The 121,896-nt window shown below is 39.7% G+C and overlaps 3 protein-coding genes across 8 annotated transcripts in view; 2 read left to right on the top strand and 1 right to left on the bottom strand.

Moving 5' to 3' along the window:
* The first annotated feature begins 475 nt into the window (after positions 1-475).
* mak (male germ cell-associated kinase) lies at positions 476-98,639 on the top strand. Of its 4 annotated transcripts, none has more exons than XM_079406914.1 (15): positions 476-650; positions 2,667-2,895; positions 8,457-8,511; positions 14,614-14,735; positions 15,163-15,242; positions 26,925-27,057; positions 28,429-28,600; positions 37,358-37,525; positions 58,688-58,936; positions 59,387-59,556; positions 67,456-67,598; positions 68,023-68,151; positions 96,320-96,439; positions 97,122-97,217; positions 97,761-98,639. In XM_079406914.1, the coding sequence occupies exons 2-15, from the start codon at positions 2,795-2,797 to the stop codon at positions 97,919-97,921; spliced, it is 1,899 nt and encodes a 632-aa protein (XP_079263040.1). In that variant the 5' UTR covers positions 476-650; positions 2,667-2,794; the 3' UTR covers positions 97,922-98,639. The 4 variants fall into 4 exon arrangements, with proteins under 4 accessions (XP_079263040.1, XP_079263039.1, XP_079263041.1 ...); XM_079406913.1 differs by lacking the exon at positions 15,163-15,242 and adding an exon at positions 25,034-25,116 and having other exon boundaries at positions 97,761-98,592; XM_079406915.1 differs by lacking the exons at positions 15,163-15,242; positions 97,122-97,217 and adding an exon at positions 25,034-25,116 and having other exon boundaries at positions 97,761-98,592.
* A 9-nt stretch (positions 98,640-98,648) lies between these two features.
* LOC306863528 (transmembrane protein 14C-like) lies at positions 98,649-100,427 on the bottom strand (the record flags this gene model as incomplete). Its single annotated transcript, XM_079406912.1, has 4 exons — positions 98,649-98,706; positions 99,552-99,639; positions 99,792-99,893; positions 100,352-100,427. The coding sequence occupies 4 exons, from the start codon at positions 100,425-100,427 to the stop codon at positions 98,649-98,651; spliced, it is 324 nt and encodes a 107-aa protein (XP_079263038.1).
* Positions 100,428-117,872: 17,445 nt separating this feature from the next.
* Positions 117,873-121,896, top strand: part of LOC306863140 (transcription factor AP-2-alpha-like) — an 11,587-nt gene continuing 7,563 nt past the window's right edge. The window contains exon 1 of one of the 3 annotated variants that reach the window (XM_079406343.1): positions 117,873-118,015. In XM_079406343.1, coding sequence (XP_079262469.1) covers positions 117,953-118,015 — 63 coding nt within the window. In that variant the 5' untranslated portion in view covers positions 117,873-117,952. Of the gene's footprint in view, positions 118,016-119,683; positions 119,818-120,965; positions 121,416-121,896 lie in introns of those variants that run through there. The other 2 variants (XM_079406344.1, XM_079406345.1) reach the window with 2 other exon arrangements.

Raw genomic sequence — 121,896 nt, 5'->3', positions numbered from 1 at the left:
TGATCACATTTATACTGAGAAAAACATTGATGTTAGGTAAAAGGCATCTAACTACATTTAGATAAATTTTAGATGTGTAAATAGCATTCGTTTTAGCATTTTTCTTTTACACAAATTATGATTCTCCATTTTCAATAAAAATAATTTTTATATTGGTCTAATTTGAATTGGAAGATACTGATTACCCCTTAGCGAGCTGCTAGTAATTCAAACTAGTTTTAACATAGTGCATGTTTATGCATCTGGAAAGTGAGCATATTGCGCCACCTGTCGGTGAAACATCTCGGGATATCACGGGGTCTCGTTTTGTGGGTGAAATTGGTCAGTTACGCTGGGTGTTTTAAAAAGACATGAAATTATGATTACATTAAATGAGACCCTGCTGTTATGCTGCATGAAATACCTGAATTCATGAAAGTCACCGCAACCGAAGGAGTTAAAAATGATTTGAACAACAAACCCCATGAACCTTTGCGTATCTACGTGACTCTAGACTTCCGGCTGGCTGTGTGTTGTTAGCGGTCGCGAGTGTCGGTTGCCAAGGTGAGGATGGATCACAGCTCTTTAACAGAGAGATAAACTCACATACTACATCTGTCATATCTACAGACACAGGCAACGACTAACAGGGAGGAGTGCCATCACAACGGGTGAGTTTGCGGTGTAAAATTACGCGGAAGATCATGCGAATGAGCATAACATTTGCAGTCAACCCAAAAGAGACAAGTAAAAACACATTTCAGATTAATAATGGTGAATAATAACCAATGACGCAACTCTAGTGTCTTATTAAACGTCTTTATGTTGCAGTACTAATAAATAACATTGAGGGTTGACAGATAATGCTGGTAAGTTAATGTTTGCAGTCTCGGAACCCTCGTATATTCATGTTTCTAGTAGCATTCTATGTTTATAGGGGAATTTCTTCCCCTATGTTAATTCACACGTGTTCATCTTATTGAGTGACCTTGAGGACCATCTTAGCTCCTTGCGTCCTCTGTAGATCCACTAGATCTTCTTAACCAGATTAACGTTACTTACAGAGGTCTGTTTGTGAACCTTTACTCTGTTTCCCATACGGAACGCTGTTACGTTTGGCCTCATGTATTTGTGCATATTTATAATGTATTGGGATTAACGTTAAATGTCAGTGCAGTGTTGTTAGATGTGTGTTTTCTGTGTGCTGTTAACCTAAAATGTTGCCCTGCGCTGGTCAAAATCTCCTTTTATGTGAAGGTCTTTTTATTAAAGTGAATATCATGCAGTCTTTGAAGAACATAAACAAGAACATTGGAAATATTTTACCCCCAGTTTGCATTACTGTGTGTGTGTTCATGTTAAAATATACACACATCTACAAACTGTTCAGAACAGTTTATTTAAAATCTATTTAGAACCATGCTAATAACTAACTAAACTAAATAAATTAATAAATCTTAATGGTCCTAACACATGCTTAATGTTCTATGTCATCTTTGTTTTGATTTTGGGGTTACATAATTTGTGAGGTTTACCCAATTTGCACGAAGCTACTTTTTTTTTTTTTAACTATATTTGTTATTGCAGGACAAATTGAGATCATCATCAATTTCCTATGTTCAGTTATTGGTCATTGCTCATTACTTTGACAAAATTAAAATGTGCAGTTTGCTCTGCCTGTAAATCCCATTGGCTGCTATTTGATGGATGGAGAGCAGTTCTAGTCACAAAAGCGTGACCATAATAAAAGATCTTGTTGATATCTCACTGGTGTGTGTAATCTTGTAGCCTGTCTGGCTCATTTACCCCTTAAGACTGCTGTATACTCTAAAAAACAAATGTTTAACATGATCCCTTATCATGCTAACAGAACAATGTAGAATTACAAGAGGAACAATTAAAGCAATTGATGTACTTTTGCAATAACCACTTTTTTTTTTGGGTATGTGTTCAGTTGTAGTGTGCTTTCCCATGCAGCAATAATGCAGGAACACATGAGATGGCATTTCTCAAATAACCAGTTGAAGCCTAAAATACAACATTGAGAAGGTTCACTGCACTCACAAGAGTGTATTGTAAATGTTTGATTGATGTATGGTGTTTACTTTTAGAGATCTCATTATTTGTCTACATGGGTAGTTGTCCCGTGGTGTGACATGCTGTACTCCATAAAAAAAAAATAGACATGAAGACATTAACTGTTCATGAAGTTTTCACAATCTTATATTAACTGAGAGACTACATGGAGCACTTAATAAAAAGGCAAAACGGTGATCAAATAATGAAAACGTAAAACAAGTCATGACCATTTGCTTTATACATTAGTATCAATATTATAGTTAGAATAAAATCAAAGCCATTTTTTTTTTTACTTTGGAATCTTTAATCAAAATGTCATAACTTGTTGGTCACAACTTCTGTTTTATGGCGATTATACAGAAACTGTTGAAAAATGAATCAAGGTCAATGGATAAGTTATTTTTTAAACTCAATAAACAAACAAACTATATGCAAACTGTGCACAAATGCACTAATTGTTCTTCAAATTAATTGGACATAAGTAAAATGTGGATAATAAATATATGGATTAATGTCAATTAAATTACATTTAAGCATCATGATACAGTACTGTTACTCTGTAGACACAGTAAACAGCATTGTGTTCTATTTTCTGTATTTGTTTACAGTGCCAATAGTGGGATGGAGTGGTGTTCACTGCTTGACTTCTCTTAAGCTCATCAGGACAGATATGATCAGGTGATCTGAGAGGAGAGACGTCCGTCTGTCAGTACTGTTTCTTTGGGTGAGAGTGAAGATGAACCGTTACACAACACTCAAGCAGCTAGGTGATGGGACCTACGGCAGTGTTCTGATGGGGAAAAGCAATGAGTCTGGAGAGCTAGTAGCCATCAAAAGGTGCGTCAAACAATTAGGCTGTGTCCAAAACCAAAGGCATCTGTTTTGCTCTTCAGTTCATCAGTGCCTTAGTAGTCACTTTGACTTTGTATGAAGAACCCTTCTAAAGAAACTTAGGCTTCCAAGGCACAATAATATCTGATGATATTGATACATGTTTTTATTCTCTTACGCCCGTTTCACACCCCAAGCGTTAGCGGTGCGTATTTTTTTTGGCGTGCATGTTAACAAATGAGTGCATTCACACCGGGAGCAGGAGCAGCGCGTGAGCAGCAGTGCCGCGATTGTTTCGGCGAGTCTATTTTTGCTGCGCCGCTTACGCTGAATTAAAGTCACAGTGCATTGTTCTTGATCAAAATTGACCCGATTAACATTAAAAATTAAAAATTTCACCATAAAATCATGTAAGTGATGTGTTTGTGTTTCACAATCACCATATGAAAAAATGCACAAAAACACATCACTTCCACGAGTTTTTGCCCAAACTTCAAAGGTCTGTTAAATTTGTTAGCTTTAATATTTCTTTTTCAATTCAATTATTCAATCCAATTACACTTTATTGTTGGAATTCTTTCCAAAATTTGTTTTGGATCTCACAGCGTGTGTTTCACATCAAGTCACATCTATAATTACCAAACAAACAATACAATAGACACAACTTAATACAAAAAAACAACAGTATATACTAGGGCTGTGCGATTAATCTAAATCGAATCGCAATCGCGATTTGAGACGTTGCGATTTGCTAATCGCAAAGCCTGCGATGTGGACGCAATATTACTCTGTTCCAGAGCATATGCATGACTGCCAGCCTTGAGTGGTTGCAAGCTGCTTTATCGGTTCTGCTTTCAGTACTGGAGAATAAAAGATACATTTTAGATGCTTTTATTAGTAGGCTACATGAACGTTATCCTACACATTTTACAGACCTGCCAACCTGTACGCATTTTGCGTAGCGGGCACGCATTTTGACCTCAAAGTACGCAGGTACGATTTGTCACTTTAAACTACGCAAAAACCTTGTGATGCCTTTGTGCAGCACAAACCAATCAAGCAACAGCAATGAAAGAGCACTTCGGCCAATCATAGCTCTGGGTTCATTCCCCATCTAGCAACTAGGATGACTGACAAATGTGTAGACCTATCATTAAAAAGAGACCACAAATAGACAGCAAAACAATTTTTACCCCTCGGTCTCGTACCTTTTTTATGGAAAGCCAAAGTGGTCATAAACGCCTGCTCGGGCGTCTGATTGCACACTGACACGTCAAAAGTGTGCGACTTGACAGCAAACCGCGCATACTGGACGCGCGTTTGCCATGGGGGGGGGGGGTCTCAGGAGGACATAGCGGACACAACATGACTGAATCGGGCAATGAAGTCAGCACACGCTTTTGACGTGCCATTTTGAGAACACTACAGAAAGAGCACGTTGTTTTTGCCTGTGTGGATACTTCAAAAGACATTTGCTCTGCCTGTTTGGTTTACCTGTTTACACGTTCAAAACATGCGTTTTTTCCGACTCCAAATGCACGCATTCGACGCCCATTTCCTGTTATGATAAACGAACGTCAAAAACGCACATTTTTGGTGACTCCAAAGTGCGCATCAAGAACGCGCATTTTATAGGAAATCACACGTCAAGGACGCGCGGTTATGTGTATCAAAACACGCGTCCTCGACGTGTGATTTCCTATAAACGACGCACGTTCTCCATAATCCCAAAGCGCGCATCCAGTACGCGCGGTTTGCTGTCAAGTCGCACGCTTTTGACGTGTCAGTGTGCAATCAGACGCCCGAGCAGGAGTTTATGACCACTTTGGCTTTCCATACTTTTTTACTCCGGCCGTCTGATTTCTTAAAAGAGGACAGTACACACGGTGCTTACAACTAAGGTAAACGGGTTGGGGTGGATGTGGAAAGTTAAAATATTGAGTTGAGTTAACTAAATCCTCTGGAGTCGACGTGATCGCATTGATATTCTAGACGAACTGTGAATAGAATAAAAACACGTTCATATTCAGTCAGATCTGCTGCGGTTTATTTGTGTTCATATAGCTGCACTCACTGAACAGCGTCCTAATATTAGGGCTTTTAGTCCAAAAAAGTGCACGTACTTGGATAAATACTGATATATTTGCACTAGAGCTTCGCCCCTGTCTAATAAACCTTTAAAAAAGTCTTACATTCAGCTGCTGACAGAGCAGACAGTTACCATGTTTGAGTAACAGCTTCAACTACACAGTATTATTTCTGTATTACAGTCATTCATAAGTTAATAGTTCAGATATAAACGCTGATGTTTATGGTAGCGATCAAAATAGACCTTTTGAAAGTTAACTGGCGCATCAAATAATGTTTGTGTCAATTGCATTGTTTCGCCACTAGGTGGAGAAAAGTGAATTAAAAAATTTATTTGTGATTGAATCAAGAGATTAGTTTAAAAACACAGATTCATCCAGTAAAGAAACAAGTGAAGTATTTATGAGTGAGACATTAAATCATTCATTCAAACCACTTTTTCATCATTTTAATATGAACTAAATATATTAGAAATACATATTAATTTAAATGTTTAATAATTCGTTCAAATTAAACACTTTTAAATACACTGCAGCAATGATATTTTGTCACACATTATTTTGTTTCGTGGGAGAATCGTGATCTCTGTTTGAGACAAAAAAAAAACCATGATTCTCAATTTATCCAGAATCGTGCAGCTGTAGTATGTGACTGAATGCAGACCTTTGGTAAATATCTAACATGAATAACGTTATCCTAACACTACATAATTTTCAAGCTAGTTTGCCTTTTCACCAGGCATTTAAGTTGGCAAAGTAGTGTAAAGTTATGTGCTATTATCTTCAGAAAAGTGTGTGTGTGTTCATGCATTGCAGCTAAAAAAAAAAAACATGACATCAGATGAGGACACTTACAGGTAGAGAGAGAGAGCAGCAGACCTAAAAAGAAACCAAAAAGAGTCCATGCCCCACAGCAGTTCCTCACAAAAAAATATCCTGATATGATATATCCCCCCCGTTGCGATCACATAAGTGGTACTCCAAAAAAAATTCAAAGGTTGGCAGGTCTGCATTTTATCTCTCCAACAGTGGCTCACGGTGCTCTTTTATACTCACCGTCTCGCACTCGGTTCTGCTCAGCAAGTCTCTCACGAGCGCATCTGGCAATATGGACAAGGCCTGACGCTATGGAATGCCAATGTGGTCATAAACGCCTGCTCGCCTGCGTCTTGGATGCGCGTTTTGCCATGAAAACGCGCGTTCTTAGCGCCTGGTTTGGGATTATGGAGAATGTATCAAAACGCGTGTCCTCGACGTGTGATTTCCTATAAAACGCGCGTTCTTGACGCGCACTTTGCATTCACGACAAACGCACGTATTCGACGCCCATTTCCTGTTATGATAAACGCACGTCAAAAACGCGCGTTTTTGGTGACTCCAAAGCGGACTCCGACACGCGTTCTCCATAATCCCAAAACATGCGCTAAGAACGCGCGTTTTCATGGCAAAAAACGCGTCCAGGACGCGTGGTTTGCTGTCAAATCGTATGCTTTTGACGTGTCAGTGTGCAATCAGACGACGGAGCAGGTGTTTATGACCACTTTGGCTTTCCATACGCAACCGGTGTCAACTCGCGCCTGGCTCTGCGTTTAAAATGAATGAATGTAAATTAAGTTAAATTAACTGCTTGCCAATTTAATTTGGATGAAATTAAACATTCAGCACATTTCCCACTTGTTCTTAAAATCCCAAATACTTAAAAATGAATAAATCAGCCCGTGTAACATGTAATACTTTAATAATTGACTAAAGAAATACAGTTCTTTATTTATAAAAAATAAACAAATCTTTCCTGTGAAATTCAGTAATTCTATAAAAGTAGTAATACCATTATAATCTTCCCTGCAGAAAAAAAACCACACACAAAAAAAGTAAAACCCCTCCCAAAACACAATAGAATTTATGGATTTAAGGGTTGTAATGGGAATTTTACTGGTTGTAATGTAAACTATAGTGGTGTCTACTGGTGTCTATTTATTTGATGCATTCTATTGGTGGGATGTAATCTAGCAGTTGGCAACCAATAGAACAACAGTAATTCCTATTGAAATAATGCCCAAAACAAAAAGGAATTTTGTAATGGTTTTTATGGAAAGTATAAGAATTTCTGTGATGGTTTCTATTGTTTGTTTGTTTTCAGCAGGGTAACAATACTCATACTGTGCTGCACATTATTGATTACTATTGAGCTGAAGCTTGACTTTGCAAATTTACAATCGCAGATCAAATCGCAATATCTGTCAAAAAAAATCGCAATTAGATATTTTCCCCAAATCGCACAGCCTGTATTATGCATTGTAACACTACAATGCATTAGAATAGTGAGTCCTTTCTATTTTCCAGAGGCCTATTTGAACCCCCAATTATGATTTATTAATTTTGCAGACTGATACACAAAAGATTTACGTAACACAGCCAATTAAATATAGCATATGCAACTCTAAGCCTTCTGTTAGATGGCAAAAATTAATATTCTTCATATAAAATGTGAGAAGGGTCAGACATAATTTTTCCTGACAGGGTCGGCGATTTTTTTGTATCTTGAAAACTTGGCTCAAGTTTATCATGTAAACTACCTATATATAATATATGTTATTTATATGTGTGTGTGTGGGACAGAGGGGAGGGGGACATGGTCGCATCACAGAGTATGCTGGCCATATCATACATCAAAGCACATGGCACACAGTGTTTGGAGGAGAACACTGGGAAATATGACAGAAATTACGATACTCGTCTGAATTGCAGTACAGTTCAGCTGCACGCGACAAACACTGCCAGTATGAAAGCACAATGGGCGCGCACTGCTCCTGCTCTGCATACGCACCGCTTCTGCACCGCTCACGCTTGCGGTGTGAAACAGGCGTTACTCTGTTTAGTAATAAAAACCATTTTAGTGGTATGGTTTACTGTAACTGCTTGTGTTTTTCCTCCTGAAGTGCCTAATATTAATCCGCTTCTTCGGTTTGTATGTTCAAACCTAAGATAATTTTAGTATTACTCAAACCCTTGACATTAAAGCTGTTCCAAACAAACCAAAACAGCATCTGTACAGACCTGTTCCAATATGTAACTATACATTATATTGCATTCTTTTGTGATCTCTTTATAGTGAGGATCATAAAAAACCTGCCTCATACATACTTTCCTATGGGATTCGTGTGGGAAGTGCAAATTCTCCCAAGACACGTCTGCTCAGTGAATGGGGGCTAGTGGTGTAAATTATAAATGCCCCTATTACGTGTAGTAACTGTGCAGGAACAGGCAGTCACTATGCAAATTGATAGCTGTGTGACGGCGAAAGCAGTGAAAGTGGCCAAGCCTGCCTCTGTATCAGCTCTGCTCTCTCTTACATAATTCCATGTGGACTTTCAGACTCAGGTCTCATGTAGTCCTGTATATCAGCTGCTGGAGAGTTTACCTGAGCAGTTTGTTGGTAATGAAACCATGGAGATATATCAGTCATTGTTTTTCTCACAGAATGAAGAGGAAGTTCTACTCCTGGGAGGAGTGCATGAATCTGAGAGAGGTCAAGGTATGATCTCAGAGGACACATATGAAGCCTTCAGTAATCATTTAAAGGGGTCATCGGAATCAAAATTCACTTTACATGTTGTTTGAACATAAATGTGTGTTGGAAGTGTGCATACATCCACCCTATAATGATTAAAATCAGTTTAAAAGTTATTATTATTATTATTATTTTTTTTTTAAATCCCCTTTCTCAAATCAGGATGTTCTGCGATTCCTGTCAGAATGACGTAGTTCTGCACAGGCCGCTCCCACGATAGTTGATTGACAAGGCCATCTTACCTTAGACTGTCCACCATTGTGTCGACTCCGGTACAGGGGAAGACAAGAATGTCTCCAATTAAGCGATTGAGGTGTTTTGTTGTTGGATGTAATAATGAACATAGCAGTCGTCATTTACTCCCAACATCTGAGCCGCTGAAAATGCAGAGGATTAACGTTACTTTCGTTTTTGAAGGGAATGCATCCTCCGATCTGCCTAAATGCGTCTATGTTCGCATGAATCATTTGTGTCACCTCCAGAAGAAGTGAGTATAAGGTTTTTTTATGAATCTTTGCTAATCACCTTTCCTAATAATGTGCTAGTTAGCAAGTTCCATGACGAATGCAGCTAAAGTTCACAATCTCATGAGAACGGCTCGTCACCCCACGAAAGAGAGGGACAGGGTGAGCAGAGCTCATTAGCATTTAACAGGTCGAAACGGGTCGCTGTGAACAGAGCTGTTTTTGACAAGGTAAAAAGGGTGTTGTTTTACACTACCATTGAGAAATTTTTACCAAAGTATGTTTTAGACTTTTCTTTAAGGTCTTAAAGCGGTGTTCCCTGTCGATACTTCACTCATACTGCGGGGAAAACTCCTTTTTCTCCGAGGACTGAAGACTTTTTCAATCACGCAGTGTGACTGCACGGCCATTGGTTCGTGCAGTAATAAAAAACGAACCAATGGCTCGTCAGCGGCGCTGCACGAGCCTATGGCAGCAAAGCCCGCCAGAGCCAGCCGAAAGGGGCGGGGTCATCTGGCTATATAAGCGGGCGCTTCGCCATAGGAAAACCGATCAATTCTCCTTCAGCGACGACTTCTTTGCTGCAGTGTTAATTTTGGCAGGCATTTTTGATTTAGTCTTAGTCTTTATCTTGAGACGAAAAAGCTTAATAGTCTTAGTCACATTTTAGTCATTTGAGTCTTTCATAGTTTTAGTCTAGTTTTAGTCGACGAAAAGTAATTGCATTTTTGTCAACTTTTAGTCATTACTTTTAGTCAAACTGCAGTTACCAACATTTATTTTGGTAGCTATTTTATATGTAGTATTCAAGCAAAAACAGTCATCAATTCTTCTCTCTTTAGACCAAATCAATTAAGCTTAGTTATGAGAAATTTGAATCAAGGATTGAATTTGGAAAAACTGGTATTTTTCAGATACAGTAGGTTTACTTAACAAGTATAAATTTATTTAACATCTTTTGTTGGTTAACATTTATGACACAGATAATTAGGAATGCTGTCCATTTAAGACGGAAGGTATGCATGTAATAGCCTACTGACATACATTCAGTTATCACCCACCTGTTTAAACTCACTTAAACCATGACGGACTGTATTTCCGTGAGATACTCTACATGATAGACATTTGGACTGCTGTGTGTGTATTTGAGCACTGAGAACTGATCGTGTGCTGTATGAGAACTGAAGAAGTGGAGCGTGCGCGAGAGAGAGCACTTCTATCTAACACCTTCACTAACTTTAGGTTAATCGACAATGAATTGTGACTCCCGGGAAAAATGGGACGTCTGGTCACCCACTCCCTAACCCTTCGGGTGCTGAGGCCATTGTTTCAGATCGCTAGTTCGCGTTTTGGTAGCCTATCCGTCCACTGCGGCTGCCATGCAAACGCACCTTATCCAATGACAGAGATGCACATTTTGAAAGACAAGACCGTTAACTTAGCCTATAGGATGTATTTTGAATGTCCGGTAGTCCTCAAATAACATTTTAGTCCCGTCTCGTCTTGTTAATGAAGATGTGGCATAAATTTTGTCATAGTTTTTATCATCAGATATTAGTTTTAGCTCGTCAACAGAAAAAAGTCTGTTTTTCTGTCTTAGTCACAGAAAAAAGGTTCGTTGACGAATATTTTTCGTCGTCGACGAAATTAACACTGCTTCGCTGATCCAGGTCTCCAGACGCTCGCCGTTGAAACGTCTCGCTGCGGATTGGAAGGCTGCCTTTTTTCCTGCTCCCCGCTGATCCAGCCCGCTTCGTCGAGCGCTTCAGCGATCAAGCAGACGCCAGCTCGTCCCCTGCTGCCATCCGGCGAGCCTTCAAGAAGAGCAAATTTCTTCTAAAAGAGCAATCGCGGCGTTGTTGCAAATGCCGCGCCGTCAGTGCGTCTCGTGCAGACTTTCTCTGCACGATGCCGACGGCCACTCAGAGTGTGTTTGCTGCTTGGGTAAATCCCACGCAGAGGCCGCTCTGAGTGAGATGGAATGTTAATATTGCATGAACATGTGACTCGTGACTCTGCGCGCTCAGATCGCTTTCTTTTCAGAGAGCGACTCCGCCTCTCGCGCCCTCCCGTTTTCTTCCTCCCAGGGACCTGGTGGGAAAAAACGGCGGGGTAAAGGGCTTAAGTGCTCAGCGGCGAGCGAGCTCACGCCGGCTCAGACCCCGCGTGCCTCGCCCCCGCTATGCAGGCCAGGGATGGATGCCGAGCTCTTCCGCATCATCTCTAAGGCCGTTGACGAGCTGGGTTTGGAGTGGTCTATGCCGGAGGAGCCCACTCGTAGTCGTCTGGACAAATGGTTCCTGCCGGGGCGCCGCACGGCCCCTTGTCAGCGAGCTTCTCCGTTTTTTCCAGAGGTCCATGACGAACTTACGAAGTCGTGGCGTGCTCTGTATTCGGCCCGACTCCGCTCTAACTCTTCTTCTGCTCTCTCCTCAGTGGATGGCGCCGAAGAGAAGGGCTACGAGAGGTTGCCCCCTCTTGACGAAGCTGTGGCTGCGCACCTTTGCCCACTCTCCGCCATCGGATGGAAAGCAAAGGCTGCTCATCCCTCCAAGCCTTGTAGGACGGCTTCCGCCCTCGCCGGACGAGCATACTCCTCCGCCGGGCAGGCCGCCTCAGCGCTTCACTCCATGGCTGTGCTCCAGGTCTTTCAAGCCAAACTCCTCCGGACCATGGACGAGTTCGGGCCGGATCCTGCAGTTCTCAAAGAACTACGCAGCGCCACCGACCTGGCTTTAAGAGCTACCAAAGCTACAGCGCAGTCCATTGGGAGGTCAATGGCCAACTCAGTGGTGTTGGAACGCCACTTATGGCTAAACCTCACTGAGATTAAAGAGGCTGACAAGGTCCCCTTCCTCAACGCATCGGTCTCCCCTGCGGGGCTCTTTGGACCTGCCGTCGAGGGCTTTGCAGAGCGATTCACCACGACTCAGAAGTCGTCCCAGGCTATGCGACACTTCCTGCCTAAACGGTCCAGCTCCGCAACGGCCGCCAGTCGCCCCAAGCCTGCTCCAGCACGACAGCCAGCTAAACCTCAAGGGCCCTCCTTTTGAGCCACTGCAATCTGCAAGCTTAAAAACACTGTCGCTCAAGACCGCTCTGCTACTAGCGCTAGCATCGGTGAAGCGAGTAGGTGACTTGCAGGCTCTCTCTGTAAACCCTGCCTGTCTTGAGTTTGGGCCTAACGACTCTAAGGTCGTCCTAAAACCAAAACACGGCTATGTCCCTAAGGCGCTCTACACTCCGTTTAGAGCCCAGGTTATTACGCTCTCTGCGCTCCCCTCTTCTGAGGAGGACTGAGAGTTCAACCTTCTCTGCCCGGTCAGGGCATTGAGAATGTACATTGAGCGTTCCGCTCCCTTTAGGCAGACGGAACAACTCTTTGTTTGCTTTGGCGGCCGCACCAAGGGGTCTCCGGTCACAAAGCACAGAATATCTCGATGGTTAGTTGATGCTATCGCACTAGCATACTCCTCCTTGGGCCTCCAGAGCCCCATTGGAGTGAGAGCCCATTCCACTAGAGGCGTGGCCTCTTCTTGGGCGTGGTCTAGTGGTGTGTCCATGGCAGACATTTGTGCAGCGGCCGGCTGGGCCTCGCCGTCCACATTTGCCAGATTCTATAGCTTGGATATCCCAGCCTTATAGGCTCGGGTTCTCTCTGCTTAGAGGGCACACGCCTGTCTTAAGCGGTCCCCTCAGGCATTGCCTGATTCTCCAGGAACGCTCTTGGCCCCATTTCTGGTGCTGAGGCTGTACTTATGACCGTTGAAATGATTTCTAGGCTGGACTGACCTCTAAGAGTTTGGTCCTCATGCCTCCTGCAGGATTCTTCCTGCTTATAATTGGTCCCTCTGAGCCTTATTGCTCAAGGCCAGTTTATGTTTGTCGTTTCTCTTCATGGCATGGCGGGATTGTATTTGTTCCCCATAGCGTCTAGCGACGCAGTACGAGTGAAGTATCGACAGGGAACGTACTCGGTTACTAACGTAAGCTTGGTTCCCTTAGATACGGGAACGAGTACTGCGTACTATGCCATGCCATGCAGCTGCATGACTCAGGTCGTCGCTTCAGTCGAATTGGCCTGATTTCCTATGGCGAAGCGCCCGCTTATATAGCCAGATGACCCCGCCTTTTGGCGGGCTCTGGCGGGCTTTGCTGCCATTGGTTCGTTTTTTATTACTGCACGAACCAATGGCCGTGCAGTCACACTGCGTGATTGAAAAAGTCTTCAGTCCTCGGAGAAAAAGGGACTGCGTCCCCATAGCGTCTAGCGACGCAGTACTCGTTCCCGTATTTAAGGGAACCGAGGTTACGTTAGTAACCGAGTACGTTTCTCTGCCTTTTTTTCTGTTGCGGCACAGTTTCGATATCTAAAAAATCCCACAGCACACCACTAAGCATTAAAAATAAAAGACGTTTTTTTTTTTTCAATAATTGAACATGCGTCATCAGAGTTGGTATTATGGCTTTATATATGATCAGACACTCGCACTTAATTTCTGAAAATCATACTCGAATGGAGTTAACAAGGTTTTTGACGACCTTATTAACTCCCTTTAAATCTGCGTTTTGTCCATCATTAGAACGGCCGCATCTTACGTTTTCATCAGTTTGCAGGTTATAAAGTTTATTATAGCTATACGGGCGCTCAGTTTCTCTTGTTCTTTAATACATTTGGCCAATATTTCACAATATAAAAGACGAACCGCTATGCACAGGATATTTAAAATGTATAAAAGTGTATTGGCTACAACTATACAGCAAATGCTAAGACTCTTCTCTGCTCTTTAAACACACAAAAACATTAGCCTTTATAGATAGCGTTTCTTGGGTAAAGGAAACGCTGTTCTTATTCAAACATCAGTTCTTTATTTACCCTTGCATTGTGAAGAAGTAGATGTCTGTCTTCAAACTGCGCGTCGCGGCACTTCATTCTGAATGGAAGTGGGGTTATGAGGTTTGACTGACAATTTGAGGATCCAATGGCATTACAAGGTTTAGTCACAAGCTCTTTTGAATGCTTTTCATTGATGAAATATTTGTAAATCCCTCAAACCGACAGAACGATGACAAATAGCACTGATTTAAAATAATAATAACGAAATATGATAGAGATAAGGAAGTTTTTGATAATTTTCCAGTGGTTGGGAAACACTGCCCTAAAGTATATCAACTTGAAAAAATGGCCATCCGATGACTCCTTTAAAAAATGTACATATTTACAGATACTGTCTTTGTCATGGAGTACACTTGTTTGTTCACACAGAGTTCACAGTTTGGCCGTTCTTCTTTCCTTAAAATGATGTATGTTATCCATTGTCACTTTTTATGGAATATCCTGCACAATGATATTTGAACTAAAATTAAACTTTAAGATTATACAAAGCGCACAGTCAGTTACTGAGATAATCATTGTTATTGGGTACATAGTTGTTTTTTTTTATTCTTGTCCCCAGCCATGATGTTGCTGAAATTGAATGTTTTGTGACTCAAAAATTGTTGTCGCAGCTGGTTAAGACACAGTGTAAATGGACACAGACACAACTTTAAAATCTGGGGGTTCATAGTGTTTCTGCTGGTATTCTTTATTTCTGTGTTGCAGTCACTGAAGAAACTGAATCATGCTAATGTGGTGAAGTTAAAGGAGGTGATACGAGAGAATGATCACTTGTACTTTGTCTTTGAATACATGAAAGAAAACCTCTACCAGCTCATGAAAGACAGGTATGAAGAGATTCCATATTCCATCTGCCATTTACTATTGATGCCTTTGATATACAACTGAATAGTTCACCCAAAAATGGAAATTCTGTTATCATTTTCTCACCATTAAGTTGTTCCAGAACTTTGAGTTTCTTGCTTCTGTTGAACATAAAAAAGTTATTTAAAAAAATGTGGGTAACCAGTTGCTGGCCCTCATTGAATTCTGCAGTATTAAAAAAATACTATGGAAGTTAATGGTGACCAGAAACATTTTAATTGACCAAAAGAACAACTTGATGGTGAGTAAATGATAACAGAATTTCCATTTTTTCCATTTCCAACTATCCCTTGAAGTCAAACTTAACCTTGGTTAAAACATTTTGAAATGGTTGTCACTGTGCTTGATGAACGCCATTTTTTGACAGCTATGCTGATTCTCTGTCCCCAGAACCAAATTGTTTCCAGAGTCAGTCATCAGGAATATAAGCTTTCAGATATTGCAGGGACTATCATTTATTCATAAGCATGGTAGGTCACAGGGGCATCATATTTGTGCCCAACAAACTAGAACAACTAAGTCTGAGTGCAGTATCAGATGTCTGGGGACCTTAACTACAGACTGAATCTTGTCTTCAGCTGTTTCTGCTGAAGACTCAGTTGTTCTCTTATCTGTTTGGTGACAGGATGTGTGAGTATCTCAGCTGCTGCCAAAATGCCATAAATCCCATAAAACCTGAAATGCCCATGATTTCCCTTCAGACGCTTCAGTATTATAAGCAGTTAAAGGGATCATATCATGTTAAGGGGAAGTTGTGGCCTAATGGTTAGAGAGTCGGACTCGTAATCCAAAGGTTGTGGGTTCGAGTCTCGGGCCGGCAGGGATTGTAGGTGGGGGGAGTGAATGTCCAGCGCTCTCTCCACCCTCAATACCATGACTGAGGTGCCCTTGAGCAAGGCACCGAACCCCCAACTGCTCCCCGGGTGCCGCGGCATAAATGGCTGCCCACTGCTCCGGGTGTGTGTTCACGGTGTGTGTGTGTTCACTGCTGTGTGTGTGCACGTTGGATGGGTTAAATGCAGAGCACGAATTCCGAGTATGGATCACCATACTTGGCAGTATGTCACTTCAATTCACATGTTTATTAAAATATATTTTCCCCCTCTGAAGTTCACTGATAATGTCATTGCCTTTAAGCTTTCCATGTCAGTGCCTTATGTAGGCTATCCTCTTGCCATGTGAAATGGATAACAGCACTTATTTGCAAGATGTCAGGTCGCTGTTGCCTTCAGTATAGTTTTTTAATTGATCAAACCAAAATGATCAGGATCCTATTAAAGAAAAATTTCAGTTACTCCATTCTAAAGGCTATTTCACCTTGCACCGACAAACGCTGATTAATGGCAATGGACACTTTTGTCAGATCAGTGCGTTACCCTTTTTGGCGAACATGCTCAGTCGCCATTCATTGGGTCAAGGAATATCTGATAAGTGACATACTTTAATCTGGTGATTGTTGCTGTTGGTGGAGTGTGAATTAGCCTTACTGTTGATATTTATCAGAAAGATATGAGGAGAAGCAGGTGCTCCTCACATCCTTTTGACAACAACCTTTTGACAGATTTTACCACATTTTACATTGTTTTTAATTTATTTTTTTCTTCTGATGAAAGAAATGCAAACATTAAGAAGAAAGCCAAAATATTAAATGTCATGGATGGTTATTTACTAGAGATGTAACAATATCAAAATATCACGGTACGATAATATTGAGATATGAAGTCTACAATACAATATTTATTATGATTAAAAAAAAAAAAGAACAAATGAAGAATTGGAAAAACAAAGTAAAATTATTCTGTCTAATGCACTTTGAGAGTTCAAAATTAAGAAAAATTAAGTTCCCTTTTAGTCTGTCTCGGAGACGTCACGTCGCTGGCCGACGAAATTGGGGATCTCGCTAAAGAGACCAATCTACTTTGAGTGTAAACTAAACGAGCCAATGCACACTGGTATGCGATGATTGCATCCAGCTGCCGCTGATCGCAGCGCGAGTATAAATAGGCATCAGGTGCAACACATACTCAACTTTTCACTTCGGAGCAGAGCGATATCTCTTCGTACTGCTCCTTCACCAACTCTTTGATGAAAAACTCAAGTTCAGCAAAATTGGGGATCTCGCTAAAGAGACCAATCTACTTTGAGTGTAAACTAAACGAGCCAATGCACACTAGTATGCGATGATTGCATCCAGCTGCCGCTGATCGCAGCGCGAGTATAAATAGGCATCAGGTGCAACACATACTCAACTTTTCACTTCGGAGCAGAGCGATATCTCTTCGTACTGCTCCTTCACCAACTCTTTGATGAAAAACTCAAGTTCAGCGTGCTTTTGGGAGCATCTTTGTGTTGGTGGGATGGCGCTACAGCGGCGGTAGTCTTCCTTTGTCGAGTGGGTTGCACACATCAGGCTGTATCACCCTCTGTTGCAGGCGGCCATCTCCCCTGTGCGCTTCAGCACATTAAAAGAGCACTTTTCCCTAAAAGAGCACGGGTGGCGTGTCTTTTTAAAGTCGACGTTGTCTCTGTACAAACTCGACATTGCGTCTTTGTAAAGACAACGTTGCATCTTGGTATAGATGATGTTCCACCCGTGCGGTCGTTACCTGGCGCCGGGTGATTGTCACGATCGCTGCCTCATGTGTCTGGGCATTAAGCATGTGGAGGTAGTGTTCGTGGATGAGTCATGTTCTCATTGCAGGAAGATGATCATCTCAGCGTTGCAGACCAGGCTCCATTACCTTGAAAAAGGGGTGGAGTTCCACTGAGTGGCCAGATTACTGACTCGGCTCCTCAGCGAAAACCTGAGTATGCATAGGGGTGGAGTCTACCTTGATATATTTCTCGTCCTGGCGGCAGTCAGGCGGGGGCTACTTCAAGCAGTAGCTCAGGCAGTCTGGGAGTGACAGTGATGGCAAACCCTCCAGAAAACCAACCCTCGGGGGACAATCACTCCTCTTCCACTCCTCAACCAGTCAAGCTGCCAAAGGAACATGCTGGGCCCTCTACAAGGACCACCTTCGGTACTCCTCCTGACGATCGGATGTCGATCGCTGCATTGGAGAGTGAGCCGGAGCTTTCTGGAGAGGAAGATTCGGCTGTGCTGCCACCCTCTGGGGCGGTAGCAAAGCCTGAATCGGATCCAGAAATGACGCCTATGCTTTTCCGGGCTGCCGAGAGGGTAGGGCTTTAGTGGAGCTCCAACGAGTCCCCGAGCCCTCGAGGTTGGACGATTGGTTTCTCGGGGTGGCCCGCGCTAGTTCTCAGCGCTCCGCCCTGGTGCCTTTCTTCCCAGATGTGCATGAAGCGCTTACCAGGTCGTGGACGGCACCTTTTACTGCCGCTACCCAGCTCGTCTCGTTGGCTCCTGCAGACCATCAGAATCGGCTATGCGATTCAGTTCGCCCAGCGTCCCCACAAGTTCAGAGGCATCCACTTCACACCAGTGAAGGCAGCCGATGCTCATGTCTTGTGTGCGGAGATCGCAGTCCTACTGGCAAGGGATGCAATAGAGCCAGTCCCTCCAGCCGATATGAAGACAGGGTTTTACAGCCCCTACTTCATTGTACCAAGAAAGGCGGTGAGTTGCGACCGATCTGTCTTGACTCGGGCTCTTCACCGGTTACCTTTCAAGATGTTGACGCAGAATCGCATCTTCGGGTGCATCCATCCCCGAGATTGGTTAGCAGCAATTGACCTGAAGGATGCGTACTTTTGTGTGTCGATCCTTCCGTGCCACAGACCACTTCTGCAGTTTGCGTTCGAAGGATGTGCATATTAGTACATGGTCCTGCCCTTCAGGCTGTCCTTCTCCCCCCGTGTCTTCACGAAAGTTGTGGAGGGGCTCTTGTTCCCCTTAGAGAGCAAGGTGTTCGCATCCTCAACTATCTCAATGATTGGCTTATATTAGCACAGTCTCGGGATCAGTCAAATGCAGAGGATCTCTTTTCTATGAATGGAGGTTGGATTTGGTCGAACAGACAGCAGAAACATGCTCAGTCAGCGCTGAATTGCTTGAATACATTCAATGGCAGGACAGCGGTCCCACTGAAACATTTTCAGAGGCTTCTGAGGCATATGGCCGCTGCTGCGGCAGGCACCGCTGCTGCCACCCCATCACCGGCTGGGGTGCCACGTACAACCGGCAAGCAGTCTCGGTGGTGTGGACGGGCCCCCCAACTGCAGTGGCTTATCAATTGCCTAGAGTTGTTAGCAGTACCAAACCGTCTCAAAGGGCGCTTGCGAGGCAAGCATGTACTGGTCCATACTGACAACACTGCGACTGTTGCATACATCAACTGACAAGGTGGTCTGCGCTCCTGTCGCATGTCGCAACTCGCCCACCGCCGCCACCTCTGGAGAAAGAAGCATCTGAGGTTGCTTCATGCCATTCATAATCCGGGTCTGCTCAACTGTGCGGCAGACAAGCTGTCACGAGCTGCACTCCCGGGAGAATGGAGACTCCATCCATTCACACAGACACTGCGCAAAGTCAGGCCCCCCTGGCAGATTTCTCTGACGAAGGATCTACTGACTGTGGCACCCGCATCCGGACCTCTGGAAACTCCATGTGTGGTCCCTGGATGGAAGAGTCCCATGTGTGGTCCAAGAGGAAGCGGACACATCACTTCGGCACGAGTAACGTCTACAAGACACTCTTACGCCTTGAAGTGGAACCTGTTTGTCGAGTGGTGTTCTTCTCACCGGACATGCCCGATTAGAGTCATGCTTTCCTTTCTGCAGCAAGGGTTGGAGTGAAGGCTGTCTTCCTCCACCATTAAAGTCTATGTCGCTGCGATTTCTGCTTATCATGACCCCGTGGAGGGGAAGTCGGTAGGGAAGCATGACCTGGTCATCAGGTTCCTTAGGGGGACGAGAAGGTTGAATCCTTCTCGTCCTCCCTGTATACCCTCTTGGGACTCTGGTGCTTAGAGCACTATAGCAGGGCCCATTTGAGCCTTTACAGTCAGTCGGGCTAAAGTTTCTTTCAATGATTATTCTGCTCCTGGTTGCATTGGCCTCCATCAAGAGGGTGGGGGACTTGCAATCATTTTCTGTTGACGAGTCATGCCTAGAGTTTGGGCCAGCTGACTTCTTGTTAACCCTGAGGCCCTGGCCCGGCTATGTACCCAAGGTTCCTACTACCCCTTCAGGGATCAGGTAGTGAACCTGCAAGCGCTGCCCCCGAAGGAGGCAGACCCAGCCCTAGCTTTGCGCTGTCCTGTCCACTCCTTAAGATGGTACGTGGACCGGACACAAAGCTTCAGGACCTCAGAACAGCTCTTTGTCTGTTACGGAGGCCGGCAGAAGGGGAACGCCGTCTCCAAGCAGAGGATGGCCCACTGGATAGTGTATGCCATCACCCTGGCTTATCAGGCACAGGGTGTGCCTTGTTTGCTCAGGTTGCAAGCTCAATCTACTAGAAGTGTTGCATCCTCCTGGGTTCTGGCTCGTGGTGCTTCGCTGACAGATATTTGTAGAGCTGTGGGCTGGGCGACACCCCCCCCCCCCCCCCCAACACGTTTCGTCTTTGTGTTGACCTCCTGTGTTCTCACCTCAAATGGGTAGAAGCACCGAGAGGCCCCTACTTACTGTCGGCTTGCTAACCTGCTCCACAGTGTCCGTACTGTAGGCCCCGTTGAGCTTCTCTATTCCCTCAGCAGCGTTTGGCACCAGGCCCTCACTCGATGAATCCACGAGAACAGGTAGAGGTATGTGTATTCTCCACGGCATAGCTTCAAGCCTGTGTTTCCCTGGCAGACTTCTCTGCCATTCCTTAAGAGGGTTACAATCACCTCTAAATCTTCCATATGTACCTAAACTGTTTTCCATATATGTAAGTGCTTCTGAAACCTCTTTCAATGAAAGATGGGGCTTCCGGAACGTTCCTGTTCCAAATAGAATGGGTATGAGTGGGTAGTGCTAAGACAACAGTTACTGGCCTTCCTGCTGCACAGGATATTGGAAGGGGCAGCATCCGGGGTGCTTTGGTAGGGATCCCCAATTTCGTCAGTCATAAACGTGACGTTGAGAGTGACCGACTGAAAGGGAACATCTCAGTTACATATGTAAACCTCGTTCCCTGAAGGAGGAAACGGAGATGTCACGTCCCATCGCCTTGGCTTCTGTACCACCACTGAGTGGTCGTATTACTGACTCGGCTCCTCAGCGAAAACCTGAGTATGCATTGCACCTGCTGTCTATTTATATTTGTGCTGCGGTTAGCGGCAACTGGATGCAATCATCGCATGCCAATGTGCATTGGCTCGTTTAGTTTACACTTAAAGTAGATTGGTCTCTCTAACGAGATCCCCAATTTCATTGGTCATCGACGTGATGTCTCTGTTTCCTCCTTCAGGGAACGAGGGATACAGACATTCTTAACTAAGAAAACTTCAGTCAGAAAAGTCAGTGAATTGAGTAGCGTTGTAACGGTATGAGATTTTCAAGGTATGATAATCATCTCAGAAAATATCACGGTTAGGGATGCTCCGATCGATCGGCCGGAGATCGGTATCGGCCAATAATCACATTTTTTGACTCGATCAGTACTCACTACACTTGGCCGATCTCACAAACCGATCGCAATTTGATGACATCAACGCGTGAGGACGTACATGATGTAGTGAGTAACGATCGAGTGATATGATGAATGGGTGGTTCATTTTTAACAGCAGATTCAATGACGTTAGAGCTCATCTGCGCATCACTGCAAGTGTCTGCGGTGCATTACGGCTCCACGGGAATCGGAGCTGATCGCAGCTGCTCTAGTCAATGTTTCTAAAGTGGCTCTCCGCGCTGCTTGGCTAAAATAGTCTTTTGTGAGTTGGCAGCGCATGGAGGACGGAACAAAACTTTGTCGGAGTTGTAAGGGGTAACGGTGGTTTAAATGTTTCTTTTTCTTTTTCCTCTTCAGTCTTATCATTATTACATATGTTATATAAAGCTTGCCTTGAAGCATCAGAATCAGTATCGGCCGATCACCACAACAAGAAATCGGTACTCTGTATTGGCTGCAAAAATCCTGAACGGAGCATCCCTAATCACGTTTTCATAGTATATGTTAAACAATAATTTTTATCAGTAACAATGACTCTTAAAAGAAAAAGAAAAAGTTATTAGTGTGAACAAATCCTTTATTGCAACGAACTTGAAACCGTTTCAATGAAATGATTGAAGTCTCCCTTTTTAAAAATAAATAAATTAATTAAAAAAACACGTGACATCCACGTTATATTGTAAGTTTCATGTTCAGGACTGCACCGGGATTCCCTCCGCATGATGGAAATCATACGGCCTTAATTTATAACTTGATATAAATGCGAGACACCTTTATCACGGAGTGATGTGAATATGAATGAACATGGATGTATTGCCTGCTTTTGCAGGTACTTTGCGGTCACATTTTTTGCAAATTGGATCTGTCCATATGGTCAACCCTGTGTTCATTTTTTTAATATCCGAAGTATTCCCAAACTGCAGATTTTAATTTTTTTTTTCAATACATTTTCAATACTTCTTTTCTAATTTCTACACTTGAAAGAGATATTTTTAATTTGGACTGCATTTTAATCGCTAGCTGTCAGCAATTCATACTGCACTTTTAAGCTTTTATTTTAACGGAAATGGCAATAGAGCTTTAATTTTGAAGGAAAACTCCAGCTTCAGTGAAAACAGGCTTACAAAAACACATCTCACTACAAATCTAGTGAAATGCTGTAATCATCTGCCGTGAAAATAAAGCTTAACTGGTGGCCGTTGCATTCCCAAATGCTTGCTAAACTCATAGCACATGCAATAAATTAGTTCACTACATTCATTCACTGTGAACGGAGACGTTCTAAGGTGCAGGAAACACTGGGTAATGAGCTGATCACTTCAATAATATGTGCACTTCACTTTGAAACGTGCAGTGAAAACAGACTTGATGAGAAGTTTAAATATATTTTAAAAACTACACTTTCTGCCCAGGAGATGTATCATTTCATATCATCATTTGACCGTGATTTTTCTGAAATTTGGTTAATTTGACCAAATGCTGTTTTTGTACTGTGGAGGGTGTTCTGAGTTCTGCAAGTTGGAGTATGTTTTCATGGTACAATTACCTCATAAAATATATATTTTTTTCTCCATGATGTGATCCCTTCAAAAAGCTTATGCTTCTTCAGCGGTAGCTTTCTTAAAGTGTTACTCCACCCCAAAATGAAAATTGTGTCATTAATCACTTACCCCCATGTCGTTCCAAACCCATAAAAGCTTTGTTCGTCTTCAGAACACTGAAAACTGGGAGGCTTGTCCCATTGACTGTCAAACAATTAACACTGTCAAGGCCCAGAAAAGTATAAAAAACATAGTCAGAATAGTCCATCTGCCATCAGTGGTTCAACCGTAACGTTATGAAGCTACGAGAATACTTTTTTAACGCAAAGAAAAAAAAAAAAAAATTCAACAATTTGTCTCCTCTGTGTCAGCGTAGCACCATTTTGGAGAAATGCGGCGTGGCTGACAACAGAACAGTATACGCAGTTTGCGTCCAGCAGATATTCTCCAAAATGGCGCTATGCTGACACAGAGGTGACGAATTGTTGAATTAAGCTTTTTTTTTCTTTGCGTACAAAAAGTATTCTCGTAGCTTCATAACGTTACATTTTTATACTTTTCTGTGCCTTGACAGTGTTTAATTCAAGGGCATAGTTTTGGTTTGAACATCGGGGGGGTTGAAGTGGACCCCGGGTCATGCTCCCTCTTAAGGTTTATTTGTTTGTTTGCTTAAATGTTTATTTTTGTAAAATGGTCTTTTGTGCTATCCACCTCACATGCAAAGTTGGTTGATTGCGTAACTGCAATAAAGTAAAAGGCTAGTTAACAATTACTTGTATACATAGGATATAATGTATTTTATATTATTTAGACACAGGCTATAGTTTGACAGAATGTTCTAATTCAACACACCATGGGAAGTCAATCTAACTTAACGTTTCCTTTTATTGATATTGTTTATTTCTTACTCCTTAACAGTTCATCAGGCTCTTAATGATTTAATCTGTGCCATCATTGGAATATCTGAAGGTTTCTCCATCACTCATCATTAGAACTGATTGGCTCTTGATTCTGACTTGTACTTGCTCTTATGAAAAAGCACCATAGTTCTTAACTGTAGCATTTGTTATAATAAGGCTAGCCTATTAATCATTACGAGGCAAATAATTACTTTTTTATTAATCTATACTGCATTTGTTATGAGAAACAACGGCCTTTAGAAACAATAGCTACAACATGCCACAGTTGTAATATAAATCTATAGGGAAAAATCTATTCCCTTAACAGATCATCTATTATAAATTCTACAAGTTAGACACAATTTACCACACTAAATAAGCCTACAATAAAACGTGATAAATTATAGTAAAGGTGGTCATGAGTAGTTTAAAAATATTTTAATATTATGTTAGTGCTGGTGCAAGATTGTTTGCTCCTCTTTTCATCAGTCTTTTTAGTTTGTGCCTTTTTTTAGATAATGTTCGACTTTCTCCATAGCATTTTAAAGTATCAGTTTCTCAATAGAATTCAATTAGATCGCATATTTTACCATCAGCTTCACGATAGGAATGGCTCGCGTAAATCTTCTCACACTTCTCGAGCCCGCTGGTGCACGCGCACAGAGTATAGAGTGATTCGCGCGCCGCTCGTGCACAATTAAAAGTACTTTGCTTCAGTCATGTTGTGCTGATAAGCGCTCAGTTCGGTTCGTATGTGAGGTTAGCGATTATAAAAGTGCCGAAGGCGCAGTTCAAATAATTGATAAATTGCCTGATTCTAAGTTTCCATTAACCGTGGTATAAATATTGGGGGGGTTGTACTTGCTAGTTTTGGTTATTGGGGGGGGGGGGGGGGGGTTACCTCCCCCATCCCCTCCACAAACTACGCCCCTGGTTTAATTGCTTACCAGTCAATGGGACAGTCACAAGCCTCCCAGTTTTCATCCAGAATATCTTAAATTGTGTTCCGAAGACGAACAAAGATTTTACGGGTTTGGAACAATATGGGGGTAAGTGATTAATGACTACATTTTCATTTTGGGGTGGAGTAATCCTTTAACTTATAGTATCTTACTAAGAGCTGTAAACAAACAGAAAACCACTGAGTCTCACACATCTTATGGGTGACATACTTGTGGGGCTGTTCTTTTCTTATCCTCTGCCTTCGTTTCTCTTTTCTTTTCTCTTCTGTCTCTTTTGTGTGTGAAATTCTCTGACATCAGGGAAAATAAGATGTTTACTGAGAATGAAATAAGGAACATCATGTTTCAAGTTCTCTCTGGTTTGGCATTTGTGCACAAGCATGGTAAGATTTCTTACTCTTTCATTTGTTCTTCTCTGATGTGTTAAAGCGCTTCATGAACTTTAATTAGTTTCCAATTACATTTATAATAGTGATATGTGACATGTTTGTTAAAGTTACTTTAGGAAATGATCCTTATTATCCACCAGATATGGTGGCTTATGAAAAAAAAAAATATATATATATACACACACACACACATACATATAGTGGGAAAAAAAAATATTTGATCCCCTGCTGATTTTGTACGTTTGACCACTGACAAAGAAAATATCATTCTATAATTTTAATGGTAGGTTTATTTGAACAGTGAGAGACAGAATAACAACAAAAAAATCCAGAAAAATGCATTTAAAAAAAAGTTATGAATTGATTTGCATTTTAATAAGTGAAATAAGTATTTGACCCCTTAGCAAAACATGACTTAGTACTTGGTGGCAAAACCCTTGTTGGCAATCACAGAGGTCAGACATTTCTTGTAGTTAGCCACCAGGTTTGCACACATCTCAGGAGGGATTTTGTCCCACTCCCCTTTGCAGATCCTCTCCATGTCATTAAGGTATTGAGGCTGACTTTTGGCAACTCGAACCTTCAGTTCCCTCAACAGATTTTCTATGGGATTAAGGTCTGGAGACTGCCTAGGCCACTCCAGGACCTTAATGTGCTTCTTCTTGAGCCACTCCTTTGTTGCCTTGGCCATGTGTTTTGGGTCATTGTCATGCTGGAATACCCATCCACGACCTACTTTCAATGCCCTGGCCCTGACGGTACATGACCCTGTCCATCGTCCCTTTGATGCGGTGCAGTGTCCTGTCCACTTAGCAGAAAAACACTCCAAAGCATAATGTTTCCACCTCCACGTTTGACAGTGGGGATGGTGTTCTTGGGGTCAAAGGCAGCATTCCTCCTCCTCCAAACACGGTGAATTGAGTTGATGCCAAAGAGCTCGATTTTGGTCTCATCTGACCTCAACACTTTCACCCAGTTCTCCTCTGAATCAATATCAGACGGGCCTGTACATAGGCTTTCTTGAGCAGGGGGAGCTTGCGGGCCCTGCAGGATTTCAGTCTTTCACGGCGTAGTGTGTTACCAATTGTTTTCTTGGTGACTATGGTCCCAGCTTTCTTGAGATCATTGACAAGATCCTCCTGTGTAGTTCTGGCCTGATTCCTCACCATTCTCATGATCATTGAAACTCCACAGGTGATATCTTGCATGGAGCCCCAGACCGAGGGAGATTGACAGTTATTTTGTGTTTCTTCCATTTGCGAAAAATCACACCAACTGTTGTCACCTTCTCACCACGCTGCTTGGCGATGGTCTTGTAGCCCATTCCAGCCTTGTGTAGGTCTACAATCGTGTCCCTGACATTCTTGGAAAGCTCTTTGGTCTTGACCATGGTGGAGATGGTGGCCATGGTGGAATCTGATTGATTGCATCTGTGGACAGATGTCTTTTATACAGGTAACAAGCTGAGATTAGGAGCACTCAGCTCTCAGCTCGTTACCTGTATTAAAGACACCTGGGAGCCAGAAATCTTTCTGATTGATAGGGGATTAAATACTTGTTTCACTCATTAAAATGCAAATCAATTTATAACTTTTTTTGAAATGCGTTTTTTGGGATTTTTTTGTTGTTGTTGTTATTCTGTCTCTCACTGTTCAAATAAATCTAACATTACAATTATAGACTGATCATTTCTTTGTCAGTGGGCAAATGTACAAAATCACCAGAGGATCAATACATTTTCCCCCTACTGTAGATACATTCTAATGTGCATGTTGACATGTCTCTTTGGCACGATTCTGTAGGATTTTTTCACCGGGATATGAAACCGGAAAATTTGCTATGTATGGGTCCAGAGCTGGTGAAAATTGCTGACTTTGGATTGGCTCGAGAGATCCGCTCTCGGCCTCCTTATACAGACTACGTCTCAACACGATGGTAAGAGTATAAACACAGTCACTGGACTTTACAATTTCACAACCTGAGAAATGCACAAAAATATAAAGCAGAAAAGTTAAAATATTCTACTACTGTGGAACTAGGAAAATTGTGTATTGAGACATGCCCATAATATTAGGTGAGGGCAGAGAGCATAGTTTAATTTTATAATACAAATCCTTTATCTTCGATGAAGATAAACATGCCAACAGCTAAAAGCATCTTTTAGCATGCAAACATGCTAAAAGATACATGCCAACAGTAGTGCCATTTAATAACTTTTTACTGGTACTAACTGTAACTGTAAATGTAAATGTAAAAAAATTTAAATGTAAATGTAAAATGAGTTAGTTTTTACTATATATATATTATACATTTTTATTTTATATTGTTCAGCTTTGAAACTTTAAAGGGGTGGTTGATTGTGATTTCACTTTTTTAACGTTGGTGTGTAATGTTGCTGTTTGAGCATAAACAATAACTGCAAAGTTACGATGCTGAAAGTTCAATGCAAACAGAGATGTCTTTTAAAATTATGGCAGTTTAATGCATACAAAAATGGCTCGTAGGGACTACAACGAGTTACTTCACGGGTTTGTGATGTCACAAACCCAGATAAACCTCAAAAAGGCCATGTTGTGCTGCTTTAGAGGAGAGGAAGAAGGGGTGCACGTAAAAATCTATTCGTATATGAATCGCAATTCTGTCTTCTAACGATTCTAATGGATTCCCAAGTTTCAAAATCAATGCGTGCGGTTGCCGTACTGTATTAAAGCTTTAATCAGGATAAAACCGTATATTAAAAGCTATAACAGAAGTAGCATAAAAGTATGAGACAACAACAAACAAAAAACATACCATTATGAGCTATGCTTGCACAGGTTCTGCGTGATCCTCTTCACTAATATTCTCTGGGTTTCAATCGGGCTCAAATTGGATAGCAGTATAGATGACGCCATTGTTTACAATACAACCGGAGCGCATGCCGATGAGGTGAGGAGCGGGACTCTTAGACGCACACTAGAGGCGGTTTAGCCAATCACAACACACTGGACGAGCTAACCAATCTGAGCCCATTGTGTATATCTGAGGGAGGGACTTCATAAAAGCAGGAAATGATCAGCGCGTTTATAGAAGAAGGGAGAGATCGGTGTGGAATAAAGGTAAATTATGTGAAAAATAATGCTTTTTTTTTTTTTAAATGAAGCATTAACACATGGTAGACTGCACCCCGTAAACACAATCAAGCCTAGAAGAAAAAAAAACATTCAACCACCCCTTTAAGAGCAATGAGTGAATGTGTCCAACTGGCCACGGTTTTGCCTACTGGCTGAAATGTGAGCATTTTAATGTTCTGTCTTATGTGCTCAGGTATCGAGCTCCAGAGGTGTTATTGAGGTCACCAGTGTATAGCTCACCAATAGACATCTGGGCGGTAGGCTGCATCATGGCTGAACTCTACACACTTCGACCTCTGTTTCCTGGTAACAGTGAGGTGGATGAGATCTTCAAGATCTGCCAGGTTCTTGGTACAGTAAAGAAGGTATGATCAAATGTGAAAATGAACAGATTGTATCAAGTGGTCAACATCCCAAGGTGGTGTCTAATTAGCAGACTGGAAAAATTAGTTGGTGAGGCATAAGATTTTGGGCCTGTAGAAACTGACTTCTAGGGCTGTGAAACACCAACAAATTCGCAATATGGGTCAATTTTGAATTAATTTTTCTAGGTTAATTAGTAACAGTAATTAACAGTAGTGCCACAGTTCTTCTGGATTTAGTCTGTCTCAGTTTGTTCTGTTTCTTCATGTTATTCCAGTCAGACTGGATGATGATGAAATCAGATCTCTGTGTGGAGCACTGGCTGTTGTCTGACTTGTGCAAACAAAAATCTCACTGGATTATTACAAGTAATAGCAAAATGAATGTTTGGAAATATAAATTGATATTTCCTACTGACACCGCACTACTGACCAGTATATGATTTAAGGCTAGACTTCTTTTCTAATCATTTACATATATCTACTTGTATATCTAAATGCATTAACAGGTGGTAAAACTCCAATGTGTTTTTGTTTTTTTTCCTTTGCATTAATGAAATGTTTTTGAAATCAGACTTGGAGAAAATGCATATAAATGACACAAGGCAAAATCAGCCTCCTCGGACCAAAATCAAAAATATTTACGTGGGGAAAAAAAGATAATGTCACTGTTCTTGTACTACCTACAGAAATAATAGAAGTAAAAAATAGAAGTAGCTGACTTTAAACAATTTTGTAGCTGGTGAAAATACTAGTGTTACATACAAAAAAGGTCAAAGTATCTTGGCCAGGTGCAAGATCAAAGGGTACATCAAATGATACAAAAAATATCTGCACATTGTTGTGCTCCCTTTATTTAGAAAAAGTTAAAAGTGGCAATGTTTCAGTCAAAGACCTTCGTCAGGCACACACACATACGTACAAAGACAACAGCTGATTATAAATGGAATTTGGTCTTAACGACGGATCGTGCCCAGTCGGACCGGGTCTGTTCCAGTTGGGCTCAGTCGCTGTTTGCAGTTGACAGAAAAAGTCGCATAGTCTAAGGATAACAATCTTAGAATTCAAGAACCAGTCTTTGCCACAAATATATTTTTAAATATGTTTAATATTTGTGACTGACACCACCGATTGCAGTGGAAATGTGTTTAATGTTAAACATCATTCAGCATTCATTTTGTAATTTTGTCAAATATTTTTTTCTTGATTATAAGAAAAATCTCAATTGTTTTTGTTGTGATTTATTTCTGGTCTTTCTTTTATTTCATAAGTTTTTTTTTTTTTTTTTCTGCAGTCGAAGAAATCATAACCTAAATTATGTCAGTGATTTCTCTCATTTTAAAGATCATCAGGAATTATTTTATTTCGATCTGCAGTCAAATAAAATTTAAGAAAATATAGAATATAGGCCTATCTACAGACAAATTCCATTTTTTTAAACTTAACTTTTTAAAATTTGTTATGAAGAATTTTAAATCAACTTCATAAATAGGCTTGGCTAACGAATTTTCTTCATAACGGATACAGGAACATAACGAATAGCCTAGCTATTCTTCAAAATAAAGTTTTCATGCAAAAGAAAATAATAAATCACGAATATGACGAAATTATTCTATAAATATATAATTATATATAATATTTTTATATATAATAGTTTTTAATCACTGATTTTAGACATGTCAAGTCAAGTCACCTTTATTTATATAGCGCTTTTTACAATGCAAATTGTGTCAAAGCACTGCACAATATCAAAAAAAGGAAAATAATGTGTCAATAAGTTTAAATAGTGTCTTTGCAATAAGGTCGGCGATATCGCTGGAAATTAAGCGTCCCCAACTAAGCAAGCCAGAGGCGACAGCGGCAAGGAACCAAAACTCCATCGGTGACAGAATGGAGAAAAAACCTTGGGAGAAACCAGGCTCAGTCGGGGGGCCAATTCTCCTCTGGCCAAACAAACCAGCAGTTCAGTTCCAAACTGCAGCAAGTCAGATTGAATGGGCTCAGCTGGTTCCAGTGGTCTTTTCCGATGGCTGTCTAAGTGGCGGGGTCCTCAATGGGGATCTGTCTCTGGCGTTCATCCAGGTGTTTGGCCTCTGCCTACGATCAGGGACACATACGTCATCTCCCGGCGCTGATCCTCCATCTCAGGTGTTCGGTCATCTCAGATCATGTAATGGTTAGATCCAGACTGAAGTTCTGTAATTCCTGGCAGAAACGTAGAGACAAGCAGAGACATGATTAACGTAGCTGCTGTTCCATCTAAGCAAAAATAAATTGTTCAACCCAAGCTAAAGAATAATAATAATGTACATTTGATCAGATATAACTGCAGTACAAGATTATAAGATGCATTATGTGAATGCTTGGCTAAAGAGATGTGTCTTTAATCTAGATTTAAACAGAGAGAGTGTGTCTGAACCCCGAATGTTATCAGGAAGGCTATTCCAGAGTTTGGGAGCCAAATGTGAAAAAGCTCTACCTCCTTTAGTGGACTTTGCTATCCTAGGTACTACCAAAAGTCCAGAGTTTTGCGACCTCAGAGAGCGGGTTGGATTATAGCGTGGTAGAAGACAAATTAGGTACGCAGGTGCTAAACCATTTAGGGCCTTATAGGCAAGTAATAATAATTTGTAAATGATACGGAACTTAATAGGTAGCCAGTGCAGAGACTGTAAATTTGGAGTAATATGATCATATTTTCTTGATCTGGTAAGAACTCTAGCCGCTGCATTTTGGACTATCTGTAGCTTGTTTATTGAAGATGCAGGACAACCAGCTAGCAGTGCATTACAATAGTCCAGTCTAGAGGTCATGAATGCATGAACTAGCTTTTCTGCATCAGAAACAGGTAGCATGCTTCGAAGCTTGGCAATGTTTCTAAGATGGAAGAATGCTGTTTTTGTAACATGGGAAATATGATTTTCAAAGGACAAGTTGCTGTCTAAAATAACACCCAGATTTTTGACTTTAGAGGACGTAACAGTACATCCGTCTAGTTGCAAATTATAATCCACGAGATTCTGTGTACTGTTTTTTGGTCCAATAAGTAATATCTCTGTCTTATCTGAATTTAGTAGGAGGAAATTATTGGTCATCCAATCTTTTACACTTTTTACACAGTCTATTAGCTTAGATAGTTGAGAAGTTTCATCTGGTCTTGTTGAGATATATAATTGAGTATCATCAGCATAGCAATGAAAACTTATCCCGTGTTTTCTAATAATATTTCCAAGGGGCAACATGTAAATTGAAAATAGCAGAGGACCTAGGACAGATCCTTGTGGTACTCCATACTTTACTGGTGATAATTGAGATGACTCCCCATTTAAATGAACAAAGTGGTAGCGATCGGACAGGTAGGATCTAAACCATCTTAAAGCCTGTTCTTGAATACCAATATATTTTTGTAATCGATCTATGAGTATATTATGGTCATGAGGTAATTAATATATTATCGCTTGGCTAAATGTTTAGAAATAGTGCTAGAAATGTTAAGGGGATTAAACATAGGCATAGGCATTTGAAAAGACATAATGAAATATGTACTCAAGCAATAACCCCATAAAGAAAGAGAAGCATCGGACTTAATGCAAACATATCAGAATCAGAATGAGCTTTATTGGCCAAGTATGTTTACACATACAAGGAATTTGTTGTAGTGACAGAAGCTCCACAGTGCAACAGAAAGACAGCAAAAGGACAGGACACAGATAATAAAAGAATAACAACAAATAACCAAATAGGCAATGTACAAAGCAGCAAAAAGCAAAACTTCAGGAGCTTGACAGAGGGGTCTTTAGAGGTGCTGTCGTTGGTGTAGAGGGAGAAGAGCAGTGGGGAGAGAACGTAGCCCTGAGGAGCTCCAGTGCTGATGGTACGAGTGCTGGATGTGAATTTACCAAGCTTTACTAGCTGCTGTCTGTCTGTCAGGAAGCTGTTGATCCACTGGCAGATGGAGGTGGGGACGGAGAGCTGGGTTAGTTTATTTTGAAGGGTTTCCGTGATGATGGTGTTAAAAGTGGAGCTTAAGTCCACAAACAGGATCCTCACATAAGTCCCTGGTCTGTCCAGATGCTGCAGGATGAAGTGCAGTCCCATGTTTACTGCATCATCCACAGACCTGTTTGCTCTGTAGGCAAACTGCAGGGGGTCCAGTAAGGTTCCAGCGATGTCCTTCAGATAAGCCAAAACCTTTCAAATGATCTTTCAAAACGACAATAGAACTCGTTCAAGTCGTCTGCCAGGTGTTGATTCTCCACAGTGCTGGGGGATGGTGACTTGTAACTGGTGATCTCCTTCATTCCTATCTACACTGAAGCAGAATCACTGGAAGATAATTTTTTCCTGAGCTTGTCAGATTAATTCCTCTTTGCCACTCTGATCTCCTTTTCCAGTGTGTATTTGGCCTGTTTGTACACGACTTTATCCCCTTTTCTGTGAGCATCTTCTTTGGCCCGACAGAGCTGTCTGAATTTTGCAGTGAACCATGGTTTGTCATTGTTGTAGATTAGATGAGTCCTGTTAGGAATGCACATATCCTCACAGAAACTGATATAAGATGTTACAGTCTCTGTGAGCTCGTCCAGATCGGTGGCAGCGGCTTCAAAAACAGTCCAATCAGTGAGGTCGAAACAGGCTTGTAGATCTGTTTCGTTAGTCTATCTTTTAACAGATCTTAATACAGGCTTTGCAGACTTAAGTTTCTGCCTGATGAACCAAACAGTGATCAGAGAATTCTAGACACATTGCTGTGACATTTATTAGGATCACCAACATAGCAGAAAAAACAAACAAAAAAGATCTAATGTGTTCTGTTAAATTAAGCACATAAGAAAAGTAAAACAAACCTTAATGTTTCAATAGGTAAAAGCACCGGCATTGTCTGCAGTTGTCTTTGGTAAATAAAACAAAACAAATAAGGCTGCTTTAACAACATTCACCATTTCCATTTAGAAGCTGTTGCTCTGAACCCACATCATTCGGTCAAAGAATCCCTCCATACAAGTCAATTGTTAGGCTTCAAAAACAAAAATAAATCCATCAGAGAGATAGCAGGAACATTCGGCCAAATCAACAGTTTGGTACATTCTGAGAAAAAAAAGAACGTACTGGTGAGCTCAGCAACATCAAAAGGCCTGGACGTCCATGGAGGACAACAGTGCTGGATGATCAAAGGATCCTCTCCATGGTGAAGAAAAACCCTTTGACAACATCCAGCCAAGAGAAGAGCACTCTCCAGGAGGTAGGCGTGTCGCTGTTAAAGTCTACAATCAAGAGAAGACTTCACAAGAGCAAATACAGAGGGTTCACCACAAGGTGCAAACAAGGCCTGATTAGACTAACATCTGAAAAACATCTAAATAAAGCCAGTCCACTTCTGGGAAAGCATTCTTTGGACGGCTGAAATTAAGATCATCCTATACCAGAATGATGGAAAGAAAAAAGTATGGAGAATGCTTGGAACAGCTCATGATCCAAAGCCCACAACATCATTTGTGAAACATGGTGGAGCAGTGTGATGGCATGAGCATGCATGGCTTCCAGTGGCACTGGGCTACTGGTGTTTAGTGATGACGTGACAGAAGACAGAAGCATCCGGAAGAATTCTGAAGTGTATAGGGATGTACCCTCTGCCAAGTCTTCCTCGCAAGTGCCCTCCAGTGCCTGCTCCTCGCAAGTGCCTTCCAGTGCCTGCTCCTCGCAAGTGCCCTCCTTCATCTCCGCTGGTCCTGTCCAGCTCTCCTGTGTCTCTGCTGGTGCCGTCCATCTCTCCTGCGTCCCTGCTGGTTCCGTCCAGCTCCGCGCCTCCAGAGTGCCCTCAAGTGCCCATGCCTCCAGAGTGTCCTCAAGTGCCCGCTCCTCCAGAGCGCCCTCAAGTGCCCGTTCCTCATCAATGGCTCCCAGAGGGGAACTTCCCCAAGAAAATTTTTGGGGGGGCCATATAGTCACAGCCAGGGGCCAAGGCCACGGAGTCCCCTGATCCGCCATGGTCTCCCGAGTCCCCTGATCCGCCATGGCCTCCAGAGTCTCCTGTCCCGCCCTGGAGGCTTCCCGTGTCTCCTCCCTGTCCTGGCTCTGCTCCATAGCCTCCAGGGCGCTCGCCCCCCCCGATATCTGTCACGTATCGGTTTCCTTTCAGTTCTATTTTGCCCTTATTTGGTAGTTCCTGTCCTGTTTAGTTAATTATTCATCCTATTCACCTGTCTTGCATTAATCATCTCGTTTGTTCCTTTGTTTCCGTTCCTTTATAAGTCCTCAGTTCTCCCTTAGTCTTTGTCTCAGCTTGATGTTAATTAATGGAAAGTGTGTTTATGCAGATTAAAGTTTCTTTGTTTGTTTACTCATTCATCGTGGCATTTATTCTAAAACCACAGTACCGTAACACTTACACAGGGGAGAATTGTTTTATTTTGAAGCAATGCATTTGATTTTTTATTTTCACAATGAGTTAATGAAACAGAAAACCTGTGCTTATGTTTAAGAACTATATTAGCACCTATTTTCCTTTGCCACAATTTTTGTTGGCAATTGTCTGTTAAATATGTACTATAAAAAATAAAGGTAACACTTTATTTTATGGTTACATCTATTAGTTGATTATTAGCATGCATATTACTAGAATATTAGCCATGTATTAGTGCTAATTAAGCACATATTAATGCCTTATTCTACATGACCTTATTCTACATCCCTAATCCTACCCAATACCTAAACTTAACAACTACCTTTAGTTTTACCTTCAGCAAATTAAGAATTTATTGAGGGAAAAGTCGTAGTTAGTAGTTAACAAGTGTTACCTATTCTAAAGTGTGACCAAAATAAAATAACTTAACATTTAATGACCTTTGTCATCCATCCAGACAGCAACAGTGCTTTGACATGAAGAACTTTAAACAGGGCAAAAACATTAAGATGTTGTAAAGGATGTGCGCCTGTAATTATGTGGGCTTCTGCAACAACGCCAACATTTTTCATTCAAAGGACTGTTGTGAAGCTGACATCTGTGTAAGAATTTCTTCATGGCGTCTTTGTGTAGCTATATTCTGACTCCCTCAGAAAATCAAGAAGACCACTGTCCTGTCCTTTACTCTTCCATTTCTTGCAGGTGTTTGTTGTAACACTCTGAATCAGCACGTTTCTATATTAAAGGCCTCTGGCTGCGACAACAGGAAAACTTATATCATGCTGGTCACACAACAGGGCATCCGTTATTTAAAAAAACTGAAATTTCATTGAGCCGCCTGGTGAAGCCACAGTTGGGGTATCGAGGACTGTTCTCATGTAATAGGTTGTAACTGCTCACTCTCTTCCATATTGCAGTCCCCCGCCTCTTCTAGGTAATAATACAGAAATAGCATTTTCTTATTGGTAAGTAAACTGAGTATAAAATGTAAAGTACTGAAATCCAAAGGTTAAGTTCCCTAAGTCAAAGTAGGATAGCCCTACCTTGACTCATTTACTATGCAAGTAAAAGTGTTTAATGAAAGGAAAAATTTGATGAATGTTTAAAAGTGTACAGTAATTTACCATGGACTTTGCCTGCCTTAGCTGGACAAATTATGGCCTGCACAGTCATCTTCTCGTCCATAAAATATCTGTTGTCACCCTGTCTCTGGCATAACGTCCCAGGTTGGTATCTTGATATTACGATATGACGTGAATACACCTATACGATAGCTGTTCACTTGATTGACTTTGATTGCTAACAGTTGTAATCAATTGGAACTCTGTTTGAATCTGAGTATTTACTGAGCTTTTGCCTTTGTACGTATGCATGTGTGCCTGACAAAGGTCTTTGACCGAAACGTTGCCACTTTGACCTTTTTCTAAATAAAGGGAGAATAACTGTGTGCATCTAGTACTAGTATCATTTGAAAATACTAGTGTTCTAATAATTTTGGCTGCCACTGTATTTCCTGACTATATCTTCTGCCTGATTATGGACGGTTTCATCAGCCGCCTATGCCTGGCCTTCTGTTCTGTGTTTGTTTATCGGTCTGGCTAGTGGTGCCGACTACAAACACAGTTACAAACAAGTGACGAGTAGACTGAAGTTGGGCTCAGGTTTTTGTGCTGTGAGATGTGTTTCTCATAAATTTATTTATTTGTGGTGACCCACCAAAATATAAAAACTGACCACCTCAAATAGATTTTCCAAAGGCTTTGACTTCGTTGAATTAACATGAGCACTGCACATTTCCAAATCAAAATGTGGTACAGGTGTTTTATATCACTGCATCTCTGAAGGAAACCAACTGTCTTTTGAAAATGTTCTATGTCATTTTCATTTCATCTGCATGTAATGCCTGATAAAGCAGCGTTTGTAAGCTCAATGCTGCTTTGTGTACAGCCCTTACAGAAACCTCTATTTCTCCCGCTCCAACATCGCATCCTGCTGGCAGAGAATGAATTAGCATTTTCAGTAAGCCCATGTGATTTACCCAGCAAACATATTTGGCTTGTTATCAGAACTAATCTACTCTAAAGGGACTTTGCTGTTGTTATTGATTCTTTGTGGAAATAGACCGGAAGTGAAGTTTGGGCCACAAAAGCGCACATGCGCAGTAACGTTTGTTAATGTTGTTGTCATTGAAACCATCTATTCAGTGATGTTTTCTTTTAATAAAACCGCTACTTTCGACTTTAACAATGAATTGTCTTTGATCAGTTTATGATGTATTTGATTTGGTTCTTATCTATTACAGTATTTAGTGTTATGGGTAAAAAGTGCTTGATAGTAAACATTATTTTCCCCTGCAGTCAGACTGGCCGGAGGGTTATCAGCTTGCTGCTGCGATGAACTTCCGCTTCCCCCAGTGTGTTCCTACACCACTCAAAACTCTGATCCCCAATGCCACCAATGAGGCTTTAGACCTCATGAGAGATCTCCTCCAGTGGGACCCAAAGAAAAGACCCTCTACTGCAAAGGTATATATAAATTGCAATGCATCTTTTGATAAATTGATTACATGGATAAAAATAAAGATATTGGTGTAAAATGAATTCTGTTTGAGGTCAGAGTTTTGTTGATTTGGTTGGTGTGAAAGGTGTTCCTTAGGTTCACTTCGACACCCTCTGGCTTGACGATTATCTAAAGCCTGTATAGATTCATGGCAGTTTATTTTCAGATACTGCCCACTGAGTCATCACTTGACTTGACACACCATAAAGACGTGCGTGCACAGACGCTTCTATAAAAAAAGACTATTAATCTAGTGGATTTTAGAAATTTTCTCTTAATATTTAGAGGCTCACATCAAGTTGTCTTTGCTGTTCAGATTGGATTCAGTGGTATTCTATATAGGCATGCACTGAATGTTAGGCAATCAAAATTGTTCAATTGAATACGCGAAAAGACCAAATAAATTGTACCGAACAATGACGTGACGCAATCAAATAGAGGCGCGCACTAATACAGCAAACATGTCAGTAGTGTGGAAATATTTAAAACTGTCAGAGAAAGATTCAAAAATCATTATAAGCACCGACAGCGAGAGACTGTTTAGTGCTGTATTGCATTTCTTCGATGAGAAGAGGAAGGGTCGGTTGTTGCTGGTTACTGTATGATGATTTGAAATCGCAAAATGGCCTTAAACAATTAGTAAATAAACTGCAGAACTGTTTTATAATACACGCACAAATTGCATATCTATTCTGACAGCGCCACACAGGCTCCGGGCAGTATCTGCTTATAGCCAGGGTTCAAAGTCCAAAGAGCGAGGAAAATCTGCGCTGAAACAGTGTTACTCGTCAGTTGCTCAGTAACATTTTTATTATATTTTTAAACGCATGTGACAATGCGATACGTGTGAAAAACATTTAGAAATCTGCTGTTGTCAACAAAAAGGTGCACTCTTCCTGCAGGTTTCTGACAAAATAAAAGCTGAGAAAAGCAAGAACTCCATCAACATTCATAAATGTTAATATTGTAATTTTATTGTTGTTCTGTAAAATAAAATAAAAAAGTAAGAAAATAATAATGATAATAATAATTACAACAAGTCAAGTCACCTTTATTTATATAGCACTTTTAACAATGCAAATTGTGTCAAAGCAACTGCACAATATCAAAATAGCAACGTGTTCGGTATTCGGCCTTCAGCCCAGTGTTTCATTTTGTTCCGCTTCAGCCAAGATTTTTCGTTTTGGTGCATCCCTAATTCTAAAAGTGTGTGGGTCTTTGTCCTCGTTTAAGTTCTCATGATCACTTGCTTAATATGTCTCTGGTGGAGTTTGAACATGAGGGTTTATGTCCAAGTTCAGAAGTTTGCGAACCAATCTCTTTTGGAATTATTTTTGTTTTATCCACCACCACATGATTCTGATGAGTTTGTTGCCAGCCAGGCTTTACTCTGGTTCCCAGGTGTTATCTTTTTAAACCGTGGATGTCACTACATTCATTAGTCTGTGCAACTTTTATCACAAGCTGTTAAATCAACCTTGGTGTATGGTGTAACGGTACAGCATTCGCATAGTGTCAGCTACTGATGCAGCGTCAAAGTGAACCTATGAAAGGGACCGTTTCGGTTATGTATGAAGGGCTGTAACCACCATAGACACTAACAAGTCACCCTAAATAATTAGAAATGGACAAATTGTCCCCTTGGTGTGAAGCATCAGTTTCAACATTGAAAAAATTGAGGTAAGATGGAAATAGTGAAACTAATATTTGAAAGCTGTTCTATTTTTTTTCTCAAATATTGTCATTTTGATATAATTTTGAAATATATGATTCATGTAATTCCTAACTGAAAGTGACGAGACAAGAAATTTTACTTTTTCGACATATTAGGCATACAAATAAGAGTGAATGTGTGCATATTTTAAAGAGATGTTTTCCAAACATGTGTTCTTGAAACAGTGGTCTTTGATATTGTTCATATGGACTCCAGTACTGATTACAATTGTATATAACTAGGGATGTCCCGATCGGGTTTTTTATGCCCCCAATCCTATCCAAGTCAGTGAATATTGAGTATCTGCCGATATCGAGTTCCTGTCTGATACTTGTATATTCCTTGTGTTTTGTGCACAATTCAAGTACACTTAAGTTATTAAAATCCATCCGACGTATATGCAGAGTAAAAGTAATATATGTATTTATTAGTGCTGTCAATCGATTAAAACAAAACTAACTAATTAATTGCACATTTGTTCTGTAATTAATCACAATTAATTCCACCTAACATTAACATTTTTAAAATTACTTTTTTCATTGCAATAATTTCACATTCAATCTTAAAATTAATGTAGAAACAATTTTTTTATTTTTTTATATTTGTATACTGCCATCTTTTTTTTTGACTGAAGGCCACTATCACTGATACCAATACTACTGGTGTCTCTATGAATTTTTTCGCCCTGATTTTTTACTATTCACTAGCCATTCATCATTACAAGAGCTATCAATTTTAACATTTATTAGACTACTTAAATTAAATTCTAATTTAAGTGAACTAGGGGTGTGCGATTATTATGATTTTTGATTGTGGATGATAAAAATGTCTCCAGGATCTGCTTTTAAACTTAAAAAAACTAATAAAAAAAAACAAAGATTTTTTATCTTTGCCCACTTTGGCCTAAATATCCGCCATCCTTTTTATATTTTGTTACCCTGATAGGCTTTGTCTTTATAATAGGGAAATTCGTTTGGCTGTACTGCTGAGACAACTTGCAAAATAGTAAAACCAACATGAAAAAGAATTGTGATAACTCGTGAATTGTGATATTTCTAAAAAAAACAAAAAAAAACATGACATGATATTTTTTGCCATGTCACCCACCCCTTAAGTGAACTTAAAACAATCTTCACATAAACCGATTATAATAAATGTAATATTTAGTTACCTGTGCCCTTCAGCAAGTAGGAAACATACAGTATTAAAATCTAATTAAAATCTAAAGTTTAACAGCTGAGCCTAAGAAAATGTCACTTTAGAACGAGTAACGAAGGAACACTGAGTTGCTTCATTAAAATCTTATTTTATTACTGTATTACAAGCAGTATATTATGTATAGTAGAGTTTTATGAGAGAGATTGACTGAGCGATCGTGATTACTGCATCTGATCCAGCATTCATTCTTTAGATCAATCTCATATTCACAATAAAACATTAGTTTGAATGTCCGATAGGCTCGTACTGTCCTTTCATCTGTTAAGGGTGATTCCTGATGACAGCGCTGCTTGGTGCATTGTTTGGCTGCGTACAAGCTGTGGCCTGTAGCACAAAGCGAGATGAACAAACTCAGAGTTGCAGAGTAAGTTTTGAGTTGACAATACCCGATAAAGTCAACCTGGTTTAGATCAGGTTTACTGGGCTCACAAAGCTTGATAGAAACGTTCTCTGTCAACTCAGAGTTTGAACCAGAGTTTGCGATTGACTGAAAGTGTGACACGTGCAGCAAACAGCCAATCACACGGCGGAACGTGGAGAGCATCAGCAAAGCGTCAGCTGGATTCACTTCTCGCAAGAGTCAGCGCAATTCACTTTTCTGCTGAAGATTACGAGATGTCGTTATTAAAAATGTAATAAATTTAAATGCATTTTCAAGGAAGGAATAAACACTTCTGCTGCAGCAAAAGTTTGGCAGCAGAGAGAAAAACAGACAGACAGTTCAAAAGGAAAACATAAATTTAGTCATTTTAAAGTTGGATGTATTAAAGCCCCTCTCCATTTCATATAATAATTATATGAATATATTATATGAATTATGAACAATTACAATTAATATAATATAAATATAATAAATAAATAGCTGCAAAAGTCAGGCAATTTTGTCTCTAAAATTCTTTGACTGTAAACTGCTTTAATTTGGAGCGAGAGATACGGGAATGGCTTCATTGCGTCAGATATATGTCACTTTGCTCACAGCTGATTGATCCAATTTGGGAACAATGTAACTAAAATCACCATCACAAACACATACACATACACACACAAAACTAAATACTACTATTATTTATATAAAATAGTATCTATTGAACAATAATATTTAATAAACAACAACAACAGCCATCATAAAAGTTGCTAGGCAATCCAGTCAAAAGTACAAAGCGGCACTCTGATATACAGCATTGAAGTTACATCAACATGATGAGATTTTGCCAAAACTATTTGCTCTGGAACAAATAATAGATTGAGACCAAAGACTGCCCGTTAGATTTACCCAAAACAAAATATATCTCATGTATAACCACTATAGAGACATCAGAGCCAGCGGCAAATTCCAGAAGATCTGGCTAAGGTGAGATGCTCTCTGTGGGTTTATGAGCGCTGAACAACCACTGACGCCCTGGAGCTCACGTCTCTGAAAACGTCTAAGCAAATTTTCAAATAGACGTTATCTTTATTAACAAACCACATATTTGAAATACAAACAAGTACATTCTCACCTAAAAAAAACAAACAAAAAAACCCTCTTAAAACTGCATTCTGTGACCAAAACAGTATTATTTTTAAAATTATAATGGATTTGGGCATCCGCCATGACACTCGCTGTGAGAAATATGGCAGGCGGAATGATACATGATATCACTGATATGGTGAAGCGGTTGGATGAGCTCTGTTACTATTCTAATATCGCACTATTATCAGCCAATCAGATTCAAGGACCAGAAAGGACTGTTGTATAAATATATATAATAAGATACACTTTCTCCCTCTATGTATTATGTGCACACATTGTATAAAGGAATTGGTAGAAATGGTAGATATTGTAAACTGGTCATAATTATCTTGTATTTTATTTGTACAATAAACAGAACAATTACAACATAAAGGGAAAAAAGTGGCGATATGGTGGGAAAGCATTAAGCTTGCACTGTCCGTCTGCCAGTTGCCTATATCAACCAAATCCGAATCAAGACCCATCGCGACCCATCAAGACTGAAGCAACCCATCGCTTTATGACTAGGCATGGGTCACTATTTCCAAATATTCGATTAGTTGATTTAATAATAGAATATCAAATAGGCTGTGCTTTTTTATTTTATTTTTTTAGATAATTCTCCATGATTTCGGTGCTGATGTGGTTGTGACGTGTTCATGTAATCAGAGGGTGGCGCTGATGATAAAAGCTGTCATAGACAACAAAAGAACACCACATTGTCTAATGTTCATTTCAAACAGAATTATTTTGCTTACCCCATTGGCAGATTATTTTCTTGTTTGAAGCAAAAACTCACTTAACTTTCAAGAAAACAAGACAATAATTTTTACTTATCTAGAAAATCCTTCTTGATTTAAGAATTTATATATTTTGGCTGGAAACAAGACAAAAATTCTAAGTAAGAAAAGCATTTTTTGCAGTGTAAAAATTGCAAGTCTAAAAGTATTATCTAGCTATGGTGGTGAACAGACAACACTAGCATTAACAAATGTCTGTACACTAGGGGTGTAAGAAAATATCGATACACGTGAGTATCGCAATATTTTGTTTGGCGATACTGTATCGATTCTCCTAAGCGGAATATCGATATATATATAAAAAAAGAAATCATACAAGATTCATGGCAGTTGTTTCGTTTTGAGTTCATATCCTGACCACTAGTCTTCATCTCTGAACTTAAACAGTGACAGGAAATACTAGCATCAGGGCACTCCACTAATGTTAGCGTTAATATAGTTCGCTGCCAGTAATGGAGGATGATGGAATTGTTCCAGTTCTCGTTTCGATGTACAAAGCTGAAGTGTAGCGCCATTTGGGCTTTTGTGGTAATGTCCGCCCCGGGATCGCGGCGCGAGCGCAACCTCGGTTCTGCCGCTTGCCGCGTCCCGTGTTGAAGAGCCTTTGCGCGGCGGGCGGTAGAGTCGCCACGCAGCTGCAGCTTTCTCTCGTAATTCAGGGGCGTTTTGTGAAGTTATGGCGGTGCTCGCATCGTGGTCTCAGCGATTCAAAGCGGAACATAAATACAAACTGAAAAACCTGTGAAATCCAAGTTGAGTTCTGAGAATGTTTAACATCTGTATTTATTTGATTGTTTTACAATTGTTTTGTTTTCTTTAGGAATCCTGCAAGCACTTTATTTTTTTATTGCTATTAAGCAGATGTAATTTTTTGTTCAGATCAATGTTATGACATTGCATGTCACAATTGTAAACTTAAACTGTGAAACTTTAAAGTAGAGTCTATAAATATATATTTTTATCTTTTTATAAAATACATTTTATACATACATTTAACTAAAGAATCATGCAAGAACTTGAATATGTCCCCCTTTACTCGTACTGCACAAAAAGTGGTTCAATAATGTTGAATGTTATAGGGACTGATTATTGCAAATGCAGATCCCAGTGTGTTCTGCAGTGTGTTCTGGTTAAACTATTTTTATTATTTATTTTTTGCTAAGGTTTGCATGTGTGTTCTTAATGACAGCTTTCCTAAAAAATATATATCCTATTCCTAAAATAATAAATATCCCAATATATCGCCTTGCTTACAGTATCGCAATGTATCGCAATATATCGTATTGCAACCCCTGTATCGTGATACGTATCGTATCGCCAGATTCTTGCCAATACACAGCCCTACTGTACACATGGCAAGACTTACCATTGGGCTTGACTGGGCTGCAGTCAAGCCCAATCTTTGTTTGATTTGTTCAGTCATTGGCTATGTTCACACTGTCAGTTTTTTGGGATAGAGAACCACATTTTCTTTACAGCTGTGAGTCTCGAAATGTCCCGTTCACACAGCAGCTTAAGGCCCGTTCACACCAAAGACGATAGGCTAACTATAAACATATAGTTCTAAAAATCATTCTCAATATCAAATAATAGCAGAGTCCACAACACAGCTATAACAATAAAGGCACAGAGAAACAATATCATTGTAATCACTTTCAGAACGTTTTTTTTTTTTCCAGCTGATGAATGATACAAACATTGACATCCAATCAGATTCCATCCTGCTATAACGAGCTCGAGAATTTAAAGGGTTAGACGAGCATATGTTTAGAATAAACAGACGATATAATATCGTCCACTGGTGTGGACGCTAATATAATTATCTTTATAGTTATCGTTCTTGGTGTGAACGGGGCTTTACACTTATGTTTAGAATACTGTCTGTATGAACGTGCAACGGGAGTCAAGCCTGTATTCCTTACCAGTAACCATAGCGACAGTGACCAAAGTAAAATTAAAGATGGCGACCTCCATAATACTGAAAGTTTTATCACCTCTGACATGACAAGAGTCCAATCGAGGCGTGAGTTCTTCCGTCAAATCTTCAATAACCGACAGCAGCTTTTAAATTTGGGTAAAGAGCGGAGCATATTTGAGTTACACGCAGAACACTCTGCTGGAAAACTGACTGGATCTAAAACTTTCAGATGACACGCAGCTAATTTCTCCGTCACTGCAAGTGACTGAAACCACACATGAAAACATGGAACATGCAACACACGCGTTTATGCGGCAGAGCGGCTCTCTCTCGTGCTGTATGACGTGACAGACAACTACTTGTCCAGTCCTGTTCCGTTCACACAGCGCGTGTGTTCCAAGAATGCGGTTCAGTTCACCCGTAGATAACCGTAATGTGTGTGAACGTAATCGTATTAAGGACTCAAGAGTCCTGTTTTTCCAAATATCTGCACAATCGCAAACGTACAATGAACAAGTTAGTGAGTAACAAGGACCAGTAAATGATTCAATCAGGCTATAAGTACAGTCGTTTGCTAAGTTAAAGCAAGCATTTTAAACGAATCGGTTGATTTAAGGATTCAACTCACTCATTAAGACACTTACTTGGAACGGTATTATGCCTGGAGTGCGATACAGAGTGTTCATGGCTGTGTGAAGCTGGGATGCAAACTTCGTCTCCTATGTTGCATTCCTCTTGTGCTGCCTTCTGGATGTGGCAGACGTTCTGACCTTCTGTGCTTTGGTGGTTGCTGTTGCACAGACGTGAATGTGGTTCTTGAAGTTTGAGTTCATTTAGCAGTTTGCTAGTGAGTGATGGGTGACTGAGGTGATGTTCTCTGGTACCTCAGTTTTCATCAATGGTTGGGCGTGAGAGACTTGTTCATTCTGAGTGGTTGTTGAACAGGTGCTTGTCATCTCTGATATGGTGTTGTACCATGTGATCACCGGCCTTCCGTTCTGTCGCTGGTCACAGCGAGCATGACTCAATTTTGGTAGTCATCCGTGTTCAGCTTATCTTGAAGGAACTCTTTCAGTTGTTTCATGACTTGTTCCATGTCTTCTGATGGTAAGCTGTCTTGTTCTTGTGCATACTCAGCACTGTGCATATCTGAGTGGTGCTGAGGTGGGTTTCGCTGTCGCTTACCCACACGAGTCGCCCTTGGATGAGTCAGGCGATTACCTTTGGATGTCTGGTTAGGTTTCCAGTTGTTGTGGTTTCTTGAGAGGCGTGGCTGGTCCCATGGATTTCTCCAGCGGTTGGGCTGATAGCTGTCGTGGACATGGGGGGTCACGTTCTCTGTGCTCTTGATGGAGGACTCTGGTGTTGTGATGCAACTGGGTGTCGTCCAGTGCAAAGCTTGAGTCTTTGTTGACAGAGTTCAAGAGTGTGGAGGTTGTGTTACCTTTCTTTGAGGCCATCTTCTGCTTGTTGTAGGCCTTCTGTGTTAGGTCACGCAACTGTTGGATGGTCATGGAGCCTGGACAGGCCATGACGCCTAGATGGTGGCTGACTCCAGGGTGCAGATTTCTTAGGAAGAGGCTTTTGAAGTTCACATCCTCTTCAAGGTCAGGTTCGTTGTGTGCACCGAAGTAGGCTTGTCGGAGTCGGTTGTAGTAAGCTTGTGGAGCCTCTTGTCCACCTTGTTTGGTTTCTAAGGCAGTTAAAAGTCCATGTTCAGATTCATAGTCTGTAAACTCTTTAATCACGACTTCACGAAGTAGCTGGTAGTCTGACTTCGTTCGACTGGGCTGTCGATCTAGAATGTTTCGTACCTCGGAACTGGACGTGGCTCTAAGGAGGTATAACCTGTCTCTGTCAGTCACATGAGGTCTCATTTCCAGATAGAAGTCGATATCTTGAAGATGGGCCTGGATGGTGTGACCTTCTGTGGAGTTCGGGTTGAACTTGCTGATGTTTTTAGACAGTTTGTCGAGGTCGTTGATGGTCATCCCATGTGCAGCTCCGAGGTCTGCTTGGATGGGAGGTTTTCTTTCGTGGACAGGAAAGAGTTCTGTGGCGAAGGCAGGTGAGGTTTTGGGTTGTGGCTCTTCGCTTCTTTCGCTGTATACCAGTTCTTGAATGTGGGACTCTGCTCTGCTCAGCAGAGGTGAGGCTGAGAGTTGTTTCTCTCGCCTTGGCTCTTGTTTCTGCTCATTAGCATGTTTAAGTTCTTTTCTGACCATGTAGAGCTGATCGTTGGTATCGTCTATTTGTTGGGTCAGATTGTCTATTTCAGAACTGTACCTTTCAAGGTGGTCTTTCAAGGCACTGATTTCAGCATTCTTGTCGCTGATGTCATGCTTGGCTTTCTCTAGGAGCTGTTCAGCATACTGGAGTCTGTTTACCAGGTCTTTCTGGGCAGCCTTTGCATGTTGTTGGTCGAGCTGAGTTGCTGTCAGGGCTGCTTGGAGCTCCTTAACTTGTTCCGTTGTTTCCTGCTCCCTTTCGTTCGGTGCTTTGTGTTGATCTTGAACTTTCACTTCCAGCTTGTCTATGCGGCGTTGAACACGTGTCAGCTCCTCTTGAAGGTGTGTGACGTGCTTGTCGCTCAGTTTCAGCTGGGTTGTGAAGGCATAGCTTAGAGAGCTGGAGATTTTGACTAGCTCCTCGTGGTTGTTGTTCTGGCTTGAATCTTGTGTCAGGAATCTTCTCAGGTTTAGGATTATTATTAAAAATAATAACAGTTCAAGGGTCTTGGGGGTGAGGCTGTCTGTCGTGCCTCTCAGCCAAGTGTTCCCATCTTCCCCTTGTGCAAAGGGGTTTGCAGTCTGCGGCATGTTGGCACGCTAGGGAGAAGAGAGACTGACACAGATCTGTGTGGAGTAAAAGCCTAGGTGTGGTGAGGCAACTAAGTGTTGTGTCAGTGATTTTGAACCACTAATGTAGTGTGGTGGTGATGACTGTGTTGGTCGCAGTGTCTAGGTGGTAGACTAAAGATGTGAAGACTTCGTCACTCTAATGAGGAAGAGGGGAAAGAGAGAAACAGGTGAAAAGCAAATTCAATTAAAATAAACAATTCCCCTTTTTTTTCAAATGAGGAATTATTTATTAAAAAAAAAATTTTCTTTCAATTAAATGTTATCAAGAAGGCAAACAATATTATTAAATCTCTGTTCTAGACAAATGAATATAATAATAATTCTGATATCTCTTTTTAGTCTGACAGGATTGACAACTCACACCTTACAGTTGGACCGCTCACCAGGGAGGCTGCGAAGGCAACGGTTGCTCAAAACTTCTCTATTAAAATTGATCTCAGCGTTGCATGAGACGTTAAAATTTTGATTGCGTTTTTAATGTAGGGAGGTTAGGAAGAACGATTACAATCAAATTCGTAAAGATGATTAGTCCTTTTGACAAGATTGTGTATCACATTCACTTAGAATTGATTGATGGTTCTTACAGGTCCCCACAAATGTGAAAAGTGAAGATGAAAGAAAGCAGGAGAGAAGAGAAAGAGACAGTAAATGCTAGTCCACTAGCAAGCAGTTATGCCGACTACGAGTAGAGCGTTGTTTTCAGTTGCTACACAACTTAACAAAAATAAATTTTGGTGAAAGAGATTTGTCTCTTAAATTTATTTGAACTCGTAGTGACGGATAACAATGTCTCCTATTAATGCTCAGGTGAGACAAAGTAAAATGAAAAGTAATAAAATATCAAAAATAAACAAAAATTGAAATTAAAGGAGGAAATCAGTAAATAAAAATATTGGCTAAGTGTATAACCAAAACCGGAAGAATGAGGAAATAAAACGCAATAATGTAATGAGTGAGTATAAGTCTGAATAGAATCTATTAATATGGGTAATAAATCAATTAGATAGAATAAGTTTACTTAAACTTTTCAAGTTCAAGACTTATTTGTATCTAAAATGATTAGGCCCAGAAGAGAATACTAGAAGTATTGATCATATGAAATGATCTGAGGGAAATTTGAATGATTCCAAATAAATGTAATGTTTTAATTACATTTTGAATTTGACACAATTAATAATTGTGAACTAGTATTTCCCTTTCTAGTAAAATGCAAATAAGTGGTAAGAAGTGAGAAATTAGAGAAATGAGAAATAGAAAGACCAACAAGTCTATTAGTTGAAAGGTGTTTAAAGGGTTAAACCACTTTATATTTTCAAATACACACTGCATTAAACCACTGGAGGTTAATGCTAACTGCTAGCCTTTGAGGCTAATCTTTAGCATAGACTTGTACCAGGTAAACAACCGTTTCGTTAGCTTAGCAACAGCATGAGTTTGTTTACATCAGCATCGATGTGCTGCGCGTGCGCAGTACAAAGTTGCTCCGGAAGTAAGTTAAGACTTCCGTGTCACGATTGTAACTGTGGAAACCAAAACAAACGTTGCATTGCTAGTACAGTTAAGCATGTTACATGAAATGTCAGCGCATTTCAACACTGTACAAATAAACAACACCGCTTTTAGCTGTTCTGCGATGTGGCGCTTAAACTCTCAGTTCGTTCAGAGTTAAACTTATTAAAATAGCAGCTTGGTGCTGCAGGGAAGCAGTGCTGTATCAGAAGCCGTGCCAGTTTCTCTGGACACATAAACACAACAGGTTTTCTTCGCTGTTGGTTCAAAGTTAAACTTTACTTGATAAAGCTTTTTTTAAAAACTCCCATTAAAATCTCCCGGACACACGCAGTGTTGAGCGAGATTAACTTCACTTAGTGAACAGTGTATCGTTACACAAACAGACAAGCGTTATTGTCTAATGTTTAACTGAGGGAGTCATAGATGATTTAACAATGGAACACGCACTGCTAATCAAACTATGAATAATAATGGCTCTGATGAATAGGATCGAGGAACACGCTCAAAACTATTCTTTATCCACCGATTTATTTCCCTTTGAATCACTGCAGTTTAGCTTCGTTCTGCTAACAGACTGAGATTCGGGAGAATAGCTACTGACTGACCTGGAACCCGCAGGACATCACTTCAACTATAAAACAAGGCATTACAGAAAGAGAGGAACACGCTCAATTTCGACCTTATTGTACGATCTCAGCTGTTAACTTTAAGTTCACTTACTGCAGTTTGAGAAGCTCTTTTGCTGTCTTCATTCATTCAAGCGGGGCGCGCGCAGCTGACGTCACTCACGCGCACGCGCACACACACACTGTAGTCTCGTCTCTCATCCGCGGCAACAGAAAAAGATTAAATAACTTGGTTTATGCTCACAATTTAGATTAATCTGCCCAAGCATCCTCCACCAATATGTAAGGTTATTACATATAATATTAACCTCCACCAATAAAAAAATGTAGGGTTAACATTTTATAATATTAATATTAATACGTAATATTTAGCTCAAAGGGAATCATTTATGATTTTATAGGGATTTGAACAGAATCAGTGTTACGGCGATTCACTGAACGAGCCGTATGACAAACTCTGTACTGGATATTAAAATCCAAAATATAGTGAAAACACTATTAAATAGCACAGTAACGAAATCGACAGATTAAGGCATTAACTTGTGAGCAGAAAACACAAGATACTTCTCTTTTACAAATATAAATCAGATTTTATTTATATAAACCTAAAACATAAACTAATCTAACACATGAACACAAGCATTCACACATTCACACGTTGCAGAAAGAGAGAAAGTGAGGAAAGGATGAGTTTAAGAGAATGGAAATGTGAAATCCCAAGTTTACAGCAATATGTTCAATTGCATAGACATGAACAACCATCAATCACTTATTTAACCCTCGCTTTGGGTTTCTCAATGAGGCTAAAATTTATATTAAATACACCAATTAGAACCTGTTAGAATCTGGAGGTGTGTTGCTTGCTTTGCCTGTGTAACGGGGTTGTGTCCTCGTTGCAGACAGGGGGTTCCCCGAAGTGTCTGATTGGCTGGAAGTTCAGTAGTCTTTGAAGTGATGTCTCTTGGGCGTTGTCTGAGGATGCGGAGTTCTTTCTGGTTGAAGTTTGAAGCGGGTCGGAGCTGGACTTGTAGCAAACTTACATTAGAACACGAAACTCCACGGAAAGAAAATAAACTAAAGTAAAAGAATAAAAAAAAAGATGTAACGAGACTAAGTTGTTTTCTTTCTCATTATGGCACGTGGGCCAGAGCACGCTCAAAGAGCAGCACGCACGCGGTGAGAGGGACAAGGGTACGAAGAGTGATGTAACAGAGAGAGGAGTAAGAGAGTGTATTTTACGATGTCCTGAGGTTTTAAACTCAGCTTCTGGACCGTCCCATCTGGACGTCTTGACCAATTAGAAACTGTCCTTGCTTAGCAAGGGTGTGTTCTTTACATCATAAATCAGCTTGTTATCAGTCACATGGTCCGAATTTTACAGGCTTTGGCAAAGTCTACCTTTTTGAACATGATTTCATAATAAGACTATGATGCCTTTGACAAAGAATTGATTGGAAGAAACATTCACAGCATGAATTTTCGAGCTTATACATACTAAATATGCAATATTTATCTTTAAGGCTCGAGCTATTCAATAATGATTAAAAAGACACATATTATTTGATTAAAACATGATATGTGGGTACAACATAAAAATGTCCTTTTAGGATGATTTTATGTGCATATGGAGAAGAAAGTTTTTGTATAGTTCTAAGGAGAACGAATGCATGTTCTTTAGAGAAGGAATGTTGGTTTGGACGGTCTTTTATGTGTGGAGACACGCCCGAAAGAGTCTGTAGCTAATGATTTTCTATCACAGGTTTACGTGTGAACATCAGTCTTGATTACTTGCAACAAATTTGACAGTCTCCTTCTTGAATTGGAATTATCAATAAGTGTTTCTTTTTTCCTCAGTGTTGCAAGTTGTTTGGTGAAAGAGAGCTTGCTAGTTGGGATTGCTTGCTTCCAACTAGATTTATGACGTCCTGTTCCTTAAGGCCTCTCTGCATTCCAGCTCCTCAGGTTTCAGTGTCCTGATGCATCTTAAAATGGTCTGATTCAGTCTCTGATATCCTACAACACTAACAGCTCGGTCATTATTAAAAAAAAAAAAAACACTGGAGTAAGATGTCTGAATTAATGAAAAAGGTGTACTACAACCCTTCAGAGCCAGGGTCTTTGGGAGGTAAAGAATGGTTAAAACGTGGCGTGTTACAGGAATACGGGGTCACTCTCAAGGATAAAGAAGTGACGGATTGGTTAGCTTCTCAGGACACGTATACATTACACAGAACTGCACCCATCAAATACAAGCGTAATAGGGTAGTGGTGTACGGGAAAGATGTACAGTTTCAAGCAGATATGGTTGACATGTCTGCTTATTCAAAAGAAAACGATAATATAAAATTTTTACTGACTTGTATAGACGTTTTCAGCAAGTTTGCATGGGCGCACCCGCTGAAGAATAAGTCGTGAAAGGAGGTTACGAAAGCATTCGAATCTATACTCAAAGAAAACCGTGTAATGCAAAAATGACAGACTGATAAAGGTACTGAATTTTTCAACAAACATTTCCAGCAACTGATGAAAAAGTATAACATCATTTTGCTACAGCAAGTGACGTCAAAGCATCAGTGATAGAACGCTTTAACTGGACGCTTCGAGACAGGTTCTCACGATTTTTAACAGCCATCAATTGAAAGCGTTATTACGATATCTTACAAGATCTTATAGATGGGTAGAACATGAGTGATCACAAAAGCATTAAAATGCGACCCCTGAACATTCATAAAGAAAACGAAGCGGAGGTGTTTAATAATCTGTATGGAAGGATGCGTAAAGATGCACCTGTCTTTAGGTATAAAATTGGCGATGTGGTTAGGGTGTCTAAAGTCAGGAATGTTAAGGGGTATGAGCAGAATTACACAGAAGAGTTTTTCACTATAGCTGCCTGTATACCCCGGACCCCACCGGTGTACAGATTAAAAGACTATGGTGGGGATATTATTGACGGATGTTTTTATGAAAAATAATTACAAAAAATGATTGTGAATCAAGATAAGTTGTTTAAAATAGAAAAGATTTTAGATAAAAAAAGAGAGGAAAACAGATGTTTTGTATGGCAAAATGGTGGGGATGGCGGACTAAATTTTCATTATGGTTGCCAGAACAGGACATCTTGGACATACAGAATCCTTTAAAGTAACGGCGAGGACATCATAAGCATCATTCGTGATAATCTACATCATGGGCGAGGGCGGTTTTTACATTACGCTTCCTTGCAACGCGCCGATGGATGTGTATCCAGACAACCGTATTTCTAATTACAAAACAAGTCTTGCCAGAAGTATGAACCTCAAAGGCCAGTGGGAAGTCAGTTTGATCTAATTTTATTATCCTATTTCCTGGTACACATTTAATGAGGAGGATGCGGCATTTATTATTAACACTGCCCCCAGCATACTAGGGTATGATGAGAAACATCACAAAGCGGGTGAGGGTGTGATTATCTATATTAAAGAAAAAAATGTTCAAAACATATCTAATACGTTAAAATCAGGATATTACGAGGACGTACTGTTTCTGGTTAGAGAAATAAATGCAAATCTACCTCCTAGAGTGACCCTTGGATACGATCAAGTCAAAAACAGGATATTTCTAAAAGCACCGACAAACACATCTTTGATATTTTACAGGAAGTTGACTATTATTTTAGGCTTAAAAACGGGTGTGTCTCTAGGTTCTGTAAAAAAGCCTTGCACAGATCATTCTGATGGCGCACCTGTTGTGACGTATGCCCAGCGTCAGGCCAACATAAGAGGAGCCTTTTATAGCATGATAAAATTGATGATGATTTTTATACACAGATGATCGAATATCAATCAGTCGGCGATTCATATGTACCGCTACTGAGAACTGTACATATAGAGGGAGCGTCTAACGACATCGTCAGTGTTAGATTCGATAAGCCACATTTACGCGCCTGTGAATAAATCTAATATTACAGACATTTGCATCGAAGTCAAAGACGATCAAAACAAACACGTCTGTTTCACTTACGGTAAAGTTGTGGCTAAACTCCACTTCAGACCTGTGAAATAGGTTTTTTGTTTTTAACGAAACTACGTGATTCTGGACCCCGAACGCTATGTCGCTTACTACCGAAACCAAGCGGGTAACAGGTTACCCGACTTTGCTGGCGGTCCTGTTATGTATAGTATAGGCTGGTATAGGAGGAATTTTCATAGCGCTTTTCAGAACTGCTCTACCTCTGTTGAAAAGAGGTTTTAGTATTGCAAAACCGCATCTAAAAGCCGCTGCGAGAAATATAGCTAGCGACGTTGTAACCACAACCCTATCGAGATTGTATAACGATAATAATAATAACAACAACAATGGTCAAAATGGTAACGGGGATCTTTTAAACCGCCTGGAGAGCGAATGCGTAGGGGGGAGTGGCCGAGTGAAGAAAGCTAAACGTACTTGTAAGAAGCATACGGTCGCAAAACGCTCCCGTGAGAAACATGTAAAGAAAACTGTCCATATTCAAAAGACCGCTGAACACTACTTTCTAAACCATGTCTCTATTCCACAACATGTTGGAGGAATGTATTAAATCCAAACTAGATATATTTACCGTTCCTATGACCCAGACGTCTATTGAAAAAAGTACCTACGTCGAAATACCACATCTATTTGCAATCTATCTATTCATCACCGCTAGAATTTTTTATTGTGGGGACGGGTGAAGATTGCATCGATCTAAATAACACGCTGTTATACACTCGGATCAAAATAACCAGGCCAAACGGCACCAATATAGCAGACGGTGCACCTGTCGGTTTAATAAAGGTGGATGTTTCTCTAGGCGACCATCTGATAACGCAGAGTTCTAGCACGTATCCTTACAGATGTTTGATCGAAGCGCTGATAAATTTCGGAAAAGATACCCTCGAAAGTGTCTTTTCAGCAGGATTGTTTTACAGAGATACAGCAGGTCACATGGATGCTACCGACCCCGCGGGAGCAAATACAGGATTAATGAAGCGAGCGGCGTTTAATTAATTCGTAGAATTACTAGCCCCCATAATTTTATATAGCGCTTTGTGTATTGCTGTACACCCAAAGCGTTTTTACAATCATGTGTGTGGGGGGGGGGTCTCTCCTCAACCACCACCAGTGTACAGCATCCACTTGGATGATGCGACGGTAGCCACAGTACAACGCCAACCACACACCAGCTACAGGTGGAGAGGAGAGAGAGTCATAGAGCCAATCAAGTGTATGGGGATTATTAGGAGGCCATGATTGACAAGGGCCAGTAGAGGGAATTTGGCCAGGACACTACTCTTTACGAGAAGTGCCATATGCTACAGAATTGTATGTGAGAGTCAGGACCTTGGTTTAACGTCTCATCCGAAAGACGAACATACATAGTGATATTTTCTTTCAGAAAAATTAATGTTGAACGGTGTAGATATAAAAATACGGATGACGAGAGGTAAAGACGAGTTTTGCCTGATGCGAGATGACACTATCGCTTATAAACTCAATATTGTATCAGCATCTCTTTTTGTGAAAAAAGTTTCGGTTTCACCAGGTGTTCGGTTAGGACACGTACAGGCTCTTCTATCAACCACTGCTAAATACCCCATAGAACGTGTGTGTCTGAAGAATTTCTCTATGCCGGTAGGATCTCCTGTGTCTAATAAAGAAAATATTTTTCTCTGAACACTACCAAAATCTATCATTTTAGCAATGATGGAAAATTCGGCTTTTTCAGGGGTGTACGATAAAAACCCCTTTGCTTTTAAACATTTTAAGCTGGAATTTCTGGCTTTATATCAAGACGGAATCCAAATCCCATCCAAACCCCTTAAGCCGGAATATGAGAACGGATCTGCTGTGAGGGACTTTTATCAACTCGTTTTTATCTACCGGAAGACATCTTAAATCTTTGCATTGGTCTCTCCTCCGGTGTTAGGGGCGGGTTAGGGGGGCACGGTCTGACCGCAGCGCTCGTAAGCTCATTCTGTGTTTTAACACCGCAGTGTGAGGATGTAGCACCGTAAGATATGCGGTTCTTTTTTCTTTTCTAACTTGTAACAGACTCTTAACTTTTTTTTTAAAGTGCAACATAGATTTTGACAAGTATCTTATACTCTTGCTTAACAATCTGATATTTATTTATTTTAGATCACGGTAAGTCGGTCAGCTCTATTTTATTTAACTTGTAACAAACTCTACCTTTTTTTAAAAAGTGCAACATAGATTTTGACAAATATCTCATTGTTTTAACGAACGTACCTGATGCTTTTTGTTATAGATGAGCGAACATGCTCACCTCTTCTTCTTTATATTTAACTTTGTCAAACTAACTAGTTTTAACCCTCTGGGCCCTGAGGGTGTTTTGGGGACCTGGAGAACTTTCGACATGCCCTGACATTTGTGCTTTTTTCAGTTGCTTATAAAAATATAAATGGCTAAAGTCTAATAACACTGTAAACAGCACAAACTGGGCTACAATGTTATGTTAGCAGCATTTATGTACATGATTGTGTTTTTGAGAAAACAACGTTTATGCGTGGTTAGTGAAAAACTAACATTTTGAAGTCACTCAAATAAGACCATAAAACACATACAGAACAATTGTTTACAAGACTTTTGAGAACCAGATCTTGTAGGCTAGAATATTTACTTCACAATTGTGTGAAAATCATCTTGTTTATTTGCTCACAGAAAACAATACATTGATTAAAATTTTTAAAGACATGTTTTGTGTTCGAAATCCAATATGCGAGGGAGTGGTAATGGGCTTGAATATTAAGTGGTTCTCACCTGAGAGACAAAGGGCCCTCCCCTAAAGGTGCTAATGGCCCATCAGTGTGACTGTGACTGAGGCAGGTAAGAGAGTGTGAGGAGACTGAAAAAATGGGTTTTTTAAATGATTTGTATTTTATTTACAACACAGTATAATCAAAACATACATAATGAAGGTCAAAGACACATTATTGTGCACTGATCTAACCACAGAGATATGAACAGACTTTGACTCGTTCCTGCAACAGATTCTGTTCAACAAGTGAAGCAAATAAATCATACCTGATATTTACGTGTTATTTAAGTGTTTCTGCTACTTTCCATGGATTTCTTCTGATGTTAGTGCAGCGCTCTCAGAGGAAAACAGTTGGAAGAGACTGAAAGTCAGCAGGATTCATCATCTGTGGTGCAGGTGTCTGATTCAATAAAATACAAACAACCAAAAAAAGAGAAAAAACATTTGTGAGCATGTTTATATCAGGAGCATCTATATATATATATATATATATATATATATATATATATATATATATATAGTATGTATATATGTATATATGTGTGTGTTTTGTAGTCATAGACTCATTCATGCTTTGTATTATCGTAAAAAAAAAACATTTTATATCTGAGAAACTAATTATTATTGTTTAGCACGTTATTAAAATCTATTTTTGAACAGAGTAGGCTATTAATCATAAACATGTTGTAAACATACTTAGACTCGTAGCATTCATCATGTTATGTACTCTCATATTACTTTTATTGTTTTATACTCGCGCCGTAAGAAATTTAAATACAATGAATTGCCCATCATATTCACAATGTTTTACTGGATTTCAAACATTTTAGTCAGGAATTATAGTCATCCTGAACATCATGTATGATTTTATAGTATAAAAGATATGATTCTGCAGTCATAGACTCTGTACTATAAAAGGATATACTTCGAACTATAAAACATATATTTTATATCTGAGAACTAATTGTTATAGTTTAGCACGTTATTAAAATATATTTGTGAACAGATTATTAATAATAAACATGGTCTAAACATTCTTAGATGCGTAGCATTTATCGTGTTGTAGTTTGGGAACAACCCAACTAGTAATGTGTTCAAGTTTATGTCACAATAACACGTTAACTAATGCAGAAAATAAAATAAACATTACTTACTCATCAGATCGATTTTGAGGGAAATCCAGCCTTTACTCAGTGCGTCTTCTTCCAGAAAGTAACAGTAGCAGCGATGAACTCCTCACTGACGCTTTGTTTATGCTCCGCGCGCGCGGGTCACGTGGTTATTTGCATGTGAACGCGAGGGGGCGGGATCTCATGAAAAATAATGAGTTAGACGGGACAGACTGGACATTGTGTTGGTTTCATACGGATTACTTCATCACAGAATATTTGTTTTCGATATGACTTACTTCATTTCAAAGAAGACACTTCAAGCTTCATATAGAGATAACTCTCATGTGTCTGTGTTGAGTATTCGCTGAGTTACACTTCATTTTAGTGACGCATTTCTGAAAACAGATCGCGGAGACGGAGAAGACCGAGAGCGCACGCTGTTTGTTTTCTTTATTCTTCAAAAGCACAAAGTTTAGTTGTTATTATGAGTGAATACAAATAAAAGAAGACCCCTTACAGATTCGAATGGTGTATTGCTCTTATCTGAACGATCAAACATGGCAGAGTAATTCAAGCTCTTTTCTGCCTTATCAGGAAAATCTGCCCCAAAACGCGTATTCGCGTTTGTCGGGCTCAGAGGGTTAAATTGTAATGATAGAAAAACTGCCATATTGTTTGACGAACGTATCTAATACTTTTTGTTTTATTTTCTAACTTTTCCTAAAATTGTTTTAACAACACTAGCTCATCTTGACATGTTTAACAGGAAAAAAACAGTCATTACTTATATATTACATTACTGTCTAGTTATGGGTGGGAGGGAGGTGTGGGGGTGGAATTTTTATGACCTCATCAGTCAAATTTTGACACAAGGTCGCCTACTATATCTCTCTTACGTCTGACACAAACATGTCACATTTCAGACTATAGTAATAATGTGTAATGCATACAAATGTGCAAAGAGTGCTGTAAAGCAGGGGAGAAAGGGGGTGGAGAAGAACTATTTCAATTCAATTCATTTTTAACATTAATATTTTAATTATTCTTATAAAGAGAATATTAATGTTTGTGTAAGTAATTGTTTCTAAACATCATTTTAGGCACTCCGATACCCCTACTTCCAAGTAGGACAAGTTCTGGGCCCTCTACCCATGACCCCCGATGTACGGAAGGCTCAGATAAAGACGACCCTGCCTATTGAATCCAGATCAGAGCTGCAGTCTGTCTCAGAACCAGCGTTGCCGTCACAGACTAAAGGTCAAAGCAGAAGCTCCCATCAGCCACTGCAGCAGATTCCTCTGCCCCAGTCTCTTTCTCAGACAGATCCTCTCACTCCATACACACAAAAGGTACAAAACCTCCTTCTCAGATGTAATGTTGTAATTACCTTTGAAAAACATAAAGATTCCCATTATGGATTTGTTGTTTTATGCCACATGATATAGCAAAATCTTAAAAGTTGTATTTTATTATTAACTTTATTTTTATTTTTTTTACTGCATCTGTGGCACAATCTTGATTATCATAGACAATGATTTTACCTTGTTTATCAGTTTGGAAATTTGAACAGGGAATTAAGCATAAAAATGTAAGTGACTCAAAATATTTAATAATAATTGTATGATGCAGTACAGTCTGTTAAATAAGCCAAATGTCCACTGAGCCACTTCTCCCTTTCTTGACAAATAGAATTGTGATAAATCAAAATGAAACTTAAATAATACCTGTTATAGTTCTCTATTGCATATGAGTACCTAAATGAACATCAGTACAATGATACTTTGTGTTCCTAACATGAGGTGGTCGGGGGTGAGAACAGTTTGATTGGGCTGAAGAACGGACGAAGAAGGTGGGGACAGACCAACATGAAACCCTCAGACAGCTGGGATGAGTCTGACAGTTCTGATACCGCAGCAACCCTCTCTAAAAAACCAAGTAAAGGCCCCGAGGAGGAGAAAACTACTACACAGTATGATCTCTACATTCAGAGCTTAACATCAGCAGTTTTAGCACATTTCAATTAGCACACTATTCGAAACCTACTAAGCAGCCTTGCTATCTACTAAACTTCTAACAAGGCATCCAAACAGAAATTGAACCATTTCATTTGAAATGCTATGTATGGCTCTATGTTTGCTCATCATTTATGAAACTAGGTCAATGCAGCGATAAGCAGTTCAACTGAAGACAGTAGTGTTGGTATTTAGCTTGAGTCAGTTCAATGTTGAATCAGTTCAGTTCAGTAACTGTCAATGTTGCAAAATTTCTCAATTATTAACATTTGATTTGGCTCTAAAATATTTCTAAAGAAGACGGTAGTGTCATTATTCAGCTCAATTTAGTTTAAGTTTTGTTCTCATCCGATAGTGTCAGTGCCTTCAAATCTGTAATATTACTGAATATTAAAGGTGCTGTATGTAGGGTTGACACCTAGTGAATGAACTAGGTATTGCAGTCCAAATTCAAAATGTTGGAGAGGGTTTTTTTCACCCGGCCCCTCCTCCTCAGACTTGACTCACACACAGGTTGCCAGACTGAGGACACCAACAGGAACGATATGGAGAGAGAATTGTGTCTTTATTACATGCGCGAAAATAAATGATCCGAGAGAAAAAAAAAAGTTTGAGAGAAAAAGTTATCACACTGATAGCAAAAAAGCATTTCATGAGAGAAAAAAAAATATTTGAGAGAAAAGGTTTTCATACCAATAGCAAAAAATAATAATATTTGAGACTAAAAAAAGTTTTGAGAGAAAGTATTTTCTCATAGAACATAAAAAAATATACATTTGAATTTTTTTTCATTATTTCTGAGAAATAAAATCTCTCTCAAAATACTTTGAAAAAAACTCTCAAATATATATTTTTTGCTATCAGTGTGAAATCATTTTCTCTAAAAAAAAAAAAGTGTTTTTCTCAAAACGCTTTTCTTTGCTCTCGATGCAATTTCTTGCTCTCGTGTCAGATTTTGCTTTCACTGTGAGAATTGTGTCATGGGCGGGGCCACGTTCCTATTGGCCAGTCGGGTGAGCATCGTCTTGTCTTGGGAGTCGAACTGAATCATTACACCATTGCTCGGTTCACCTGCATGATACCGCCTCTGCCTTATGGCTAGTTTAGTTGAGCACGGACACTCCAATGTTTGGGTAAGATGATGACACACAGCTGGCTTAGCAAGTTCAGCATCACTGAAGATTAAACATTAAAAAATAGCACTCATATTCAGGAATGAATGTGTATTATATTATTTGCTTGCTAATCGCTAGTAAAGCTAACCAGCCATCATGCTAGGTAAACTTGCAAACTCACCTGGTTTATATACTATTTTTAAATCAAATGCCAAATGAATGTTTTGATTTAGATAGTTTCACTGTAAGTGAAGTTTTCACTAGCTTCGTAACGTTAGTTCACTGACAACCGGGGCAATTTCCCCTTCATTATCACAGACGTATCGCCTGCAATAATTAATGCGATATGGTTCAGCTTGTCAGTGAACTTTGGTAGTAAATGCCGCTCCATCTGAAAGCAGGTGATGGCGATTTACTACTAATCAAGGAACCGGCTTTACTGACGAGATGAAAATAACAATGTCATCCGATATATCGCCCAGCCCTAGTTCATCATATACAACCTCCTGTACAGTTTTACTCCATGGACTCAGAATAAACTATTTTGTTTTAAGGTCAATATGATACATTTTCTGTTTGAACCTATAACTGAACTATAACCTAAAATGATTATTATTGTGTTTAGCATCTGTATCGCTCACTATAGGTAGGCTATAGAGCAATATAACTCTAAAATCTTTAACTTAGACTATGCTATTTAAATGGAGGAAATACAGATAAGTTGACATGAAGGCTATGCATATGTGAAATATATGCTATAAATATAGCAGCATAAATTTAATTACTATGACAGTACAGGCACAAACATATTCGTGGGTTGCTAATGTAAGAGTTAGTCCTAGACCTGAATTTACCTTGTCAGCTCTAGACCTCGGCTAGATGTTTAAAAATATTTAGAATAAGCCCTGTGTAGCTGAGTTTGCAAGCTACATGTGCAGTGTAGCTAAACGTGTAGTGCAACCACCATACAAAGACTAACTTATTTTAAACAAAACTAGGTGAGATACTTTCAAACGGTATATCAATCACTGTCTAAAGTTAGATAGCTATAGGGTTGCCACCTTCCATGCATACTAACGTTAGTTGATAGTTGTACAGGAGGTTGTATATGATGAACAAACAGTTACTCTTCAGGTGCTTTGAGGCTAGCAAGTGCAAAGGTAGAAACTAGCTCACTACTCACTAAATAAGGCGTGAAACTATCTTAAATCAAAACATTCATTTGGCATTTGATTTAAAAATAGTATATAAACCAGGTGAGTTTGCAAGTTTACCTAGCATGATGGCTGGTTAGCTTTACTAGCGATTAGCAAGCAAATAATATAATACACATTCATTCCTGAATATGAGTGCTATTTTTTAATGTTTAATCTTCAGTGATGCTGAACTTGCTAAGCCAGCTGTGTGTCATCATCTTACCCAAACATTGGAGTGTCCGTGCTCAACTAAACTAGCCATAAGGCAGAGGCGGTATCATGCAGGTGAACCGAGCAATGGTGTAATGATTCAGTTCGACTCCCAAGACAAGACGATGCTCACCCGACTGGCCAATAGGAACGTGGCCCCGCCCATGACACAATTCTCACAGTGAAAGCAAAATCTGACACGAGAGCAAGAAATTGCATCGAGAGCAAAGAAAAGCGTTTTGAGAAAAACACTTTTTTTTTTTAGAGAAAATGATTTCACACTGATAGCAAAAAATATATATTTGAGAGTTTTTTTCAAAGTATTTTGAGAGAGATTTTATTTCTCAGAAATAATGAAAAAAAATTCAAATGTATATTTTTTTATGTTCTATGAGAAAATACTTTCTCTCAAAACTTTTTTTAGTCTCAAATATTATTATTTTTTGCTATTGGTATGAAAACCTTTTCTCTCAAATATTTTTTTTTCTCTCATGAAATGCTTTTTTGCTATCAGTGTGATAACTTTTTCTCTCAAACTTTTTTTTTTCTCTCGGATCATTTATTTTCGCGCATGTAATAAAGACACAATTCTCTCTCCATAGAACGAGCGCACATGATGATGACTGAAATGAAATACGCTGTGTTTTCTGCCAACTGGCAACCCAGTGTGCCGAAATACAATTGGGTAAACTGGTAGTGGGCGGATTTCACAAACCAAAACAGACCGGACCGGAACGCAAATTTTCAAAGGAGAATAACTGACTATATGATTGTTTTTCAGATAAACAAGTATGTTAACTTAGCATGTTTCTTAAATATCTGCAAACATATTATGGTATTTTTACGCTTTAGTAGAGTCAACAACTTACATACAGCACCTTTAAGTGTCTTTTGAGCCCCACTAAGCAAGCCAAAGGTGACAGTGGCAGGGAACCCAAATTCCATCATTTGACAGAAATGGAGGAAAAAACCTTAGGACCAGTTCTCCTCTGGCCAAATGAACAAAAATGGTGTGGTTTAAGGAGGCTACAAGATTGATGTTATTCAGTAAATTTTGCATCAGTCTCTTTCTGCATAAAGGTCAGCATACATCACTGGCATTAGGGGAAAGGGAGTGTTATGGTCTGAACATGAAGGTAGAGTTGATATTTAGCCAGCAGAGTTGTGGACTCGAGTCGCATGACTTGGACTTGACTCGGACTCAAATCCCAAATTTGAGGACTTGTGACTTGACTCGACATAATCAAAGAAGACTTGCCACTCGACTTAGTCTTGATTAGTGCAGCTTTTGGCACTTAGCCAGAGTGACTCGCTCAGTGAGTGCTTGTTAGTGTTTTCATCCACATAATGTTAAGGCTATTTAATATTTTAGACATTTAAAATACACATAATCACTATAAACCATTTATAATAATAATAATAATAAGAAGAAACACAATGTATGTGGAAATGGCAATAATAATAGGATTTTTTTTCACGTCAAACACACATTGTATGTAGCCTACCTATAAAGTTCACTATATTGTTCCTGTTTACCAGCCACTCACTTTCAGAAGAAATGGATGAATTCACTTGTAAATCCGACAGGCTCTTACTGCATAGTAGGCCACATATAGACCCTAAACTAAGCCATCAACTGTGATCAATCAATCATTATGAACTCATCAATCATTATGAACTTGTTTAAAACACAAAATGCAGTCACTTACATATATTTGTGTAATAGCTAAATAGCTACAGTTTTCGCGTGAATAATTTTGCATGCCTCATTTCTTAAACCTACTATAGTGAATGGTGTAGTGCCAGACATGTTTGGTTTACTTGTGGCCAAGAAAATATTAAATTTTATATTAAATATTAACATTTTATTTTGAATGAAGAATAACAAAAATACAGTGCAGTGTCATGATTATAACTATTGCACTTGTCTCCATGACAGCATGACATTTGAATAATTTATCAATATTTGTTGAAGGAATTGCCTATATAAGAACATAAAATAATATAGAGCTATAAGAAAACACATTATCCAATCCGTCGTTTAAACCCATTCACTGATGGTTTCTTATTTTTATTTAACATTTACATATTATAACTATTGTTATATATTTACTTTCAGCTTCATTTCATGTATCTCTTTGCCCAGTAATTAAAATTCTGTATCAGCGTTAGGGCTGGGTATCGTTCAAAAATGTTCGATATCGATACCGATACCTTGAGTTCGATACCGGTTCCTGAACGATACTTTTTTCGATACCAATTTTATGAAATCAATTTTAACAAGATTACATTATCTCAAAAACTTTGGTTTTATTTTTTCAGCTTGCTGACATGTATACAGACTCAAAGACTTATCTCCTGAGCCACTGTACAAAGGAACAAAATATAGCCAACACAATAAATCAGTACAAATAATTTTAATAAAGCTCAAATAGTTTTCAGTTTACACTAGTGCGTGCTCGTTTTAAAACGCATAGCTCAGACAGAATCATCATTTCTATTAATTTATTCTAGGTTGTTAAAGACTTCAAGAAATTTAAAATCTTTATCCACTTTCATAAGTGGGTGTTTTATTTTCTTTCACAATATGTTTTATTTTATAAAAATTATTCTGTGTTGTAGTATGTCTAATTATTTGAATGCATAAAAACTCAAATTTATTCTTAAAACAGCCTTATGAAATATTTTCCTCAGAAATTCTGTGTTCTTTATCTGGTTTTCAAATGAAGGCATAAAAAAATTCATTTAATTTTTCTTTTAAATTATTGAAAATAAAACTTTATTTATTATTTTGGCAAACAAAATTTTACTATTAAAATTAAAACACGGAAGAAATGTTGTGTGATCATTAATTAAAAAATAAGAGTTTTAATAATTTTAATAGTAGCCTAGTAGTAGAAGTATGTACACTCTGCTGAACAATATTAATTTATTTCTGCCACAGTGTCGGCAGAAATAAAACCGAACGTTTATTTTGAAGTTAAACCGAACTTTTATTTTGACGGGTTTCCGGGAATACCTTTACAGTTCTGTGTGTATATGATATGACGCAAGTTTTACTCAAATCAAATGGTAAAATGCTCATGAAGTGACTCTCAGAGCAGTTCTGGAGCTGTTGTTCATGAGTTTATGACCTGATTTAGTGAGACAGCAGACGCTGAAATGTCACGCGAGCTTCAGTCTGTGTCAAGTAACATTAAGCGATACTGCGCGATATAGAGAGCAGACTGCTCCGTACGCTTTCGAATTGCTCTCGCGGATGTCAAACACTGATCAATCAGCGCCGCGCCGCTTCTAGTCAAACACACCTAGTGCTGCAGGATTATTGGCTCACTGACGTTAATGAGATTAACCCCTTAGGTATCGAAATTTGGTACCGAACGACAGGACGTTTTTCGATATTCGGTGGTATCGAGGCAATTCGGTCGGTGCCTAAAAAGTATCGAACTCGATACCCAGCCCTAATCAGCGTATCTGTTTAATGGGGTCATATGATGCGATTTCAAGTTTTCCTTTCTCTTTGGAGTGTTACAAGCTGTTTGTGCATAGATAAGATCCCTGAAGTTGCAAAGACTAAAGTCTCAAAACCAAAGAGATATTCTTTCTAAAAGTTAAGACTTGTCCACAATACACAATATAAGGGGACATGATTATTATTCTCGCTGTAGTATTGTTGCTGTCGCCGGCGCCATGTTCTGGAGATGCTGTGTTTCGTTGTGAAAGCGAAAGTACTTTGTTTGGGCTTCCAAAAGAGGACACAACTAGAAATCAGTGGTTAAGTGTTATTTATAACAGTGTTCCAGAGCAGTCCAATGTAAATATTCGAGTGTGTGCAGCACATTTTACGGATGACTATTTCCTGTACCTGGCAGGAGAGTAGCCTACAATGCTGGCTTGCACAAAAGGCTTTTTCCATAAAGTGGGGCAATTCCAACTTTGCATGGTCAGTCTGGTGCTTCTGACTCACAGCCTGTAAGTACGTTTCTGCTGCTGACTATTCAAACGTGAGTTTTGAGCTGTGTAGAGTAGTGCTTGTTGTTTGGCATTTCTCCGTGACATGTTTACGTAAAAAGACAGTACAAGTCATTATAATCAGTAATTATTTCCCCACTGTATGTAACCACCGCTTCGTTTGTAATGGGTTTTTTGTTTTAGTCTCGTCGGCGTTAGGTTACGCCATCACAATACGGAGGAAGTGTTCGGCCAATCACAACGCACTGGATAGCTGGCCAATCAGAGCACGCCTCGCTTCTCAGAATGATGAGCTTTATAAAAATCGATGCGTTTCAGAAAGGCGGGGCATAGAGGAATAATAATAATGTACAGTATGTGGAAATAATGTGTTTTTTGAACTTTAAACCACATAAACATTGCATTACACCAAATACACAAAATATTGTTCTTTTTTAGCAACGTCAAATGACCCCTTTAAGACTTAAAGTACCATAAATGTTTTGTAAATACTATAAATACCCAACAATCATGTCAATAAAGCTATGTCTATGTCTGTTGACCTACATCAGTAGGTGGCGATAAATGAGCATCTGTATTACGTATTAGTAAGCTGTTAAATATTTGACTAAAATCACTAAATTGGGATTAGATTTCATTAAAATCACTGAATCATTTACAAATGAAACAGTGGATTTAAAATAAATTATTCATTCACTTAGGCCTATATTTGTTCACAAACAATGATTAATTCCTCAATGAAACACCACTAATTATTATATCTTTATAATTATACTTACTATAGACTATTAATGACTTAAATTTTACTTTAGTAATTAAAGCAGAAATACTACTTTGGGCAAGCAGCACTAATGACTTGTTTAGGACTTGAAGCTTAAAGTTGAGGACTTGCAACTTTACTTTGACTTGCCCGTCTTGACTTGGGACTTGTCTGTCTTGACTCGAGACTTGAATGCAAAGACTTGAGACTTACTTGTGACTTGCAAAACGGTCCCACCTCTGTTAGCCAGTAGTAGACAATTAGTAGTAGAGGCTTATCAATGGCCATAATCACAAAGAACATCCTTCTTGTTAAAAACTGTTTTGGTCCCAGCTCGTTCTAGCATGATGTATTCATTTCTGGCCATAAGGATCTGTGCTGAGGGCTTGTCTAGTTTAGAAAGCTGCATAATGTTGCTGCCTATCTTTTTAGCAGACTTTTGTGTTGGGAGCATGCCTGTGAAACCTACTAGTATCATAGTCTAGTATCATGGCTGCGAGTTTGAGAATAGAGCTTCTGTGCTTCTTTATTGCACTTTCAATTTCAGTTATTCCATTTGAGATTTCACTCTTTCTTTTTTTTATGTTATGAAAAACTTTGCAGGCCCAAGGACCAGAAACCCCTTTATACATTTAGCACTGTAACAAAATTACCAAACACCAGCAGACTGAACCAACCAGACTCTAGTCACCAGATCACCTCTTCAGCCAGACAACATTACCTGCGCCAGTCCAGATACCTGCCAGGCAAGATCTCAGTTTTATTTAGTCACTTCATGTTTGTTATTTTTAATTTAATTTTTTTGTTAATGAATTACAGCGGTGCACAATACTATCAATACTATCATGAAGATGAATGATTATAAGTGCATATTTGAAACTAGCTCACAATGCTGACAATTCCTGACATGGCTTTCCACACATTTTTAAAAGTAATATCCCTGCACGACAAATCATTTGTAATGGCTTGAGATGAGTATCTCATAGAACACAGATCACATGTTCAGATCTCATTGACAGTTGACACATTGCATCACTGCTTATTTGCATAAAGGTAAATTTTTCTCGACTCATTAAAAATAAATGCCTTCTAAACAAAAGTTTAATTCAGAAAATCAATGTACTATTTTGGGTAAATTAGGTTTTTACATAATAATTCTATCAATCCTAGGGTTAATAAGCAAGAACACACCATCTCTGAATAACAAGGAGTCTCAACAAGACTTTTGGGACACCTCAGCTCTGATGAACAAACCTCTCGCACCTATTGGAGGAGTGCCAGTGTCTAGAATCAGCCCAGGTGAGCACAAATGAATTAAATCTGAGACTTCATCAATGCCCAATACACAAATTTCTCAAATTCATTTACAACCATAGAATGCAAAAAATAAACAACAAAACCTTACACAAATGCATAAAGGGGGTTAAAATTAATTTATTGTATTTGATTTTACTTTTTATTTTTACTTTTTTTTTAATGAAATTAAAAGACTTGATACACAAATGTTTCAATTTATTACACATTTTTGTTCACTTTTCTTGTATAAATGCAGTGAAGAAGATATCATTACCTATTGTATCCGTTGGTGTTCCTATTCTTCTTCTTCCTCTCTGGCAGTCTATGGCAGCCCATAGAACCGCTTGCTGGAAAGTTATGAAATTAGAACGGGACACATCAGCCGATGGTCGGCTTTCGGTCGATGTCAGGCTAGTTTGTTTGGTGTGTTCCACAAGTTGGCTCTCGTCGGGCTCACTTTGGAGGAAGAATGCCTGATTCAACATGTTAAATTGGCATCGGGGCCATCGGCTGGAGTGAGAACTCTGATTGGATACGAAAGCGAAAGTGATGAAAACGAGCAAGTAAATGAAGAAGATAGAAGACTGTTCTAACGTTACGAGATCTTTCCCAAGCATTCCAATATGTGAATGTTTTCATAACAACATGAGCCACTTAAGTTATCAACATAATTGATATTCAAAATGGCAAGCAAGCACTGCTTTGTTTACATTTTGTATATCTGCGTATACTGTATCTCGTATATCTGGTTTTTCCTTTTGGATGATGAATATATACTATTGATAGCTGCTGATATAAGACAGTTAATTCCTCTCACACAAGCACAGAACGCATATGCTAGTTTGCAGTTGGCTGTAGTCTGAGCAGTGTGTTCAAGTGCAAATTTTTGGTCTAGGCACTGCCAACGTGAGGCGACAACACCATCGGCTTTTGTTGCCACTAGTTCTTGTCAGCTTTGGTGTGTCCTGGCCTATAGAGGACAGTCTCAACATTAACCATAGCAAGTTTGGAGTCTCAAACTCTCTAGCACCAACACTAATGCCCATTTGCACATGCTACTAACCTTTGAACTGTAAAGTTTAGACAGAATTTTTTTTCCTCTGATTCCTTGGCTCATGCCGACTCAAATGGACACCAAAATTAAAAATTCTAAAGATTAAGATTTTTTTTTCAATTTTCAATAGTTCAAAAAACCTGCTTTTTCGAACTCATCCAGGCGGTTTGTCTGATTTGCACCAAAATTGGCTCAGATCAGGGGCGGTTCACCCTTTTTGGGTGGGCTTCAGCCCCCCTATTTGTCGTCTCAGCCCCCCTGAAACTATAATCAGCTATCTGAACGATCAGGCCAGTAGCAAATCGCAGCCTGGTCTCATGAAAATGTGTTTCAATGGCACGATTTTCTGTTTCTAATTGGTGTGCTATTAATGCGCAGAAACTGACTTTGGCGTGCTTATGATACGCACCTTCCCCACACCGCTAAACCTAACTATTGCGTCTCATATGCACGCCAAAGTCAGTTTCTGCGTATAAACAGCACATCAAATAGAAAAAGAAAATCGTGCCATTGAAGATCGGGTCATTCACTTTCGCATCTTCTCGAGCAAATAAGCAAATACTCACAATATTACATAACAATGGCTGTCTTGACGAGTATCCAAGTAAACACAGTCGGTTACGTCTTAAACATAAACAGTTAAGAAAATATTGGATGTGTGTCAGTATGCAATTCTTATATTAGGCTAATGATATTAATCAAACAACAAAAGAAAAACATGAGAATCTGCAATTCATCGACTGGCCGTTAGAGACTCGTTCCCAGTCCCATAGACTCCCCATGTTAAAATGCCCAACTTTACAGCAGAAAAAAATATGTTTACAGCCTGGTACAAAAAGTGGTTTTGGTCTATATAGCTAATTTTGCCCTTTATTACAACTGTGAGGGGGGTGATTTGTTTTTATAACGCATCCGTTTAAATTATATTAAGCCTTAAAGTCCTGCATAATTAAGGGCATGGCTACTTGAGTGACAGGTGGATTGCCTGCTGTCACCACCATTGCACTAGGCGGGCGTGGTTTCAGCAACCAGCTCCACCCACGTCCTGCCTTTTTGCCCATTTTCGATTATCTGGGAGTGATGCACTGCCAAGATAGCGACGCCCATCTCCACGCACTTTGAGCTTCAATAATGCTCTTCAGAAACCTACGGGTGATGTCACGGACACTACATTCCTGTTTTTTTACAGTATATGCTCTTACCTTTCTCGAATAATGTGCAAATGAATTCAACGAAAAGCATGCAAAAATTGACATGCAGCCATATCTCCACAACGCTTTAGTGTATTCTGAACATACGTGGTGTGTGTTATAACAACAATGGTTACCTGCTACCTGCAATGGTTAAAAGCTACCTGCACAGATTCGGCACAGCGCCACCTAGTGGTGATCAAAAGGTATAATGACATTTACAAAAATGCGAATAACTTTTGAGTATATTAGCCTATTGTAATGAAACTGGTCTCAATATATTCTTTGGGTCATGCTGAGAACATAGATACTAATTTTGCCATAGTCAGCTGAACTTCCTGTCAGCCACTTTAATTTATGTTGAATACCTACTTTGTCGAACTCCTCCTAGACCATTTGTCTGATTTTCAAAACATTTGACTCTGATCATCTTCAGACCATGCTGGCAACAAGTCATGGAATGATGCAAAACTGCATCTGACACTGTATCTCTGCAAAGCATTGACATATTGACATTGTCACCTCACACTGACCACGCCACATCAATTTGGAAACAGTACCACATATTGGTCAAAAGTGATAAACCATTCATTAACAATTAATAATGAAATTTTCAAAAATGCTTAATTTTATGCTCATTACATTAGTCTATTGTAATAAAACTGGTCTCAAAATATTCCTTGGGTCATGCCGAGAACATACAGAGGGTATTCTGCCCTCATAAAAGAGTTTCCCTTCTTTAACTAGGCAGATAGATAACTCTTTCCACAGAGACCTTGAATTGTAGCATGGATTTATTTCCAACCACCACTTCCAATACAAGTGGAACAGAGTAAAACTGAAATACAGAGGAAAAGAAAACTTAAAGAAAATGTGCAATGAAGAAATTCAACAGTTCGATTAAAGGATAACAGCACATGTTCTTCACAATAAAAATGAGGATGTATGTAACAATGTACTTAAAATAATCTCTCTAAACATAAAATGTATCGTGAGCAACGTCACCAACACAAACATAAGATTGACATAAAGTACTTGTAACATTCTAACACTTACAGACAAAGCTTCTGTATACGATTCCAAAGATGATGAATAGATGGACAATAGCTGCATTAACAGTGTGATATCAGCATCAACTGAGTACAGCAAGATGGCTGCTACTAAGGTCAAAAGTCACTCACTATGACAAAGTAAAAAATAAGGGACTAGCACCACCTAGTGGCCCAAAAGGGAAACTACACCGGAAACAGCACAGAGGGGAACAAAACATTATTTGATCCCCTGCTGATTTTGTATGATTGCCCACTGACAAAGAAATTATCAGTCTATAATTTTAATGGTAGGTTTATTTTAACAGTGAGAGACAGAATAACGACAAAAAATCCAGAAAAACACATTTTTAAAAAGTTGTAAATTGATTTGCATTTTAATGAGTCAAATAAGTATTTGAACCCTTCTCAAAACATGACTTAGTACTTGGTGGCAAAACCCTTGTTGGCAATCACAGAGGTCAGATTGTTCTTCTAGTTTGCACACATCTCAGGAGGGATTTTGTCCCACTCCTCTTTGCAGATCCTCTCAAAGTCATTAAGGTTCGAGGCAACGTTTGGCAACTCGAACCTTCAGCTCCCTCCACAGATTTTCTATGGGATTAAAGTCTGGACACTGGCTAGGCCACTCCAGGACCTTAATGTGCTTCTTCTTGAGCCACTCCTTTGTTGCCTTGACCATTGGGGGAAGTCGTGGCCTAATGGTTAGAGAGTCGGACTTGTAATCCAAAGGTTGCGGGTTCGAGTCCCCGGCCGGCAGGAATTGTTGGTGGGGGGAGTGAATGTCCAGCGCTCTCTCCACCCTCAATACCACGACTGAGGTGCCCTCGAGCAAGGCACCGAACCCCCAACTGCTCCCCGGGCGCTGCAGCATGAAACGGGTGTATGTTCACGGTGTGTGTGTGTGTTCACTGCTGTGTGTGTGCAGGTTGGATGGGTTAAATGCAGAGCACGAATTCCGAGTCACCATACTTGGCTGAATGTCACGTCACACTTCACATGTGTTTTGGATCATTGTCAGGCTGTAATACCCATTCATAACCCATTTTCAATGCCCTGGCTTGCTTCAATGCCCTGGCCCTGACGGTACATGGCCCCGTCCATCGTCCCTTTGATGTGGTACAGTTGTCCTGACCCCTTAGCAGAAAGACACCCCAAAGCATAATGTTTCCACCTCCATGTTTGACGGTGGGGATGGTGTTCTTGGGGTCATAGGCAGCATTCCACCCCCTTCAAACATGGCGGGTTGAGTTGATGCCAAAGAGCTGGATTTTGGTCTCATCTGACCACAACTCTTTCACCCATTTCTCCTCTGAATCATTGGGAAGCTTCAGACGGGCCTGTACATGTGCTTTCTTGAGCAGGGGGCTTGGGAGCACTGCAGGATTTCAGTCCTTCACGGCGTAGTGTGTTACCAATTGTTTTCTTGACAAGATTGACAAGATCAATCATTGACAAGATCCTCCCGTGTAGTTCTGGGCTGATTGAAACTCCACGAGGTGAGATCTTTCATGGAGCCCCAGTCCGAGGGAGATTGACAGTTATTTTTGTTTCTTCCATTTGCGAATAATCGCACCAACTGTTGTCACCTTTTCACCAAGCTGCTTGGCGATGGTCTTGTAGCCCGTTCTAGCCTTGTGTAGGTCTACAATCTTGTCCCTGACATCCTTGGACAGCTCTTTGGTCTTGGCCATGGTGAAGAGTTTGGAATCTGATTGATTGATTGCTTCTGTGGACGAATTGTCTTTTATACAGGTAACAAACTGAGTTTACGAGCACTCCCTTTAAGAGAGTGCTGCTAATCTCAGCTCCTTACCTGTATAAAAGACGCCTGGGAGCCAGAAATCTTGCTGATTGATAGGGGATCAAATACTTATTTGACTCATTAAAATGCAAATAAATTTAGAACTTTTTTGAAATGCGTTTTTCTGGATTTCTTTGTTGTTATTCTGTCTCTCACTGTTCAAATAAACCTACCATTAAAATTATAGACTGATAATTTCAGTAGGCAAATGTGCAAAATCAGCAGGGGATCAAATATTTATTTTACCCCACTTTTGCCATAGTTGGCCAAACTTCCTGTCTGTCATTTTGATTAATTTTGAAAATCTACTTTTTCGAACTCCTCCTAGACCGTTAGTCCGATTTTACCAAAATAGAGTCAGATCTTCTTCAGACTGTGCTGACAAAAAGTTATAGATTTTGCACCTATTGGTCAAAAGTGATTATCCATTCATTAACCATTAATACTGAAATTTCCAAAAATGCTTATAACTTCTGAAATGAAACTGGTCCCAAAATATTCATTGGGTCATGCCAGTGATGGGGACTCGAGTTTGAGACTCGGACTCGAGTGCGACTTAAGTCGCACACACAGTGACTTCAGACTCGACTTGAGACTCGACCTTGAAAGACTTCAGACTCGACTCGGACTCGAGCTGCGGGACTCGTGAACAATGTTTATTTTTAGGAAACAACTGATGAGCTCGCTGTTATTCCCCTCCCTCCGTTACCTATAACCTGCCCATGTAACACGTGACGTACTACGTATCTGCTGCGCGCGGCGCGGCCACACTTTTTAATTTTTTTTTATTTTAGGCGCGCTGCCATACATTAGAGGACAACGAACAAACATGTCGACTGCTGTGCCATTCGTCGTTAGCTTTGGATTTAAGGATAGATTATACAGTTGGTACATTAGTAAAACCATTACGCCTATGAAGAGTCACGTAAACCACATATCCAAGTGAGTGTGTGTGTGTGTGCGTGCGCGTGCGCGTGTGCTTGCGCTTGCGTGTGAGAGAGTGTGTGACCAGTGTGGTCATTGAAAATTTGTTCAGATATATATTCTTCACAGAAAATGAGCCAAGGCCAATGAGTCTGAGTTTGAAAAAATAATTAATCGTATAATTTTTCTCTTGATAAAAAATGAAAACGGGTCCTACAGATCCGAACACCATTCAAGGGTTAATTGCCAAACTTGTGGTGGTCGATTAACGTAATCATTTACGTGCCGCTGGCTTCCATCACGCTAATTAACGTTGTCTGCAAACAGGTTACAGGATTATTGTTGATCATGTAACATTACACTGGTTTGAGAGTTTGGGATGTGTTGACTTACAGTAGTTTATAAACTATGATTAGTTGCATTTTCATTGCCATTTAAGTTAAATTATTGAACTTAAATATACAAGCTTGATAAAAATGATCATTCTAAAGAAAATTTCAGATGGCTTTTGCATCTGAACTCTTCATATATTTCACATCGTTTGGTTTGTTGCAATAGTGTTTTGCATTTAGCTACAATGTGATGTTTGACCATATTAAGTCTTTCTTAATTTTTGGTCTGTACTGTACTGTGTGTTCATGCTACAAGTTAAAATACAGATAATATTAACTTAAAAGTAAAGCATTCTTGGTGTTTTTGTCATGTTGCAATAGCCTGTTTACACTGATTATATATAAAAATCAAAGCTGATACTGTATGCTAATAGATAAAGGAGTCATAATAACATATTACATGCTTTCAATTCCTTATATATAGCTATGCAGTGTTGGATGGGTCGCTGTACGTGATGCAACACTTATTATAACCAGAGACTTAATATAATGAAGAGACTTGAGACTTGACTTGGACTCTAGCTCAGAGACTTGAGACTTGACTTGGACTCTAGCTCAAAGACTTGAGACTTGACTTGGACTCTAGCTCAGAGACTTGAGACTTGACTTGGACTCTAGCTCAAAGACTTGAGACTTGACTTGGACTCTAGCTCAGAGACTTGTGAGCATCTCTGGGTCATGCCGACAATATAGATACCAATTATGCCATAGTCGGCCAAACTTCTTGTCCGTCATTTTGATTTTAAATAAAAACTTGCTTTTTCGAACTCCTCCTAGACTGTTTGTCTGATTTTCACCAAAACTGAGTTAGATCATCTTCAGACTGTGCTGACAAAAAGTAATGGATTTCATGTTGATAGACAAAACCGTTTTTGTCTAGCAAAAAAAACAAAAACCTCACACAGAACACCACATCGATTTGATAAATTATTGATCAAGTGAGAAGCCATTAAATCATATTACTAGTGGTTTTATTTATGATTTTTCAGCCATTTTGAATAAAATCATCTTAAAATGGCTTCAATTACTAATTTCTGCCGTTGGTCTGATGCTTGCTAGGTTGTTTGTTTCTGTAGCGCTTGGCACCTTAATTGCTGCTTGCAGCTATATTTTTTAAAAATGAAATTCTACTTTTTTGAATAAACCCAAACAAATCTGTATGTATGCTGTAGTGTTGTAAACTTTAATGTAAATGTGTGTTGTATATATGTTGTAAACTTTCACTCCCCACAGTTCTTGCAGATAATGTGATTAAATAAATTTGAGACATTTTGACAACCTTGATGCATGTCAGCCAGATCTCAATCACCAGATTATTGATTCCCCGCACCTGCTGCAGCTCATCAAGCTCCCTTTTATCAGTGCTCACCCCACACACGCTCCTCGTCCGGTCTACCGCTCACATTACTGAACTCAACCCTATTGCTATGGAATGCATTACCTGTGTTCATTAGGAATGCTGCTTCCTTGGATGCGTTTTAAGAAGTTTCTTAAAACAATCCTTTTAGTAAAACTTTTAATTTATGATTATTTACTGTGATTCCATTTTGATATTATGTAGTTTTGGTTGATTTGTTATTTTATTTGTATATGTTGTAGCGCTTTGAGTTTAAGAAAGGTGCATTATAAATAAAATGTATTATTATTATTATTATCTAAATGCCACTTCAGAAATTCAAAATTCAAATTCAAAGATGAATTTTGTTGATACTGATTTCATCTGCTTGATAACAGCCCAAATGTCTTACTATTCTAATTGACTGATTAAATGTAAGAATTTGACTCAAATGATGCACACTTTTAGAAAAAAAATGGCTTCATTGTAAAATTACCATAAAAGGTAAAAATCAATTTAAACTTATTGGTAAAGATTAATTTCTATAACTGCTGTGAACTGACCACCACACAGAATATTAATCATATCAAACTGTCCACGGTAGTCCTTAAGATCAGCACAATAAAACACTCAGCAAAATATCGTCTAATTATCGTTATCGATAAAATCCTAGAAAATAGCGAGATATAAATTTTGTCAGTATCGCACACCCCTAGCTGCCAGCCATTCCGCGCAATTGCCAGAGCTGAATGTAAAATTCAACACCGCATACACCATCCTAACCCTCGTCAAAGAGGAGCTCTCTCTGTGCTTAACCAAACTCAGATTAACTTAGGTGGTTTACGAAAGAAATCTGTCAGTGTTCTTTTCATTTTCTCTCTTCGTCAGCCCTTTGCATTTCCCGTGGTAGTCAGCTCCCTGTCACCTGACAGTCGGAAAGCAGTGACTGGGTGATTGACAGCTAATATTTACCAATCTAAAATCTGCATTAAATTTAAGAATGTAAATATGAAATATGTTAATATATAATTTGTAGTTGTGGTTCTCATTTATTTTTGGTGGGTGCTCCTAAACTTTTGCCGGTGCTCCTAACTTTTTAAAGTTGGGAGCACCAGTGCTACCAAGTAAAAAAGTTAATTTTGATCCCTGGTTCCAGGATGTGTTCAGCAAGCAGGCGGCCACCCGCCTTCCACCGCATCGGCCATGGGACTGTGCCATCGACCTGCTACCTGGAGCTAAACTTCCCAAGGGGAGAGTTTTCCCTTTGTCCATCTCAGAGCACAAGGCAATGAAGGATTACATTCAGGAGGCTCTCCAACAGGATTTCATCCGGCCATCCACATCACCCGCTGCCTCAAGCTTCTTCTTCGTGGGCAAGAAGGACAGAGGCTTGAGGCCATGCATCGACTATTGTGCCCTGAACTCTCAGACGGTGAAGCTGCCCTATCCACTTCCCCTGGTTCCAGCCTCCCTCGAGGAACTCCATGGAGCCCACATATTCTCCAAGTTGGACCTGCGGAGAGCTTATAACCTCGTTCGCATCCGGGCGGGCGATGAGTGGAAGACGGCTTTTATCAAACTCTCAGGCCACTACGAATATTGGGTCATGCCGTATGGCCTATCCAACTCACCGTCCGTCTTCCAGTGCTTCATGAACGAGATATTCCTAGAGTTCCTCCACCAGTTTGTGATTGTCTATATCGAACACCACCTCTATCTGAAACTGGAGAAATGCGAGTTCCATCGCTCCACAGTGCAGGTCCTCAGATATAACATCAGTCCCGAAGGTATCCAGATGGATCAGGGGAAGGTCACAGCCATTCAGCAGTGGCCACTTCCGCAGTCGGTGAAGGAGCTCCAGCGATTTCTAGGATTTGCCAACTTCTATAGACGTTTCATTCACCAGTTCAGTCTGCTCACGGCTCCCCTCACCTCCATGCTACGTGGTAAACCCAAGTCTCTGTCCTGGAACCCTGATGCCCATGAAGCCTTCCACAACCTCAAAAAAAGTTGAAGTTGAAGTTGACGCCTCCACCACCGGTGTCGGGGCCGTGCTGTCACAGTACCACGGTGAGCCTCCCTGCCTTTATCCTTGCGCATACTTCTCCCGGAAACTGACTCCTGCGGAGCAAAATTACGACATTGAAAATCGAGAGCTGCTCACCATCAAGTTAGCTCTGGAGGAGTGGCGTCACTGGCTGGAGGGAGCATCAACTCCATTTACTGTCATTACCGATCACAAGAATCTTCAGTACCTGAGAGATGCTAAACGCCTCAAGAGCCCGCTGGGCCTTATTCTTCACACGTTTCAATTTCACCATCACCTATCGTCCCGGAAACCAAAACCTCAAAGCAGATGCTCTTTCTCGCTTACATGCCCCCAGTCAACCCACAGATTCAGAACCCATACTCCCGCTAGCCTTCATTGTCAGCCCTATCCAATGGGACCTCACCAAACGCGTCTGTGACGCTACCCTACTGAGCCAGCTCCGCAGAGAGGGCCAGAAGGGAAAACGTACGTCCCATCCTCCCAGCGATTAACAATATTTACAACAAATGTCCATCTATGTCACTTAGTCGTGGCCTAATGGTTAGAGAGTCGGACTCGTAATCCAAAGGTTGTGGGTTCGAGTCTCGGGCCGGCAGGGATTGTAGGTGGGGGGAGTGAATGTCCAGCGCTCTCTCCACCCTCAATACCACGACTGAGGTGCTCTTGAGCAAGGCACCGAACCCCCAACTGCTCCCCGGGCGCCGCAGCATAAATGGCTGCCCACTGCTCCGGGTGTGTGTTCACGGTGTGTGTGTGTTCACTGCTGTGTGTGTGCACTTGGATGGGTTAAATGCAGAGCACGAATTCCGAGTATGGGTCACCATACTTGGCAGTATGTCACTTCACTTCACTTCACTTCACCCTGTGGGAAGTCGTGGCCTAATGGTTAGAGAGTCGGACTCGTAATCCAGGTTCGAGTCTCGGGCCAGCAGGGATTGTAGGTGGGGGGAGTGAATGTACAGCGCTTGAGCAAGGCACCGAACCCCCAACTGCTCCCCGGGCACGGTAGCATAAATGGCTACCCACTGCTCTGGGTGTGTGTTCACGGTGTGTGTGTGTGCACTTTGGATGGGTTAAATGCAGAGCACAAATTCCGAGTATGGGTCACCATACTTGGCCGTATGCCACATCACTTTCACTTTTCACTTTCATGTTTTTTCACTTTTCACTCTATGGAGTCTAAGTGGCCGATAGGGTGGACATTTTGAGCTTCAATTAGCATATTAGCTTACAACAAACTGTGACTAGCTAAATATTTAGTCTGGTTGTTGAAGAGAATTTGGTATATTTAAACTTACATATTTTGAAAATACTGTAATCAAATCACTTCTGGCATATTTTATGCCGACAGGGTGGACACATTAAGCTTTGCCAAAGCAAGTAAGCAAACTCATAGAAGAAAATTTGTTAATTGAAAAGTCACTAATTTATTCACCTCAGCCGTTGAACTTCCCGCCACTGAAGAGACAAAAAATCTGTTTTCTTGATGTCACTAAAAGGGATGGCCTTTTTCTTAAAGGGGCGGATTCCCCAATACGACAGGGTTGACAACCATTCAAGGGACATGGACAAACTCTTCTTTTTTATTAAATAAAAATATAGTTTTTATTACCAAATGATCAATACACTCAAATTGAGTAATCTCTTATTTAACAAAATATTAATAGGAGATTTGTTTACTGTTGTTCATCTTATTTTTTTACATTTGGGGTAGTTTTTTCGTTTGTCGTTGGTCTGGAGATGTCACACAGTCGGAAACTCGCTTATCTTTCACCATCATCTTCAACAATTAAGAAGAAAACAAAACCAGCAGCCGCGGCGGGCCGAGCCTACATTGAAGACAATATGGCGGTCACTATAAAGCGATTTGAGGACATTATGAAGGCTGAATTAGCAGCACTGCGCACCGAATTCACCTCTCACATGACTACAATTCAGAATATATGCTCTGAAGTTGACTTTTTAATCAGGGAAAAGAGAGCAGAAAAAAGTGATCGGCGAACACTGGCGGTCTGGATGCCCTCAAGCAACAAGTAACTGATCTACAGGACCGCAGCAGACGCAGTAATCTCTGCCTGCTGGGACTACCTGAAGGGGCCGATTTCTGAAACGGTCGCTACCAATCTGGATCCCATCACTTGCGGGTAGAGATATCAAGATCGAACGTGCGCATCGAGTTTAATCCAGAGTTTCAACGGATAACTCCAAACTGTGAGTGTTTCTCTTCAAACTGTTACGCTACAACGAAAGTAATTTGATTCTGAATGAAGCAAGACGCCGCGGTCCTGTAAAAGCGGGTGGCGGTGCGATGTTGAGCTTCTTCCCCGACTTCTCTCCCATGACGGCAAAGAAGCGGAGTTCCTTCAGTACAATACGGAAAGAATTGAAAGAGGCAGGTCTGCAGACCTTTCTTCAGTATCCAGCTACTCTGAAGATCGTCATGAAACACGGCGAGACTAAACTAATGCACTCACCGGACAAAGCGCATCAGTTCCTGAGCTCCATTCCCGTTCCTCATTCTCCTGGGATAGACGTGGCATAAGGGTTTGATAATGCAGAGTGACTCGACTTCTGATTTACTATTCTAGAACTTCATATGACAATCGACCTACTGGGCAGTTCTTCATGTAAGCTAGAAAACTTGGTATCACTAATGTACATGTTTTCAATGTACATGATGCAATTATTTATGTTTGTTTCCTTGTTATGGAACGTATACATACTTTTTTTTTTTTTTAACCCTGCTTTATTACTCGTGTGAATTCAAAGTTATTCTGTTGTCTTATAATAGAGCTAATGGCGGTGTTCTAAAGAATGGTACTGGCTGTCATGTTACTGTCACTGATTAAGACGGGAGGGCGGCAGCCTGGGGTTTTCACCCCAGTCTGTAAAAGTTTTATGGGGTGTTTTTTTTTTTTATGTTAATGGGTTTTTAAAGGCAGACTTGAGTTAATTAATTTGTAGTGGTATAACTTTCTTTCATTTGTTCAGTTCACTCATTTGTTTAATAGTAATGACTGAAATTAATATAAGTTGTAACGTCAATGGTTCAAATGGCCCCCATAAACGTACAAGTTTTTTTACAACTACTGCGATGAAAAAAGGTTGACATTGCTTTGATCCAGAAAGCTCATTTGTGGCAAATAAGCGTACAGCGGCGAACGTGACAAGTATAGAAGCCTCATCCGTTTGGGAAGGTGCGCGCACAGTCAGCAGTCACAGTCCGTGTTCCGTTCCGTCTCGTGCACAGCCGCATCCGCACAGCTTTCAAAGTATACTCAACCGCGGATGAGTGCGGATGGACGAGCTCAACAAATGCGCAGTACCACCTACTTGACATGCGCTCTCTCAACGTTCACCTCACACATGCGCTGTTGTACGCGCACCATCCACGCGGTCTCAAAAAATTGCCTGCATGTGGACGGGGTGCGCGGCTGTCCGTGAGCCCTCTTGATGACGAAAATGACATAATGCGGATGGTGCGCGGACGCGAAGTATATTCTGGCCTTTAGCCAGCTATCGAGAAACTGGTAGCCAGACAACAGAGTGGCATGTCACGCACACACACTCTACCAGCACGGCTCAGCAAGGTTGTCTAACCTTGTCGAGAATTCCGGGCTGAGAACGGTTTGTAATCGTGCCACGCCATACCAGGCTCACGTGGAAATACAACTGGAACTGAACCTTACAGTTCTTACAACCGTTCGGCCCGATAGTGGAAAAGCGGCTTAAAAGTGTTTATTTATGTGCATAGTCCAAGTCTTCTTCTCCATTTTTAGTGTATCTCTGTGGCAGAATTACTGCGCCACATGCTGGTCTGGCATGTACACTACATCATTTTTTGTCGGTTTCATGTGTACGCAGTTAGTGATGCGCGGATGAGCTAAAACGTCACCCGAATCCGCAGCTTCAAATAAATTATCCGCCCGCACCTATATTTTTGTCTGATTTAGATAACCGCACCCGATCGTCACATTCAGGGTTATGGTCATGAAAAACCCGGAAAAGTCATGGAACTTTTAAAACAGCAATTTCCAGGCCTGGAAAGTTTTGGAAAAATAAATAAACCCAGAAAGTTTTGGAAAAGTCATGGAAATTATATTATAGAATTATGTTTAATTAGGTCCTGAATTTCGGTGCAGGATTGCATATATTGCATTAAGCCCGGCTCACACTGTGCGATTTTGGCCACGATTTGGTCGTCTGAGACAAATTTTGAAAATCCTAAAAGATTCCTATAATCCTAGGCTAAAATCGGTGGTCTAGATCGCTGGTTTGACATGTTCACCGACAGCCGATTAATGGCCGTTGCGATCAATTTTTTCCTCCGATTAAATTCTGGCAGTGTCAGAAGATTTCAGACACTTTCCTGCAGTGTGACATCTCCTACGATGACCGTCAAACCAAGAACCAATAGGAGCACTGAACTTGATGACGCAATTAGCGCGACAACTTCAAACTTCAACTTCGTTATTTGTAAAAACAATATATGTACAAAGAAAAGTTTACTTAAAGTTTATTTATTAAGGGGCAGGATGTTTAAACTCGAATAACAAAATTACCTCAAGTTCGCTCTGTAGAACTGGAAGTCCATAAAGTCCTCTTTTGCCCAGCCATGACTTGCTCCACACACGTCGTCTTTTTCGGGGGGGTTTTTTAACATCAAGGCATGTAATTAATAAAACTAACGCTACACGTTGCTGTTGTTTGCTAACTACCATTATAGCGAAAGAATGCGGGTCACGTATTGATGACGTAAAACTCCGGACAAGTCTTCTTGAGTACGTCCGTTTTTGTCGCGTCTTGACTGTCGTACAGTCTGACATTAAGACAACTGAGATCCTACAGTCTGACATGGGGATCATGTTCGTACAGTGTGACAAGCAACAATCGCAAAAGACTATTAAAAATCGCACAGTGTGAGCCCGGCTTTACTCATTCCCGCAGCGTTCAACTTTAAAATGAGGGAAATTACTGCAGAACATTTATTCAATATAGCTTATAGGTTAGATGAGTAAATAAATCCACACAAACCATCAGATCATATCAGTCATTTGAAAACAGCATGAGTGATTCAGCTGTACCGCGTTCTCTCTCTTTGACCTTCTCTTCACATTGGCGCATCTAGAGCTGCACGCTGCAATACAAGACTTTAGCTCGCGTTCCAGTACACTTGACAGAATTGTCAATTTCCTAATCGGTCATTGTTGCATCGTCACAAAAATGTATTATTTTCACGTCTTTTTAAGCCATTCGGTACTCGTGCTCTCCAGAGGCGCTTTTCTGTGTGCTCACAGTCACATCCACTGCTAGTACCAAATTGAGTTTGCATGCAAATCTTGTTGCTCTTAAGTGGCCGATGTTTGTACTGGCTACTGTATACAGGCTACCAGGGCTCCATACAGACTTTATTAAAGAATTTGCTGATTTTCTATCTGAGGTAGTGCTGGCTGCAGATAAAGTCCTAATGGCTGGTGATTTTAATATCCATGTTGATAATGAAAGAGATTCGTTGGGATCAGCATTTATAGACATTCTAAACTCCATTGGTGTTAAACAACACATTTCAGGACCTACTCATTGTCAAAATCATACTCTAGATTTAATACTGTCATATGGAATTGATGTCAGTGGCCTTGAAATATTGCAGCAGAGTGATATCTCAGATCATTATCTAGTTTTGTGTATATTCCATATAGCTAAAGCTGTAAAGCCAACTCCTTGTTACAAATATGGTAGAACCATCACTTCTACCACAAAAGACTACTTTGTAAATAATCTTCCTGATTTATCTCAATTCCTCAGCATATCCAATAGCTCAGAACAACCTGATGATGTAACAGAAACTATTGACTCTCACTTTTCTAGCACTTTAGATACGGTTGCTCCTTTATGCTTAAGGAAGATTAAGGAAAAGAGTCCAACACCATGGTATAATGAGTAGCCCGGAAAATGGAGTGCAGCTGGAGAAAAACAAAATTAGAGGTATTTCGTATTGCTTGGCGGGAAAGTACCCTATCCTACAGAAAAGCATTAAAAACTGCTATATCTGCTTACTTTACGTCTCTTTTAGAAGAAAATAAACACAACCCCAAGTATTTATTTAATGCAGTGGCTAAATTAACAAAAATTATAACATCAGCAGGTGCAGACATTACCCAGCAGCACAGTAGTAATGACTTTATGAACTACTTTACTTCCAAGATCGAAACTATTAGAGATAAAATTGTAACCATGCAGCTGTCAGCCACATTATCGCATCAGATAGTGCACTGTAGATCCCCTGAGGAACAATTCCACTCATTCTCTTCTATTGGAAAGTAAGAATTGTATAAACTTGTTAAATTATCTAAACCAACAACCTGTATTTTAGACCCTGTTCCATCTAAAAGTGGTGCTTCCAGAAGTAATAGATCCTCTTCTGAATATTATTAACTAGGGCTGGGTAAAAAATATCGATTCTCCGATTTTAATCGATCTTCAGTTTAACGCAACGATATCGATTCGGGAAATACCCGAATCGATTCTTAATGCGCGTGCTTCAGGTAAGAGGATATGAATATTCACCTCTCGTCCTGAAGGTGTCACCATCTTTCGAATTGCTCCACTAAAAAAAACAACTGTGTGCACCCTATTATTAATGTAGATGTGTATTTCAGTAATAAACTTAAGTAGGAGAGTTTCAGTTACCAGCATTTATATCCAAATATGGATCCCATGACTGCAAAACTAACATTTTAAATGAAATATTGATATCTAATCGATATCGAATCGAATCGAAATCAAATCGAATCGAAACCATAAAAATAAGAATCGAATCGAATCGCAGAATTGGTCACAATACCCAGCCCTATTATTAACTCATCATTGTAAGATATCAGAGACTGAATAAGAAAAATTGAAGATGCATCAGAACATTGAAACCTGAGAAGCTGAGATTCCAGAAAGAGGGGGGGCCTCAAAGCTGTAACAGGACAACGTCATAAATCGGATTCCTGGCTCCAACTAGCTGAAGCAAGCCTAACCAGCAAGCCTCTTTCACAAAACAGTTTTCAACATTGAGACAAAAGAACACTTATTGATAATTCCAATTCAAGAAAGAGACCGTCAAATTTGTTGCAAGTAATCAAGACTAATGGACACATGTAAACCTGTGATAGAAAATCATGAGCTACAGACTCTCTTGGACGGGTCTCCACACATAGAAGACAGACCAAACCAAAATTCCTTTGTCTAAAAGAACATGCCTTCGTTCTCCATAGAACTACATAAAAGACTTTCATTTTCAATTTTTAATGAAACTAATCATTTCTATGCATAACTGTATATTATGTATGTAACACACACATTTGAATATCCTTGTTTTAATCACTCATTGTGTATGTCTTGCTTTTAATAAGTATTGAATAGCTGAAGGATTAACATTCATGTTTGGTATGTACGAGTTTGAAAATTCATGCTTTAAATGTTTCTTCCAATTAATTCTTTGTAAAATGTATCATATTCTGGTTATAGAAATCACATTCAAAAGTATGCTTTGCGAGAGCTTGTATAGTTCGGACTGCTGACTGAACAGATAACAAAGATTTAATAGTGGGGTGGAGAAACAAAGCAATACCCCGAGCAAGGACAGTATCTAATTGGTCAAGACGTCCAGATGGGACGGTCTGAAAGCCGAGTTTAAAAACTCAGGATACCATCAAACTCTCTCTTACTCTTCTTTGTAAAAATGCTCTCTTACGCTCTTACTCTCTTGGTCACCCTTCTCCTCTTCTTCTCTTTTGCCACCGCGTGCTGCTCTTTGAGCGTGCTCTGGCCCACGTGCCAGCTGCTACCATAATAAGAAGGAAAACAACTTAGTCTCATTACCTCCTTTTATTGTTATTCTTTTACTTTAGTTTCTTTTCTTTCCGTGGAGTTTCGTGTTCTAATATATGTTTGATACAAAGTCCAGCTCCGACTGCACTCGCTTCAAACTTCGACCAGACCAACTCCGCATCCTCAGCCAACGCCCAAGACCTCACTTCAAAGACTACTGAACTTCCAGCCAATCAGCAACTTCGGGGAACCCCCTGTCTGCATCGACGACACAAAGGAAACCCCTTAGCACAGGCAAAGCAAGCAAGTAACGCCTCAAAGTTCTAACTGAATCAGGTGCACTTAATATAAATGTTAGCCTCATTGAGAAACTCAAAGCGAGGGTTAAATAAGTGATTGATGGTTGTTCAGGTCTATGCAATTGAACATATTGCTGTAAACTTGGGATTTCACATTTCCATTCTCTTAAACTCATCCTTTCCTCACTTTCTCTCTTTCTGCAACGTGTGAATGCTTGTGTTCATGTGTTAGATTAGTTTGTCTTAGGTTTCTATAAATAAAATCTTATTTATATTGAAAAGAGAAGTATCTTGTGTTTTCTGTTCACAAGTTAATGTCTTAATCTGCCGATCTTGTTACTGTGCTATTTAATAGTGTTTTCACTATATTTTGGATTTTAATATCCAGTACAGATTTTGTTTTACGGCTCGTTTAGTGAATCGCCGTAACCGTGATTGTTCAAATCCCTATAAAATCATAAATGATTCCCTTTGAGCTAAATTAAGCTATTGCTTTAAATTACATATTAATATTACTTTTTATTACGTTAAATCATTGTCATTAGAATATGTCCCAAAAACCTCAAGGCTCAGTACTTGGCCCCTTACTTTTCACGCTTGACATGTTACCCTTGGGAGATATCATTAGGAAACATGGTGTTAGCTTTCACTGTTATGCTGATGATACCCAACTCTATATTTATTCACGACCTGATGAAACTTACCAATTTGCAAAACTAACGGAATGTATAGTTGATATCAAAAACTGGATGACAAGCAATTTCTTACTGCTAAATTCTGAAAAAACAGAGGTGTTAATTATTGGACCAAAAACTTTTGCCTGTAATAACCTAGATCACTGTCTAATACTTGATGGCTGCTCTGTAAATTCTTCGTCATCAGTTAGGAACCTAGGCATACGTTTTGATAGCAATTTTCCTTCGAAAAAAATGTTTCTAGCATTTGTAAAACTGCATTTTTCCATCTTAAAAATATATCTAAATTACGACCTATGTTCTCAATGTCAAATGCGGAAACATTAATTCATGCATTCATGACCTCGAGGCTAGATTATTGTAATGCTTTATTGGGTGGTTGCTCTGCACGTTTAATAAACAAACTCCAGCTGGTTCAAAACGCAGCAGCTGGAGTTCTTACTAGAACCAGGAAGTATGACCACATTAGCCCGGTTCTGTAAACACTGCACTGCGGTCTCTATTAAACATTGTATACATTTTAAGATCTTACTAATTACCTATAAAGCCCTGAATGGTTTGGCACCTCAGTATTTGAATGAGCTCTTATGGCATTACAGTCCTTCACGTCCTCTGCAATCTCAAAACTCTGGCCATTTGATAATACCTAGAATATCAAAATAACTGCGGGCGGGAGATCGTTTTCCTATTTAGCACCCAAACTCTGGAACAATCTACCTAACACTGTACGGGAAGCAGACATACTCTGTCCGTTTAAATCTAGATGAAAGACCCATCTCTTTAACCTGTCTTACACATAATACACTATCGCATTTCAAATCCGTTAAAGGATTGTTAGGCTGCATTAATTAGATAAACCGGAACCGGGACCACTTCCCAAAACACCTGATGTGCTTGTTACATAGTTAGAAGAATGGCATCTACGCTAATATTAGTCTGTTACTTTCTTATTCCGAGATCAGATGGTGGATCAGCACCTAGAGATGACCTCTACAGTCCGGAAACCTAGATGAGCCCCAGAGACTGATCCCCAGTGAAGACCCTGTCTCCAAGACGGCCAGCGGGACAAGACCACAGGAACCAGATGAGTCCTTTGCACAATCTGATTCTGCTTTAGCCTAGATTTAAACTGCTGATTTTTTCTGGACAGAGGAGAATGACACTATTTCAACAAACTATTTCCCCGTCTAAATACTGTAAAGCTGATATAAAGCCACCCAGCTTTATATCAAGCCGATGTAAAGTGAAAGTGAAGTGACATATGGCCAAGTATGGTGACCCATACTCGGAATTCGTGCTCTGCATTTTAACCCATCCAAAGTGCACACACACAGCTGCGAGCTTATCCCCCTCCCATCTGTCCCACACATATGTGACATACAGTGCCCTCCATAAGTATCGGAACAGTAAAGACAAAATTGCTCTGTTGGCTGTGGAGTCAAGACATTTGCAAATATGATTAAAAGATGAATATGAGACAAAACTACAGAATGTCACATTTTATTATTAGCCGTTTCAACACATGTTTTACCAAATAAAAAGAACAGCACTTTTAGAGTTCATCCCACTCATTGATGTGAGCATAAGTATTGGGACATTTGAACATAAGGCAGATAGAAAAGATTAAAAGCTATGATTTACAGTGGTGTGAAAAATGTTGGCCCCCTTCCTGATTTTTTTTTCACACAGGGCCATGTGGGTTTGGATTTTGTTTTCCCTTCATAAAGAAAACCTTCATTTAAAAATTGCATGTTGTGTTTACTTGTGTTATCTTTGATTAATATTTATATTTGTTTGATGATCTGAAACATTAAAGTTTGACAAACATGCAAAAAAACAAAACAAATCAGGCAGGGGCCAACACTTTTTCACACCACTGTAGTTGCAGATCCCTTGCGCACAATCACAGCAGTGAGTCTGTGACCCATAGACATCACCAGACTCTTGGTCTCATCCTTTGAAATGCTTTTCCCAGCCTTTAATGCAGCCAATTCCAATTGTTGCTTGTTTTGGGGAGTTTCTGCCTTTACTCTCCTCTTCAGCTGGTGAAATTCATGTTCAATCAGATTTAAATCTTGAGATTGACTTGGGCAATCTAAGACTTTCCATTTCTTTGACCTTATAAATTCCTTGACTGAACTGGTAGGGTGTTTTGGGTCATTGTCCTGATGCAATATGAAGCACTTCCCAATGAATCTGGGGACATTTTCTTGAATATTGGTAGGCAAGATGGTTTTGTACCCTTCCAAATTCATTCTGCTACTGTCATCATACATCAAGTCATCAGTAAAGTTGAGAGGGCCTGTTCCAGAGGCAGACATGCATGCCCATGCCACGACACCACCTCCACCATGCTTTACAGATGAGGCTGTATGCTTGGGATCATTGCAGTTCCCTTTTTTTCTCTACATTTTTGCTTTCCCATCACTTAGATAAAGGTTCATCTTTGTCTCATCGGTCCATAAACAAAGTTCCAAAACTCTTCTGGCTCACCTTTGTGCTTTTTTGCAAACTCTAATCTTGCCTTTCTATTTTTGATGCTGGTCAGAGGTTTGCATTTTGCTGTGTAGCATCTGTAATTCTGTGTCAAAGTCTCCTGAGGACAGTAGATTGTCAGAGCATCACCCCAGCTTTCTGGAAGTTATTGGTGATTTTACAGACACATCTTTTAGGATTCATTTTCACAGATTTTATGATTTGTCTGTCATCAACTACTGTTGTTTTCTCAGCCGATCAGGTCGTTGTTGGTTGCTGGTGTCGCTGGTGGTTTCCAAACTCTTGATTTCTCCATGCCCTTTGTTTTTGCTAGAGCTCTAACTGACTTCCTCTTTTCTTTTAGCATCCAAATTGCTTGCTTTTCTCTCAAAGTCAGCTCCCTCGTCTTCATCCTGGTTTGTGTGTGTCATCATCGAATGCAAGATTCAGAATGCAGAAGTAATGGATATAACTGATTTGACACATTCCCTGCTTTTAATATCTGAAGAATTAATGCAACAGGACACAGCTGATCACTTAGAAAGACCTGTGAGGCAACTGTTCCCATACTTATGCTCACATCAGATAGATGGATGAAACTCTAAAAGTGCTGAACTTCTTAGCTGATAAAACATCTGTGTTGAATCACCCAATAATAAAATTTGACATTCTGTAGTTTTGTCTCATATTCACCTTTGAATCATATTTGTAAATGTCTTGACTCCACAGCCAACAGAGCAGTTTTGTCTTTACTGTTCCAATACTTTTGGAGGGCACTGTATATATGACATATATTACATACGTGGTTTCGGTGCGGTCTCAAATCGGACAAAATTTCTAACTGGAATGCACTGCTTCAAGTTGGCCGCCGATCGGTCTGCACAGCGCTACATGAAGTCGAACACACCTAGTATCTCGTGGCCATGACATATTATCACGTTCCTGCAAGTTAACATGTCGTGGCCATGACATGATCTTGTGTGGTTTACATCGTCCGCTGCTCAATAAACAGCATTAAATTAACATAAATAATTTCTGTTTCTTCATCAGAAACACAAAATATCCACAATGCTTAAAAGAATACATCTGAAATAATTGGAGGTACATTAGCATCAAGCTACATTGAAAAAAAAAAATACTGCACTGTTCAATAACCTGTCTGCACTCCTCACTCACAATGTTCTTTTATTCCTGCTGTTTTGCACATTTTCTGACATTTTGCACATTCCCTTGCACATTTCTACCTCCGGAGGCCGTTAAGGTCATTGGCCATATACAAACATATGCTACTTACATACCTCTCTTTATAATGCACCTTCTGTTTATATTTCCTTACAACCTAAGTTGTATGTACAGTCATTTGCACTGAGCTAGTCTCTCCCCATCTACCTCATAACTTGCACTATATGTCATAAAAACTGAATGTATATACACATTTTTATATCTATTTATATACTTTGTTATTTGCACTTCTGGTTAGATGCTAACTGCATTTCATTGGCTCTGTACTTGTACTCTGCACAGTGACAATAAAGTTGAATCTAATCTAATCTGAATCTAAAATGTATGTAATATAGGCTATACAGCATGGTATTTACATATATGTAAATAACATGCTATATATAAATAGTTTACATGATAAAAAGTCATCTTAAAGTTAACAAATGCCTCTATTTTTATTAATTTAACAGACCTTTGAAGTTTGGGCAAAAACTCGTGAATTTTTTATAAAAGAAAATCATATGGTGATTGGGAAACACGTAACACCTCGCTTATATGATTTTATGGTGACATTTGTTATTTTTCATGTTAATCCATCCGGTCAATATTGAACAAGAACAATACACTGTGGCTTTAATTCGGCGTAAGCGGCGCAGCAAAAATAGACTCGCGACGCTCCTGCTTGACGCTCACAAGCTACTCCTGCTCCCAGTGTGAATGCACTTATTTGTTAACATGCACACCAAAAAAAATATGCGCTGCTCACGCTTGCGGTGTGAAACGGGCGTAAATAGTGCTGAGTTATTTGCGGATAATTAGAAAAAAAAAATCATAATTTTGAAAAATGTTTTTTGTGTCATGTACTCTTAATATGTCAGAAACATCATACAGCTCAGATAGTCATGTGTCATATGTCATTTGAAAGGTCTCATCAAGTAAAATAAAACAAATATAATTGTTTGGGGCTTTGACTAAACTTGAGTAAGGCGTTACTTCAAATTAAAAACAACAATTTCAAAACTGTCAAAAGAAAAGATACCTTGGTTCCAAATGCTGTAACTTTTGATTACTTCATGAAATCACCACAAAATTGTATTCACATACAGCACACATGTTGGGGAACATCACCAAAAAATGTATCCTACCTTAATTCTTTCATGAGATACTGAACGTCAAATAAAAATGATATGAAAAATTTCCCTTGACCACACAAATTTTTTCTTAAATTTATCTCCTATTTCTCAACATGAGAATATTCAAATGCAAAGATTTTTCCCGCTAAAAATATAGAATGATTTCTTCAACTTCAACTTCAACTTCAACTTTATTTATAAAGCACTTTCAATACCACAATGTGGAGACCAAAGTGCTGTACAGGAAGATTAAATAAAAATATAAGAATAAAGACAAGCATAAAACATCATAAACATATACCATAACAACAACAACAACAGAACAAATTACAAAACATTTTCAAATGCTAATGTAAACAAATGAGTTTTAAGCGCACTCTGAAATACAGGAAGTGTAGGAGAAGATTTTACAGACAGAGGAAGATCATTCCAAAGCCTAGGAGCAGCAACAGAAAAGGCCCGATCACCTTTGCATTTTAAACGAGATCGAGGGACCATCAGATGTAATTGATCATTAGAACGCAAAGACCTATCGAATTGATGCAAACTGATTAAATCAGAAATATACTCTGGTGCTAAACCATGCAAAGCTTTAAAAACATATAATAGCACTTTATAATGAATCCTGTATCGTACAGGAAGCCAGTGTAATTTGATAAGTACAGGAGTAATATGCTCTCTCTTCTTGGTTCCCGTTAAAAGCCTAGCAGCAGAATTCTGAACAAGCTGTAGGCGAGAGAGAGAGGCCTGACTCACACCCAGATACAATGCATTGCAATAATCCAAACGAGATGACACAAAAGCATGCACAACTTTCTCCAAATCATCAAAAGAAAGGATAGACTTCAACTTAGATATAGATCTAAGATGGAAAAAACTATTTTTAACTACAGCATTAATCTGACGATCAAATTTGAGCTCAGAGTCAAAAATGACACCAAGGTTTTTCACTCTAGAAAGCTTTTTCCCAGGAAGTAACCCCAGGCAGTCAGTGACATCATCCACACATCCCTTTTTACCAAATAAAATAAACTCAGACTTGTTCTCATTCAGTTGGAGAAAATTGTTAGCTAACCAACACTTAACCTCAGCCAAACAATCATACAAAGATTGAATGGAAAAATGATTCTTGTGTTTCAATGGCAAATAAATTTCTATCAAATGATACCTACCTTTTGACTCTCCTTGCTACGGTTTTGGAGTTACGAGTCATTATTTTTTGTATATGGCACTCAGAAAACAAGTCAAGTCACTATTATTTGTATAACGCTTTTAACAATGCAAATTGTGTCATAGCAGCTTTACATGAGCTTGATATAAAGCTGGGTGGCTTTACATAAACTTTACAGTATTTAGACGGGGAAATAGTGTGTTGAAATAATGTCATTCTCCTCTGGCCAGACAAAATAAGCAGTTTAAATCTAGGCTAAAGCAGAGTCAGATTGTGCAAAGGACTCATCTGTATCCTGTGGTCTTGTCCCGATGGCCGTCTTGGAGACAGGGTCTTCACTGGGGATCAGTCTCTGGGGCTCATCTAGGTGTCCTGGTCTCCGCTGACGTTCAGGGCTGTGTAGCTCATCTCTAGGTGCCGATCCACCATAAACAACAGTTTTTAAAATTCCTTCAGGGAGTCAAGAGCTAATTTTTGTATTTTTTATTTTTTTTTACACTGAAAGAACAGAAAGTGTTCTATTAAACGATACTAAGCTTTTGACTCTCCTTGCTACAGTATTCAAGTTATGAGTCAATATTTTTGTGTATGTCACTCAGAAAAAAACAACTACAGTGAGGTAAAAATGCCCTCGGTGGTTAAAGGGTTAAAGGAATGTCAAATAATTTAAGAATAAATATTCTACATATACAGAAATTAAAGGATTAGTTCACTTCCAGAATAAAAATTTCCTGACAATATACTCATCCTCATGTCATCCAAGATGTTTCTTTAATCAGATGAAAAGAAATTAAGCCTTTTGAGGAAAATATTCCAGAATTTTTCTCCATATATTGGATATTGTTTCAATGCAGTTTCAAAGGGCTCTATGCAGTTTCAGCCTAGGAATAAGGGTCTTCTCTATTGAAACGATTGGTCATTTTCAAAAAAATAAATAAAAATGTATATACTTGTTGACTACAAATGCTCATCTTGCACTAGCTCGACCTCACGCATTACATAGTCACATTGGAAAGGTCACGCGGAAGTAGGTAGGCGGAAGTACCGACCCAGTGTTTACAAAGCGAACATTCACAGAAAGTTAAATGCCCTTTACAAAAAAATTATGTTGGATGATTTTGAAGTAGATAAGACCATTACTCCTCAGCTGGGATCATGTAGAGCCCTTTGAAGCTACATTGAAACTGCCATTTAGACCTTCAAACAGTTGGGTCCCATTGAAGTCCACTGTATGGAGAAAAATCCTGGAATGTTCCTCAAAAACATGAATTTATTTTCGACTGAAGAAAGACAAACATAAACATCTTGGACGACATGGGGTGAGTAAAATTTTTATTCTGGAAGTGAACTAATCCTTTAATGATCTTAGTTAAAATTTAGGTTAAAATTAAGAATGTAATTATTTTGGTTTGTGGCACAACTTGTGAGGGGATAATTGCATTACTTTTTTTGTTTGACTGTGTTAATTTCTTTGGATTACAATGCAAATAGCCATCAATTTTCAGGGCCAATTCGTTTTAATTTTAGTTTATTAATTGACAAGGCCAAAAATTCTGAATTTTGCCCAACCCTGCTTCATGTTATTTTAAGGCCTGTCTGCCTTTACTGTATTACTGCCTATCGATTCAGAAAAGCAGCAGTAAAGCCACAGATAAAGCTAAAGAAAGGACACTAGAGACAATTTAACAGATCAAAGGTACATACAGTGCCCTCCATAAGTATTGGAACAGTAAAGACAAAATTGCTCTGTTGGCTGTGGAGTCAAGACATTTGCAAATATGATTAAAAGATGAATATGAGACAAAAGTACAGAATGTAGTTTTATCATTAGCCGTTTCAACACACATGTTTTACCAAATAAAAAGAACAGCAGTTCATCCCACTCATTGATGTGAGCATAAGTATTGGGACAGTTGAACATAAGGTAGATATAAAAGATTAAAAGCTATTATTTAGTTGCAGATCCCTTGCGCACAATCACAGCAGTGAGTCTGAGACCCATAGACATCACCAGACTCTTGGTCTCATCCTTTGAAATACTTTTCCCAGCCTTTAATGCACCCAATTCCAATTGTTGCTTTTTTGGGGAGTTTCTGCCTTTACTCTCCTCTCCAGCTGCTGAAATTCATGTTCAATCAGATTTAAATCTGGAGATTGACTTGGGAAATCTAAGACTTTCCATTTCTTTGCCCTTATAAATTCCTTGACTGAACTGCAGGGTGTTTTGGGTCATTGTCCTGATGCAATATGAAGCACTTCCCAATGAATCTGGTGATATTTTCTTGAATATTGGTAGGCAAGATGGTTTTGTACCCTTCCAAATTAATTCTGCTACTGTCATCATACATTGTCATCAGTAAAGTTGAGAGGGCCTGTTCCAGAGACAGCCATACATGCCCATGCCACGACACCACCTCCATGCTTTACAGATGAGGCTGTATGCTTGGGATCATTGCAGTTCCCTTTTTTTCTCCACATTTTTGCTTTCCCATCACTTAGATAAAGGTTCATCTTTGTCTCATTGGTCCATAAACACAGTTCCAAAACTCTTCTAGCTCACCTTTGTCCTTTTTTGCAAACTCTAATCTTGCCTTTCTATTTTTGATGCTGGTCAGAGGTTTGCATCTTGCTGTGTAGCATCTGTAATTCTGTGTCAAAGTCTCCTGAGGACAGTAGATTGTCAGAGCATCACCCCAGCTTTCTGGAAGTTGTTGGTGATTTTACAGACACGTCTTTTAGCATTCATTTTCACAGCTTTTATGATTTGTCTGTCGTCAACTACTGTTGTTTTCTCAGCCGATCAGGTCGTTGTTGGTTGCTGGTGGTTTCCAAACTCTTGATTTCTCCATGCCTTTTGTTTTTGCTAGAGCTCTAACTGACTTCCTCTTTTAGTATCCAAATTGCTTGCTTTTCTCTCAAAGTCAGCTCCCTCGTCTTCATCCTGGTTTGTGTGTGTCATCATCGAATGCAAGATTCAGAATGCAGAAGTAATGGATATAACTGAGACGACACATTTCCTGCTTTTAATATCTGAAGAATTAATGCAACAGGACACAACTGATCACTTAGAAAGACCTGTGAGGCAACTGTTCCAATACTTATGCTCACATCAGATAGAGGGATGAAACTCTAAAAGTGCTGAACGTATTAGCTGGTAAAACAACTATGTGTTGAATCACCCAATAATAAAATGTGATATCCTGTAGTTTTGTCTCATATTCATCTTTTAATCATATTTGTAAATGTCTTGACTCTACAGCTAACAGAGCAATTTTGTCTTTACTGTTCCAATACTTTTGGAGGGCACTGTATATCTCTTTGCAACAGTATTGTTCTGCCATTGCCTACATTATCATGGACATTGGTCTGGGGTGTAAATGTCTGTAAGACACTTCGAGAAAAATAGTCATTGTGGAACTCTTCACACTGACATTTGATAGAATGAGTCATTTTCACACCTCTTTTGAGTGGGTATATTTAGCAAAAATGTAGATAAACATTTGTTTGTTTAGCTGGTTGTGTTTTCTTTCTTGACTCTAAGTTGTGGCCTCTGCCCACAGGAAACTTTGTAACCACCACATACAATCTCTCTGGAGGATATATACCCTCTTTCCAGAAGAAAGAAGTGGGATCCGTAGTACAAAGGATTCAGCTTGCCCCTCTCGGACACCAGCATGCACGTAAGACTTTGGTTTTACAATTCATCCTCAAATAATTTATTTTTGGCTTTCTTTGTTTGTTAGAACAGCATTATGAAATTCACATTTTTATGCTTTTCTATATGCTGCATGCATGTTGGCTTGTGTATACTTATGTTGTCTTTGCAATACCGATATTAAATTTAAAGGTGAGGTGTGTAATTTTTGTAAATTTAAAATATTTGATTTTCTTTATTATCATTTGTATGTTTGTTTCCCTTACAAATGTAAACACAAAGGCACTATCAAAACTTTACTCTGTTTGATTGAGCAGCCCAAACAACCAGAACATTTCCAAAACAATGGTTGGAGGAGGCACATTATAAGTTAAGATGAAAACAGCCTCTTACAAGATCCTATGTTTTAAAAATGTCATAGGTCCGACATAGCAACATTGCCTCAAATAGTGCTGTGAGTTTAGGATGGTATTACTGGTTTGTCTAGTTTGAAAGTTTGAAACCCTCTGGTCTACAAAACCTACACACTTTTATACTTAATGTTATTCTTCCGAGACCCAAAACTTAAACTCCCTTTGTACGCTTTTTTTTCTGTTCTTCACATCTGTTGCTAGAGCTCTTTTAAGATATGCTGTTTCTTTCTACATTCATTTATTCATTCAATCTGTCTCTGTCTGTTTCTCTCCCATCTTTATATCTGCTCTTAGTTGATCTCTCTGCCACTGCTGACTCAAAAACTGGCAAAGCTAAACCTTCAAAGTCCAAACCTTCCTCTACAGTTTCAGTCAGTGAGATCTCTGAAGGTAAAATCCCAGAATAGTCTTATTCAGCACTTCTTCCCAGGGTCCAAAATTAACGTTGTCACACCTTCTGGGTTTATTTTTATTAAAATGTTATATTTTTATCGTTTGTACAGTGGATTTATATAACTGATACCTTGCTCTTAGTGACAGATACACTGAAACCATTGTCACAGCATCATATGAGTCAGTCAGTGTATAACAGCTGCTGTCACCATGTTAAGGCGCATGATTTTCTTCCCCCTCATATTACCATTTTGGTGGCCAATCCAAGGACTATTCCATGTAAGTCACTAGACTGTTTTTATGTCTTTGATTTTAATCACCTTTGCCACACTATTGTTCATATGTTGTGAGCCATGTGATGTTGAAGTTCCTAATTAAGTTACTGGCCATCTGGTTTTATTTACCAAATACAGTTTTTACTCTTTTGCCCCTTGGCAAGTGTTAATTTTGGACTCTGCCTCTTCATTACATTAGAAGTAGCCCTTAACTTAGGCTTTGCTGAATTTGCACAAGAGTTAAATGCTTGTTCTCTCTCCTCAGATTATGATGGATGGAAAAGGAGAGCAGACCGAACCCAACCTAAAGGAACGAGTTACTCAGCTCTGGGCAAAAACTCCGCCAATCTCATTGCTCGCGCTCCACCAGTTCAGCCAGTGCATGGGCGGGTTGACTGGGCTGCAAAATATGGAAGCCATCGCTAATATCTATTATGCGAGCTACAGCTGCTGTGAGGACTAAGGCCTATTTCAACACTCGTGAATATTGTATAAACGCATATCTTTTTGTTTCTGCAAAGAGCATCCACACCACGTACTGTAAGCCCACGGCTGCTTAATTGTTCGATAAAAAACAAGAATCTGTGTACAACAGATTTTTACAAACCTAACAATTTGTTCATCTTTAAATCTGTCTCTCTGTCTTGTTCAGTTTATGCATCCAATGCCTGTAATCTTTATTTTCAATGGAATGGGTATATCTATATCCCATTTATTGCATCTATTTTTTGTAACCCTTTTGACATTTTTTATAGTATGCAGTTATTAAATATATTCTGATTTTCTTTTTTATGTGTTACTGTGATTCATACTGCAAGGCAGTATAATTTATATTTCCTTGAATGTCGAGTATCCCTTTTTTTGTCAGGTTTTATAGATTTTGTATTATTTTTCCCTGTAAACGGTACTGACAACTACCACATAAACATATAATGTAGATAACAGTGATTGGGTTGTGCTGAACTCAAATCAATAAATAGTGTTTTGTAAGTGTTTTGTAAAATGTTTGTAACAGAAGTCTTTGATTCAGAAATTCTCCTGACAACTACATTTTTATTGTACATTTTTTACAAAATATAACAATGAGCTTTAATGACATGATGTTCAAAGAAATTTTTTTTAATGAAAGCAGACAGTGATTTCTGTTTGGGTATCATGATTGCTGAGGTTTCTGTAGCATTCCAGCTCCAAGTTTTGCCAGCATCAGCACACTGCAAGAAACATCTAAAGGTAAAAATGAAAATTCTTTCATCAGACATCAAACTCAAAAGACACATTTTGGTCTGTTCCTTATGCAAAGCTATTGCATGACTTCAGAAGACGAAGTATGTATAGCAGATGAGGCACATAGGCTACTTTTTTGGTAGTACTAATGGTGTTTTTTTGGAGTTTGACAGTCATGATATTATGGAAAAGCTGCAAAAGTTCTTCCCGTTCAGTTTCATGGAAGCAAGCAAGTCATACAGGTTTGAGTAAATTAATTGAGTGAACTTGCCCTTTAGATTTAAGTTGATAATTGACTGCAGTCATGTGACAAGACCTGGTAAAACAACACTGAGGAGCCTCTGCTCAAACAAACGAGTAAATAAAAGAAAATTATTTTAATAATTATAAATTGCATTTCAAGCTGCAATACATGCTGAAAAAGCACTTGCAGAAATAAACTGGGGTGGCACCTTTGATTGAAAGGTTGCTATATTCATACCTTCAATATTTATAAGGTACTGTAACGAATACCATGTCGTAATTAAAACAAACCCAAACAGATACTATGGTAATACTATTTTACTTCTTGTGCTATTAGTGACATGCTGAGGTTTTTGGAGTGAGGGAGGCTGAAAAATCAAAACAAAGTGGTCAGAAGTCCAGGAACAGAATTATAATATTTCTGTTTCTTCCCTTTACACTTTTGGCTGGAGTTGCATGAATACGTGACTCATTTGTTTTTTTTATGTTGTAATGAGCTCAAATATTTTGCTAACAGTCGAGAGCTCTATCATCTATGAAAAAGGGAAACCCTGTTTTACACAAATGAAGTGTGATGTGTGTTAGTTACCTTGCTCCAGCAATAAGACCAGCTGGAATGATTTTGCGTGAGTTATAGAATCTCTTTCCCATGATAGTAGCTAGTGTCCCAGATGCAGCTGAGAGAGGGAAAATATTGATGACACATGGTGTAATTCAGAATCACTATAGTCTAATTTTATAAAACAAACACATTAATACCGCCTCTAGATCATTGTTTTGACTGCAAAAAATATATATAATAAATTGCACAATATGTGAAAATGCCCACCTAAAGACACCCAAATATTTTTGGGATCTTGTGATGTCTGGTAAGCACCAAAACCAGCCAAACCAACAAAGAGCAGCCCTGCTGCCAGGGACGGGACACTGCCTGCAAGACAAATTAATTAAAACATAAAATGTCCTAAAACACTTTCTTGATGAATGGTATAAAGTCTCATAAGGAATGCAGTACAAGGAGTGTTTTTAACTTTTAGATGTTTATGTTATTATCCAGTATTATCATACAACAGTTTTTTTTTTATTATTATTACTGGTTCCAAGATGTATGGCATTTTCACTGAATCTAAAGGAATCAAATAAATGTATGTAAAAATAAGTGATTAAAAATAACTTTTTTTGTTAAAAATGACATAAAGGTGGTGCATGTGTGGGGTAAAATCTGGTCAAGCTGATGTTTTGCTTATCAGTTTTTAGCCAGTTTTCCAGTCTGACAAGTGCCAGCCAAACAAATAAGCCTGACAAGCAATAACCATCAAACAAGTTTGGCTCTTAATCCTGTAAACTTTATATAGGCCTACATGATAATCTCTTGATCTTTCACACTACCTGCTTTGACGTATCCTATGACTCCTCCAGATGCTACTAGTGCTGCGTATCCATATCCAGCCCAGTCCACTGCCATTATCAACACCTCAACACACATACAGAAACATTTTAAACATACACAGCTTGACAGTTTAGAGACAGTGTGCATGAAACTTACACAAACATACACATACTTATATATGTGGTTTATGAGGACGCTACAGAGGCGTAATGCTTTATATATATATATGGTTTACGAGGACACAGAAAGTTTCATCATAAACGATGTTTACGTTGTAATACCAATGCCATTATACACATTTTATATTATACACACAGTGTCTTTGTAAACCATATTCAAACACTGCACTGGCTGCACTGATAACCTATTGAGTACCCATGTTCATGCATTTCTGCTGTCAGCTGTGAGTGCACAGACTGACACATTTTTTACACAAAACTGAATGGTGTTACTAGAAAAAGTCTATTCTACATTCATTACACTACTGTAATACAAATATTAAAGTTAACACCGCTGCCTGAGAATCTGTTTTGGCGAAAGTCTTTGCCTGGAGATGCTCGTGGTGACTTGTTATGTGCTGCGTAAACGTCCTCTATTGCCCTACATGGTTGGTGTAGGGCAATAGAATATACCATTTATAAAAAACCCACATAGACATGCAAATGCCACACAGAAAGGTATCCTGGCTCAGCTATTACTTAAACCATACTGCACAACTTCTCTTCCACCCTCACCAAAAAGTAGTACACTTCAAGTTTTATTACGTATACTTAAGTAAAGTTCAAGTATATTTTTAAGTATGCTTTATGTAGTAAGCATACAAATATCAGTGTACTATAGTATACTTGTAAGTGTACTACAGGCATTTCAATACTCTTCGAGACTAAACTGGCCCACTTTTTAGTATATGACTGTATACTTTTAAGCATAACAGTACAGTAGTAAACTTTGAGTACACAACTAGTTTACATCAAAGTTTTTAGCTTGTACTTCAACTATACTAAAAGTGAACTTATAGGTATACTGATAGTTTACTAATTAAATACTTGTAGTAGCATTTTTTGTACACTTGTTTAGTAGTTTTATACTGCAAGTATACTACTGCAAGTAAGTTTTCTTTAAGTGAACTTTACATCATACTTTAAGTATGATACTACTATGTCTCTATTTAGGTATTAATTTGTATATATTTTGTTGTATGAATATCTGAACATACAAAACATCAAAAGAAAGAACAGGGTATCTGCTTCTAAACAAAAACATTTTATTCTAGTTTCATGCATTCTTTTTTTTAAACACTTGAATGTGGGTAAGTTTCATAAATAAAAAAAAATAAACAAATAAACAACATTTTGAACAAAAAGCTGAAAAAAGACTATGAATTGGATTCAGAATGAAAATCAAAACGTAGATGGAGTCGATCAACACCCCAAAGCTTCGTTATTACCTCTTCATTGGTCGACATTTTATTCCATAACATAAACATAACAGTTTTGATGCTGTTTCAACACGTGGAAGCATCTGTTGTTTTGGTTCCCTTTCAGTCAGTCTCGTTCGACGTAACATCAAGTGACTGACGTAAATGGGATCTCGCCCGAGAGCCCAATCACCTTCGAGTGTTAACAAAACAAGCCAATGACAGTTGGCGTGTGTGTTTCGCCACGTGCACCCTGCCCCACAGTGCGAGTATAAAAGGAGAGCAAGTAAGTTTTTCACTTCAGAGCCGAGCATTCTGCGACTCTCCGAGAGTATCTGCAAGACAGCGTTTTGACGAGTGTTGGTGTGACGGCCCGTCAGCGGAGGTTGCTGTCCAGTGCTGCTGCTTCATCTGAGCGTGCTGCAGCTCTCATTCTGCGGTCGCGCTGCGACCTCTCCTGGGTGCTTCAACACTTTTACTTTCCTTTCTAAAAGAGCAATATCTATAAGAGCTCCACGAGCGACGGGTGTCTTTTTAGAGATGACTTCCCGCTCATGTGTTTCTGGGTATGGTCGTTTCCTGGCTTCATCTGACAGTCACGATCGCTGTGTCTTGTGCTTGGGCTATCAGCACGCTGAAGCAGCACTCGTGGATGAGTCATTCTCATTGCTGGAACATGACCATCGCGATGTTGCTGTCCAGATACCTCCTCGTCAAATGAGTAGGTATCCCTCTCGCCATGCCCCGTTCTAGTTCCTCCGTCTCTCGGAGGGCTACTTCGGCTCATGGTCAGGGTGAGCTGAGGATCACAGTGAGAGCTTCCCCGTCGAGTGTGTCTCTGCGGGCCTCTCATTCCTCCAGCACATCGCACATATCTGGTGTTTTCCGGACGAGCTCGCTGGATCTTCGGACAGGGCAGGGCCCAACATCTCGTTCGGAGCGCCAGTGGATGACAGGATGTTGATCACTGCATCGGAGGGCGAGCTAGGCTCTGGAGATGACGAGTCAGCTGCGCTGCCTCCGTCAGGAAGAGTGGCGTTGCCCGAGTCAGATCCAGAGCTGACTGCTATGCTTTCCCGGGCACCGAGAACGTCGGGCTGCACTGGAGGCCTCCTCCTTCTCCCGAATGCTCGAGGCTGGATGATTGGTTCCTGGGGGCGCAGGCCGATCGCCGGCAGCCGCCTCCAGTTCCATGAGGAGGTGACTAGGTCTTGGAGGGCACCTTTTTCTGCCCAAATCAGGCCTTGCGCCTCCTCCGTCCCCACCACCCTCGACAGTGGGGCGGCTCAAGTGTATGTGGAGATCCCCCCCAGTCGAGTGTGCTATTGCCATGCAGCATCGCTTCTTGGACTCCCCTATCTCCCAGGCCGGCCTATTCAGTGAAGCGGTAGAGGGCTTTGCCCAACAGTTCTCTGCTGCACAAAAGCAGACAGAGACGTTTTGACACATCCTGCCCCGGCAGTCCGCTGCTCTCTCCACCCCACCGCCGGCTGCAGCCCCTCCGTCTGCTCTTCGCCGAGGGCACCCTCCTGCGGCCTCCACTTCCGCTGCAGCTCGGCCTCAGCAGCAGCCTTCACAACGGCCGCAGCGTGGAGCTGGCCGCAGGAAAGCGGCACAGCCCGCCTCTGCCCCTGCCAAGCCTGTGAAGCGCCAGGGCAGGCAGCGTCCCTGAGACGGGCGACCTGGAGTTCTTGGATCCTGCTCTTCAGGAGATGGTGACCACACCACTCCTTCCCCCAGAGGAGGGCCGGTTGGAGAATCTTTTGTTTCCTTTTTGTTCTGTTCCGCCACTGGCTCCCCAGCCAAATGGAAACTACTCAAAACATCAAAAAAAGAGCAGTTTCCTTTTTCTCCGGGTCCCAAGAGGGCGAGGATGGCAGTGCACGAGACACAGTCTCCACGCTCCCGTCCCTCTCTCCTTTCGCCAGTAGGCAGCAGGGTCCGGTTCGAGGACGCGATGCCTACTCATGCGCCCCCTGCCCAGCCGTGGAGCCAGGTAAGTGTCGCACCACACACTCAGACACCACTCTGGGACGCACTGCCTTCCGGGTCGGGTTCCTGTGTTCCACTTCGCTGCCCCACTGCAGATACATCGGTGGTTCCCCTAGTCCTTCACAAGCTCCCGTTTAGGATGTTGATGCAGAGACGCATCTTTCAATGCATCCGTCCTTTCGATTGGTTCACAGCGATCAACCTGAAGGATGCGTATTTCCATGTATCGATCCTCCCTTCACACAGACCGTTTCTCCGCTTTGCGTTTGAAGGGCAAGCATATCAGTACAAGTTCCTCCCCTTTGGGCTATCACCTCCTATCTTTACCAAGGTCGTGGAGGAAGCCCTTGTTCCATTAAGGGAAGCAGGCATTCGCGTTCTCAACTACCACAACAACTGGCTCATACTGGCCCAGTCTCGAGCGCAGTTGTGCGAACACAGGGACACGGTGCTCAGCCACCTCAGCCGGTTGGGCTTCGGGTCAACTGGGAAAAGAGCAAACTCTTCCCTGTGCAGAGGATCTTTTTTTTCGGCATGGAGTTGGACTCGGTCAACCTCACAGCACGTCTCTCTGTAGAGTGTGCTCAGTCGATGCTGAACTGCCTGGAGTCTTTCCAGCGCAAGAGGGCGGTTCCACTGAAACGGTTTCAGAAGCTCCTGGGGCATATGGCATCTGCAACCGGTGTCACGCCACTCGGATTTGCTTCATATGAGACCGCTTCAGCGTTGGCTTCACAACCGGGTCCCGAGATGGGCATGGCGATGCGGCACTTACCGGGTCTCAGTCACCCCGTCCTGCCATCAGACCTTCAGCCCGTGGTCGGATCTTGCTTTTCTTCGGGTAGGAGTTCCCCTTGTGCAAATGTCCAGGCATGTTGTTGTATCAACAGATACCTCTGCCATGGACTTGGGTGCCATGTGCAACGGGCATGCAGCTGTGAGGCTCTGGACAGGGCCCCAACTGCAGTGGCATATCAATTGCCTCAAGTTGCTAGAAGTATGGCTTGCTCTGCACCTCTTCAAAATGCTGCTACACGACAAGCATATACTGGTCCGTACGGACAACACTGAGACCGTTGCGTACATCAACTACCAAGGTGGTCTAGAGCTCCCGTCGCATGTCGCACCCGCCATCACCCACCGTTCATGTCCCAGGCGAAATCAATCGTGCAGCCAACGAGCTCTCACGTTAGCCCGCCCTTCCAGGATAATGGCGACTCCACCCCGAAACAGTCCAGCTGATTTGGAGAGGCTTTGGGGACGCTCAGCTAGACCTGTTTGCCTCCCAGGACACGTCCCACTGCCAGCTGTTTTACTCCCTGTCCGAGGGGACCCTCGGCACGGATGCGCTGGCACACAGCTGGCCTCGGGGCCTATGCAAATACGCGTTTCCCCCAGTGAGCCTTCTCTCACAGACATTGTGTAAGGTCAAGGAGGACGAGGAGCAGGTCCTCTTGGTGGCACCATACTGGCCCAATCGGACTTGGTTCCCCGAACTGATGCACCTCGCGACAGACCCTCATTGGCAAATTCCTCTGAGGAGGGATCTCCTTTCTCAGAGAGGGGGTACCCTCTGGCACCCACGTCCAGACTTGTGGAATCTCCACGTCTGGTCCCTGGATGGGACACGGAGGTTCTAGGTGTGCTACCTCCAGCAGTAGTAAAAACCATCACTTCAGCTAGAGCCCCATCTACAAGACACGCTTACAGGCTGAAGTGGAACCTGTTCGTCGATTGGTGCTCTTCATGCCGGGAAGACCCCCATAGATGCCCGGTCAGGGTCGTGCTCTCTTTTCTGCCAGATGGGTTGGATCAAAGGCTGTCTCCCTCCACCCTCAAAGTGTATGTTGCCGCTATTGCCGCACATCACTATGCAGTAGACGGTAAGTCTCTGGGGAAGCACGATTTGGTCGTCAGGTTCCTCACCTGGTACCCTCTTGGGATCTCCCCTCGGTCCTGACAGCCTTGAAGGAGGAGCCCTTCAAGCCTCTCCAGTCAGTAGAGCTTAAGTTTCTGTCATTGAAGACATTGCTCCTTACTGCATTGGTAGGGGACCTGCAGGCATTTTCGGTCGACGATTCATTCCTAGAATTCGGACCGGGTAACTCTCATGTTAGCCTGAGATGAACATGGCCTGGATATGTGCCCAAAGTTCCCACCACGCCCTTTAGGGATCAGGTGGTAAACTTGCAAGCGCTGCCCCGGGAGGAGGCAGACCCAAACACTGCTCTTCTCTGTCCCGTCCGTGCCTTGCGCGTTTACGTGGACCGCACGCAGAGCTTCAGGACCTCAGACCTGCTCTTTGTCTGCTTCGGAGGACAGCAGAAGAGAAAGGCTGTCTCCAAACAGAGACTTGCCCACTGGATAGTGGAGGCTATAGTCTTGGCCTACCAGGCCCAGCGCTTACCGTGCCCCCTCGGTGTAAGAGCACACTCTATGAGAGGCGTTGCTTCCTCTTGGGCATTGGCGCGGGGCACTCGATAGCAGACATTTGTAGAGCTGCTGGCTGGGCGACACCTAACACGTTTGCGATATTCTATAATCTCCGTGTGGAGCCCATGTCCTCCCGCGTACTTGCCTCAGATGGCCAGTAACACCGGACCAGCTCAATGTCAATCACGCATTGCCCTCTACGGACCGGATATGTGCACTTTGTTGCTTCTCAGTTCAGTTCCCCTTGGCGGACCCTGTTGAAGTTCCTCCCGCACCCTCGGTACATTTCTTCGATACCATTCTTCAACGGTACAGATGCTCTCCTTTTCTACCTGCACTGCGGGGTGGGGTGTGCTTGACGAAACACGCACGCCAACTGTCATTGGCTTGTTTTGTTAACACTACAAGTTGATTGGGCTCTCGGGCGAGATCCCATTTACGTCAGTCACTTGACGTTACGTCTCTATTCCCTCCTTCAGGGAAATACGTAACCGAGATGTTTCTTTTTTTTGGGGGGGAGGGATTCTGTACACAAGATGTGTACTAGCACCCCCTACCATGTAACAATGAAAACACGGATTCTCGGAGCACAATTATAGCTCAAATATATTTAGACTTTTTCTAAGTATTAGTCAAGTATACTTGTAATTTTGAGTATATTTCTGAGAAGTACAAAAAAGTTGACAAAGTATACTTTCCTATTTTTAGTTTAAAAGAAGTATACTAATAGCACACTTGAATAAACTTATTTTTTTGTAAGGGCAGGCCATTGTCATTTCTTGGCTGAACTATACGGCAATGCTCTTCTGGCTGGACTTCTATCATGTGCAATCAAATCTCTACAAATGATTCAGATGCAGCATGCCTGGTCTTCAAAAAGCCCAAAGAATCCCACGTCACACCTCTCTTTATGAGGAATTGCTTGTTGTATTCCTCTTTTTCACTTTGGATTAAAGTGTCTGTTAAATGAATGTAATGTAAATGAATAATGATTGCAATGTTTTTCTCCAACTAAGAGACAAACAAATAACTTTCTTTCCTACTTATGCCCGTCAGCCTTGTCATGGTATAGGCCACCAACCACAGACCTACTGAATCCGCTGTCTTAGGCAATTCTTTCCAACTGGTTCCAGGTGTAGCCCATCTTTTCTTCCTGATTTCTTCTTCAGCAGGGGAGTTTGTGGGTCATTTCTCAGAGGTTGGTATCGCTGATGGTGTCAGGCCAGCAGATCTGGAGAATCCTTCTGAGACAGCTGTTGATGAAGGTTTGCACATTACTGGTGGTCATTTTGGTCATCCTGCAGGTTTCAGCTCCAAACAGCAACACTGACTTCACGTTAGATTTGAACAGGCAGATCTTAGTTGCCGTGGACAAGTCTCTGGAGCTCCAGGCCTGTATTCACAAAACATTTTGTCTTAGCACTTAGAGTTCAAGTCAAGTCAAGTCAAGTCAGCTTTATTGTCAATTCTTCCACATGTACAGCACATACATACAGAGAATTGAAATTGCATTACTCTCAGACCCTTGGTGCATACAGTTAACATTAAACACGTTCAGATACAGATAAATACAGTTTAAACATATGTACATACAACTATACAAATATACAAATGAGGATATTGTACAAAAAAATAAGAATTAGATCGATAAAGTGGCATAAGGCGCATGGCATATAGAGTGCAAAACCAGTTAAATAAAAACAACACTGTGTAGATATATTTGTAGTGCAAAAGAGCTTATCAGTCTGAGGACATTGTAGAAAATAAAAAACGAGAGATAGATAAAGTGCATAAGGCACATGGCAGAATAGATGGAGTGCAAACCAGTTGAATGTACAAAAACAAAACTGTGCAGATTTGTTTTGTTTTGTTATGAGTGTAGTGCAAGAAGAGCTTATCAGTCTGTTAAAGTGACAAGTCGAAGTGACTGTTCGGATGGATTTTTGTCAGACTATCCGAAGAGGTAATTTGCAGTCAATGTTGGATGGGTAGTGATCAGCCAATGCTGCACAAGTGACAGGTGCCGGTCACAGTTTGTTAGTCGGTGGTGGTGGGGGGGGGGGGTGTCACATAGTCAGAGTTCCTAGTGTGTTGCTGTGTTAAATGGAGGTGAAAGAGGGGAGGGGGGGCAAGGATGGGAGGGAGTTCAGCTTCCTGACAGCCTGATGTATGAAGCTGTCCTTCAGTCTGCTGGTCCTCGCCTGGAGACTCCGCAGTCTCCTCCCTGATGGCAGCAGACTGAAGAAACTGTGTGTCGGGTGGGTGGGATCACCTGCAATGCGGAGGGCTCTGCGGGTGAGACGGGTGTTGTAAATGTCCTGGAGGGAGGGGAGAGAGACACCAACGATCTTCTCAGCTGCTCTCACTATGCGTTGAAGTGACTTGCGGCAGGATGCGTTGCAAGCGCCATACCACACAGTGATGCAGCTAGTTAGGATGCTCTCGATGGTGCCTCTGTAGAAGGTGCACATGATGGGGGCCGGGGCTCTGGCTCTTCTGAGTTTGCGGAGAAAGTATAGACGCTGCTGTGCTTTCTTGGCCAGTGCTACAGTGTTGTTAGTCCAGGAGAGGTCCTCAGTGATGTGCACACCCAGGAACTTGGTGCTGCTCACTCTCTCCACAGTCGCACCGTTGATGGTCAGAGGGGCATGCTGAGTGTGTACTCTCCTGAAGTCAACAACAATCTCCTTCGTCTTCTTCACATTCAGAGAGAGATTGTTGTCACTGCACCACCCAGCCAGGCGGCTCACCTCGCTCCTGTAGTTTGTCTCATCTCTGTTGCTGATGAGACCCACCACAGTTGTGTCATCCGCAAACTTAATGAAAATGTTGGAGTTGTGTGATGGTGTGCAGTCGTGGGTCAGCAGAGTGAAGAGGAGGGGGCTCAGCACACATCCTTGGGGGGCCCCAGTGTTCAGTGTGATGGTGCTGGATGTGTTACTGCCGACCCGTACTGCTTGAGGTCTCCCGGTCAGGAAGTCCAACAGCCAGTTGCACAGAGAGGTATTGAGCCCCAGCTGGGCCAGTTTGTGTGTGAGCTGTTGAGGGATGATTGTGTTGAATGCTGAACTGAAGTCTATGAACAGCATCCTGACATATGAGTCTTTTTTCTCCAGATGTGTGAGGGCTGGGTGGAGGGCAGTGGTGATGGCATCATCGGTTCTCCTAAATAGCAGTAAAAGTTTTTAGCTAAGAATTTTTTTCTTAAATCCTATTCACAAAGCTGCTGAGACAAACTTTTACAAAGGAATAGCGAGACGTCTTAAGCTAAGAGTAAGGGCGGGGTTGACCTCATTGCTATGGATGATGTCAGCATGCTTACTAACTATGCACAGTGATGGCTGATAGTCTCTGTCAGAGAGCTCAATGTTATGTTGCCTTATTCCCAAAAATTTTTTTAACAATATAAATGTTAACAAATGAGGACAATAGAAGCAATCAAAATTAACAAAAGAGCAACAATATGCAAGTGCAATGACAAGTCTCGGTTAGCCTAACATAGTACACGTAGCAAAGTTTTTTTAAAATATATATATACACACTCACCGGCCACTTTATTAGATACACCTTGCTAGTACCGGGTTGGACCCACTTTTGCCTTCAGAACTGCCTTAATTCTTCGTGGCATAGATTCAACAAGGTGTTGGAAACATTCCTCAGAGATTTTGGTCCATATTGACATGATAGCATCACACAGTTGCTGCAGATTTGTCAGCTGCACATCCATGATGCGAATCTCCTGTTCCACCACATCCCAAAGGTGCTTTATTGGATTGAGATCTGGTGACTGTGGAGGCCATTTGAGTAAAGTGAACTCATTGTCATATTCAAGAAACCAGTCTGAGATTATTTGAGCTTTGTGACACGGTGCATTATCCTGCTGGAAGTAGCCATCAGAAGATGGGTACACTGTAGTCATAAAGGGATGGGCATGGTCAGCAACAATACTCAGGTAGGCTGTGGCATTTAAACAATGCTCAATTGGTACTAAGGGGCCCAAAGTGATCGAAGAAAATATCCCCCACACCATTACACCACCACCACCGGCCTGAACCGTTGAGACAAGGCAGGATGGATCCATGCTTTCATGTTCTTTATGCCATAATTCTGACCCTACCATCTGAATGTCGCAGCAGAAATCGACACTCATCAGACCAGGCAACTTTTTTCCAATCTTCTATTGTCCAATTTTGGTGAGCCTGTGCGAATTGTAGCCTCCGTTTCCTGTTCTTAGCTGACAGCCTTTTTATGTACTTCTCAGAAATGGGCTTTATGTACTTCTCAGAAATATACTTAAAATGACATTTAAGTATACCTGACTAATACTTAGAAAAAGTCTAAATATACTTGTGCTCAGAGAATCCGTATTTTCATTGTTACATGGTAGGGGGCGCTAGTACACATCTTCTGTGCAGAACCTCAGACCTCCAAGAAGGAGGCTAGGTTTAGGGTTGGGTTTGGTGTAGGGCATATTAACAAGTTCTTTCTTTTGATGTTTTGTATGTTCAGTTATTCATACAACAAAATATATACAAATTAATACCTAAATAGAGACATAGTAGTATGATGTAAAGTTCACTTAAAGAAAACTTACGAGTATACTTGCAGTATAAAACACCTAAACTAGTAGTTTACTGAGACTATACTTCAAAGTGTACTAAAAATGCTACTACAAGTATTTAATTAGTAAACTATCAGTATACCTATAAGTTCCCTTTCAGTATAGTTGCAAGACAAGCTAAAAACTTTGATGTAAACTACTTTACTTACTTACTTTACTTTTGTCATTTAGCAGACGCTTTTGTCCAAAGCGACTTACAAATAAGAAAAAGTAACTAAAACTAAAAAGTTACAACTCTATAAATACTATCTACCCACATATTTAAGAAAATAAAGAAATAAAATAAAATTAACACATGCATTTAACAACAACATTTCAATAATAAACATATCAATGAAAAAATTAAATAAAAAGCTACTACTATCCCTTGCCGGTGTCCCTGCCCGGTGGAGTCGCACGGTAGAGTCGATGGTCTTTACACTCTTTACTTTTTTACTTTTGTCATTTAGCAGACGCTTTTGTCCAAAGCGACTTACAAATAAGAAAAAGTAACTAAAACTAAAAAGTTACAACTCTATAAATACTATCTACCCACATATTTAAGAAAATAAAGAAATAAAATAAAATTAACACATGCATTTAACAACAACATTTCAATAATAAACATATCAATGAAAAAATTAAATAAAAAGCTACTACTATCCCTTGCCGGTGTCCCTGCCCGGTGGAGTCGCACGGTAGAGTCGATGGTCTTTACACTCTTTACTTTTTTACTTTTGTCATTTAGCAGACGCTTTTGTCCAAAGCGACTTACAAATAAGAAAAAGTAACTAAAACTAAAAAGTTACAACTCTATAAATACTATCTACCCACATATTTAAGAAAATAAAGAAATAAAATAAAATTAACACATGCATTTAACAACAACATTTCAATAATAAACATATCAATGAAAAAATTAAATAAAAAGCTACTACTATCCCTTGCCGGTGTCCCTGCCCGGTGGAGTCGCACGGTAGAGTCGATGGTCTTTACACTCTTTACTTTTTTACTTTTGTCATTTAGCAGACGCTTTTGTCCAAAGCGACTTACAAATAAGAAAAAGTAACTAAAACTAAAAAGTTACAACTCTATAAATACTATCTACCCACATATTTAAGAAAATAAAGAAATAAAATAAAATTAACACATGCATTTAACAACAACATTTCAATAATAAACATATCAATGAAAAAATTAAATAAAAAGCTACTACTATCCCTTGCCGGTGTCCCTGCCCGGTGGAGTCGCACGGTAGAGTCGATGGTCTTTACACTCTTTACTTTTTTACTTTTGTCATTTAGCAGACGCTTTTGTCCAAAGCGACTTACAAATAAGAAAAAGTAACTAAAACTAAAAAGTTACAACTCTATAAATACTATCTACCCACATATTTAAGAAAATAAAGAAATAAAATAAAATTAACACATGCATTTAACAACAACATTTCAATAATAAACATATCAATGAAAAAATTAAATAAAAAGCTACTACTATCCCTTGCCGGTGTCCCTGCCCGGTGGAGTCGCACGGTAGAGTCGATGGTCTTTACACTCTTTACTTTTTTACTTTTGTCATTTAGCAGACGCTTTTGTCCAAAGCGACTTACAAATAAGAAAAAGTAACTAAAACTAAAAAGTTACAACTCTATAAATACTATCTACCCACATATTTAAGAAAATAAAGAAATAAAATAAAATTAACACATGCATTTAACAACAACATTTCAATAATAAACATATCAATGAAAAAATTAAATAAAAAGCTACTACTATCCCTTGCCGGTGTCCCTGCCCGGTGGAGTCGCACGGTAGAGTCGATGGTCTTTACACTCTTTACTTTTTTACTTTTGTCATTTAGCAGACGCTTTTGTCCAAAGCGACTTACAAATAAGAAAAAGTAACTAAAACTAAAAAGTTACAACTCTATAAATACTATCTACCCACATATTTAAGAAAATAAAGAAATAAAATAAAATTAACACATGCATTTAACAACAACATTTCAATAATAAACATATCAATGAAAAAATTAAATAAAAAGCTACTACTATCCCTTGCCGGTGTCCCTGCCCGGTGGAGTCGCACGGTAGAGTCGATGGTCTTTACACTCTTTACTTTTTTACTTTTGTCATTTAGCAGACGCTTTTGTCCAAAGCGACTTACAAATAAGAAAAAGTAACTAAAACTAAAAAGTTACAACTCTATAAATACTATCTACCCACATATTTAAGAAAATAAAGAAATAAAATAAAATTAACACATGCATTTAACAACAACATTTCAATAATAAACATATCAATGAAAAAATTAAATAAAAAGCTACTACTATCCCTTGCCGGTGTCCCTGCCCGGTGGAGTCGCACGGTAGAGTCGATGGTCTTTACACTCTTTACTTTTTTACTTTTGTCATTTAGCAGACGCTTTTGTCCAAAGCGACTTACAAATAAGAAAAAGTAACTAAAACTAAAAAGTTACAACTCTATAAATACTATCTACCCACATATTTAAGAAAATAAAGAAATAAAATAAAATTAACACATGCATTTAACAACAACATTTCAATAATAAACATATCAATGAAAAAATTAAATAAAAAGCTACTACTATCCCTTGCCGGTGTCCCTGCCCGGTGGAGTCGCACGGTAGAGTCGATGGTCTTTACACTCTTTACTTTTTTACTTTTGTCATTTAGCAGACGCTTTTGTCCAAAGCGACTTACAAATAAGAAAAAGTAACTAAAACTAAAAAGTTACAACTCTATAAATACTATCTACCCACATATTTAAGAAAATAAAGAAATAAAATAAAATTAACACATGCATTTAACAACAACATTTCAATAATAAACATATCAATGAAAAAATTAAATAAAAAGCTACTACTATCCCTTGCCGGTGTCCCTGCCCGGTGGAGTCGCACGGTAGAGTCGATGGTCTTTACACTCTTTACTTTTTTACTTTTGTCATTTAGCAGACGCTTTTGTCCAAAGCGACTTACAAATAAGAAAAAGTAACTAAAACTAAAAAGTTACAACTCTATAAATACTATCTACCCACATATTTAAGAAAATAAAGAAATAAAATAAAATTAACACATGCATTTAACAACAACATTTCAATAATAAACATATCAATGAAAAAATTAAATAAAAAGCTACTACTATCCCTTGCCGGTGTCCCTGCCCGGTGGAGTCGCACGGTAGAGTCGATGGTCTTTACACTCTTTACTTTTTTACTTTTGTCATTTAGCAGACGCTTTTGTCCAAAGCGACTTACAAATAAGAAAAAGTAACTAAAACTAAAAAGTTACAACTCTATAAATACTATCTACCCACATATTTAAGAAAATAAAGAAATAAAATAAAATTAACACATGCATTTAACAACAACATTTCAATAATAAACATATCAATGAAAAAATTAAATAAAAAGCTACTACTATCCCTTGCCGGTGTCCCTGCCCGGTGGAGTCGCACGGTAGAGTCGATGGTCTTTACACTCTTTACTTTTTTACTTTTGTCATTTAGCAGACGCTTTTGTCCAAAGCGACTTACAAATAAGAAAAAGTAACTAAAACTAAAAAGTTACAACTCTATAAATACTATCTACCCACATATTTAAGAAAATAAAGAAATAAAATAAAATTAACACATGCATTTAACAACAACATTTCAATAATAAACATATCAATGAAAAAATTAAATAAAAAGCTACTACTATCCCTTGCCGGTGTCCCTGCCCGGTGGAGTCGCACGGTAGAGTCGATGGTCTTTACACTCTTTACTTTTTTACTTTTGTCATTTAGCAGACGCTTTTGTCCAAAGCGACTTACAAATAAGAAAAAGTAATTAAAACTAAAAAGTTACAACTCTATAAATACTATCTACCCACATATTTAAGAAAATAAAGAAATAAAATAAAATTAACACATGCATTTAACAACAACATTTCAATAATAAACATATCAATGAAAAAATTAAATAAAAAGCTACTACTATCCCTTGCCGGTGTCCCTGCCCGGTGGAGTCGCACGGTAGAGTCGATGGTCTTTACACTCTTTACTTTTTTACTTTTGTCATTTAGCAGACGCTTTTGTCCAAAGCGACTTACAAATAAGAAAAAGTAACTAAAACTAAAAAGTTACAACTCTATAAATACTATCTACCCACATATTTAAGAAAATAAAGAAATAAAATAAAATTAACACATGCATTTAACAACAACATTTCAATAATAAACATATCAATGAAAAAATTAAATAAAAAGCTACTACTATCCCTTGCCGGTGTCCCTGCCCGGTGGAGTCGCACGGTAGAGTCGATGGTCTTTACACTCTTTACTTTTTTACTTTTGTCATTTAGCAGACGCTTTTGTCCAAAGCGACTTACAAATAAGAAAAAGTAACTAAAACTAAAAAGTTACAACTCTATAAATACTATCTACCCACATATTTAAGAAAATAAAGAAATAAAATAAAATTAACACATGCATTTAACAACAACATTTCAATAATAAACATATCAATGAAAAAATTAAATAAAAAGCTACTACTATCCCTTGCCGGTGTCCCTGCCCGGTGGAGTCGCACGGTAGAGTCGATGGTCTTTACACTCTTTACTTTTTTACTTTTGTCATTTAGCAGACGCTTTTGTCCAAAGCGACTTACAAATAAGAAAAAGTAACTAAAACTAAAAAGTTACAACTCTATAAATACTATCTACCCACATATTTAAGAAAATAAAGAAATAAAATAAAATTAACACATGCATTTATGTGTAAACTAGTTATATATTAAACTGTTATACTTAAAGTATACTTAAAAGTATACATCCATATACTAAAAAGTGGGCCAATTTAGTCCCAAGGAGTATTGAAATAGTACACTTACAAGTATACACTACTAGTACACTGATATGTGTATACTTACTACATAAAGCATACTTAAAAATAAACTTGAACTTTACTTAAGTATACTTAATAAAATAAACTTGAAGTATACTACTTTTTGGTAAGGGGAGCTGACTGGACTCCACAAAACATTCCATCATAAGATTTTATATTCCGGTTAACCAAGCAAATAAACAAGTAAAATCACATTTTCACAATATGTCAGTGCTATCTAGACTACAGGGAACAGAAACAGAGTTGGGACATTGTTGTTGCCATGGTGAAACGTAGAAACAGTCCAGAGTCTCCAGGAAAGCTGATCTTTCTCAAACCCACACACCTGCCAATTGCTTTTCCTTTAATCACCCAACATCAATCCCACTTAAGAAACACATTCTCTACCTGTAACAACATCATATCAGATTTTGAAGTCACTTCTAACATGCGGCTGCAGTTTTTACTCCTCTATAGGGGTCTGTTTCCTGCTGGTCTTTGGTTCTGTTACAGAATTTGGGAAAATATTATGTATTATGCTTATTATTGGCTACATGGCATTAAAATTAAATCAGAAAACTGAAACTGCCTGTGGTTTTATTTTATTGCACATGCTTGCACCTCCTTACTAATTTCTTTATTTATTTATTCATTTATTTTATTTTTTCTTCATTTTATAGTTTTCAACAAGTATTCAACAAGGCACGTAGACATGAACTTTTTTTTGTATGCAATCCACATTAATAAAGTAAATTGTAATGTTGTTGCAGTTTTAACAACTATCGTTAGATGGCGCCAGAAGACCAAAATGAGAAACATACCATATGCAGTATATGAAGTTTAATGTTTTATTGGATTGCACTACCTATAAAACTCCATTAAAAGTATGCTCATGCATATAATTTCTAGCAAATTAGAGCTATTTTAGGCTCTCTTGGAATCATAACAGTCAAATGTATCAGCTTGAAACGTTGAATAGACAGGTCTGACGCCTGACTTAAATACAAAAGGGTCTTGTCCAAAAGAGGGCGCCGGAGAACTTCAGGTGATTTAGAGGGACATGACAATATTCTCTAGCCTAGAAAATGTCACTCACATTTCATGCTTGGCACAAAAGTTTAACAAATTATTTTTAATGAAATTTTTAGTAGTCTTGTCAATATTGATCTAGAACTAACCGATGTCTTGAATGAGCATATCTCGGAGCTGTTGACGGATTGTTTTGGAGACATTTAGTTCTTCAAGGAAGAAAAAAAAAAAAAAAAAAAAATATATATATATATATATATATATATATATATACATCAGTCAACAACAACAACATCAACATAAATTTCCATGTTCTATTTTTCATAATAAAATGTCAGTTTGTAGGCTATAGGCTAATTCATTATACGTATTAAAATATAAACATGCATGTATTTTCTTGATCCCAATGACATCTCTGACCACACGCTTCAGTATAAGACGAGTGCATGCATTTCTTCACTTCATTCATTTGTGCTTAAAGATCTTTCGCCTTTTGAAATTTGTCGCTTTTGAAATTGCTGACTAATTTAAATACACTTACATTTGATTTTCATTTTGAAATTCCTTCTATAAACAGATGTTCTTCTGATATAGGTCTATAGTAAAAAAAAACAACACTGCCTACGTGTTGTCCCTCTCTAAAGGTTATGTGTTATTTGCTGTATGAGTGATATTTGTTTTATTAGCCTACATTTTGTATATACATAAGCTTACACCCCCCTTTTTTTTCATTAGTTCCATTATTATTATTATTATTATTATTATGTTAACAATGGTGTGAAAAATTACCAGTGCTATCTTAAATTGGTAAAAATATATATTTTAGAAATTTTTTAAGGAATTATTTTAGGGGCAACGAATATAAATACAGTATAAGTCATCTGAAAACACACGATGTGTGTATGTAAATATATATGTATTTTAAATATGTAACAATACATAGCCTAATCTGAAAACACACTGATAATTTTTATGCATGCTGACTGCATAAGATTTAGTTTGAACATTTTGACACTTAAAACAGCAGGTTGGAAAACACTCTCGCTACTTTCTCTTCGCGCTAATGTGCAGAAGGAATCTCAACACTGCGTTTACCTTTTCTAGGTGTTGTTGCCTCACACGTGCCCGTAGCAGAGCGCATGCGCCGTGAGGTGGTCCTCTGTTTTTATTGCCAGGTGAGTAGATTTTGTGCAGGTAAAGTGGAATTTTGCTTAAGGACACAAGACCCAATGAGATAACACTGCGTGATGTACCACATTCAGAAAGAAGACACAAGAATGTCATTAATGGGCAAAATGGGAGACTGGCAGGTACGTTCTCTTCCTTATAAGGTAGGCTTTATGAGGTTGATGAAGGTACACGTTTTACGTGTACAAAAGTATATAAGTGAGAATTAAGTCTTCTACACGGTAGCTTTTCAGAAAGGTTTTCCAGACAGTATTAGTCTTTAACAAATGCAAATAAAATGCTACTCACAAAAGCTGTGTAGTTCACGCAGGTAGGTTTGTGTTTGAGACGGTCAAAGACAGAGTGAAGGCAAAGGCAAGACAGAAGTGAAAAAATAATCTCTTGATCAGATTTCTCTAAAATAAAGCACTCTCAGGGTGGCTGGTGAGAGAGTCCAAATGTGTTGTTAGATATTGGATACGCAGGCTGTTTATTTCATTTTGCACGCTATTTTAAATGTTTTAATTTGACTCACTTTCCGATATTATTGCAATTTGGTCATTTTGTGCAGGCCTACATATAGCATTTTCTTATAGTAACATGAACGGGAAAGATTTTATTTATTTATTAATTTCTCTATAAACTATTTTTTTTCCTGCAATAATAAGTTAGTGTATTTTATTTTATTTTTTATTTTGTGTGTGTGTGTGTAAAACACGATCATCAAGTTGATGTGGCCCATTATGCACTGTAAAAAAGAAAATAAAAGAAAACCAAACAAAACAAGAATGCCAGAAAATAAACGTGAATCAGTCATTTATTTTGTGAATAAAACACCATAAATAACTGACAGACTATGTCCATTTAGATACGAATATTGTGAATGGACAAATTTCCCACACTGAAGATGACCAAATAGTGCTAAGAATGAAGACTAGTTTTGCTTTTCTTTTGTGCGATTGGTTTCAATGATGCAGACCCCCTATCAATAAGCAGCGAACAACAAAGCAGCACACCCATCTATTTCTATTGCGCATTTTCTTTCCCTCGCTTAATCGTCATTGTGTCTTAGTTTCTTTCGGCCTCTCATTAATGACAACTGCACTCACCCCACCAAAAATGTTAATGGCGATAAGGGAGAGACAACGCCTTAGACTCGGCGACCTGTCTCCTGACCTCATTCACATTTAACAAGCCATGTTGTTGTGTTAATTATTTACATTTATCAAATTGCGCCGTTACACGCTCTAAATAGATGTATATCTACTGAATAATCGTATTTTCTTGCATAACACTATTGAGAGTGTTTTACAGGCCCAGGCTCACTATAGGACTAAAACAACAGTTTACAATTGTCAGACTGGAATCAGTGTGGTTTTGCCCACTAAAACACGTGCATGCTGCAGAAGTTTAGCATTGTTCAATATATAGGTTGCTCAATTTTACAGGTTGCTCTTGGGTTGTAGATTCGAAAACTTAGAACTTCTTAAAGAATGTATGGCCTTTGATTAAAAAAGAGAGAGAGAGAAAAAGATCTTTCTAATGGTTCGGGTTATACTTGGCCTATTAACTCTGCTCTGAATTAATCCACTTGGATTATTAATTCAAAAGAAAAGGTGAAGTCATCCTTCACCACTGATATTAAACCCTGTATTTACAGTTCCCTTTTGAAATACAAATGAAACTCAGTAAAGGTATTCTTACTGGAATTCTCGTTGCAGTTTCTACCTGTGTATATTCATTGGCTTTGGTCTCTTGATATGCTAATGAGGGTTATTACAGTAGCGCTCAAGTCTCTCTCTTCCACCATTAGAGGGAGATCTGAGCGCGCAGCTCGAGCCTTGTGCACTGTGTCAAACTCAAGCGAAGGCGCACTTCACTCTATCCACAACCAATGAAAATGCTTTGGAAATTAACTGATAATATTAAATATGAAGACTGCGAGGTAAGCGGCTTAACCAGGCTTTTAATACCAAATATTGCATGATATTTACCATAATTCTGAACCGTTTAACTTTTAAATCAGTAAGCTTTTATTTTATTTTTTTTATTTCTGTGTGTACAATTTAATTCAACACAAGAACAAGTGATTAATAACATACTGCAATACAGCATGATCCAGAACACATGTAATTTTCCAACATAATAATAATAATAATAGTAATACGCCTAATACATACACGTATCACACATTAAATGCCTGTAGAAGTTCTGTAGTACAAAAAAATCATCAGTATCGAAATGTGTATGAAAAATAGGCAATAAACAAACTTACCAAACGCAAGTTTTGGTAAACAATCAAACGCATAAATTGCAGTGGATAATTTCGTTTTAAAATAAATGTATTTGTCTTTTTTTCTTTTAGTTTTTGCTTGTCTCCCCCTCTAGTATAGCCTATTTGGCATGATTTGCTTGGTGAATGCAGTAGGCTAATATATGGGAGTATAGTTGTCGGAGTGGTGAAGCCCGTAAAACGTGTTTTCGCTCCTTTCTGGAGAATCCCACACGCCAAGATCAGGAAAGAATCTCTGCGCTCCGCGTGTCCTTATGAGTTTCTTTCTCTCGACTCACATACTCACATTAATTGTAATAAGTAATTACTTTCTGTTTCATAATAATCGCGTATGACATGAAAGCTTAGATGGAAGCTTGTAGGAGTATTCACGCGTAAAGTTTGTTGAATATTTGCTCTGGCGGTGAGTTAAACTGCATCGGCGTGTGTTGATGTGTCTTGGCCGTGGTTAAATTCGCGGTGAGGGATTTTAGTGGGCCATGGAGCACGAACAGACGAAGACTAGTGTGAAAAACAATGAGGTAGACGAGCATCCAGTGAACAGTAAAAATGTGCCAGCCCAGATGCCCTCAGCGTTTGCTGGATTTTCACCAGAATCAGAGGTGCACATTGTTTCCTTCCTTGTGTTCTTCCCCCCTCGTTCTGTCTTTCTTTCACTTTTGCTGGCCCTCGAACCTTTTAAAATGTTTCCCCCCTCTCTGATTCGTCAGACGCAGGAGAATGTCCCTCTTTTGTCTCTCTCTCCCTCTCTCTCCCACTCACTCTCTCTCCTCATCTCTGATTAGATATACTGATTCCCCATTCAATGGACGTCATTTAGTGCAGTCTGCCTTGAGTTGCTTCCTCGCTTCACGCTCGATTTCCGACCATTCTTCTCTTATTAAGTATTCGTGTAATATTAATAGTCATGAATATCTACCATTAGGAGTGCAGAGGAAGCGGCAGGTCTGTGCTAACATGAGCTCGAGCGAGGGAACAGTTCACTGACAGAGCCGGGAGACGCCAAGGGGATCTAAGAAACTTTAGAGAAAAGCATTGCATCTAAACAGCAGATGAAGAACAGTGGGAATTTACCCAGATTCTGATGGATTATTGCTTTATTTGAACGCTGGCCACCGCCACCTTGCCCTATAATTATCATTGGCTTGATTTAATTTGCACGTTCATTTTCGTTTTGTTCCTCTGAAATTCTTGTCTTTTGAAGTCCTCGGAAATCTTCGCTGATGTTAGTGCACAGTTTTTCCGCGATGGTGAGTGACTGTCGGGAGTAAAAATCTGAAGACTGCGCTCAGCATTTACTCTCCGTTTGTTTTTTTATTTATGTATTATTATCTTTATCCTGTTGTGTTGTCTGTTCCATCATGCAAGCGGTAATTGGTAGCATAAAATGCTATTACAAATACTTGATGTGAGCTCTGATTATTTTTATTTGCCTCTCAGTAGAATCTTTAATTGCTGAATGAACAACAAACCATCGATGCACATTTTAATGTAGAATAACATATTAGTCAATATGGATATTATTTTAATTATAATGTAGTGTTTTTGTTTTGATATCTTTGTTCTTGACCAGATTAAAGGCATGTTCGGTTTTCTGATTAAATAAATTACTAAGTACATAACAAATCACTCCTGTTTTTTTGTTGGTTTGTTTTCTATCTTAAAAATGTATATATATATATATATATATATATATATATATATATTGTTGTTTTTATTTTTATTTTTTTA

The sequence above is a fragment of the Barbus barbus genome (genome assembly GCF_936440315.1).
Source record: "Barbus barbus genome assembly, chromosome: 44".
In the NCBI taxonomy this organism is placed as follows: Eukaryota; Metazoa; Chordata; class Actinopteri; order Cypriniformes; family Cyprinidae; genus Barbus; species Barbus barbus.
Note: the sequence above shows the minus strand (reverse complement) of the source record. Positions and strands in the feature narration are given on the sequence as shown.

What these genes read in the sequence shown, in the direction of transcription:
- mak (XM_079406913.1), top strand. Translation starts at nt 2,795, where the DNA reads ATGAACCGTTACACAACACTCAAGCAGCTAGGTGATGGGACCTACGGC. An exon ending in TACCAGCTCATGAAAGACAG is followed by an intron (nt 14,736 to 25,033) that starts GTATGAAGAGAT and finishes CTCTGACATCAG; the next exon opens with GGAAAATAAGATGTTTACTG. An exon ending in TCTCGGACACCAGCATGCAC is followed by an intron (nt 96,440 to 97,121) that starts GTAAGACTTTGG and finishes ATCTGCTCTTAG; the next exon opens with TTGATCTCTCTGCCACTGCT.